At 41.6% G+C, this 144,179-nt stretch overlaps 2 protein-coding genes across 5 annotated transcripts; both read left to right on the top strand.

Moving 5' to 3' along the window:
- Positions 1 to 28,959: 28,959 nt before the first annotated feature.
- mvb12bb (multivesicular body subunit 12Bb) lies at positions 28,960 to 65,439 on the top strand. The gene is made up of 10 exons (XM_023153250.2): positions 28,960 to 29,073; positions 31,822 to 31,923; positions 39,890 to 39,985; positions 41,784 to 41,874; positions 42,927 to 43,056; positions 43,186 to 43,296; positions 49,430 to 49,479; positions 60,520 to 60,578; positions 61,004 to 61,063; positions 64,619 to 65,439. Exons 2-10 carry the CDS (start codon positions 31,831 to 31,833, stop codon positions 64,658 to 64,660), a joined length of 732 nt encoding a protein of 243 aa, XP_023009018.1. The 5' UTR covers positions 28,960 to 29,073; positions 31,822 to 31,830; the 3' UTR covers positions 64,661 to 65,439.
- A 6,986-nt stretch (positions 65,440 to 72,425) lies between these two features.
- On the top strand, positions 72,426 to 125,224 carry lmx1bb (LIM homeobox transcription factor 1, beta b). 4 transcript variants are annotated; one of them, XM_076890717.1, is made up of 11 exons: positions 72,426 to 72,562; positions 75,597 to 75,660; positions 76,397 to 77,201; positions 77,385 to 77,627; positions 78,114 to 78,300; positions 116,341 to 116,573; positions 119,121 to 119,296; positions 119,801 to 119,878; positions 120,257 to 120,323; positions 121,020 to 121,181; positions 122,342 to 125,224. In XM_076890717.1, exons 4-11 carry the CDS (start codon positions 77,489 to 77,491, stop codon positions 122,497 to 122,499), a joined length of 1,200 nt encoding a protein of 399 aa, XP_076746832.1. In that variant the 5' UTR covers positions 72,426 to 72,562; positions 75,597 to 75,660; positions 76,397 to 77,201; positions 77,385 to 77,488; the 3' UTR covers positions 122,500 to 125,224. The 4 variants fall into 4 exon arrangements, with proteins under 4 accessions (XP_076746832.1, XP_076746830.1, XP_004544219.1 ...); XM_076890715.1 differs by having other exon boundaries at positions 72,438 to 72,562; positions 75,517 to 75,660; XM_004544162.5 differs by having other exon boundaries at positions 72,439 to 72,562; positions 75,517 to 75,660; positions 77,505 to 77,627.
- The last annotated feature ends 18,955 nt before the right edge of the window (positions 125,225 to 144,179 follow it).

The following is a 144,179-nucleotide window of genomic DNA, read 5'->3' as shown; positions in this document are numbered from 1 at the left end:
GAGTCCGACTTATTGCCGGCAATGCGAACCAAGCTCTTGCAACGGTTGTATAGGGATTGAATGGCCCGTAGCAATGGGCCAGACACCCCATACTCGCGCAACACCTCCCACAGGACACCCCGAGGGACACGGTCGAATGCCTTCTCCAGGTCCACAAAACACATGTAGACTGGTTGGGCAAACTCCCATGCACCCTCAAGTATCCTCGAGAGGACAAAGAGCTGGTCCAGTGTTCCGCGACCAGGATGAAAACCGCATTGTTCCTCCTGTATCCGAGGTTCGACTAGCGGACGAACCCTCCTCTCCAGCACCCTGGCATAGACTTTCCCGGGGAGGCTGAGGAGTGTGATCCCCCTGTAGTTGGAACACACCCTCCGGTCCCCCTTCTTGAAGATGGGGACCACCACCCCGGTATATTGTGCATATATATATTTTGTATATTATATGCACAATAAATCAGACTGTATAAAAGCCATTCATGTTATGTTGTCACGTTTTTTGGGTTAAAGTTCTTTATCTTGTGCTCTAATCCAACAGCTGATACATTTCTCTGTCAAAATGTCCTGGCAATTTTCTTGGCATTTCGCTGCTGCCAAATCATGTGAGTGCTAAAGACATGTAAGCAGTGTTGGGAAGGTTACTTTTAAAATGTATTCCATTACAGATTGCAGAATACATGCCCCAAAATGTATTCTGTAACGTATTCCGTTACGTTACTCGATGAGAGTAACATATTCTCAATACTTGGATTACTTAATATATTATCATGCTGTTTACAACTACGTGAACTACATATATACATATATATATATATATATATAATGTTTTTCCTCTACACCCCCCCCCAATTTTTTTGCACATGTCGAGGAGCGTGTCAGGCTACATTTCACTGTGTGTTATACTTGTATAACTATGCATGTGACAAATAAAGAACCTTGACCTTGACCTTGAATGTACTATTGCTGTGATTTATTACTGTTACTGACGGTCCACGGCTCCGAACCGTAGTAAAGGGACCTCTGGCTAATACGGTGGGTTCCGTGTCGGCTCGTAGCCGAAAACTAGCTTTACTTTGTTGTCTGGGTCAACTTTGTTTGCCAGAGACAGAGAGAGGCGTTGAAAGACTGTTCCAACGGACCTTATTGTTTCGGAGGAAAACACGAACAGAGCGTACAGTCGAGCCTTAATAGCTTACTTACAACTGGGCTCGTCAGGCACTCTTCTTGGCTACAGTGGTTATTATCATATTTACATGCTTCCAGCTCCCGTTTTTGCTCGATGACAACTTGTACTTTTCCTTTTTCTCCCTCCCTCGCTCACAGACACATAACGGGTATGGCAGTCCATTCTTCCTGCAGCATGGACTACACTGCCTATGAGGCTACATTCTTTAGAGCAGCGGTCCCCAACCCCCGGGCCTCGGACCGGTACCGCTCCGTGAGTCGTTTGGTACCGGGTCGCGAGAGTTGAGGCTCAGGTGTGAAATGTATGGTTTTCAGGGTTTTTATCGGTTTTCAGCGTTATTTTGTTATCATTTTGATCGTTAACTCGGTTTTCCTGGGTCTTTTCACGTGTGTTATGAATAAATCTTCTTTTTTTCAGTACCGGTACTAGTTTTATTTTGTTGTATTTATCCGCGACACCTTAAAGGCTGGTCCGTGAAAATATTGTCGGACATAAACCGGTCCGTGGCGCAAAAAAGGTTGGGGACCACTGCTTTAGAGCTATACCTGTAGCATTCTGCCTATTAGCTTAGCACAACAACAAAAAGGCGCTCTCTCACCCAGGAAACACGCAGAGAGAGAGAGAGCGTCACCGTGTAACCATTGCAACCGTAACGCTGCCGCCTGGAACAACAGAACATAGCTGTCAAACAAAACCTAAACAGTCCTGACCCGCCACAATATGAAACAGGAAAATACCGCTGTGTAATCTATTTATTTCAACAAAGTAACTGTATTCTAAATACCACCTTTTTAAACGGTAACTGTAACAGAATACAGTTACTCATATTTTGTATTTTAAATACGTAACGGCGATACATGTATTCTGTTACTCCCCAACACTGCATGTAAGTAACACATTGCAGAGAAGTAACAACTACCGTGGACAATGCATTCACGACTAGATGTGCGTCTAGAGCTTGAAAAGATAATGTCTTAAGAACATAACGCATACCCCACTCATGATAGGTGGTTTTTGTATTTGTTTGCAGTTTGCATTCAGTAACTAATGTGTTTCCACTTAGTTTTCACAACTGCTTAAAAAGGAAAATATCTGAGCATACACCAAATATTCCAACTTATAGTTTGAAAATTTTAATATACAGTTTTATTAAATTAATGAATGCAAAAATGTTGTTCTTTTGGAAATTCTCCTTTTTGTTGTTTTTACTTCCACCACACTGAAGTCGTTAAAACCACAGCCGCAAGTTAAACAAAAGGGACTTGTGCAAATCAAGGAGTTTTGGGTTGACTCCATTACCCATTCTTTATACTGAGTTAAGCTAGAATTAACTGTATGACAAGGATTTTTCTAAAAACAACCTACCCTGCTGTATTGGTATGTTATGGAAGCCCGTTTCCGCCACTGAAAAAAAAAATCCATAACTAAAAATTTCCAGTTATTTTCTCAAAATTTAGACTTATTAACTAAAAATTTTGAGAAAAGTAACTGCAATCAGTAATCTAGGTGAATGACGTCATTTCCTTGTTACCCGGAAGCTGAAGCCCTCAGCTACAAATACTACAGCTAAGCTACGAGTATTCCAGCCCGTCATGAATGCACAAATTGCTGAGTATTTTCAGCGTGGCTTCACAAATGATGAAATCCTTGTGTTATTAGCTGAATCACATGACGTTACTATCAGCAAACATACTCTCGAAAGCCCCAATTTGTTGCGATCCTGTTTTGAGTCACAATCCTCTGCGCCATATCCTGTCATTCACATAGATTACTGATTGGCAGAGCTAACTCGAAATTTCAACTTATTAACTCAAAATTTCGAGTTAATAAGTTGAAATTTCGAGAAAGATAACTCGAATTTTCGAGTTATGGATACTTTTTTTTTAGTGGTGGAAATGGGCTTCCATAGTATGTAGCTCCATAACAGCCATCATACCCTCCAAATGCAGCTATGTAAACTCTTTCATAGTAGGAATTTTTTCAGTATGATTTGTTAGCTTAGCAGAGTCAGACTTGTATATGAACACATAAATGGAAATCTGACAGTGGTGGAGAAGAAATCATTTGGAAACTACATGGATTCATGTGAACACAAAAGTGTACAAACCACATAAATGCTAAAAAAATACTCTAATGTTTACATTTTCACAATTATGGTCCTAGTATTTAAATCTCGTGTTCAAAGTGGCTGCTGGCTGTGTCTGTGGCCAGTGAAGTAGGAGCAACATTAAGTACAGACAATATTATTTCCTACCAAGTATCTTTAGGTCACACAGGACCCATTTCACATTTCACTGTCTTTGATTTAATAATGCACCCATACTCTGGAAAATGAGGAACACGAGTGATCGCTTTCTTACTTTTCTCTGAAGTTAGCTTGTCATCGCTCTCTCCTCTCTTTAACAGCCATACCCAAACTTAAGTCCACCCTATTCCCACAGTCACTCTAAAATCCATCACCACACATCTCTGTCAACTCCGGAGAGACACGGAGTCGGGTGCACTGAGTTGTCCGTGCTCACCCAAGCACCAGTGGACCTCCGATGGGGAAATGCTTGGCTGCAGAGGAACCTGCACGAAATTAAATTCTTCACTTGGCTGACTGGGGTGACTCGTCCTGGTCTGCCGGCCTGTTCCTTCATTATTCCTGGGCTGATAACTGACTGAACGGGATGTCTTGTCTGTTTAATGCCAGCTCAGCTGCTTCATGGGAGGAACGGGCTTGTCACTCTCCGCTATAACACACTGTATTACCATCTCCACTTCATTTATTTGGCTCAGATTTTGTACGGCCGTCAAGCCACCCAAGCACCCACCCCCGCCCCCCTCTACCCCAAAAGACACTTGCAATTCTCCACTGCTCAACCTTCTGCATCTTTTAGGAAACTATTCAAAATAACCTGTCTAAAATTTTCATTAAAGTGTCATTTAGATGTCAGCCCGATGACTTGGATTTGAAACAATAAAGGTGACTTTAATTGTAGTTCGTCATACCCCCATCTACTTCTCAATGAGCAGCGCTGGTCGGCAGATTCTTCTTACTACGTGCCTTTTATTAGTGGTTAAAAACACTATCTTTTAAGGATTAAAGCACAAAAACAAAGTAATAAGATTTACCCACTGACCGCAGCAAATACTCTATAAGCACACAGTTTGCTGACGCAGGGCCAGACAGGAAGCTTTGCTCTCCTGCATTTATGAGCATTGAGTTAAAGGTTTCTGCATGAGGGTACCGCATGATTGAATGTTGCGATATGGAAACACGGGCAGGCAGCCGCTGTCAAAGACACGGCTCGCACTTGACCCACCAACACTCAGCGCCTGGCCCCCACCACTTTAGAGTCTCTAGAAATGGCTTTTCTCGGCTAGCTTTGTGGCATTTGCAGAATTAAAATGAATATATCCTTTCCTAATGCACTGGTATGCAGTATACTAATCATAATTCATCGCCTTAATGTAGGCTTTTAAGTGCACATGCTAGTGTTGAGCCTTTAGTGCTCATAAAGGCAAATCAATGGCAAATACTATTGTCTTATTGGCACACAGTTGCTCAACATAGAGAATCAAACATAAGCTTGCTTCTGAGCAAAAGCATCTCAGAGAGGAGAGTAATGAGAGTTGGAAAAAAAGGAGAAACCACTATTTGGAAGTCATTAAACATCCACCGCCCACTCTTTTTGTGTAACCTCAAAGCCAATAGCATTGTGGGACAAAATGCTTTCAAATGTGACAATTGATTGCTTTTTGGGTTAGTTGTTGGTTGATTTCATAATTGGTATAATTTTTCACAAGTACATGAGTGTCATGTCATGATAGGCTTTACAATCCTGGTAATGCAATGGCCTGTAGTTCAACCTTAAGATCAATAATGTATTAAAAACCAAGAGCTTATTGAAATAATAGAAGGGTTTTCGCCAGGGAAGAAAGGCAAGGAAAGAAAAATGCACCAAAGAGAAGTGTTTGATTGTGAGCCAGGCCTTCATTGTGAAGTGCATTGTTTTTATGCCAATGATTTTACTCCAAGAAATAAAGGGACAGAGAAAGTCTTAGTGATGTGAAAACTCTGGGCTCGGTGGTATTGATGCAGAGGACAATGTGCATAAAGAAGCACTTGATATTTCAGAGCCCAGAAGAACTGTAAAAGCAAAACTGTGAACACAAACTGTTCATTTTTTCTTATTTGGATAGCAGTCGGTGTGTTGATGAAGTAAACGATCCCAGACCGTTTTGGCTACACAGGTCATTATTTGCAGTACCTCATCAGTGTATAACATTTGGCAATCTGTGGTTCCCTGCTGCTATCTCTCTCTGTTGGATCTCCCTGTTTTGACAGTGTTTGAGAGAAGAACACTCTGTGAGGTGTCAGGTGAAGACTATATGTGACAGATTTGGAGGGGAAATCAAGAGAAGACAAACAGGCAGCTAAATGCCTGGGAAATATCTCAGCGCTCAGACAGAAGGCGATAAGTGCTGCTGACGTGGACATGACAAGCTAGCAACAGTAAACCTCAGGACACGCAGTCCCACCGGAGGCCTGGGAGTGGACACAGATCTCCATGACTGAATGCTGAATGCGCTTAACGGAAGAAAATTAACAAGAAGTGGGAAGCCCCCATAACCACACACACATATACACACACATCCAACGTCAAGCGCCTCTACCTTTCTACTGTAAGCTCTTTGATATTTCCCTGTTTCTCACTGACAGTCAGCTTTGGTTTTGATCAAAGTTTGATTTCTTGGGACATATCTGATACATACTATGAAAGCAACACAAGCACACATAGAGGTACAATGTATCTAAACTTAACTGTTGCACAGCGGTATGCTGAACAGGGCAATGACAGGAATACATCGCTTTCCCACACTAGCAACAAATAAAAAGGTAAAACCATGCATTAGAAATCATACAGTGTGTAAAGTTTCTTCATACTGGTGTTGATTTCTTTTCAAACTGGTTGTGGCGGGTCAGTGTCAGTGTGTGAGACTGACAGAGGAAAGGGAATACTGCGCTTTCATTTCGACTGCATCAGAAAACCTTGCTTTTCTGTCCTAAACACTGAGCAGCTCAGTACAGAATCTGTATCATGTAAAGGAAATTAAAATAAATCTATTTAGCAGACCAAATAAATATAAAAGAGACAAAAAAAATTCTAATTTTGCAGTTTGTTGTTATTTGTTGTGGTGAAAAGCAACCAATTTACTTAAATTGTGTACAGGTGTTATTAGTATTTATACATATTTTGTCTTCTCATTGGATTTTATTTTGTACTTCTACTTATTATACAAATTTTTGCTACATGGAGCTGAAATACAAAATTCGAATGCTCTGCACATTTAAAAATGTAAGTGTGTTTCCTGTGAACATCGCTAAATTAGAATAGAATAGAATAGAATAGAATAGAATAGAATAGAATAGAATAGAATAGCTCTTTACTGTCATTGTTACAAAAACAATGAAGGGCAGTTTGGCATCTCTCCATGTGTGTGAAGTACACAATAGCATAAGTATTTACACAATAACACAGACAAATTTACATTTACATTACATGCAATTAATTGCATGTCTTTTTGTGTGTTTTGTTTTGTTTTTCAAATTACTTTAATCCTAAATTGAAGAAACCTCTGCATTGAGGTTTTACACCCCTGAAAGCAAAAATGGTTCAGCAGTACTCTGTGTCATCTTAAAGGACTGGTGTTGTTATAAAAGCTCTGAAAATAGTCTGAGAATTCAAAGTGAAGCAGCCATAATGCTTACATCATTTTATCCACAACCCAGAGCACTTATCTGGGCTTACTTATTATCAAAGTAAAAGAGCAGATTCCTTTCTGTGAGTTTAACCTATCACAAAGTATTGAAAAAATACTCCATGCATGTACTTATTGTATGGCAGGTGATATCTTCTGCAATTGTTGAACTTCAAGGATGGATATTCTAAATTATTTTAGGATATATATTTGTGTAGCATTGAATTGCTTCATATTTAATACTTGTTTATGGCAATAACTGTGTATTATTTTTACACCAAATCAATAGAAATCTGTGAAGCTGAAAGTATGTTCACAAAGTTCATCACTAAAGTACAGGAAACATATGCAACAGTTTCAAAGTAGATGAAATGAAAAGCAAAAACAGTCTTTTCTCGATGACACTTTATGAACAGTTGGAGCAGAGGCCTGGTATCCAAATGAATTAAAAAATACCCACAAAAACCAACACTGATGTGACTACTTTAATTAGTGCTGTTATTTAAGTTGCAGTCAATTATTATAGTTTATTTTTAGCACAGCTTGATAGCAAGCGAGCTAGCTAGCCAGCGAGATAGATGGAATCAAAACACTTAGCTAAACATGCTAAGCCTCTGTGCTAAGAGAAGGCTGCTCCTTTAACAATAGTAAAAAGGAAACATTCCTTATAATGATTAAAGTCAGGGGTACCTGGGATACTTTTCTCCTTTTGCTCCAACTTCAGTCATCCCGCTGTCTAAGATAAAGGAACTGCTGTATGGGTAAGGTTAGACCTAGCCTGCTTATTTTGTCAGCATTCTAGTGCCTTTTCAATAACACCGACATCACACAGCATCCACCTGAGATGACACTAGTCCAACCAAATGTATAATGCCTAAAAACTGATGCATGTCCTGGTTTGAAACGTCTGGCCAGAATTGCATCGTGAATCAAAATTGGGGTAAAACACTTGAATTACAGAGCACAACTGTGATGTTTTCCCTCCTGGACTGCCAGATCATGAATATATATTGCATTATGAAGATGTGATGACATTTAGAGCAATCACATTTAACCCTCTTCTCTTGTGCCTCTGTTTCTCCTCTCTCCACTAATGCATTTTGCAGCAAGGAATGCATCTTAAAAGATTCAGGGAGAAATGTCAGCCAAAGCAGACACTGCTTGAGAGCTAGGGTCATTTCAGACTGGTTTTCTGAATTCTGGAGAGCACACACACACACGCGCACACACAGATACACACACAAGGGTGCTCTATCCTTCACTATCTCGCCATCCTCACCCACCCTTTCGGGGTTTTTTTCCTGTTTCACTCTGCCTCAGCCCCCTTCTCCTCTAAATATTTCTGTTGGTTTACCCTTGCCCGTGTGGCTGTGTTGGAGGTAGCAGAAACGCACTACCACGAGAGAGAGGCTTGACCAGTTGGGCGCTGTCTCCCACCTCATTACCAGATGCAAATGAAACGGGTACACATGTTTAATATTTAGTGGCAGCAGAAATGTCAGGCTGGCACAAGATGGAATTAAACAGCACTGTCAGCGCAAGTGAACTCAAGGCTTTCTCAGCTATTTCACTTCATATTGAGTTACTGTCACAATTTATTTCACAGCGGTGGGACGACTAGTGTGAAAATGTTCTGTGATGCCTTTAAGGATGGAAGGGGAATCAAGGAAGAAGTGTGAAGGGTATTGTTCTGATGAGGCTTTGTATTTATTTCTAAGCTCTGTGACAAAGCTTTTTTGTCTTAACAAAGCACTACTATTCTTCAAGATTTTATTTCTCCCCCTTCCTTTCTTTTAGATTATCATGGTTGCATTTCCGTTTCATTGGATAATATTTAGATTCAACGCAAAAGTAAGAGCCGGCAAACTCACAGTGTTGTTAAGAAAAGTATGCACACTGGACTGCTGAGCTGCAGACCTCCCAAGAGGGGAGAGTGCGGTTTAACAAATCCTGATGATCTATAATCATATCAAATATGTCATCCGGGCTACGCCATTAATTTGTGGAGGATTTAAAGCAATCTGGCTTTGACTTTTAACACGGAAGTCGCATATAGAGAAAAATATCATATGTTCAAGAACAGTGGTCGAATGTGCTGTCTACGACATGACGTCCGACTGGATTTTGCGCTCCTGTCACCACACGCAGTTGCATATTATCAGACTCGGGGCTAAAGCAAGTTAATGTTCATTCTAATCAGCATGGCAGATAACACAGGGACCCATAGGGACCTAATTAAAGATACTGTACATGAGACGTTTATCTTTGCAGCACTGGCAAAAGTGCACGCATCAATTTATTCTGCAAAAAAGAGGCACAAGCCAGATTGCAGTATATGTTTAGTTGTTACTGAATGTATAGCAAGAAATTTGGACTCTGAATTTTGTCTCATTAACAGGCCTTTGCGGGAGATGAGCAGGATGATGGCAAGTTTAGATTAAAGAGAAAGAGGGACCTTGGAAAAAGAGCAAAAAGTTGTATTTTTAATTAATTAAAGCATTACCGAGCTATATTGTATGACTGAATGGGAAATGAGAAAGTTTTGCTGTGGACAGGCAGTCAATGAACTCCCACTGCCTTCTAAAAAAAAGAAAAAAAGAAAAAATAGAAGCGTTTCATTATTCCAAGGTGAAGGCTTTAAAACAGCATTTTAAATGTTACCCCGCTGTTCAAGATCATGAAAACCTTTAATTTCATGCAAATGAACAGCAAGGAGCATGGAGCTTAATGTAAACGAATGCTTCTTTTGTACTGTTGTAGAAGTGAGCTGGAGAGAGAGAGAGGCCAGGAAGAAAATTCCCAAGGATTCTTTAATTGCTATCTGAAATTATGTAAATCCCTCTGCTAGGCTGAGTGCAATTATCCAGCGCCTCTCGCTGCCAGCTTTACTAATGTCTAACAAAATATCGGTGGCTGACATTTAGACGTGGTAATGCAAATGAGATTTAATTTTTCTTCCAAGACAAAGGGCAGTGGAAAGATCACACCATTTTATACAATAAAGGCTGGGAAAAAAAGTAGGGTTTGCAAGATGACAAAAAATGTTGATCAAGAAATGAGCCAAGCATTGAAGACCATTTTATATTTCGTAGCGCCAAATAAGATTATTCTTTATATTCTGGACTATTAATCTATTTCTGTTGCCACGGCGAGGTATGCTGCGAGCAGCAGACATTTATTTAGGCGCGGAATTAATTGCAGCGTGTGCCTCATTTTTAGTAATGATATGGGAAACCCTCCCAACTCCCAATTGTTAGAACACGTTCCTGCCATGGCTGTGATGTTGGACTGTTTGGGTCACGTTTTTCCATTTATCTCCCCAGGTACAAAGATGGATGTAGGCCAGGCACTGCAGCCTGGTGAGACTCCCCTGTGTGCAGCTCAGAACACCTGTCCCGCTGTGTCTTGGCACCTCCAGTCTTTACCAGGCCAAGGAGAAGCACCATGTCTTCCCCCAAGCCACCGTCTCCCGGGACCCAAAAGGAGCAAGTCGAGGTGGAACTTAGGGACCAGTGTTTACTGGGAGATCTGCCACCCAAAACTGCATTTCTTAACCAGAAATCAAATTACAAGCTGCTGACATGGAAGAAAACTGGCTATTAATATTTTAGTATGGATACTGTGTGCAAGATACCCCCAGCTGTGAGCACTCTCAGATGAAGGGGGGGAAAATACAACATTGTGATACACCAACAAGTACCTGTCTAGTGTGCTTCTACTGCACCAGCATATGACAACAAAGCTACTACTGAATGTTGTGGCAAAAAAATAAGCAGATTAATGATGCACACTTGTAGTTTGTGCAGGTAGTGTCTTGTGATGCTGCTATGGGAGAAGCCTCAGTTGTAATAAAACATGATAATATGAAGGTTTGTTCCTTTATGGGTTAAAAAACACTCATTCCTCAAGCCAAATAAGGAAGATAGAGTAAAGATTAGCTGCTTTTCTTAGCTTGCGAAAAGTTTTAGAGATACATGGATCTCACAGGATAGCAATTTAAGCTCCTAACTAACATGGTAAGAGCATTTTTTTCTCAAAATCATTTCAATTCAATATAAAATTTTTGTTTTTGCATCTTTTAATGCCAAGAATCCGCTTCATAGAGTACTGAAAAATGTGTCAAACTTTGACATACAGATATTCTGATTTGCTAAATTGCTTTTAAATCGGCTGTTATCATCGGTCTGCGCCATATAGGGAACAAATCATCGCAGGTCACAAGAAATAGGCTTTGAAAATTCACCACACGGGACCTTTATTTTGTTTTGGAGATGGCCTGTCCCACAGAAAGCTTCATCGCGCATGCTAATGTCCTCTCTGGATCTGCAACTACTGCTAATGTGCTGCATTTGTAGGTATTTACTATTGTATCTAACCCCCACTGCACCTCTATCACCCTCCTTCTCCTGCTCATCTCTAGGTTTCTAACCTCCATCTTCCCTGCCCCTCCACCACCCGTACATTCATCAGAGCGCTGTCATGGTAGAGGGGCTTCGATGCTCCTTCCTGATGCGGCCATCAAGGCCCTCCATCTAACACAAGCCGACACATCATAATAACAGTAAGAGGCCTTTCCTGTCCAGTGTCATGCTTGGAGAGATTAGTTCCCCTCCACAAAACCCAGGTAATTTGCTTTTGCTGAAACACATTTGTAGATCGTATTCTTTCAGGTTAACTAGTTCATGAGAAGAGATGAGACACTTGCTGCACAGTATTTGCTCCTTTATGCCATTACTCCTCTCTCACAGTCGCTTTAAGTACAAACCAAACAGCTTTTTGCTTTATAGTTTGAGTAGTTGAGTGCATGGATTCAGTCCTTCAGCAGTTAAAGGATTTTTTCTCTTTATTTTGGATACACACATATTATACTCGTGTGTTTAACTACATAGAAATGCAATCAATTTTATTAGACAAGATTTCAATTTTACTGCAGAGAAGGAGACCACACAGGCACAAATTTACAAAGTTTTTTTGTGTTCTTTTTTACAAATGTCTTTATTTTCTTCTGACACAGACAAGTTAGAATATGTCACTGGCTTCATATAAATCCTTCTGAGGCTCTGATGTAAAGGCTGTGAAATAACAATTTTAGTCTGAGCTTTTAAAGATATATATATATATATATATATATATATATATATATATATATATATATATATATATATATATATATACACTTTCAACAGAAGTTTACTTTGAATATATTCTGTGACTAGGTCTTTTGAGCAAGACTTAATTTCCTCGGTTCTAATGTCTCTTTCATTCTTTATTAATCACTTGCACTAAATCCTCGCTGTGTATGAATGGGCTGTGCTCTGTGTCTTCTCACATTTGCTGCATGATCATATTTCATAAACACTGCATTTGAATTTTTATGTACAGAGTATGCAATATCCATGATAAACTGAATATGTAAATAGGTAACCTTTATTTATGAGTCCCTGCCAGAGTCTTACTCTTAAGTATTACTTTGGATGATAAGATGGATAGGCAAAAATGTTAGTTAGGGGAATTCTTGTGTGGCCGTGGAATGATTGATAATTAACAGGTTAATCTATACAGGCTGGAGGTTATATTTCAACCTGCTTTCATATATATATATTTTTTTAATGTAGAATAAAATAGATGATGTGGGGTTTTAAAAAAAATTCAAATCACTGGCAAAAATACAACTTTTAATAATTCCTTTAAAAAGAGACAAAAAAGATGTGTTTTTATGCTGCTTACTTACTTCTATTAGGATGTATAACACTGCTGTACTGAGCCGAGAATATCTACTAATTTACTTGAATGAATTACCCGGGGAAGTACCTAAAACTAGTCTGGTCTGTATCTTTTAGTCACACATTTAATCCCAATGCTACATTCCATTACATTTCCAGGCTGTAAGTGCCTTGGAATTACCCATCACATCCTGAAGGATTCCTTTTTGTTATTGTTTAGAGAGTGGTTAGCATGCCGAGGATGCTCCAAATGCGATTTTACATCCACTTATGGAAATCCATTGTTCCTTGAACATTTCCACATACAAACCAATATATGCTTTTCTGAGAGGTCTAAGACCTCAATTACATCAAAGGCAGTTTGTCCTGCTGCTGGGCTGCCTGTTAAAGGGCTTAAACAACTGTGTCAATGCTACCCCCTTGTGACCGCACTGCAGCAGAAGAATTTCTTCGCAGCAGCCTTTCAGTGCAAGAAATATGGTTGAATTCAACAAAACAGGAATGCAATGAAAAAGCAATAGTTTTACTCTGTATCAAATATCTTGAAGGACTTTGGCTCTAAAATGCAAATAGTTTCTGCAACACTGCAACATTTTTGCCCATTGTCGTGCACAGATAATTCTATCTAACACACCTATGTTAAAATAGAGCCTGTGTGTATGCCTTGTTTTGAAGGGCAATTGTCTGACATCTTCATCGCTGTTTGAACTGTGAAGCAGTGAATAATAAAGATTAAAAGAAAGTGTGAGAGGTGTTATTTGCACAATAGGAATTGAAATGTGTCATCGCGTCACCCGTTGCATTTGTAGCTCCTAGATCTCTTTCATTAAAACCAAAGACGTCTAGAAAGTTGCTATGATGACGTGCAGACAGATGTGCATGTCAGAGCCATGAGAGGGAATATTTTGGAGGGCACTCCTCCCGCTATCCGAGCCCCGAGAAGAGAAAAGCATGCAGTCTTTTATTGTATGGACTTGAAAAGAAATAATTAGACACAGAGATATATAATTCTGCAAAGCTGCATGGCTCACTTGTCACATGTGGCAGAGAGAAAAAGGGGCTGAATTCTCTGAAGTGCAGTTTGCCATAGGCCGCCACTTTTATTTTCTCAAGTTTGCTCTACCTTCAAAGACACTGCGTGGGATGAGGAAGTTAGAGCGCCTGGGCTTTTTTATTCTTTGTTATCGTAAGAGAGTATTGAGAAATAGGAAAGAGGAAGGATTTTTACAAATATTAGTATTTCATCTAAAAAATGAAGCACATTACAAAGCAACATTTAATTAAAACATATTGTTCAACAAATATATTACAGAACTTTGTGCTATAACAGATGTATAGTGTTTAATAGTTTGAATAATTACTAAGCAATGCCACGCCAGCATGTTTTAAATTTATATTATTCTCTCTCTGTATAATTATGGCGGATGGTTTAAATTACAAAACAAGATTCTGATTGAAACACTGTAAAGGAAACAGAGATGACATTTTTCATCAACTTCACAGAAAAGTCAGAGGAAGTCGATCATCAGTCAGAGTGGATGTGCCAATACTAATAAGCATAGCGTACTGAGAGAGCGGTGATTTCAACACAGGCCAGGGAACAAGACAAATAAGACATACAATTGGATTTTTTTTGTTATATTTTCACACTTTCACATTATTATGTAAAGAACAATTCACATTTTATTTTTTAATCTACTCAATTTAAATGAAAGCTTATAATGTTGCTACAAAACTACAAAGCAAAAGAGATGCTTTGCCTATAATTCACTGTGAAACATGAGGCCATATTAGAGGGGGCTGCACTATGCTGACATCTCACACAGCCCTGAGGTTAGGCCGTGTCAATCACAGGACATGTGATTGCAGGAGTCCCCGCCTGCCCTCTCATCGACACCTCCCATCGACTTTCCTTCATGCAGATCAGTGAGCCTAAACCATTTCATTCAGGGTGACCCACCGTCTCCCTCCACACTGGACAGGTTGATTTGTGCCTTGCTGGCAGGCTTCAGCAGAGCTATGACTTTTATCCACTTAAGTATGTATATTTTACCTGACTGTATGGTTCCATCTCTCATTAATAGTCAGTGCACACCAGGAAGCATGGCTCCCAGCAACGTGTACAGTATGCATGCAACCAAACAATGTTCACTTTCAAAGAAGAGAAATAGTGTTTGATTTTTTTTCTCTCCCCCTGACCTTAGGTCTGTGTGTGTAAACATGTGACCTAATATCATGCTACCGCGCTGTTATTTATGTCATATAATCATTTCAACTCCCTCAGGATGCAGTCGGCACACAAACATGACCAAAATACATATTTAGATTTATTTGTCTGCAACTGTCCAATAAAACATATCCTTTGCATTTCCATCTCTGGGCTTTAGTCCCAGTGGGAGTTGCTGGCTGAGAAATGTTGTGCTTTCAAGCTTCAGGGAACAGCAATGTGAGCAATGTTCAGGGCGGGGGAATAAAAAAAAAGTGGTACGCTGCCTAAGTGTTGTACGAGAGAAGAAGTAGGTTTTCACATTCCAAAAGCCTCCAAGGGTTTTAGCTCTGCAGTGGAATGTGGGTGCAATCATCATACTCATCTCAGGAGAGACCAGACTATAGCAGGCTCCCAACCACTCACTCAGTCTCTTTGTCTCATTTTCCTTTTATTTCCAAGTCTCCGTCCTTTTACTTTGACCGTCTCTTAATGCTCACTAAAACCGTCCATGTTTTCTGTCAAGGCGAAGTATTTTGAAATACCCAAACGAGCCTCGGTTATGTCGCTGTCGTTCACGGAAATAAAATGTACAACTGCGTAATGAAACAAGTCGATTATAAAAGCGGAATGAAATATTTTATGATGTGCTTATGAAGAAGAAAGGAATGTCTTGATGAAAGCTGTGCCCTTCGGTGCGCTGCGGATTTCATCCTCATGCCATCCACACATGTTTTAGGGTGTTTGTGGGAGGAGAGGCATCCCCTCTGTGACCAGAGTCATAAATGAATTACTATAAAAAGGGTTACTCAAGGGCTAGATGGCTTTTACGTAATTGTGCTGTGGTGAAACGGGGTAAGGGTCTTTCCATAAAATTTCAATAAATTGTACATTTTCTCAATGACTTGTTGCCCCAGCGAGCGGCACATTGAGAACACTAGACTTGAAGAAGTGGACTGCAAATGCCAGCATAGGCAGTGTTATATTGAAATGTGAACTGTTAAAAGGGTAGCAATATGCTTCCCCCCCCCTGTAACGAACGTATTTAGGCTTATTTAAATTGTCATTGGAGGTCATGTGTGACATCTGTGTAAAAATTGACTGCTAAGTGCACCTCATATTCACAGAACATTATAGGGCTAAATGAAATTCATGATCAAGGCTGCCATTCTCCCTTGAGTAAATCTAAACCCCTTCTCATTGGATATGCCTTTAAATGCAACGCCAAGTTAACTATGTTACAATATAATACACTTGTAGCTTACATGTTCTCATTTACCTCAGGAAACTAAACCAAAGCAGTTGGCTTTAATCATTCTGGTGCTAACACGTGTAACACACTGTTCTTGTATATAACAGTACATGTTTTGGGACTAAAGCAACAACCAAAGATAAAATAGAAAAACAGTAAATTAACAGGCTGGACTTTGTGGGTGTGGCTTAATCAGATGTGCCTGACATCATCCTTATCAGTTCATGGGACCCCAGAAATATTAAGGATGCTGGGTAAGGAAATAGGTCTGCAGGCACTTTGAAGTTGTACGTGTGTCACGTTAAATAACAATTGCGGTCATTTTCAAACTAACTGTTATTAAAACGTTCAGTCCTACCTCTTGGCTGACAGCCGCTCTCTGAGTATCTGGAATATTGGTTTCTCACACTTTCCGTAATTAGCAATGATCAAGAGGAATTATAAACAGCAGTTAACATCATTGTACTCCTCAATGACCTTGATAGATGGTCAATTATAGTGATCAGGTCACGGCGTTTATTGGATTTAAAGTGGCAGTGATGGGCCCTTTTGGCCTAGCGTGGGTAATTATCACATTTACGCATGATTTAAGACGACAGTGTATAACAAGAAAGGCTTGACTTAAATTTAATCATTTTCGTATTTATGCATTTATGCAAAAGTTGACAATGGGCAGCCATGAGTGCGAAAATTAGTGGGAGACCCACACAAAATATAGACACCATATATATATATATATATATATATATATATATATATATATATATATATATATATACACATACATACATACATATGAATGTGATGTAATTCACTTTAATACATCAAAACTTTATTTTCAAATTGCACCTAAACTTGCTTGCTTTGCATTTTATTGGTACTTCCACAGGCAGCTGTATTTCTGAAAAAACAAACCCAAAATAAAACAAACTGCTCAGAGTAAAACATCTCATGGTCAATAGTCTTTAGCTGTGCTGGCAGTGGGAATCTGCCAATAGAGGGAGGATGCTATATACCGATCACAGCTGTCAATAAATTTTTTCTTCTTCCCCATCATCCATTATTCTGTTCCTGTTGCACTCAAAAAAAGGCATCTCGCCACTCTTGCTTAGGCAGCGGCAGACAGCTTTTTGTATCTAGACACCTGAATATGATCAACGGAAAATCTGCTGCTCAGCTCCTCTGGTAACGCAGGGAATACATCAGTGCCTTGTTTATTTACTTTTCCACATGCCAGAAAAGGTCAGAGTCAGAGTATTATACTGCACGGCCAAAGCAGAACTCAACAAAAGCCCAGCAATGAAAACAATATCATCCATATTTTAAACAGCTGGCACCAAACAGAGGGAGTCTTACACTAGGGTGCCAATTATTCTAGTTCTCAGGGTTTTGCAGCAAAGCACAGTAGCCCAGGTGTACTTCTCAAATAAAACCATCATTCTTTTATACTTTTTGAAAAATTGCCGATATGTAACTGAACGTGAGCGCTCGGTATCATTTACATTTTAATCATATGGTGCTAACTAATACTTTACACTAAGGAGAGAATTTTCTGGAGTTTAAATGCAGATGCTTTTCAGACAGCAAGCGCGGTTGTTTTTTGTAGTCTGGGTTTGTTTTCTCTCTGTGGACTTATTAAAGTCAGTGCAGCACAGTCTGTGTTCTATAATCCTGATGTATTATTAATCATTTCTTCCTGTGCAACTCCAAAAACTTCCCTTTTTGATTTTTCCACGTGAAAGTGCACTGAATTTGAAACGGAGCCAAGTCCAGGGTGACAGAATGCTTTATTTTCTTTCTGTTACAGAATGTATAAGTAAGTAAATACAATGGCAGCATTGTTCTGGAAATAGTGTTTTGGCACAGGATGGCTTGTCCATGTCCATGCGCATGGAGCACGATGCTTTGAGCAGCTGCTTTTCAAAGTTCACCACTATTGTCATGCAAAAGAGCAGTGTGTGACGGCGGAGAAAGAATTTCAGAGCTTATCCCACTCATATCGGGATTTTCCAGCACTATATTAGACTGCCATGTAAACAGCAATTTGCATCCTGTTTTTACTTATCGTTGATTTAGTGCATGAATGAAATTCCTACAGTTCAAGAAAAAAATTTGGAAAGTGAGTTTATTCAGTTTCCTCAAAACAAATTAAAAACTGAAATTTTACTTGATATTAATGATGTTCTTGATCTTCTTCTACCATATGTGGTGATCAGTAGTCCCAACATACGTAAGTCTGCAACAACAAGTCACATATACCCCCTCGCCATCATCGCAGGTGCTTGTGGCATTTTTTTCTACCTTTTTTGCCTCGCTTGGGTAAGATGATAATCCAAGCCTAGTCCACTGACAGACTGCAACATGATTCACTTGGACAGTGACTGACTGCACATCCAATTTGTTTCAACTCCAGAGCAGCCGCTTATTATCTGAAATGCATGAGATGTCTGTGCATGAGAGGCGTGATCAGCTGGGGCATGCGCCGGGGCTGCTGGGAAAGTAATCAATAAGGGATTGTCTCTTGTAGTTTAGGCCGACACATTATGACAGAGCTGAAAATTAAACAGGCAGATATTAATAATAATGGAAATCAGAAGCTCATGGGTGAGAATGGGGGGAGGGGTGAAACTCAAAATACTGTATGGATCGTGTTTGGTAGAGGGTGCTTGGGCTTAGAGCTCCGAGTTGCTTTTTTTTTCTGAAAATATGTGAAATGTAAGAGAGAAGGCAACAGTGATGGCATGGTGCATGCATCTCAAAAGTCATCTTACATAAGCAGTGCTACTGACACTTTTAATCTTAACGCTTCTTTTAACCTATTAGAAACATTTCAATTACCACAGTTATCTTAACAGTTAATATCTGTGCTTATTTTATGGTGTTTCAAGTGAACCTGACGTAATTGTTTAAAGCTTATGTAAGTTTGGCATATACAGTGCTGTGCAAAAGTCTTGAGCCACTTTTTATTTTACTCAGAAAATTGGAAACCGGTGCAACATGGACAAACATACATTTAAATACAGAATACAAGGCAAAAAATTCTTTTGTTGTTTTTTTTTTCAGCAATTCTAATGTGTTTAAGATCATTGTCATGCTAAAAACAGAAGCCATTGCCAGTCAGATGACCTGGTATAAGCTAGTACTAGAGGCTGAGAGTACTAGCTACATTCATAATTCCATGAATTTTGATAAGATCCCCAACACCATTGCTTAAAGTGAGCCGCCCTACTGTTTAACAGGTGGCAATGTTTAACACTCTTTCACATCTTTCCTGAACTCCATACTTATGATGATTTAGCAAAAGCTTACAATTTGATCTGTTGCCACTGATTTTGAGTCCAGTTCATGTGTAATTTGGGATACCACCCTCCCCTGTCACTCTTTCTTCAGAATGGCTTCTTGACAGCTACACATCAATCAACAGCATTTTTAATAAACAGTAGATGACTCAGCTAAAAGGCCTTTGCTGGATTTTTCTCAGGGACATGATCTTCTCATATTGTTCATCTGCAGTAGATATATTTTGTCCCGCCACTTCTTCTTTTGTCATCCACTTGTCCAGATTCCTCAAACTTTTTAAGGACGCACTGCACACCATTCTGAGACATGCCAAGTTTTCAACTAATGTATCTTTGGGAATCACCTTGTTGGTGCAAAAACACTATTTTACGCCTGTCAAACTGTGTTATCTTTGGCATTTTTCATAGATCCACTTAACGAAATGGGAGCAAATTATGTGTTTTGTGACAGGCTGCTACTAACAAAGTGCCTAAAGAGACAATTTAAACATTTCTTCTTTGTTAAGTTGTATATTATCTGTAGACACAACACCGGCTCGTCTTGAGTTGAATTTTTTAAAGTGTTTTATGGCTGAACAAACAAAACAAAAACATTTCTCTGAAAATTGCACAGTACTATAATTGATCCATAGAACTAAGTTGAGATTGATGCTCACAGCAAGCAACAGCTAACATAACTCAAGAGAATACACTGAATGACAGAGTCTGAATCCCCTTCATGCACAAGGTCTTATTTCATATAAATCTTGCCTACTCCATGAACAGTTCTACTGAAGGAAAAATGGATATGACACAGATAATGACCATGCAGATGTGATTAAAAACTTTGATTATTGAAACGACAAAACAAAGAAGTACCTCACTGCATGATGTAAAAGGGGTCATGGGCAATAAACACAGAAATAAACTGAGGCGTATAAAGAGAGATTCCCCTGCCTTGTCAATTAGGCATAGCAATCTATTTCTATTGTTTAAGCAACAAACGTGCCATCCTGAATGGGGGAGGGGTTTGGGGGGGGGGGTAACAAACAGCATTACTGGCCATTACAGATGCAGTGTCATTGATTATTTATACCCTTATAAAATGCCTGGCTCCCTAGTGGACCAGACTTGCTTGGCTAGCTTTGATAAAATGTTCCCTCTAAATCACCACACCAGGGCAAACAACACATTCAAATACATAAGAGAGTTGAGCGACAAAGTCCTGCGTGTGTAATAGATATGAAGATCACTGTATAGAGAACAGGAAATATTGTGAGAGCTAAAGCCTACTACATCTTATTAAACTAATAACTCTTTGTGGGTTTTGTTCTCCAGCTCTTGTCTGTTATATGTGTGATTTGTTTAATTTTAGGTCGCATAACCTCTCTCTTGTTGGAAAAAAAAAATCACACAAAGGACAGTAGATCACATTCCTTCTGGAGATTTGGTGACACTGGATGTTTTGCATTAGTTAGCAGTGGAACAGATGGCTGCTGCTAGCTGAGCTCACGAGGAAGTCAGCACTTTTTTGAACTTTCATATTGTAGGTGTCTGCATTGGAGCAGGACCTTCTTCAACCAGTCACCTCGCCATGGGAATAGTCCCTCTAAGATATTAATGGTCGCCCTTGCAGAGACGACCACCTCAGCACAAAGCCCACCGGGATGCAGCATCGCAAATGGCACACCTTGCAAAGCCACGCTCCTTAATGACACCAGTCTGACATTGTGGAGCCTTCAGAAACTAACTGGATAACATATATCAACCTCTTACTCGACTAAATCACCTGTGTAGCAATTTGACACAATGTCCTCTAAGTAGTTGCTGTTAGTGGCCGTATTCAGACACTCATGAATATCCTTTATTCGTAAAGGTTAAAGGTCAAAATGCCAGATGTCCTACAGCACGGCGCATAGGAAAACATGCAAGAAATACACAACAGTCTCATAGTGACAAACATGTGCCAAATGAATTGCAAACAGGTAAAGTAAGTCCATATTGGACACACTTCCCAGAGCATGGAAAGTATGAAAGAGAGGACAACATCTTGTATCATCTATCTTCCTTAAATGCTGAAGCCGTGACAAAGTGGATAGAGAAATTATGATAAATGATAAGACACATTTAGTCAATATCTGTAATTCTCTTTCTTCACTCTGCTTTGTTTTTATCCTCACATAGTGTCGTTAGAAAGACACCTCTTCATTCAAATTGCACTTTGAAGGCCAGATTGTGATCAAATTGAAATGGACACACGTGTTAATATCAATATTGCCATCTAGGAGATAGATTGTTGAGGGCTCTGTTTTGTAAATTTATATCTTATTTACACTGCGAGGGAGATGCAAACTGTAATGTAGGGGTCTGTCGTCAAGAGCAAAGCAGAAAATCTCTGCTGTTCAATTCAAGTACAGGAAACTACGCCGCACCCATTAGCCATTTCTAACACAATCACTGGAGCTCTAATCAACCATGGAAAATCTTGGTCAAATAAAATCATACCTACTCTTTAACCAGTCATTAACTAAATCTACCATATAATATGTGGTGCACTGTACATGAGTGCAGCATATTCATGCAAACCTAAATGGACATAGACATTTAGACATATGACAAAAGGTTTGATGCATATTGCATGATTTTATGTGGTTATGTGATAAGGAAATGGTAACGACACAGCTGACCTGCATCAACCTGTTTATATTTGTATGATTTCTAAAAGTAGAACTACTTTATATCACATATAACACAAGGACTGATATAATGGCCTGTGAACCTCTGAGCATCCAACCTGGTCTCAGTGTAGCTGCTACTAGTTATGCAGTATGTATGGATTCTCCTCTTGCGTTGAGAGATGAGCATCAGCAGTTTCTGTGGCATGTGGTGGCTGTGCTGTGTTTGCACTGGGTCAGTGCCTTGTCATGTGTGATGCTAGGCTCCACTTTGGCTTGCATGATGCAGATTGCACATAACTTACATATACGGTCATAACTTGACACAGGTTGTAAGGCACTGGCCTTTTGGCTTGCACATTTCTGCTGCACATCCTCAACCCTCCTCTTTTCAAATATCTAGTTTCTTTTGCGACAACAAAGGTTTTTGTCACCAACTAGGTCAGTTTTGAGTCGGTGTGTGTCAGGCGGTGGTTTCTATCTTGCATTATTTTATCAGGGGTGGGCATCCAGAACACTTTGTAACACAGCTGAGTTGGCCTAAGATCAACGTGTTTGGTATCTGGGTGTCATCCGTTCTAACCACATGTCCATCTCAGCAAAAGTGGGCTTTCATAGTCATCCCCTCAGCGCCAGTGATCCCACATCTTGCAAGCACGTCAATGTTTGGAATCTTATCCTGCCATTTGATCTTACACAATCATCTCAGGGAGCACAGATGAAAGGCTTCTGGCTGTTTTATGTGTCTTTGATAAAGGGTCCAAGTCTCACAGACATAAAGGAGAGATGGCAGAACTATTGCTTCATATATATTGCAATATGCCAATTCTGATGTATTGACAATCAAAGCCTCAAGTGTTGAATCCAAAAACGGTTGTAGCCCCCAGTGCATATAGGAAAAATCAGTCATTGTGCAGTTATTTACAGAGGCTTACATATTCTTAAACAGTCATGTTGCTAAGATCAACATTTTTTTATGGTTATAAACAAAAAGGTTAGATGTGCTGATAAGTCCCTAGAAGAGTTTTCAGCTCTCTCATGGAGGGGACTGGTAGCCAGAGAAGTTTATGAAGGATGGGAGTATTATCGTGATGGTGCCACACTGTCATTATCCAAATGACAGTGTGGCACTGCTCTGAATATAACGGAATTTCTAAACTCTTGGCAGGAGGCGCAAAACCAAGTATTGCAGCAGTAAAGCCATGGCCATTTACCTCAGAAAAAACGTCAACCTGTGGTGGACCACTAGAGGGCTCCACTCACACCCAGTGTAGAGGAAGTGTGTTCCTGTGTTTTGTGGCGCGATATGCGCAGTTGATGTTGGAGACGAATAAAGAAGGAGTGAGAACTGAGAGCTGTGTCGTTGATGCTTACCTCCACAAACCGTTATATTTGCATTTTTTAAACAGTATTTGGATCAGAAGACTAAATACAGTATGTGGTTTTAAAGTTTGTACTGGAGATACAGATACAGCGAAAGCTTTAACATGTCATACTAGAAAAAAACACAGATCTATCAATAACAACACTAGTAATGTTTTAATGAAATGTTACATTGCACTTATTAGCTTGCCAGTAAAAATGGTTTTGAGTACCTGTAATTTCACAGCTTAGTGACCACTCTGCTGGTTGTCCTGTGTAGCCTATGGCCAAGAGAGCTTAATGCTGGCAATAAACTGAGTGAGATATGCATCAGTGTGAACAGCTAAGAGCATGACAGGAAGATGAGTGAAAAGTACAACACAACGTGACATTCCCTCTGAGGTGAAAGACGTGACAGTAGCTCATAATGTATGATGTCTTGTTAAGCTACACACAAGCTACACACACATACACCTAACGCAACTAGTCAAAAATTCATAAATAATTTCAATTTCTACACAAGATACCTGAGGAACATCTAATTATGTAACTGAGAAATGAATGAAGGGTGTCGTAATGGGGTGGACTGCGATGCACTGAAACACCTTGTTGCAAACTTGATGGTTTCCTGCATTATATCCGTCAAACTGCTGCAGGGATGCACAAAAGCACCAGGTACCAGACTGTCTAAGGTGCCTAGCCTCGCTGCGTGCTTTCACAAAGTGAGAGAATCAGAAGGAAAAGGACAACGGCGGGGCTGAGAGCAAAGGACGACGGGATCGTACTGCCCAAAAAATATTTGCAGACTGGATACTGAACACCGTTGTTGAGGTTACTATTTATCTCATGCCAGCCAAGTTGGCACGCACATCTGGCGCTGGGTACTTAGTGCAATTATTTATGATTTCCTCCAAGATTTAAAAGCTCTTCGCCCGGCCTTGTAATGCAGTAACTGATTGCACTGCTAATGTAATTAAGGGGAGATTATGATGTCCACGTGGCACACCAGATGGTGGCATTCACAGCGATGGGGGAAGGCACAACTGGCACACCACTGCACAAGGGCAGTGAGGCGCAGTCAGTCGGAGCAGTCCAGACTCCCCACCAGACGGAGGAAAGTGTATGTGTGTGCGCGCGCGTGTGTGTGTGCGTTTGTGTGTACGTATGTGTGCATGCATTAGTGGTCTGCATGCACAGATGCATGTGCGTGTATGGGTGCATTTAATGATAAGTTGAGCAATAAAGTGTAAGCTGATAGAGATAAGCAAATGTAATATACTACAGAAGCAATTACTTACAGTAGGACGGTCACATAAGATCCATGCACAAGTATAAATACACAAATGAAACTTAGAGGCCATATATAAAAACCACCGGTTGATTTTGGAAGTTGTGTACAACGCCATCTCCAAAAAAGTTGGAAACTGTTTAAGATGTAAATTACAGAATCTAACGATGTGTGAATTATTTAAACTCTGAAGCACGTGTTATTGAAAAAAAAAAGTGTTTCCGTCTTGAAATATATATACTGCATGCTCATTTAAAACCTGATCCCAGTAGCACGATTTGAAAAAGGAAACGTGGTATGTTAAGCTATTCTACCTTTCTATGATCAGAGTTTGCCAAATGCTGCAGATTGGCCTGTTTGACTCTTTTATAGATGTATTTGGTTGTAACACCTGCAGAATGTAGGTGTTACAAGAAGACCTTATCTAAATCATAAAATATGTATATATTGTTCAGCATTAATGATGCCTACACATTTGTGTGCACTAATGCACAGCTATGCTGTCATAAATGCTGGATTTTAACGGTATAACAATCATTTCCTGAAATAATTTCTAGTTTTATTCAGCCAGACAAGACAGCGTGCTACTGTATTTTGCTTAATTCCAACTTAAATGAGCTCCTGATGCAGATTTAACTTGCATTTATAGCTTAAGCGACAAACTCTGCTCACTCTGGTCTGTCGAGCTGGTGCATTGATTTCCACAACAGAACTGTATCAGGTGGAGCTGGAGGTGGCAGAGTTGAAGATGTTGAAATTTTCATTGGATGTAACCAGGAAGGACAGGGTTAGAAATTATTACAGTGAGAGAGTTCAGCTTGGGCGGTTTGGAGACAAAGTTAGAGGGGCAAAGCTGGGATGGTTTGGACATTTAAGACAAGCAGTCCAACTCTTAGACAAAGGACATTAGAGATGGAGCTTTCAGGCAGGAGGAAAAGAGAAGGTCTATGGCTTTAGTGAGAGAAGACATGCAGAAGGTGTGTCTGACATGAGGAGGATACAAGGAGATAGGGTGAGATGAAGACAGCAGATCCCTAAAGAGGAAGATGAAGGAGACTGAATAAGAGCCTGAGGATCATTGCAATTTAACATTTGTTTTTAGCTTTGCCCCTGAAGTACAAGGATATCTCTGGATTCTCGGATTCTTATAATGATATTAGATTCTTAATATCATTAACATTACAATAATGTTAGCTGTAATCTTTTTCAATTTTCCTTGGACTAATGCTATTCCTAAATTGTTGGAATACTTGAAACAGTTGTTAAAAGAGTGGCGAACCCCTCCCTGTCTTTACTTGTGGAAGACTCAGCCTCTCTGTTTATACCCAGTCACGTTACAGACCTGCAGTTAACCTAATTTGCAGTGAAATGTTCACCAGATGTTTGTTTTAGGATTAGATCACTTTTATGTGCTGTTAAAAAACAAAACATGTGGCAGATATTGATTTCAAACTCAAACAGTTTTGATATTAAACTTATTAAATATGCTTTCTTTGTATTTTTCGAGTTAAGATTTGAAAGGATTTCCAAATGAATGCGTTCTGTTTTTACTGAGATACAGCAAGCTTTGTCGGAAATAGCGCCGCGTTATCTAGAAGCATTTTAAGAAGTCTCCTCTTTTTATGGATGATTTGTTTTAAACTGCAAACATGAAGAATTAGTGAGTGAATCTGACAGTTCATACATCTTCAACTTGTGCAATTCAGTGCTTTGGCCAAGAAAACAGATGGCATAAATGGAAAATTAAATCACATTTGGAGAAGCCATCATGTTTCGGGAGTTTTTTTCCAGCCAGGGCAGCAATGAGACTCGACCAAACTGACCTTTAATTAGAGAGAAGCATGATATCATGGAGCCATGCGAGGCTGTATTCTATGGGGACGCTCAGGGTAGGCTTCCTAAAGCTTGTTATTATAAGCTATTCAGGAGACACGTTTTTTTTTTTTTTTTAATGTGTAGAAAAGCAAGGAGGAGGGGGTTGAGGGTTATATATAAAATGAGACCTGCAGATTTCTACATAGCCCATAATGGGCTCATGCGGGTGACGGGGACGTTGGGGCGCAGTAGATTTCCCAAGTTGAGATAGGATATTATTACTCTCGGGGTGGCAACACAGAAATCTCCATCTCTGTTCCCTAGTCTAGTGTCAGCAAATTACTGAACACAGTGAATGACCTTTACACGTGGAAAAGAAAACCTTTGCTGGTTTTTTTTTTTCCTTTAATCATTCAGGTGCAAAGTTATTCACCAAGGTATAATTTTAGTCCAGGGGCTCTTCTTTCATCCACTGATTACCACTCACGACTACAAGATTGTTACTAGAATGTGTGTGTGTGTGCATGATATTTTGCTCATGATAAGATGATCCAGTATTTATGGGGTCAACTTTAAAGCGAGATGTGTCATAAAGTATACATGAAACAAAGCGTGAACAGAGAAATCACAGTTTTAATGAACCTTTTCAAAATGCCAGCTGTAATGCTATGCGTCCTACACTGGCTGCTCCCCCACAGAAATCTGCCACAGCCATCATTCATCTTACCCCACAACCCTCAGCATGCAATGTGCCACACATTAAAACACTGTAAAAGCTGATGGTTTTCACAGTTAGCATGTGTTGCTGCTATCTCCAGACTCTCAATGAGTGTTTCATCACCTATTCCATAATTAGAGCATTACTTTAGCAGGTGCACCTCTTCGCAGCTGGAGCATGTGTTGTTGTTTTGGGGGTTTTTCCCCCTCCGTCTACTCTTTTCTCCCTACCAACACCTGAGATTTTATTTTATCAACTTCAGCACCACTGCAAATCTCTGCCCAAAACGAGCGCGTTTCAGTAGGTTGTCAACACCTTGATGTGATAGCATGTGCTGGTGCGTGTGAGGTTGGTGGTGGTGATGATACGGGGTGTTACAGGGGCTTACTAAGTAGGAAAATCTTCTTCCACTGTGTAAACTTCCTCACCGGAATTAATTGCAGCTCCAACTGACATACAGTTAGCCACAGTTATCAGTGCTGTGTTGTATGACGTGAAGAACACTGTTTGCAACATGCCAGGATCTTTACACTTGTTTTATTCTGTCAGCCACAGGCTATGCAAGACAAACTATTCTCCCCATTACAAACTCAAATGATGACTTAAAGGAGTAAAATCTGATAATCAGATATATTTGGAGGATCATGAAAGATGTTATGCGAATTATTCGAATTGTCATCGCACTGCATCGACAGTAAGATTTGAAACAAAATGTAAAAGGCAAACATTTTATTTTCTCTTTTATGTTCATTAAATGTTAATATACTGGATAGTGAGACAATCAACATCAGAAAAGATTTTTTAAAGGAAGGGTTATAAAGGCAAGCGGTAATATTTTTGTCTGCATCCTTGGTAAAATCAACCACATGAATGGAAGTGTTAAAATGTTTTTTTGTTACATGGGGTGTCACTTTCCTCTGAAAGTCACCCCCTCTTCATAAATTTCAGAAGGAAAACCGATCGCCAATAAATACATCTCACTGCGTGTGACATTCGGCCAGCATATGGCACCATGTCATAGAGCAGAGCAACAAGTCTTTGATTTGAATACAGTACATTAGGATAATAGTCGCAGAATGAAATAATTTATTTGATTGGTATGGTGGGGGCAGAAATAATAAACTCGATGATGGGAAAGCATCTGCCGCCTGCTGGTGTTTTGGACAGTCTACAAAGAGGCTTTCAAGTTTTGCACTCAGAGAGACATGAACATCCTAATGTTACAGCTAAGTCAATACACTGGGCTTGGTCTTACTTTCATCTGATTACAGAAACGACATGTGACTATTAGAGAGACAACCAACTGCCAGGAGGCGTGACCTGTAGATATAGCCATGTAATGATAGCCATTTAGTGAAGCACAACCTAATTTAGTTACAACAGCTAAATTGGATCACGTAGGTTATTGCTAAAAAATACACCCTGGCATTGCAGGCCTTGAAATTCTTTGCATGCTTTGTTCTTAATTTAAGTTTTTTTTTTTGTTTTGTTTGTTTTAAGCAACTGATATCTAAGCCGTTTGCTGAATAAAATGTCCCATTTTGTTTTTTTTTATCGTTTAATTTATTTATTTATTAATAAAACAATAAATCACAGGAAAAAAAATATTCTTGGAAGACCAAATATTGGACTGTAGTTAATAATTTCTTCCCTTGAACACCAGGAAGTATTTCCTTGCTACATGTTGGCATGTAAAGGCCAAAGTTCACAAAGTGGTAGTGATAACGGGGGGAGACGTTTTAGCAGGTAAAAACACAAAGGACTCTGGGTTTAGCTTCTGTGTCAGCTCACCGTTGAGTTTGTGGTGGGTTTCAAGTCTCCAGGTAATTTGTAAGACTGCTATATGACGGGCGTTAGCGTTTTATAACACAAGATGCATGTTGGACGTTAACTAGAGCTGTGTTTGCGTCACACCCCTCTCGGTAAAGCAGTTGTAACTGGGCACTTGTAAATAAGCACTTTCCAGATGGATACAGGATAAAGCTAAAACTATTTAAACCCTAAAACCAGTAAGTATGCTAGCTAAACATAAAGTTGGTTTTTTTTAGCCAAAGAACTGCTCTTAGCTTGTAAATATGACTGTCAGATACAGCATAAACCGCATTAGCGTCTTAATTTTATGAGCATAGTTTCTAAATATGGTTCTTAACATAAGAATTATTGAAGTTTGTCACCTGTGACCTGACAGGTTAGCAATATGCAAAATGTTCGCAGGTACATGTTTAAATAATTTGTAAGATTATTATTATAATATTATAATTCTCCATATAACTTACAACCACAAACTGGCTCTTCAGTACTATTTAAGACTGTATACTATCTTGGATTTCATGGTGATTTTTGTCTTTGGAAATGCAATATGCTTGCAATGGTTTCTCTTTTTTTAGTTAATCTGCCTGGATAAGTTCTCCAGGCCTTGTTTTTGTGCTGGAAAAACAAAGCTCATTTTAAACAAATGAATGTTGCAAAGAGATTCTTCAATCTATTAGCTAATTTGCTATCCTGTTTCATTTGAATAAGTACAGCTATCTAGCATTTGTTAAAGAGACAGCTGTTTTCTGGAGTAAAACCCCTAATTTGATCAGCTTAATTGCAATAGATTTTCTAAATATCAAGATTGAATGCAGCAACTTTGTCAGTTAGTACAAGAATGTTTTAAACCTAATCTAATAAAATTGCGCAAGGGAACCTTTTGTAAAGCCACTTACCCTGTAAGAGGCTTGCATACCCATTAGAAAAAAATTCCCTTAGACAGGAAGAGATAGCAATTGATTGGGACTTCCTTGAAAATATGTGATCACTCCCCCTAATTTGTGATTTGGTGAAGTCATTGGGTAGTCTCCAAATGCTGTTTTGTCACTGGTCTCACTTGTCATTTGATCCTGGATTAGGCGGACACTTTTTCTTCTAGATCCTAATAAGCCTCATCAAGAAGTCAATATTGTGGCCATTCTAGCCAAGAAAGTCTGTGTGCATCCTCTGTGTAATGACTGCCAGAGGTGAAACATACACGCGCGCGTGCACACACACACACACACACACACACACACACACACACACACACACACACACACACACACACATATACACTGAACAAAAATATAAACGCAACACTATTGTTTTTGCTCCCATTCTCCATGGGATGGATGTAGAGACCTAAAATTCATTCCAGATACACAATATAACCATCCCTCCCAAACAGTGGTCACAAATCAGTCCAAATGTGTGGTAGTGGGCACATCTGCCATATTGAGATAATCCATCCCACCTCACAGGTGTGCCACATCAGGATGCTGATCTGACATCATGAGTAGTGCACAGGTGTACCTCAGACTGCCCACAACAAAAGGCCACCCTGGAATGTGCAGTTTTTTGCGCTATTGGGGGTCTGGGGACCCAGAACCGGTCAGTATCTGGTGTGACCACCATTTGCCTCATGCAGTGCAACACATCGTCGCATGGAGTCTATCAGATTGTCAATTGTGGCCTGTGGAATGTTGGTCCACTCCACTTCAATGGCTGTGCGAGGTTGTTGGATATTCGTGGGAACTGGTACACGCTGTCGTATACGCCGGTCAAGCACATCCCGAACATGCTCAATGGGTGACATGTCCGGTGAGTATGCTGGCCATGCAAGAACTGGGACATTCTCAGCTGCCATCTGCCCTGAACAATGTGAACCATGATTCATCCGTGAAGCGCACACCTCCCCAACGTGCCAGACGCCATCGAATGTGAGCATTTGCCCACACAAGTCTGTTACGGCGACGAGCTGGAGTCAGGTCAAGACCCCAATGAGGACGACGGGCATGCAGTTGAGCGTCCCTGAGACGGTTTCTGACAGTTTGTGCAGAAATTGTTTGGTTGTGCAAACCAATTGTTCCAGCAGCTGTCTGGGTGGCTGGTCTCAGACGATCTTGGAGGTGAACCTGCTGGATGTGGAGGTCCTGGGCTGGTGTGGTTACACGAGGTCTGCGGTTGTGAGGCCGGTTGGATGTGCTGCCATATTCTCTGAAACGCCTGTGGAGACGGCTTATGGTTGAGAAATGAACATTCAATGCACGGGCGACAGATCTGGTTGACATTCCTGCTGTCAGCATGCCAATTGCACGCTCCCTCATTGCTTGTGGCATCTGTGGCATTTTGCTGTGAGACAAAACTGCACATTCCAGGGTGGCCTTTTGTTGTGGGCAGTCTGAGGTACACCTGTGCACTACTCATGATGTCAGATCAGCATCCTGATGTGGCACACCTGTGAGGTGGGATGGATTATCTCAATATAGCAGATGTGCCCACTACCACACATTTGGACTGATTTGTGACCACTGTTTGGGAGGGATGGTTATATTGTGTATCTGGAATGAATTTTAGGTCTCTACGTCCATCCCATGGGGAATGGGAGCAAAAACAAAAGTGTTGCGTTTATATTTTTGTTCAGTGTATATGTGTGTGTGTGTGTGTGTGTGTGTGTGTGTGTGTGTGTGTGTGTATGTGTGTGTTTCACCTCTGCAGAAAGAACCGTTGATACCAATTGTACCAATTGTAATGGTACTCTTCTGCTTTTCTAACAGAGCTTCGACATGTCTGAAGTCAGCAGCAAGTTTCCCATAGACCCCATCACTGCAGTTGGAGTAGTGTCTTCACCCAGCAAGGCCCCTGATGGCTACTATGTTGTGAGTACAAACATCCCGAGTATAGGTTTTATATATAAAAGACTGACGTACACCATGAAATCACCAATTGCATTCTGAAGGTTCAGTAAATGGCCTGCATTTGTATAGCGCTTTTCTAGTCCATAGGACCCCAAAGCGCTTTACACTACATTCAGTCATTCACCCATTCACACACACATTCACACACTGGCGATGGCAAGCTACATTGTAGCCACAGCTGCCCTGGGGCGCACAGTGTTAGCATTTTGCCTGCCACCATGATGTAAACCATACATGGATGAAAGGGTGGATTGTTATCACCTTATGCTGGCAAGCCTGGTTATTAAGCTGTATCCATAGTTTTCAGATGTCCAGATATTCACTAATTAGTTCCAAGTAAAGAAGTCATTCACCAAAAATTGACTATTTTTATGGCTGTTCATATAATTAACATACACAAAACCAGTTAATTAAAATTATCCAAAAGACGCCAACGATGAAAATACAGTAGATAGATCCAGTTCTGAGTCAAATTAGCAGAGGTGACACCTAGCCACTTTTGTCAGTGGTAACCCCATATAGTTATTATGATGGGTATAATTACTTACAGTAACTGTAACTGTTTTTTGTACCACACCTGTTAAGGTTCTGATGATTTTTACCCCATGAAAGGCTGATGGGGTATCGTCATTATCATGCTGGGTAGGTGGGTGGGTGGCCAGGTGAAGTGGACACCTAAATTTGTGAACATAATAACTCGAGAGCAAGGTGACTCATATTTCATATTTCATTACATCGACTCCAAGGTCAAAATATCCCATTTGTAATTTTTTTGAACTATAGGCACATGCATGTGTGTTTGCTAAAACAGGCTGAGAGCAAGTCTGCACTTTATTTCATTTCTTTTAAAAATCACAGGTTCAGTAAAAAAGCACTTTTTTGTCCTGATGATGCATTTAACATTTTAAAGTGTTTTTGTGATAGGACCAGAATCCAAATTGTTAATCAGTGATTGTTGTCATAATTGGAGATCTAATAAGATTTATTTTGCTTTCTGTACTGAGTTGCACATGTAACAGTTGAAAATGATTGTGTAGCATAATGCACACCCAGGCTGTTGGCACCCTTTCAAGGTGTTTTTGTAAGATCTGCTAGATGACTTATTCATAAAGTTTACTTTGATGATTAGACGGATTGCCATCGTTGGTTGCCACCAGTGTTGTAGACACACCAGAGGCAAAGGTTTAATGATGTTAGGTTTATCCCCATATAATTTAACTTTGTCCTCATGTTTTCTTTATGTTCAAGTCTCACAGCATCTTCACCATTAACAGAAATGTGAAGTAGTGCAGGGTAGGCTGCTTAATTAGATTTTTTTTTTGTAACTTAGTTTAAAGGGTAAAAAAAGAGAAGACAGTGCGCAAGTTTATCAAAGCACGAAACAAGCTCAAGGGCAGATCTCTCTTCCTCTTCCCTTCTTCCTATTCAAGCTTCTTTTGTTTTCATTAGGCCCCCAAAGCCTCCCTCTTCCCCCTGTTTTTATCTCTTCCTGCTCCACCCAACACACTCAGCTTGTTCCTATCGAGCAGATGACGGTGGGTTGGCATCAGAAAGGAGCCATCGGCACGGAAACTGCGTACACGCAACACAGTAACAAACACAGGGAAATCAGATTTCATTCTCTACCAGTCCACTGCACCTTACGCTGTGTGTGCAAACACTGTGTATGTTCCAGAGGGTGGTAGACGAGAAGTGCAAAATTAAAAACGAATTTTTAAAATAAATATAAATCTGATTTCACTCTGTTTTTGCAGGAAATACTGTTACTGCATGAAAACATGCTAGTAGAACTAATTGACCAAACTTAGTAGGTTACTACTTTAGTTTCAAATGGTAATGTTAGCATCTGAGCTACTTTGGGCTGCTCCCTTGTCACAAAGGGTCACCATAGTGTGTAATTCTGCATGTTGGATTTGGCAGGCTTTTATACCAGATGCCTTTCGCTTACCAAGCAAATGTGTGAGTCGCTACACTTGGAGCCATAGCTTAATGCTATTGATCTGTTGCAAGGGTATCATAATAAATAAATCTTAATCACAATGTGTATGCTCCAATCAGCCTCAGCTGCACTTTGCGTTGAAATGGTCAGCTGCCAGAATGAACTAAGATGGTGTTTAGCAACATGGCAGTTGCTAAATATGAGAAATTTGATATTGTTAATCTTAAATGCACTGTTGTAAGCTTGTTAGCATGCTGTAATTAGGATGTAGTTTATGTAAAGTATTGTGCCTATGTACAGCCTTCCCAATGTGCCAGAGGTTGGCTGTCGACTCCTAGTTGTGTCAAGTTATCAGTGCTTAGCTGCAGGGATGTTGCTAGTAGATTATTTTAAACTACCTCATAGCTGCGCTTTGTGACCTGCGTTGGTCACTAAACTGGCTGTGGTTGGTTTTAAGCGTTAGTGTGTTGTTAGTGGATCACCCACAAACTTTGGCTGCCTAATAAATCTGATGACTTTCTCTATTTGAGATGGTAGCTTCTGATAGAGTAAGATACTCGTTTGTAGAAAAGAAGGACTGCAGTACAACCTTTAAGAGGGTTTTATTGTCAAATTTTTAAGTCAATTTTAAAAAGTTATGATTCAAGATTAGAGCATAAAGAATAAAAAGTTAAGTGCAAGTCATCCTCCAAGATAAGATTCAAGGTCTTTCAGGCTCATAGGATCTATTTCAAATGCGTTTGTCCCATCTTCAAGAATATCTTTTCGAACATCACTATGTGGTCTTTCATCTGCAGACTTGAAATACAAACAAAAATATCTGCAGTTGGTATCAGTGTACTAATGCACCACTGAGGAGGGAAAGTCTCAGGATATTAGCTGTATTGATTTTTTTTCTCCTTTCATATAAGAAATCTTTTCAAATACCTCCTTAATACGGACTGTTCACCATGCTTTCCATATACTTTATAAAGCAGATCAAAGAGCTGATTAACTCTTTTGCTCTCTGATACCGTACGCTCACATCTCTGAACTTGAGCAGGTTGTTCCAACACGAGAGAGCGCAGGCCCAGATCAAACACTGTTCCACTGGGATCAGGAGCTTTGCTAAAGCACCAGCAGCCACCTAACATCAAACGCACTGAGTAGACTCTTGCTCACTCATGCTCTGTTCATGGGTTGCAAAGGAGCTATGGCAGCTAGCTTCTTCCGCTCTGCTTTCAGCTAAACTAATTGCTCGCACGCTTTAGCACCCACTTTAACACACACGCTGAATCTCAACAAGAAAGTCAAGTAGATTTCAAAGTGACTTTAGTTCTTTAAAGTACACATATTATGCTTTTTGGGTTTACCTCTTTTTCTGTCATAAACTATTTTTGTGCTTGTCAAACACCTGAAAAGTTCAAAGGTCATCCAGAAAAGTTATTCTCTGTCCAAAATGTCTTGTTAGGAAAACAGGGTTTCTTGCATGGCTTGTCTACATCCCTGCACATTTGCATAATGGCCACCTAGTGGCTAGTTGAACACAGCCTCAAGCAAACAATATGCAGCTGCCCCACATCATTATTATGTACTTGTTAATGCTCCTCCTCTCTCTGTAAATTATTTCAACCATGAACAAAACATTTAGGCATTGTAAGAAAGAGTGAATACGTCTTATCCATCCTCTTATCCTTATCAAGGTGATGGGGGGCTGGAGCCTATCCCAGCTGTCACAGGGCGACTCTATTGCAGGGCTAACACTTAGAGACAGACAACCATTCACACTCACATTCACACCTATGGGCAATTTTAGAATAATCAATTAACCTAACCCCACTAACTGCATGTCTTTGGATTGTGGGAGGAAGCTGGAGTACCCAGAGAGTACTCCACACTGAAAGGCCCCAGCCAGATAGTGGAGTCACACTCAAGACCTTGTTGCTGTGAGGCGCCAGTGTTAACTGTTTTCCTATTATTCCTTGAATAATAGGAAAATCCTTTGCATTAGCAAATTATTGGGTGTATGACATAGATAGTAATGATGGACATTGCTTCCAACTAGGGCTGCCACGATTAGTCGACTAATCACGATTACGTCGACTATTAAAATCGTCGACGACTAATTTAATAGTCGACGCGTCGTTTGAAGCTTTGTAAGATCCCAAAAGATCTTACAAAGGAATAAGAAGTTGGATTTAAGAGTGTAATAACGGACTGAAACAGAAGATGGCAGCACTGCATGTACAAGGATGCCAGCTGCCGTTAAACCCCGAAGAGGAAGAAGAAGCAGTGTCCGGTATCGTAGCTGTGTCCAAATTCAGGAACCGCACGGCCCTGCTCAGTTTCCAGCAATGGCGGCAGCTAGTTAGTTTTAATATTACGCTTATTATTCTTTCTGGGTCACAAAATAAACATTTAACATATTTTCAGGCAAGAATGTAGCCGTGTAAACTTCAAATATCTGCTTGGTTTATCAAGACAACCACATATTTTCAAAAGCGCTCCGACGTTTTCGGAGACGTCTGTTACCCACCAGCTCGATCGTTAGCCGGGGTTCAAGGCTCATTAGAGCCGGTGAGAACACCGGACTCTCGGCAAATCGTTTTCAAACCCAACGCCGTCTTTCACTACTCAGGTTAAACATGATATATAAGTCACTTAGATAACTTAAAAATGTTATTGTTTGGCTTTTTTTTAGTATTTTATTTGTTCCTGAGTAAATCGGTTTGGCTGAGATTAAAGTTATAGTTTTTACACAGCTGAATAAACATCAAGCAGACAACTGATTATCAGAAGTATGAGATACTCGAGAATATACTCCAGTGTCCTGTTATATTTTAGATAGCAAGGAGCAACGGCTGAGTTTATTAAACTCCACCGAAACAATCTGCAAATTTCATTAAAAATTTTATAAACTATCATCTTGTCTTTCTTTTTAGTTAGCACATACCTTAAACACTTAAAGCTGTAAGCTAATGATAGTTATATAAGAGCAGATGCTGCTGGTGCAATAAGCTGTACGTTTTATGTCCAATGGATGCATGATCTGAAAATAATCGGTGACTTGTCGACTATCAAAATAATCGTTTGTGGCAGCCCTACTTCCAACTGAAATATTGGACTGTGTATTGGAGTATGTCTATACAAAATATGTCTGTTTTTTAAATCTTGGTCATACTGTTTCAGAGAGGATTATCTGGGGTTCACGCATTGAACCATCATTGGCTAACAACTTGTTACTGACAAGCCATTAGCCAATGGGTGGCTTCATAGTCGGACCCGCCCCCTTCACAACTTCCAGTTTGTTGCATTGCACCTGAAAGTTGTATCTCAAAGCTTCAAAATGGGACTTAAGAAACAAATGGATCATGTAACTGTAGTTTTACTTTGCTTTATGCTTTAGTGTCCCCAAAGAGGAAATTTGTTGTTGTGTCCAAGCTCAAGCTGCCAGCAGGACAGCCACTATAACTACCATGTAGATACAACTAAATCTATCTGTCTGTGGCGTATGCTCACAGGGGCAATGTCAGAACTGGAATACTGAAGGACAATAAGGATAAGTGTTAAATTGTAAATGCAAACCAATAAACAAGGACTGGGTGTGGGTCATTATGTTTTCATGTCACTCAGCTGGATTTTCATTAGCCTACCCTGATATATATTATTATATTATACACACACACACACACAAGGGGATTTAAGGGGCAAAAACTCTACCAAGGCAAATGCTGTATTCAGCCGTTTTGAAGAAAGTGATTTTTCTTTAAAATGGCCCAAATGTAAAGGGCACCCATGTGTACCCATGTGCTCCACTTCTCAGGTTTTCTTGGTAGTTTTTTCCATGGTCCTAATGACAGGCAGACAAACAGAACAGCAAACATAGCTTATAAAGGCTTTATCAGAGGAATAAATTGTAATGATGGAAGTCATTTCAGTGTTGTATGAGAGTACTGTGCATACTCACACACATATTTTAAGTACTTGATCTACTCCTCATTTAGTCTGTCCAGCTGTCACGGGTCTGTTAATAAGGTGGGCCTCAAAGCAACAGGAACTTAATGGTTATTTTTAATCATTAAAATGTGTGCGCTTTTACGCTATTTTACAGACCCCCCAAATAGAGTTAAAAACCTGTAAATAGCCACAGTGTGTGTGTTTTTTTAATATATTGTCAGAAGCTGATTTATTTTAAAATAAGATCTGAAATACTTCTCAGCTTCTGTGTTTTTCTTTGTTTCCCTGTGCCTCGTATATTTTCTCTTCACCTGGTTTTACTCTCCAGAGAGTTTTGATTTTATGCCTTTATATCTGTATTCACAGCTGTGTCTCTCAGTGCTTCATGGCATCTTGCTGCTTATGTCTGTCTCCAGAGATGCTTCATAGGAATATTCAATACCCCCTAAAGACTTGTTTCATCGGTGGGCTTTCAGATCACTGCGAGCATAAGCTTTTAAGAAGCAGTAGTTGAATCTGACATTGCATTTTAAATCAAATGACACGACCATATTTCAATATCAGAGGTGTGATATCTCTTATCAGACAGGTGACATTCTTCTCATTGAAGTCTGTGTAATGACGGCGCCATACAGTGGCACTCGTGTATGTATTAGACAAGATCCACTACAAGTTTACACATGCTTTTGCTGCCGTGGCTCAGCGGTTGGCGTTTCAAATTCAAGCTGCGTCGCGTTCTTGCTGCCGGCGGCTGTGGCAGGATGATGCCTGAGGTGCCTCCTCAGAGGACCGTGCCCTCGTTACTCCTCAACTTGACTTTGGGTTTCACAAAGCGAGCCCTTTGTTTACGCTGACAGGATGCGCTGGCTACTGACCTGGAAAAAGGTGGCCAAGACGGGTTGTCTTGTAAGGAAGTAAGAGAGGCTGGTGATGTATTGGCTCCTTCTGGGACCTTTCATGGAACTGCTGTGGAGAGGCCCTGCAATCCCTCTCTCTGCTCATCTTCTCCTCTTTCTCTCTTCTCATCCTACTATCTGTCTCTGTTCCCCACTCTAGCCTCTGCTCTCATCCCATCTAGTCAGTGGTGGTTTTGCATGAATCTCCCCATACCATGTCCCCCCCCCCCCTCAACCAGTCACCGGGGTCATTCATCATTATTGTCAAGGGGGTAATGTGTGTGGGTGGGTGCAGAGATCTATGACTTCTTCATTTGAATGAACCTCATTAGATTGACTCTTCTTTGTAAAGGATCCCTTTAGAAAGTAACTCTGGCAGTTATTTAGGTTATTCTCACATGATAGCCAATGGAACATGACGCTTCAGCCAAGCATGTTTGCTCGAACAATGGAAGAGTCTCTGCGATGCAGTCTGCAGGTTATATTTTGCTTTATCACTCTGCCCTGCATACCTAAATTTACATAGCAATGCAGTATAGGACCTTGAGGTTGACTTGTGGTACCCACATGCTGTCAATTTGATGCAATCTCTCTTTTTTTTTACTGACTCTACTGCTTGTTTACAACTATGAATGAGCCTGTTGTACAAGGGCAAGCGGCTCGGGTCTTTGAAATCAGACTTTAAATTCTTTGTAATTTATTCTTAGAAAAAGCTGTCTCCTTAAATAAAGTAAAACTACTCGTGCTGTGTGCGCAGTGTCTCAGTCTCAGTTTACCCACGTCTTCACTCTGGATACATTACAGAAGGTTTATTTTTTTTTAAAAGATACATTCCACATTTACCATAAATATATTCCCTGCTTTCCCACGTTGAAGTTTGCCTCCCTTATTAGAGCAGATCCTTGTCAGGGCATCTTTAATCAGCCAAGTCCCAAGAGATGATATTTTTAGCCACCTTTTTGGAGGCTAAGACTTCTTTACCCACGCAGAGCACTAATGAGATGGAGCAGTAGTGTAGGCAAGCGTTAATTAAGGCTAGTATGCAAAGGAAGAGGCAAAAGCAGCACGCTCATGGCATACATACATTAACTTTATCCCACCTCCTGCATGTTTTCTCTCTCCTTGTTTTTTTTTTTCCCCTATTTTTTCCACGTAGGTTGCACAAACAACAGATGGCTCTGACGCCGACCTGAGGAAGGACAGCTTATTCAAATCCAAGGTCACACGCTACCTCTGTTTCACCAGGAAAACTGTAAGCGTGAATGTAAACTTCTCCCTTTTCCTATGTGCTCTGCACTAGCTCCTCATCTGCTGCACCTTCTTTTTTGATTGTTGTATGCCAATGGTCATTAGCTCACTTTTTGCTGCCAGAATATCTTAATAGGCCTTGTGTTTGTCCTGCTTTAAAAAAGCCAGGACTGGTAGTGCAGTTTTAAAGTTTTCGATAAAATGGATATGCATGCATATTCTGGATGGATAATACCTGGAAGAGGTATTTTTCATGTTGGTGGCCCTCGAAGATATTATTTATGTTTATTCATGAAATAGCAATGAGCTGCATTTTAACTATTCCAATTTATCTGATCAGCAGCAGCCATGGTTACCAAAGCTTATGTACATATAATATTTGAATCAGAAAATGCCTCCTATTTATGCAAGAGAAAATGCTGTAGGATATATATATATTTACAGAGAGAGAGCTCCTGATTTGAGTAGCCACGACTCCTCTGTGGCTGAAATGATCTTTGCATTGTATTTCTCATAATGCTGTTGGGGCATTTTTTTGACTCCTCTCCTGCCTGCAGCCTACAGCTGATGTGTTTCTGCTTGGCTGTCAGCTGCTCTGTGGCCATAAATACACCTGCTTACATTGCCAGGATAATCAACCTGTCTAACCTCAGCGCATACAGCTTACTATTGGTCGTCTATTAATTAAGTTTCCGTGGGTTGCAGGTGGACGGTGCAGGCAGTAAACAAAACCTGCATTTTTGTTATTACTTTGCATCAGCTCAATTTTAGGACTTAATCGAGTCCGATTCTTTTTCAGCATCCCCCTTAAAGTCAGGCAACCTGGCAGCGGCTGCCTCGTGCCGGAGCTCAATCTGGCCCTCGGTTTAGTATATAGCATACAAATGGCCTTCCCCTAGTTCCTGTATATTATCTTAAAATGCGTGTCCACATTGTTTTGAAGACTTTGACGCAAATAAAACATGACAGAGCCATCAACAAAGGCTATTTTGTCTGCCAGTCATTGGAGCTCCCACTGTAATTGTCTATGACAAAAACAGATTCTGTAGAATTAGCCCCTGTATTATGTGGGGAGAAGTAAATAGTTTGTGATTTATCATACTCTAGGTTGAAGGTAGATAGCCCCCTTTGTCAGTTTGCAAAGGAAAAATTCTCCCCGGAAAAAGAAAGGGGGGGAAACACTAAAAAAAAGGTTTCATGCATAGTAATAACATTCATCCATATTCCTCCTTACGTCAGTGTAAAAACTATGAATAAAAAATGTCTCTAATGGTAATGACTGTCGGGCAACAGTGGCAGTGGAATCCAGGCTTTTCGGACGCATCAAGTCACGCCTGGCTCGCCCCACTCTCTACTGCCGCTGTGTATTATTGCAATTTATTATGGCAAAAAATGAAAATGTAATGGGAGACAGGGAAGAGTCATGCTTGAAAATGTCAGCTACACAGTCCGTGATTATTTTTAACTAGTCCCATTCTGTTGATCAGACTGCCTGCTCTGTCTCCCATCACCCCATAGCTTCTCGCCAAAAGGTTGAGAATGATTACAAGTTCACACATGCATTCTCTCACTCCAGAAAAAGCTATTAGAGAGTAATTACGTGAGCTATTTTGTCAACCATTCTCTTTAGAGACTTCTTGAGCTTTTAGTAAATCATTGAGTCTATTATCTCTACATTTTCCTCCCTGAGTACCCAAAAAAATGACTAACCTTTTTCTCATTCTTGCTCTCTGTCCTTTCCAAAGTTGCATTTGCATATATTATTTTTAAAAGTTGCTGCCTCCGCGCTGTCGTTCGTGCAGGGGCCCGATGTTGTCGTGGACATGAAGCTGACTGATATTAAAGACGCCCTGCCAGAGTCGTTCACACCACTGCAAGAAACAATGGACACAAGTAGGTAAACAGTCAATACCGACCACAGGCTCGCTCCCTTCCTCTTGCTTGTTTTTTTCCCCCACCACTCTCCGACCAGCTTATGCCGAGGTCCTCAGGGGCAGCTTTGCTTGAGATAGTGAATGTTTTATGGGTGCAGGTTAGCTTAATTTATGGCAGGCTGTGGGAATAAAATAAACATTTTGCCCTGGAGGTACAAGAGAAGAGAATCATGAGTCATTGTTTATCTCAGCTGGAGCTGTGCTTTTCTTTATGAGGGCCTTATTTATGTATTTATTTGGGGAGAGGACGAGTGGATGGGGGTTATCTAATATTAATGAAATGCATTCCCCAATGCTTTAGTGCTTTTTGAGTGCTACGTATTTCCCCCTCACTATCCACGCCGTGGAAATGTAATAATATTTTGGTGTGGGGAGTGAGGACAGCTTGTTTATTATTTTTATTATCATTGCATTTACACTGCACTTTCTAGTGTTGCTGGGGAAATAAATGAGCAAGGCACAGATGCAATATAGGGAAAGCATGGCAATGTGTTTTTTTTTTTTCTTTTTTCTTTTTGCCAGAATGAAGAAAAGAGATTATGTTTTGTTTGGCTATGTTGTAATTTAATGTTTTATTACTTTATGTGAATCCATGTTTAATGTATACATGTGACATTATGTATGAGTTTCTATCTAGAATATTGAGTTTAAATCCCCGTTGTGCTCTAAAGCTGATGGAGGATTCACTTAGTTCTGTCATTTTACCTACTAAAGCGATAAAAATGATAATAACACATGTGAATTTTGTGGCTTTCCAGTGTCCACTCATTTCCACTTTGAGCACAGCAAGTCACCCACAAACTGATATTAGCTCATCTTTTATTCGGAGGATGGTAATGACTAAATAGCAAAGCATAAATGGGATTTGTGAATATATATTTTTTCCTAGAGGCTCAAACTGTCGACAGGTTTTTTTTCCCTTTTCTTTAGCACCAAACTGTGGAGAAAACAGAACTGAATAATCAACTAACAATTTCTCTCTGACATCCTCATATGTACTTGACTCATCAGAGGAAGCTGCCATGAGGAAGAGGAGGCTCTGTGTGAAAATGAGCCCTCGTGAGGATGCGAAGACAGCTGTATGTGACATCCAGATCACGGCAAAGTCCAAGACCCATCTTGTTAACTACACCTGTGTAGGGTGAGCTATTTGACAGCGGGAATGAATGAAATCGTGAAGTTTTGTAACTTTTCTTTTCGTCGCAATCATTTTGCCATTTGCAGGTAAAACTGCTAACCAAGCTGTTGTGTGGCTTTTTTTCGTACACAGCGAACTAAACAACATGGGAATATGGTATCGGTTGGGAGATGTTCACCAGCGTCAGCCGTCTAGAGTCACGTCCGGCAGGGTCGAAAGCGACGCCCGACCCAGCACAGCGAGGTAACGCCCCGCCACAATATTCAGCTGTGCGTCTCGGGTTTTAACTTTTCCTCCTTGCCTTACTTTTCATTTCCTGCGCTTGTGAGCTTTTGTTACGCTCCTGTGCCTCTTGTACGCCAACAAAGACACGAGCAATTGATCACTCCTGGGCAATCTGCTGTAAAGGTTGCTGCTGGACAACAAGGTAGCGAGGGTGAACTGGATAGACGGGGCTAACTAGACAGGAACCCCTGAACAAGAACAGAAGTTCAATGAGGGCTAAACTCCTGCTATTTGTGTAGTGTCCCAGGAGGCAGAGGGAGGTCGCTCCTCCGACTGCGGTGACAAGAGGGTTGTAGTTTGCAGACAAAAAAAAGAGGAGATGTAGCCCGGAGAGGGAGCGACAGCTGCAGAGGAAGGGAGAGCACCAAGATCTCCTCCACGCTGGTATTCGTGTGTCCCCGCCTCTGCTCATGCTGCTCCGGCTTCCTCTGCCTCGGGCCTCCGAGTGAACGGAGCAAACCTTTGTACTGTGTCCAGAGCAAACAGCTCAATTATTTATCGCAGTGAAGAGCTGGGGATTTCCACAGCAAATTGTAAATAAACAATCGAGACTCCTTTGGTGTGGCGGTGCTGTGGAGGGTGAAGCTTGGCACAGCGATCTGACGTCTTTGCCAGCTTGAAGTGCTACGTTCTGCCATCCTGTGCCGGGCTGAGTAAAAGCTGCAGCAGGCCAGAGCGGTGGAAGCCACCAGCAGGAGTATTCAAAACAGAGCTTCTGTTCGCCGTGGCTGTGCAGTGGGGTGAGAACCATTAAAACAGGAAGGCTGTGGATTCAAAACCCCAGGTTCAGACCACGTGGAGTTTTGTGAATGGTCCATATTTTGGAAGCCGATGGTCAATAATCTTTGATGTGATGAAGTTAGATCGAGTGCTCGGGCCCACGTGCGCCTTCACAGCTCTCTTGCCGGTAATCCTCAGTTCTTTTGAAGCCCACTTTCAAGTTGGTGAGGCACAGAGGTTGGAATAAATTGTACCTCGAAGCGACTCACACACCCACTGCCCCCCCTTACTCTTGATGCCTGCTGAGATCACAGGCCGCTGTTTTTGTGTTAACATTAAAATTCATTCCATAGTCAGACTCTTCTTTTGAGAGTATTTCCCTCCGTAATGCACCGACGCATAAGGACCAAACTGTGGGCAATTTACACAGTAGCAGTTCTTACATGTACTTCAGACAGCCATACATAGAGCCATAAATAGTTCTGTAATTTTTTTTAAGTCACAGATAAGATAGTTTGACACAGTGATTTATAAACAGCTCCTCAACAAGCACCGATTCCCTGAAGAAGTACAGTAACACAGTGTAACTGTCTGTGCAGTGTTACCCCACTATACTTTATTCATATTCAGCAAGAGAAAATTCTCTCCTTCACGCCTCCTTCGGGCTATCTATTACAAGTTTATGGCCGTTGGAGAATAGCACCTCTTAAATTTAAGTGCTCTTTACAGTCAGTGGAAAAGATGTTTTAAATACAGTCAATAATGTATAAATTTTTAATGACCCTTATAATTTTGAAAGCTGCAGTGATCCCTCTCAAATGTTACGTTGCCTCGGGCGGCGAGAGCTCGTTAGGGTTGTATACAAACGTAAACCGCAAATCAGGTTTTTTCGGCGGCAACAGAGCTGCAGTAACTGCAGAGCGTTGCATCATTACGGGACACGCGCAGTTACTGCATCGAGGCCAAGGTGTTATATTTAAATTGCTTTTGTATCGTTTTTGTCAGCTGTAAAACGCAGGGGCTGAGAAGTTTCGGTTTCGCTTTAAGAGTCCGAAATTGAATTTGCAAAAATCTTAAAGCACTTTAGCTTTTCTTTCGTGGGCACTAATACTCGTTATAAGTGGTTTCTGTGTGAAATAATGAGCCTGGTGAGGGCTTTTCTTTGGCGTGACTCAGAGGTTCAGTCAGCGCCATCAGACCTATTTTAACCACTCTTACTACTGCTAAGCACAGTATAGGGAAATTTATACTAGAATTATGGCTTCAAGTAATTATTTACCTTCATGATTATTGTAACGAGTCTCTTTTATAATTAGTTTATAAAATTATCAGTATAAAGGAAACAGCCATGGAAACTTGCCTCACCCTGTGTGACTGGGGTTGCAAAACCTAAAAAAAGGACTGAGACTGAAATTATTCATTGGACTTCTGGCTTGTTTGCTGTGTCCAGGTGGCATTAAATTCATACATGTAATAAAAATTGTTATTGACTACTGTGAAGTGCTACAGATAATAAACAAAGAAATGGTTTTTCATCATATTTCAGGTTTTATGTTAATCAGACAGGTGTTAAAATGTGATCTACTTTCTATTCAGCGTGAAGGAAAGTCCTAAACAAGTCCGATTTTTTAAATTCAACTTTCATTTAAGCATTAGGAACCTTGAGATTAAAATCTCTGTTTCTAGTGAGATCTGTCATAGAGAGGACACCATATAAATGACAACATAAGCAAACAAAGGAACTCAACAAGTAACGTAACACAAAACATAAAGTGAACAGCAGTTGCACAGTTTTTATATGGGCTCTGAATTCTCCCAGGGAGACAAAAAGTATTCTGATTTAGTGAGTTTGAACTTTATTTCGTGACCCAGGTGCAAAATCAGAGGACGCTGCTCTAACAAGTTCAGAAAAAGTCCTTGGTGCCTTAAAGAAGCTCTGCTTCTAGAGGAATGCAAGACTAGCAGGTGCTTGTAAAACTGCAAAAAGGAATGTTGGGGATTTGTAATGCAATAATTTATTTTCCTCATGCAGTTTAGTAGTTAAAATTATGGATAAACAGTAAAGCTGAAATGGTTGTTTCTCACTGGCTCAGGCTGTTGTGCCATATTGAGCAACTAAAAGTTATAGGGAGGAGGCCCGCTGAGCCGTCTGCTGCGCAAATACGTTTAAACACTGTGTGCTTAACGTCTCTTTATCAGGTTTGTCTGAAGCGTCTCAACCCGAGACGGTGTTCTGATTCCATTCATGGCAGCAGGTTGATGTCAACCACTTCAGCTTGTTCTCTGTCAAGACTGACCGTATCAGCAAGTCCCTGACTTTATAATGTTAGGGGGGAAAAAACAGCACCATCCGGCCAGCCTTTTAATGTGGCCAGTAAAGTATCTCCCTGCTTCCTCCTCCTGACCAACGCTGCCATTTGTTCTCCTGATAAAACTGTCATTGTTGAAGCTGGTATCTGACCTCTGCAGTGACTGCTAGCATAAATTAGCCTTATTCTAACATTGCAATTTCTTTTGCCTCACTCAGAATCAAGGTTTTTGACATTTCTCTTAAAATAATGGGCCACTGTACACACGGACACTTTTTAAATCAATCTGTGCAGTGATAAAAATGTCAAGGCAAAGTCTCTTTTTCTTCCATTTCAGAGGTTTTTTTGCCTTTAACACCTGAAGGCTCGATAGTCATCAGTGTCAGAAATGGCACGCGTATCAATACATTTAGGATTGCACAGTCTTCTACCTGTGACACTCCACGCGTTGCTGCTGCTCCGCACGATTATTGTATCAGCTTTCATTGCACGCTGGTTAACCAAGACTTCCCACTGCACACAACTCTTGAGAGAAAGAGACACGGTGACTGTCAGCGTGTCGCATGACAGATCCCCTGTCTGAAGTGTTGAAGAACAATCCTTCCCGGCTCAATCTCACTCATTACTTTGCTACGTTTTGGAAAAAGTTGCAAAAACTAGCCGAGATCAAGCGAATGGATGCAGAGTGGTGCCAGAAATGATCGAATGATCAGCTAAGATCTGATGGGCAGAGACTACTCGGTGATTTGCCACCAAAGTCTAAGAGATTCTCTTTTCAACACCTGACACTGAACTTAAAGAAGGATAATGATGGGTGAGAAAGCAGCTCCCACAAAGCAGCACTGTTGGCACATAGAGGAAGGTGTGGAGATGTTGTCACGGCAAAGGCTGGATGTGTGTCAAAACAAGAGCTTCCAGCTCTCTGTATCGCAGCTCTGGCTCTTCAGTCAGTGATATTACTCTCATTCTCATCTTACCTACCTGCCTGTCTGTCGCCACTGTCTCTTCCACTTTCTCTTCTCCTCCTTTTTTTTTTTTAAGTAGACAACTCTTTTCCGCATTTGCTATTTGTAACAACAAAAAACGAACACCACTGAATCGTAATTCATGTTGTCGAATAATCCTTTGTGCTTTGGTTTGCTTTCTTATTTTAACTGATTTTAACTCGGGCAGATTTCACGGGGAACTCTTGATCCACGTTGTAATTGTGTAAATCTATCAGGCCGCGTTCCCAGTTTTACTCTAATTTCATGAGGAACTACACCATAATTGAATATTCAAATTAGGAATATGTGTCAATATGGCTCTCCTTGCCTGAAATGAGGATTAATTGTTGTCAAAACTCCTGTGGCCAACATAACACTGCTGTTGATTAGCAAATGCACTTGCCATGTTTTTTTTTTCCTGTTTTGTTTTAAGAATTAGTTGTCTAATTGATTTGCCATATGTTACCCTCTCCAATCCACCTAAAATTGTATTTAGAAATCACCAATTTGGACTGAGACAGTTTTGAGCTTTTCAAACAGATGGGAAAAGAAACCCTGGAGGTTGCCTGTGGAACAGTATTCCACGAGCCTAGTAGGGATTTCCACGAGTACCACATTCACTTTTTAGGTTCACAGATAAATAGCCAGACTTAATGCGGAGCTCCCTGCTCTCTGCGTCTCCTCCGAGCGCTAATATAACACCACAAACTGCGATCCCTTAAAAGACATTTAAACCGTTTGCCTCCACTTTATCACTCCGAGGGACGTCTCTGTGCTTTGAGAGACGCGCACCTTTCTTCCTCAGCTCCTCAGCTGTGGAATCAACCTTTGCAGGGTAAAAGAAGTCTGCCTTGAATATGGCAATCGTTCCCACAAGATTGATGCCAACCTTTTAAAAATTCACCATTGGCCTGGATTTAACATGGCCAAATGCTGATGTAAATGAGGAGGAGAAAAAGTCGACCCTTTCATTGCAAATAAATCTGAGTTGCAGGCTTCAGCTCATAAATACCACAGCCTGTCACGAGTCTTGTTTTATTGCTCTTGATGGAAATTATTGCATTTATTTATGTCGTCCGTAGATACGAGTCTTTGCAAGTCACAACTTGCACACGTACTAATAGAATGTGCAGATCCGGCTTTAGTCTTAATTTTTTTAAAGTTTTACACTCTCCGTCAGTGAAAAATTGATTATGTTTTTTCCCATAAACACACCAAAAACAGTACATAATACGCAGAACGCACTTTGTTATTTGCAGCTTCACACCTGCTCACTCCCAGAATCTGTCCTGTCTGCGTTATAATTCAGATTCCTTTTATAACCGACTTGTCTTGTTCGTGGTCTCTAACAACAAACTCGCGTGTGCTCTAATGAAAGCAATTCCCCCTTTTTTTATTGATATCACCAACTGCTTTGCATTATCGTTATAAGAGCATTTGTTTTATAATGCCATCGTTGCTCCCTTTACCTACAAAGCATGTCATGTTATGCAGCTCTCTTGAAGCTGTGAATTCCCCCCACCAGCACCACCACTGCTTGCTGTGGATTTATCGATCCATAGGGGTGAGTCACAGGGTGTAATTCATGATAGCTTGATTGATGAGGATTTCAATCTTATATGGTTTGTTAACTTCAACTCCCCGCAAAGTGCATTCTGTGCTGTTTTCTGTAATACAAGGCCTTGAAAGAGGGAGAGAAGAGGGAAAAAAACAGACTTGCCTTGAATAATGGAATCTCTCAGTTCCTCCAGAATTAACAAGATCCTGCTCCAAACCCCTGCTAAAGGTCTGCTCGAGCCCCTGGGCAGCTGAGGCACAGTTTAACTTCGATCATTTCTCCTCTTCAAGTTCACCCTGTTATTTCAGTGCTCTGTTTTGCCTTTGGACATTTTAGAAAGCCCTTTGTATTTTGGAGGAGTTCTAATGCTTTTAATCCGTAAATAAATTTCCTGCTTTATTATATTTGAATTCCCGAGGGATGTCTTTGGGAGCACAGGTGTTCCAAAACACAAAGTTAACAAGCATTTTTCTTGTGTGTAACGTGACTGAATATTGTTGCTTTTTTTCTCTCTCCAGCTCGAGGATTTACTCTGAGCGTCACGGCACTGGACTCTACACCATGACAGGTAAAAGGTGTCTCACTCACACACACACACACACACACACACACACACACACACACACACACACACACACACACACACACACACACACACACACACACACACAAATATGCTTGTCAGTGCTATTTATGATGCTGTCACTATAGACAATTACATGAAGTGAATATTTGAATATTTCCCAGAATGCACTATGCTGTTAAACTGCTGTCAAAGTTGATATAATGCTTAATGCTTTCTGTGTCGTTTTTGCCGTTTGTAAAAACAACACAAATTTCTGTCTGTACTTGGAAAAGCAGCTCCGATGGCACTTGATCTACAAATGCTCTGTCTCAGATGTTCTCACTGCTGGATGCTGGACAGAGCTTTGCTCGTCTCAGAGAACGTGGCTTCCCGGAGGAGCTCGGCATTATGCTCAAGAGAACATTTAACAGCTGTCAAAGACGGTCCGTCACATGCCATACTTACATATGCACCTTTGCATGCACTGGAGGTATTCCTTTGGCTTTGTCAAGGAGAAACTCAACAACAGTTGCAATGCTCCGTGACTAAAACACGCGCACACACACACATACACACGCACACACACAAAAAAGGCTAATTCATTAGGAAACAGAGCTTAGACTATGACAGCCTAAGCACCACCGAGTCAGAGCCGGCTGAGACGTTCAAGTCTAAAAGAGTGTGTGAGCCACACGAGGTGAATGAGGCAGGTTTTTATCCAGCTGGAGAGAGACACCATGTGGTGAGGAATCCTCCTGCTGCTCCAGCAGAGTCCCAGGCTATAGCCGTGCTACACCCATCTTATTAAATATATAAAAACATGATGTGACATGTGGATATGTGCAGTTCAGGATGCTGATTTTATTTCAGTTTTTTAAAAAAAATGTATTTATCTTTTAAGGACCCTGAATTTAAATCCAGTGATGTTCAAACAAACAAAAAAAAAAGGAAAAGAAATACAGAAGAGACAAAGAGCGTATCATTGACAAAATTACTGATTAATACATCATTGTGCGTGTATGACAGTCATTTTCTTAGATGGTCAGGACAAGTAAGGCCCTGAAGGAGCAGACGTTACCACACAGCTGAACAGTTTGTGGCATTTGGTGTGGGATTCCTCCGCTGGGACGGGGTTTTGAGTGACAGCGAAGGAACCTGCACATACTGTACACGGCGCTGGCAGCAGTCACCATTTATCTCCAGAAAACTGTCCTTTGCAGGTGCACGCTCCCCTTCCTTCTCCTCTTTATGAGCTGGCGAGATTTTTAAGAAAAATTGATAATGGAGTTAGCCTGACACGCTTCTCGCTTTATTACTTGAGACTGCGTACCCGTCAGCCTCGCAGCATCACACTGCGAGTGTGAGAGGACGCGCCTTCCCTTCATTAACAGTATGATGGCCCGCGGACCAAGTGTGAGGTCGTAGCCGACAGCCTATTTGTGTTAATTGTTAGCATGTCGGTAGCCCCGGTGTGTGTTTGTGCGCTGGTGCATGCGCGCCTGCGTGTGTGTGGGCTGACAGCTGGCCAGGTTCGAGTTGGTCTAAAACCATGTGCGCTCTGTCAGGGTTGTACAGGCGCCTTCTTTAGGATTGATGAATTGCCTGCTTTCTTGATTAAACCCTCCGTCACTTCCCAACAAAACAAAAACCCCAACACACACACGCGCGCGCACACACACAAAAAAAGGCGAGTTGAGGGGAGGAGAGGTAACATGTCTGGGAAATCTGTCATCTGCAGTCACATCATGTACAGATGTGATGTGCAGAAGCTTTGACATTTATTACCAGAATATTAAAAACTAATTCACATTTATTTTGCAGCCCTCTTTCGCTTGACAGTTGGAGCTCATTTGAAAAGTTATCAAGTTTTCATTGCAGCTCGAACCGTTTGCTTTTCTTCCACCGCCGTTGCTTTGATCCATGCCAAGTCCCTTTGCCAATTAGGTCTTTTATTCATACCTTGGCAGAAAATCAGGATATTTTTAAAAGTAATTATACATGCATTTGAGCTATCTGTCTAAAAAGCATATGTCTGATAAAATAAATAAATAAATGTAAATGTTTTGAAAAAAACACAAAAAAGCAGCCCCAAACTCTAAAATAAAACCACGTTGCATCGCAGTCTGTCTTTATTACCTGCTGGACAATATATAGCATTCAGCAGGCATCCATCTGATAAAACGGTAAATGTAATAAAAAGTAATACATTTACATATCTATAGCATTAATCAAAAATAAATACTGACATTGGCCCTGATCTAACATAATATGGAGAGCAATTATTTCCCTATCCATTAGGGGAACTTCAATTAACATACACGAGAAGGTTCATCCTTCAGAGGAGGATGAGGGAGAGAAAAAAATAGGGAGCTGAAAATTAACTTGGGTTTGCAAAATATCTTGGCAGGATGACAGTGATTTTTGATTTTCAGGAAACAATATTAGAATTCTTATTAAACTATGTGCATCTGCTTTTAATTTGCTGCAAATAATTGGAAAATGCAATGGAGCTTTCCAATTAAAGCTCCACTTTATGCTGTTTAATAATACCCTCATAATATTATAGCTTATGAAATGACAGGTGAGTTGGTGTATGAATAAAACATAAAGCCCTGTAATAAGAGACAGAAAAAAAAGAAGAGGAAAAAAAAAACGAGACAGTTGTTGGGGGGCTTTTAAATGCTCGACATAATTTGCATATATTAATCTCCTCTTTTCAGCCTTATCAAGTATTCCACTGTATTTGAAGTTAAAATAGTCGTGACAGGCAGGGGTACGCTTCGTTTTTCCATGGATTTATTACTTGTATAATTCTGGATCTTTAATAAGCCAATATGACTGATCCTCTGAGTTCTGTGGAATTTGGTTAATTGTTCCAGATGGTGCTCACTGATTATGCAAAATTACTTTCTTTCTCCTTTTTACCCCCCTACCAACTACACTATTTCTTGATTGACTAACATGGAGAAAAAAGATTATTTTTGGCGCAGCACTTTCATTAAGAGGGTTCTCATCAGGTTTCAAACAAAAGTTCCATCTTATCTCCCTGTGTAGTTCTGGGCGAGGCTGTGCAGAGGGAGGAGATCAGCCGGCTCTTATCTCAAACCATGATGGATCTCAACTGCTTCTGCACCGCTGGGGTTATATTTTAGAATAACACAATTCTTTAGGCTGAGGGATTAAAAAACACGACCTCTGGATAGTGACACAAAAGTTATTATTAGTGTACAGCGTTCGCTTCTTTCTCCTTTCTCTCTCCAAAGATTGATGAAATTGCTAAGCAGCTGGGTTTGTCCTCCACTTGCAGCTCGGGCTCCATCCACAATTCACTAACATTCTGTTTTGCATCAGCTAAACTGAGCTGAATGAATCATTTATGGAAGTGTTATGGGGGAGGTATGGGCAGATTTACTGCCGAGCTTTTACTTTAGATGGAATGGGATTTCTATGAAACCGATCTTGATGTCTGAAGTAATGCCAAAGCTTGCATCAAGACATGAAAGGAACGCTCTTAAAACCCACGTTTTGCTTCTTAATTCCCCTGGTCAGCAAAAGGCGAAACATACAGAGAGAGAGAGGGAAAGTTCACAGGGAGAACTGTAGTATTTACATCTAATGCCTGTACAGACATTCTCAAACTACTGCTAGCAAGTCTTGATACAAAGAAGCACCTGATTACCTCATAATAAATGAATGGCATATAGTTTAGTGCTTCTGTGCTCATATTAACCTATATGTACGTTTTCCATATTGACATGGCAGCATGTCTTGGGTGGATACTGCACGAGTGAAGCGAAGCACTGGCACAAAATACTACGGTGCAAATCCTGTGCTAAAATATAAAAGCAAGAAATAATGTGTTTTGTGTTAAAAAAGAAAATTTAATCCAAGTCTCTTGAAATGCGAAAAAGGTTGCTTTCTCTTCACATCTCAAGCGTTGCTTCCTATTTAGAATAAAGTTTGGATGGTTTGTTATGTAGATCTTGTTGTTTTCACATTTTTTGCATTATTCCAGAAAGTGTCAGTTTCTATTTTTAAACAAATGACAGGCACAACAAGTATTTCCAGTTGTAGATATAGTCAGACGTTGTGGAGTACGACTCAGTGTCAAAAAGCACATCTGGATTAAAGGCTTTCACGCCATTCAGTCACTTTTATTCAATTAGACGATCCAGGTTTAGTAGCAAAACATGATTGATCCTGGTGCGACGGTGCCATTAAGTATTTGAGGATCAATCCTGTATAAATCCTAATGGAATTTTTGACTCCAGCCTTGAGGCCCTCGGGCATTTTTTGGACCTTTATTACAGTCAAATAAGAGACTTTAAATGGCTTTGCATTTGCAGGCCAGACTGGACTCTGGAGTCTCATCCCTCATTGCTTTCTATCCATCCCTGAGATAGAAGCAGTGCTCCATTAGTTTCAGTGTCCAGACGTGGACAGGCTCAATGGATGGGCCTGTCACGGCTCCCTCATTTGCCCCATGTACAGCAGGGTTTGTTATCACACATCTAATTAGAACTTGATAAAAAATATTTCACAAAAATCCAGTCATTAAATATAGTTTAAGGAGATTTATGGTCAAATATGCCTTAAAGATCTTTTAATGGCTCTGCTGACTTGTTAAGTTTGTAATTAATGATCTTCTAATACATACTGTGGTGTGATTTAGAAAGCACAATGAGATTCTGGGAATGAAGTCGTTTTGGAAAAGGGCATCTGGGGTTCCCAGAAGCTATATTAAATGACTCTGCTCACACTGGTTTGCTTAAAACCATGAAAGTCTGCTGTGAAAAGGTTCAAACACATCCGTGTGCTTGCATAGATGGGGCCATTTTTTTGTTGAGGCGCAGGGAATATTGCATTATTATGAAATGGCTGGCTTATCGTTTTGCAATAGTCCATTAGCGTGTACAGAGAAGTTCCAGGCTCAAACGTAACAGCACTTTTATTTAGGTGCTGCAAAATATCTCTTTTCAAAGTCCACTCATCCTCACACTGTAAAAGTAATAAGCAAGTGAATATGTATCAGACTGTAAATGCATTATACTAATAACAGTCTCCTGTTTCATCAGGAGAGTAATGGTGTCCTTATTAGCATAATTAATGACAAATGGCAGTGCAGCATTGGTGGATTGGTTCTAGGGGATGATAAATTGGTGGATGCCCAGGTTAGTGGCTGCCAAGGAGGCCTCTTTGGCTGTCATCCCTCCTGCTTCCGCTCTGGCACAGTTCATTACTCACTGTGTGAGATGCCACTTTACATTGCTTGGTACTGTGAGCATGGAGAACTTAATAATACCACCCACAACCACATAGGGCCTGCTGCTTTACCCACAGTCCAGAGGGCAAGTAGCTCAGCAAGGGCTAGGGGTTGTGGAGGAGCAGGGCTACATGGGAATCATCTCCTGCAGCTGCACTGATCAAAACAGATCACGCGTCAGTCGATACTTCAGGGGAGCTGGGGCCATATGACCAAGTCTCCAGTGCTGGTGAGTGTTTCTTGTTAGGATTTCTGGGGCTCACCACATCCCTCGCATCATTACGGGTTAGTTTGCCCACAGAACCGCTAATTAAGAGGGGATTTGTGTAATTGTGCCTTCTGCTGTGTCCCATCCGGCACATGCAATTTACTGTCAGCCCTCTGCCAGCTTTTACACTTGTCCAGAGAGGCGTACCCCATTTATACACACATTCTGCTGCACATTTACCAGCAGCCACAGCTAGGGATCAATGCCAATGCCATGGCAGTGTCTTAAAACACACTGTGCTGCTGATTAAAATCTGATTGTCCATTTAATTTCATGAGAGTTCAGCCCAGCCAGCAAGGAGGGTTCTCTCTGTACTTCTCTAGCATTAAGTGCTTTAGAAGAATGACTAAAACAGGTTTTAAACCAAGTGACCGAACAGCCTCGGTGCTTCACGCTAAATAGCCTGTGCTACATATACAGGCTCGGTCTTGAGAAGTTATCACACATGTACGCACCCCCTCAGAGCGCTCTGCGTTATGCAGCGGTGTTCGTGGCCAAGGCACCGTAAGTGTTGCTGGCTCTGCCCACTTTCTGGAAGACTGATGGACCAGCGCCCGACTGAGGCTGTCGGCTGGCTCCCTACCCACAACCAGATTTCAAGGACTGCTTGTCACAGATGGAAAAATAAGTGGGTCATTCTACATAAGCATGTTGTTTTGCACCCCTCTGGTAACAAAGAGCAAAATTTTAACACTGGTGAATTCAACAATAAAGCAGTTTATTCAGACTCCATTTGAGTCTGTTGCTAGTTTTGCCAGTCTGTCTCATTACTTTTTGGTACTTGTCACGAAAATCTCAGCTGCAGCTCTGCTTACAGTTTGACTATAAAGCCAATTTCATATCTCATTCTATTTATACACTGCATTTATACATTTATTCTTCTCATACACTTATTATTATTATTCTTTTTTATACTAAGTTAATATACTGTGTTGTGTTGTTTGTTGCGTTGTGATGTGTCATATCGTGTCGTGTTGTGTTATATGTAGTGCCGACGTAGGACAGTTTTCCAATTTCATTGTACTACTGTACTATGTATGACTGTGCAATGACAATAAAGAGTTATCTTATCTTATATGTTAGGAAAGTAACTGTTTTACTTAATTTAATGGATTAAAGATCAAAATAAGCAGTCAAGTGGGCAAAGAGTGAGTTTTAAAAAATGGTGCAGTTTCTCTCCACTCACTCGACGCTTTCCTTCCACGATTCCTGAACTCTGTAGCAGCCCCAGCCTGTAGCATGCAACTATAAATGCATTCATCCACTGGATCTTATGCGGCGAACTCTTAGTGCTTCAGAAACCTTTTAAGCTTGTTTACGTTTTTTAAGCGTTAGGACGAAATGAAATTAATATTTCAGTATAAACTAACTGACTGACTGTCGGGAGAATTGCGAGAGAAGCTCGCACACACTGCTGCCGTGAGACCGCTGCGGAAACAAACTGCACACAGCCGGCAGAAAGAAAATAAAAATAGATTATCAGAAACCCTCAACATCACTTCAGCGCGGGATCTATTTTAATATCAGCGTTTTACTCTCTTTTTTAGAATGTTAATCGACTCCCCGGTAAACATTTTAATAATTTAAAAAGTTACATTTCCGCTATTGCAAAGTTTTTTTTCACTCATCTGTCTAGAGGGGTTGAAAAAGTAGGAGGAGAAAAAAAGATAAAAGAAAAAGAATGGGTTTCATAGAGCCATAGTCATTAAAAGAATCTGAAAATAGCAACTCGCTATCATCTGTTCTCATAGCACGGGTCAGGAGCTCTGACACCTCCAAAATTCCTCCTGTCAGGGTAGGGGGCCATTTGTATTCTCTCTCATTAGGCAATTTGACTAATGACCTGCCGTGGCTGCAGAGCTACTGAGGGACCCAGAGCCTCGCGCCCTCTCTCTTGCAGCAGCCTGAACACACACCCTCTATTGGAATGGCACAGATGGCATGCCCGGGCGACAAAATAAACTACAATATGTCTCCGAGATGCTGTCAGGTCTGGGCACTATTTCTCATGTCAGACTCAGGCTAAGGGCTGTGAGTGGGCATAGGGGGTCCTCCTCCAGCTCTCTGTTCATCTACTCACCATTATCTGCAGAGGTGACAGAGAGCAGGGTCTGCAGCAGCTAGAATAGCATTTCCATGGTCTGCATAAAGAATCCAACTCAAATTGAGAGTCGCACCGACAGGGGAGGCAGTGCCATGTCTAGCTCTGGCTACACACAGAGAAAAAAGCAGCATCCAATTGTTTGGCATATGAAATGCAGCAGCCACCAGATAAAGCTTTAACTTTTTTTTAAAATTATTATTTCTATGTTCAGATTATTTTGTGACACAAAACAATAGATGGCAGCTCGATCACGAGTAAAAACTTGTAAAAGACGTTCATTTGCACTTTTCGCATAATCGCCCTGATTCCGCCTCCCCGCCCCCACCCCCACCCCCTCTCCAATTCAGCTGCGAGACAGATTCACCCAAGTAATCATACTAGACAGAGATCAATGCAATTCTGCTGAATTAGTGAAGTGTAAAATAAAAGTTCATCAACATTCCTAAAGTGCGACTCTCCAGTTGTGGTTCAGGTAATATGGGGTATGCTCGATCACCCACGCATATTTTTCCATCAGTCAGTGTCGGAGCACAACTCGGTGTGGTTTATGTGTTCGTGTGTGTGTGTCTGTGGGTATGCCGCCACTTGCGTTACACGCGGCCATGTTTGTTAGAGCCCTGGAAATGCAATGTATGGCACTGCTGAAATCCTGGGTGACAGTGCATCCAACAATGGAAGAGTGAGGGATTAGTGCTCAGCCCAGCGTACGAGGGAGCCCTTCCCGCCCTGAAACAGCCATTCATCTGTGCCCAGGGGCTGGAGATGACAATGCAGCCATTGCTCATCGCACCTGACGGAGCCATTAATAAGGCGATGATCCACACGGGGCCTGTGCTGACTTCGTTCTTTACACTACAATCACTCAATCCGCAGGGTCCTCCTTACTTAACACCACCTCTGTGTTCACTGCCACCATCATCATCATCATCATCATCACCATCATCATCTTAGACGCTATGCCAAAATTCCTTCCAGATGTTTTTGTGCTGAATAAACTGACAGGCTCCAAATGCCAAATAACTGCCCAGTTCCCCGCACTGCAATGCACTCATGAGTTAATGGAGTGTAGCGGGGCCATTTAAGCAGCTAGAACATGCTTCATACTGGGATTCCTGCTCAGAAGATTGGATTTACATTATTTTTGCCCTTTGCACCTTCAGATTTCTCCTCAGTACAGCATCCATTCCTTACCACCAAGTCACCACCCGTGCTTTTCCATTTGTCTGGATGTAAGATAGCCTCTCTGGTATAGATGGGGGAGGAATACAAAGTGGGATCTGGTTTTAAATGTAATCCTTGAGCAATAAAGAAACTCTCTGGCCTTCAGCACTGTCCATTCATCTGTCTGTGCCACGCAGATCCATCAGCAGCTACAATCTCTGCTTCCCATTGCTGGCTATTGATTCAGATGTATTCTCCCTGCCTACTTGTGCCTGGCGTTGGTACTCCCAGCAACAGAGTGCATGTTTATTCACTTGTAGTCCCGAGCTTGAACAAGCCATCATGCCTACCTAGTTGCCCTCTGCTTCAAATAGCAACGCATTCAAAACCGCTGCAGGGAGATGAGATCGGGCTCAATGTGTTTTTACTCCTAGCACCTATAAAACCTACTTGTGACATCGCTTGCTTGATAGTAATGTCTCTTGATTTTGAACCAGTCTGAACTATTCTAAATATTGGATTTGTTACCAGAAAATTGAATGGTGGTGCACAGAGGAGTAATAACTTTGGTGATCCACCGACTTTCCTGAAATGCAATCATTTTGATAATGCATGAACTCTTCATCTAGTGTCAATCAGCTCAAATTTATATCATATATTGACTCACATGACTTTTTTCAACAAAGGCTTGTGACGCCTTAAGACTGTGTTTGTGTCTCCTTCGGGAATCCTGTGTTAACTGTACACAGAAGTGCTAGCTTTGTTAATTTGTTAATTAAGTGCTAATTAGTGTAACAATTCCAAATTAGTCTGTTATTTTTGCAATTATGTACACAGAACTTTTTTACCTTTATTTACCTGAGAGAGAGAGTTTGAATCAGCAGGAGCGCTCTGGGCTGGGATAGGCAGGGGAAACAGGGGCTCATGGAGAACAGCAGCACAGGGGAAAACGCCGCTGTGTTTAAGTACAAAACGGCTATCACGGTCGCAGAGTCTTGCTACTGCTGCACTTTTTACTACGGGAGATGATTGGAATCCGAGGAAGTGAGCGAGCTTTCCTGCGGTCACGCAGGGCGCGGGTCACGCTTTGATTACAAAGATCACATTGTGCTGCACTTGTGCGGAAAGTGCCAAACCGTGGATCTGTGTAATAACCTAGAAAAAAAAAGAAAGGGAAAGCAACTCGCATAAGTGTCAAAGTGAGGGATATTTTAGAATTTCATAATTTTCAGATATTGCTGTGTGAACAGGAAAAGGCCAAAAGGAGTTTCAGCCCCCCCATCCTTTCCACCCCCAAAACGATGACTCATGAACAGCTCTGGCTTACGTTTATGAGTTCCGTTTCCTGTGCCAGCGCCTGATGGACTGCGGGTGAAAGAACACCAGTTGGAAGCTCGGCCTCTTGATATTTGGGGCTCGCGTTGAAGTCGACTGCAGCAAGTTTTGTGCCTCCAGATTTGGGAGTTTTCTAATGAAGCCGAGCAGCTGCAGTTTTCCCTTCAGTCTGGAAACGAGAGGCTTTGTGTCTCTTGTCACCCTGTGTTAATTTGGGCCCTAATGTATTTTATAAACAAAGGGCTGCTCTCTAGCCTGACAGTCGTGACACCTTGATTCCAGTGCAGGATGCATGCAGGACGGGGTTACACCATTAATAATCAACTGGCAGCCATCACACCATTTTAACCACGATCATTATGATAAAGGGCATACACTTAATTACAGGCCTGCTTAATTATAGCTCTGTTGAAGCTCGTTTGTTTGGTCAAATGCTAATTATACCACCACGCTCTTGGCAAGTCCTCATTTCAATCCACTTTTTTTGCCAGCTGAACAGTGCGGCTTATTTTCATGCAAATTTGATATCTGGTGAATGTTTTGTCTCTCTTCTTTCCGCTTTTCTGTGCCTAGTGTGAGTGTGTCTTTGTTTCGGAGGTGAACATCTCTCAGACAAGACGGAATCGGGAATAATCAAGAGTAATTAAACTGGAAGAGGGCTAGGAAAGGGCTGGGTTGGAGGAGAGAGAGTGGAGGTGCTCAAATACAGCGGAGAATTAAAAAAAAAAAGCCTTTCATCTTCTCTCCGTAGACGGAAGGAAGGGAGGTGTCAGGGTGGCTGGGGATGTTGATAGCTTTGCTGTTTTTATAATCCCACGTTTAGTCTCGTGGAGATTCTTGGGATCAAGAGTGGGGAGTATTATGTTTATGTATAAAAGTCAGACTTCAACTTTGTTTTTTGTTTTTTTGCAGCTTTGGATGATGTGCCCTTTGTGATCTCGGAGAAGTTTTCGCAAAAAATCCCCAAAGAGGTAAAAAAATAAATAAATAAATAAATAAATCAAAAGGTTTCGTGGCTCTAGTGACAAACTGCAAAATGATTTCTTATGAAGGTGCCGATGATTTTTCCTACAAACTCTCTTCAGGTGAACACTAGTTCTGTCCTTTTCTTCCTTTCTTCGCCTTTTTTTCTCCCTATTCTTTCCTTTTCCTTTCCTCCAGACTGAGTGATGAATGCGTGCAGTCAGGCAGAGCTGGCTCAATGCAGTCCATTTGGCTGGCTGGCGGTGGTTGTCACTATAGCCCCGTTTGTATTGACACAGAGAGGGAGAGGATTAAAGATTTTAAGCATGCTTACTTAGCCATGAGCCTAACCGCCATGTTTCTTGTGTGTGTGTGTTTTTTTTTCTTCCCCCTTCTCCTTCTCCCTCCTCCTCTCCCCTGCTTTTGATTTCAGATGCAGCAAGTCAATTTAATGGGCATTACGATCAAATCCCTGGCAGACATCGAGGAGGAAGTGAGTAGAGGCTGCAATGCTCGGCTGCCGCTGACGCCGCTGGCCCAGAATGCAAAGCAAACGGTCTTGGGGTTGTAATTAAGTGTCTGAGACAGCGAGGCCCTGTTGGCTCCACTAAGCCCCAATTGAATAAAAGCACGGCCAAGCTAGGCAGCCATTCTTTCTTAAAAGCTTCGTATCCTGTTCCAAAACACTTGACTTATATTCCCCCAATTCTACTCTCCCCCCCACCTCTCACACAGCTCAATCGAGAATCTTGCAAGCAGCGCCGTACATCTTAAGGAGCCTTTTTCCGGTCACATAAACTTTTTAAGTTTCCAATCAGCTTTGCAGTTAAAAATAAATAAATAAAAAGTTAAGAGATCACGCCGAGTGAGTAGAAAGCGCCACAAAGCCCTCCACATTTCTGATGAAACACTGTAGCCTACAGGCATTCGTATGAAGCAGATCAGCTGTGTGCAGCAGCTCCTTCTTTGGAGCTCATGTGTTTGTGATGGCAAAGAGAAAGAGAGCCGCTATGTCTTTGTGTGAGCGAGCGTGCGCGTGCGAATGTGTGTAGGTGTGTGTGCGTGTGCTTTAAAGAGAGTGACAACCCCCCTTCTCTCTCATTAGCACGGTATCTCGGTATCAGAACTGCCAGGAAGTGACAGACCACTGTAAAAGAACAGGTGCTGTTGGGTTTGAGATGTGTTACAGAGCAAACACTCCCTCATCAAACCGGGTGTCTGTTCTGCACTCTGCCTCTGTCTTCTGTCATATACTATCCAAATCACAGAGTCGCCATCTTGTCATATGGTCATCTGAATGAAGCTCATTGTCAGCACAGGTATTAATGGCATGTACATATATGTGTATGTGAGTGAGTGTGTGTGTGTCCCGGTTGGAGACAGCCTGACTGCTCATCCTATATGTTCTTTTTTCCCCCCCCTTCTTCCTCTCCCCTCTTCTCATCCTTCCTCCTCTCCTCCTCCTCCTTCCTTTCTTCTCCGAGAGTGTGATTAGCAGGAGGACACATGGTGAGCTGAGCTGGGGAAGAGAAGGGAAGGGCATGAGAAATCATTAATTACAGCCGCGCTGGAGCTGATGAAGTAAATGTGAGATAGTGTAACACACAAGATTTAGTGAAGTGGACGACAGCACAAGATTAATGGTGGGGCCAGGCTGATGAGGATGAAGTCACAGCTTAGCTTGATAATTAGTTTCCAAGTGGAAACATCCCTCACCATTGTGTTATTTTTACTTCTCTCCTCTTATTATTACCCCACAATGATATCTGCAGGACAAAGGAGGGGGTGGGGGGTGGAAACGTAGTCTGTGATATTCTCGCAAACACGCTGGAAAACATCCTGTCTGTAAATTTTCTCCTTTTTTTTTCCGGGTCTGTGCTACATTATTAATTTAATATCCACCGTGTTTTCTTTTCTTTTCTTGTCTTTCTTTTCTCCAGGCTGCTAAAGAAGCAGAACTTTATTCGTGGTTGTATAAAACAAAACAAGACAAAAAAAGGCAGCTGTTTTGGATCTAATTGTCCCTCAGCTGGAAGTAGATTTCTTCTTCTCTTGTCCAGAAGAGGTCACTGTCCGTGCCTCACTGTAGGGCTCCTTCTCTTTTTTTCCTCCCTTATTCAGAAACTGGAGGCGCTTTCTGCACAGAACCTAATTGCCTCCTTTTAAAATCCCTTTAAAATTATAGATTCATGGAAGAGATGCGCTTTCCAGAATTCTACATATGCACATGTAATTGAGGAAAACTGTTGTAATCACAGCCACAGTTGTAGATAAGACCATTTCCTAACAGGCATCACTTAAGCCATGTCTCAGATGATGTTGGTTCCAGCAATTAGGCATTCTTTTCATTTCCCAAATGACTCACAAAACTTGCGGATATTATAATTGCTTTTAGCCACGCATATCTAATTTGTGTCTTTTTAAGTGTTAATTAGTAAGCGATTTAAAGTGACGTCTTTATGTAGTTTGCTCTGCTGAAAAATGTTGTTGGCGGCTGGCTAATGATTTTCAGAGGGAGTACGTTAGGGTGGAAAAGAAGTGTGTATCCACACATGACAAGATTTTCATTAGCACCTATGTATGATTAGTTTTCAGTGCTTGTGGGGAGTTGGGTGTGTGTGTGTGTGCGTGTGTGTGCTTCTCTTCCTGCTTATGTTTGCGTGACTGTGCGTTTCCATGTGAATGTATGGCAGGACAGTAGTGTACAGGGGGTATGTGAGAGGGAGAGCTCCAAATAGAGGTGGAATTAATGAAGACAACATGTCACATATTTTTGGCAGTGGAGCAGGGACAGGAAATGAAGCCCGGCTCGTCTGGGTGACTGCCGCCCATGTTCTAGTGTGTCACTGTCCTGTCAGCCTGTGTGTAAAACTGGCAGACATTGATACATGCTCTCCCTGATAACACCCCATTCCCCCATCCATCATCCACACTCACACACGTACACGCAGGAATATTTATTTACTGTGCCAGATGTTAGAGACTGAATTTTTGTGTGGTGTTGGTGGCGGTGAAGTGGGGGGAGGTAGAATTTCTTTTCGCAAATAACGGGCTTGTGATATGTGACAGCTTTTGGGTAAGTTGCAGATTCCCCCCTCAAGTAGATGAAAATGAGGAAAGGTGGTGCTTTGAATCCGGAGAAGCCGATTTCAGCCATTGTGGCTCTGTGGAGTCAGTTGGAGAAACTTATTTGAGTGATCATACAGCATCACCTAGTGCTGCGTTGCAGTAATAACAGCTGTCTAACTTGGTGGAGTGGGCACAGCTTTTGGTGCAAAAGTTTCCAGAAAGCGCTCACAAACAAAATCATGAAAACTTCAGTATTTCAGAGATGTCGTTTAATAATTTAGGGCCAACAGTGTTATTGTTTTTGGCTTTTTTTTTTTTCAGATCACACACCACAGCCACCACAAATTTAACATATGCACATCACCCCCAGGAGCTCTGCAGTCATTTTTTTATGATGGTTAATCGAAGCCAGAGATTGAGTGGCTCCGAAAACTGACTGAATGAAAACGTTTAAATTTATAAACCACGCTTTCGCAGAGGTATTCATTAATGTCAGTCTGTAGTGTTTCCATATCAAGGCCAAAAACAGTCTTTGACGTTCAGTGTTGTTTTTTTAAACATGACATCTCAGGTTTGTGGCACTAAAATTTTAATTCTACTCAGTTGGATTTTGATCTTTTTGGAAAAACGAATTTAAATAATAAACATGCATAAAATCTTTGAAACAAAACAAAAAAATGAAGCATTTCCTGTCGTTAACGCCACAGAAGTCAACAGTGTTTCAGGCTCTCACTTTATTTCTAGCCTTGTCCATGCCAAGCCACAAGGGGGCAGTGGTTCTGTTTAGTTTCTCAGTCTTTGGGGAAAGTAGCAAATTATTCTTTAATGTTTAATCAGTTTGTTTTTTAGTTTATAGTTATGAAAATGTTTGACTGTAACATTTGATTTTTGGTGGATTTGCTGCTTGATGTAATTGTTGGTGATGTTTTTATTCTGTTAACAGTGTGTGTACCTCTTTGTCTTCTTCTTCTCTTTGCAGTTTCAGTACAACTTCAGCACAGAGCGAAGCATTGTTCTGTAACTTGTCACCGAGCCTCGTCTCAGCTGACAGAGTCGCAGCGACTGAGAGAGTACAGACGGACAAAGGGGATTATTCAGAACAATCATGAACTATCAAATTACACCACAATTTTGAATTGTGTAATTTAAAAAAGGGGGAAAAAATAGTCCTTATGGAGATACTGGGATGATGGATTGTATTTAAATAATTCAATACTTTAAATATTTTAAATAGTTGCTACAAATGTGCACAATTAAATTTGACAAAATAATTTATTTTTCATGACGGTTACTTTTCTAAATTTGCATTTTGTCTTATTTCACCCATCACGTTCAAAGTTCATCTTTTCTAGTTAGTATTCCTGAATAGATTCATTCATGAAAGTATGTTAGCTGTGACTCACATATTGCTCATCAGGGTAACGGGTACATGCTGACAGTAAGTAGCAGTCGGAGTGGAACAGAGAGGCAGCTTCATCACACACGAAAAGGCCGGTCTAACGTTCATTTCCCAGCAGAAGCATCTTTCCGTCAAGAGGTTTATCATGAGCAGCACGCTGCAAGAATGAGCAGAGCCTTGGGACACGGGAGCGCTTACCCCAGGCGCCCACCCACGTCAGCAGTGACTCCTCCACTGAGTCACCGAGAACAGTTTCAGATGCCATATATATTCACCCAGCTGCAGTTTGCTACAGGAAACTGGTTAGGAAAATCAATTCGAGGGTTTTATAAAGCTGATTTTCAAATATTGTAATATTTATTTGCACATTTTTTTCTTAATATTCAAAACATTAAAAACAAACCTACATGAAATTATTTGTTTATCTTTTTTTAAAATAAACTAAACAACACCCTGCTGCCACATAGAGGTCAAATTTAGAAGCAGAATTTACACTTGAGTACTGAGACATAACTTGCCTCCTTTTTCTTCATGTGTAATTTGCAACTAATTAAATTGCAAAAGAATCCATTCTCACATTTGTGCAGGGGTAATTAGTATCAGAAAGTCGTGAATAGATAAATGTCGCTGTTGGTAATTAGAGTCTTATAGTGCTAATCATACTGCATTGTGAACTTTTGCATTCAGAATTACTGAAGACTTCTGATATTTGCAGGTGTCCAGCATAGCACACAACAGGTGATGTCTCCGTGTGAGCGTTTGCTTTGACTGCTCTTTTCAGAGGATTCCTCTGCACAGAGGACCGCTTTCTTCGTGAAGAGGTGACACTTATGTAAGCACGGTGACAGCCCCGTCCCCCGCTGCGTGTAAAGTGCACATATACAGTTCACCGTATGTTTTCAGATTCACACTTACACTGTACAAGCAAAGGTGATCATTAATGTATGTAAACAATGAAGTATTTGATTAATTTGATATTAATAGTGCTTATAATAATTAATCCCCTGCCATGTTTTTTTTTTTATATTTTTTTGTTTTAACTAAATTTGGTGATAATATTATTTTTTAATTAGTAATTTAAAAAATGACAGATAGCAAATATCTTATTTCTGTGCCATGGAGCATTATTATAGAAGACTTGTAAGCAAACTTATTGATTAGAATGACCGTGGGTACTGTAGTTTAAGAGTCAGTCTCATTCATACCCTTCTGCTATTCGACCAGGACATCTGTAGAGCTATTTTAACGGGTTTATAACAACCGGTCATTAAAACTGGAACCAGTTTCAAATATGTGCAAGTCTAAAAGCTTTAATCTAGAAAACATCATGCTGAGGAAAAAAATACTATGGCTAATTTAGAAATGCTGTCATCACATAGTTTGTCCAGCAGAGCGCCTCAGACTCCATTGTGGCCCAGAGCTGAATACATACATATATATATTCACCAAAGCGCCAAGTTTGACTGGAAAAAGTCCCCAGCACATCTCCTTTTCATCATAGGATTTTCATTAGAAGTGCTGGGAATTACAGAACTTTTGAATACTGCCAGCTTTGAAACATGCAGCTCCTAATTTGCAGAAACTGCACTTTCTCTGTTTTTCTCAGTGTTACAAGGTTTTGTTTCTGGAGATGGACAGCAGGCAGAGTGAGATGTTACTCGTGGAGGCCAGATGTGCACGTTTAGATGAAGCCTATCACTAGTTCTGCTTTCATGGTAAAAGAAGTCTTGTAGCTGAAAGCTCCAGATGGGCAAAGGCAGTGCAAAGACCAGCCTCGAGAGTGCTGTCCATCAAAAAACAGCCTCACATGTTTTCACTCCTCCTTTTGCTCGGCTTCGTGATATGAGAAATGATGAAACAACCTGCCTTTGGACCGCACTGGTTTTTAGATGAAGGTGCAGTAGTTAGGAGCTGCTGTCTCTAAGCTTTTCACACGTGACAAATCTGTTTCAAGGCACCTGAACTCCTTAGTTATCTCTGACCTACCAGACCTACTTAAGGCTTCTCAGTCAATAGCTTTGCGCTGCCTGGAGGATTTGGCTCAGCTAAAGTTGAACTGAGCTGCAGAGCAGCACATCAAAGCCCCACCCTCTGTGAGTCGACCAGATGTCCCATGGTCATTTTTAAACTCACACCCCGGTGCATGACATGGAGCAGTGAGCAAGCATGTAGACAGAGCTGGATGGGCCGCTTGGAAATTGGAAAAGGAAGCCTGTATTTATGAGGTGGTTTGAGGTGCTGTGTTAAGACAGGCTTAGACTGCCACTCTGCCTCTGACAGCTCTGTTTCCCCCTGAGCTGTGGTGACCAGAGACTGAGTGAGGTGAAGCAGTAAAGGCAGGAGGCCTGTCAAAGCACACTCAGAACCAAGATGGACCCAAAGTGGACTATCTTAAGCAGGTGATGCATCGAATCACATTACCAGAAGATGCAGAGCTCCAGCATTATCTTTGCTGACCTCATACTTCCATGATTAAAAACAAACAGGGAGCGCAGAGTTTATTCAAAAGCCAAAACCTCTGCTTTTCCTTCATGGGCAGCAAAAGCATGTAGGAAAATTAATGAATAAGTGTAATCTAAGAAATAAAGATGCTCGGGTTGTACTTTTTTACTGCTTACCTCTGTCAGCCTCTTGTTTCTTTGTTCCATGGTGACATCATCAGGTTTTAGAGTGCCCCACTGAGACTGAAAGCAAGAGGTTAGACGTGTGGTCTTCTCTGTGCCGCCATCTTAACAAGCCCCCGAGCTGCACTCAGAGGGAAGCCGCACATCAAATCTGTCTTTCCGTACCTCAGCTAGAGGCAAGGTGAGTGATCTCCCAGAGCAGCTCTCCTCGCCGCTCCCTCTGCCGTGGTCGGCCAGCCCATGTGAGTCAAATTATTGTAATTGAGCAGGGGTGTAGTCGGGTGTGAGGTGATCTCTCTCTTCACCCCCTCCCAGCCTATTTTCTCTCTCTTTTTTTTTCTCTCAGTTATTTCGGCACATGTTGTGAAATGACCAGAAAGCATCTTTTTTTCTCTCCCCCCTCCCTTTCCTCTAACGCTGCCTGTAACACAGAAATCAATTAGCTCTTTTCAAGTCAGATCAAAGGCTCAATACACCGTCCAGAGCTTTCCAAAACCTCCCCGGGACAATTAAGTCTCCCTTTGGACAAGGACCAGACTGGACAGATGAAGGGAGGCTGCTGCCACTGTTCGTGTCAAGTAGACATAAACGGGCGGTTCTCTGGCCCTATTTCAATGAGCTTTCCTCTAATTGACCAGTTCGTTGTGCATTATTGTGGCAGTATGATGGTTTTAATTCTTCGTGGCAGAAGAAACACTTCATTTTAACATACTTGTGCTGTTTTTTGCCACGTGGCCAACACGGTACAGCCTCTTCATCCTGCATGGAGGCGAGGCACCCTGACTGGCTTTGACTGGGTCTCATTTGTAGTCATTTTGAGACTGAAGACATTGCAAGGGATTATGATCATTATCTATCTTTTTGCATCTGCTTTGCACTTGGTTTTGTATCTGTTTGCTGCATTTTTTGGTCACTCTTTGCAGCACTTTTGAGTCGTCTTGCAGTTGCTTGCATCTCTTTGTGGTCGTCTGTTTGCCTTTCCGACAAGGAATGTTAAACCTCTGGGCCTGCGTCCCCCCCACCCCTCTACCCTGCGGGCCCAGTACTCTCACTCAGTAAACCACCGGTGCTGTGATGGCACAACATGCGACATCTAACTGATTGGACAAGGCAAAGTGGATGGAGTTTTCATCCACAGACAGGTGCACTGACCCTGTCCACCCTCGAAGGTGCCACTTGCATTTTATTGGACATTTATGGCCAGCCAGCATTTTTTAACAGCCACCTGGATGCAATAAAAGGCCAGCTCCTGAGCTCTGTGGCTGCCCAGAGGATTTCCCAGCAGCTCCCGCGGGACCTCTGGCTAGTTAAGATGTTTATTAAGCTGAAAGTGGTCCAGTGGGAAAACACAGCACTTCTGAGAGATTCGGGCCAGCAGTTTTCTTGTTAGTCGGAGCGCTCCCTGGAGGATTGGGTTTCTTTTCCTTTCAAACCTCGCAGGGAGGACAGGGTCAGTTCACAGGGCACGAGGTTGACCAACTGGTAACTAGGCACATGAACCCAGGAATGGAAATATCTAGAGAGCATCAAGGTCAGCTTGGAGTGATTCCCACAGTTCCAAACACCAAGTATGTCAGCTAAAAGCATCCGTGTTGTGTTTCTAGAAAGTTCAGCGAAAATACAAAGGGCTGCATCTATCTGTAACAGGTCTTAGCCTTATTGGCTGGATGAAGTTAAACTGCAAATGGCAAAGTGCACTGTACTTAAATATTAAAAAGAAAAAGCTTATATATGGCTTTTACAATGCACAACTGGGGTTATTGGACCAAATCCTCTTTCCAGAAGAGCACGGTGAAATTAGTTGTGCTTGCTGTTTGACAGATCTTGACCTCACTAAGCTCTGCTGGATCTCTAGTTCAAAGCCCCGGTCTTTAGCCTCAGGCACTCTGCCCTAATAACTTCATTTTGCCTCTGTTTTGCTTTTTGAAAATTTTTCAGCCAAATACACACACACACACACACACACACACACACACACACACACACACACAGGAGTTTATAATAACCCATACAGGAAAAGTAGTAGTTAAAATTTCTCCTTTACCACTCGCCTTGATAAATATATGTTTGGCTCTCATCTAATTTCAACTTTCTCTTCAGAGTCTCGGGTGAACACGTTGTGAACTGAGCCGCACAAGCAGGCAGTGATGGGTTTTTAGTGCTCTCTGCCTAATGTTCAAGACAGATTAGAAATGTTCGCCCGTGACAGATGCTGTCTAGATCTTCACTACCAGATCCACCCAGCTGCAAAACATCTGGCGGATTTCTACCTTTTTCTCTGAAGTGCAGCCTATTAATGACACACCCGCAATCATACATGTGCACGTGCACACACGCGCGCACAGCGAACACATCCACCATGTTTGATTGTGACAGGGAAATAATCACACATATACAGATGTGTGATTGTAGGGAGTTTTTTATGGCTGCTGGCCTCGCCTGGAAGATTTCCTGCATATTTTGTTGCCATTGCTGTTTTTCACATTTTAGGTATCATTTCTTTGTATCTATTGTTGCTCATGCAGCAAAACATGGATGGAGTTCTCAAACTGTTGCCATTTAAAAAGGAGCCATTCATATGTAGGTCTATATCATGAGACAGTATCTTAGCCTAGTTTAGCCACAAAGTCTGCAGTTTATTTAACAGACACAGACTTTTTTAATATTCCACATGAAGTGCTATGGTTGCTGTTAATGGCACACATTCTAAAGTCATGCCCAAACATTTTTACGAAGACAATTCCACTGAATAACACGATGAAAGGAGCTGCAGTTCTTGCTTGGGCTGAGACGCTTCTGCAATAAAGATGAAAACAACCACGTGACAACAAATACCATGCATCCTGCTCCACCACGACAATATAACATCTGTTGCTTATGTTTTAAAGCCAAACTTTTAAAGTGTTTTTTAAAGTGTTCTCATTGTTTTGTTCTGGTACTGCACACACTCTGCACCTCTGCATGGGAAATTTAATGGCCCTCGTTGGACGAAGGCTTAAGATTCTTTAGGAACTCATCAACAGAGAAAGTCACAAATACATGTGTGTGTGTGTGTGCGTCAGATGGAGACATTTGGAGACCATGGTTTAATTTAGTTTGAAATTGCCATGCAGTAAGTTGTTCCTCATGTGTCTCAACAGCTTAGGCTCACATGAAGACTTTTTGGCCATCGCCTGTGTGTGAAGTTAAACAGAAAGGGAAGAGGGAGATCCCCACATCACAGAATAGAAAGATGTTGTTATTGCTGGGCTTCATAATGTTCATCTGTTGCCATCTGTGGTCCAACTTTGACCAGCCTTTTAAAATGTTTTGGAGGTAATCCGTTCGAAAATGAAAAGTAATCATTAGGCTTTCATGAAACATTTTGATATTTGTTTTTTATTATTTTGCATAACCCAGTGCAGAAGAGGCCTTATTCAATTTGCATTTTTGTAAAAGAAAAGAAGAAAAACTATGAATCTATGATGTGCAAGTGATAGTAATTATATTGATGTTGAAAGGAAACGTTTATTTTCTTCTTTACTTTGGCATCAATGCAGCCAAATTACAATAAGTTTTAAAAAAAATATATTAATTATATTTAGAAAAGAAAAAGATGATCACAGAAATTTTAATGGAAATAATTCAATAACTTTATGTAAATTCATGAATTAATTACATATAGTTATATGCTCCTATTATACTCTTAATCTTTAGAGAAGATTGCCATTTTTGCTTTGGTAATTAAATGCTCGGTGCAACATTAACTCGCAAGTGAGAGGTCCTTGACTTCTGCAAAAGTACACAGAAGGTGTGCATGCTTTTTGTTGTGTCTCGTGAACTGTGATTGAATAATACAAACAAAAACTATCAAAACAATATGTAGGATGAGGCAAAATTTGAAAAGTAATGCATAAAACACAAATAATACAATAATATGGTAATAATACAATAAGAAACATGCTTTCAGTATTTATTTATAATATATAAGTAGTAAAATAGTTTAAAAAATTATATTTATTGTTAAAACAAACAAAAAAACAGCTGGCTTTCTTTGCTGTTATAGTTATATAGTTATAGTTATAAGTTACATGTTTTTTATTCAGACTGAACTGAATAATATATTTTAGATTTGTTTTTAAAATGATGATGTTATATATATATATATATATATATATATATATATATATATATATATATATATATATATATATATATATATATATATATATATATAAATATATATATAAATTGATAGAAACAAAAGAAATGCAGAAATAATAATATAAGACATTGTAATTTTATTATTAGAAGTACGGACATTGAACTATACATTTAAATTTCTTTGTAAGAATTAAAGCAAGGACTTTTTAAACATTTTGGACGCCCATAATAAGTAAATAAATACATAAATAGAATAGAGTATACGGGTGAGAGTTCTTGTAGGACAAACATAAAGTTAAATAAATAAATAAATAAAAACTATATGTATATACTTCACTGAAAGCCAGACACAGTAATAACAAAATTAGTTAAAGCAAAATTAAAACGCTGTGCTCACTTGGTTTTACAGAAAACATTACATCACATTATCTTTTATTACTGTAGTGTATTTACAGTACATAAATAAATAATGTGTATTAACCTGTTCTTTTGCGTTCTCGTGTTAATGTACCTTTAAGAGACGATAAAACGTTGCCGTGGATGAGCAGCCACTGTTGTACTTGTTAGTTTTGTCCAGCAGGGGGTGCTGTTGTCATTGGGATAGTGTGTATTGTGGCTCTCTCTCCAGCGTCGCCTTATAGCTGTGAATTAATATGTGTCCGGACTGAGTCAGGAGACCAGGTGCATAAATCTGACTCGATCGTGGATCACTGTCATCAGATGAGCCGGTCCGTCACGAAAACCGACAGCGCTGCGTGTAAGTGCGCCTTAAAAATGACGGTGACTTATTAAAACGTTCTTAAACGATGCTTTTTGGCTAGCAGCGTACTTTTCACAAGATTTGCTTCCTATTTTAGGAAATGTAGACAAATACAGATAGTAATAATCTCAACTTTTAATTACTGTTCATAAAAATTACATCCAGTATATCATTAGAAGTGCTACAGGTATACGCGTGTGGCTAGAAAGTGGGACTATATTTTTTACATATTAGCTTAATTCGATTACAGCTTTAATTTGCTTACTGCGTCATAGCAAATGTAGCCTAAACGCAGGTAAACAGATTTCTACCGTAGTTTTTTGTTTTTTTGGGAGGGTTTTTTTAAGAAAGAAAGAAAAAAAAGTTGTATGTCAGCTTGCTGCCACACGGGCCTGTCAGGCCATTTGTCAGGAACTCAATAAATTTGTCAGTGGAGGAGGAAGAGAAAAAAAGCAGAATTCAATAAATCATAACATAAACAAATCTAGCCATGAGTTGACAGTGCTGTATTATACTTTGGCTTAATCCTCGGGGAGCTGGGATTATCCTGCACTGGGCTATCATTTTTTGGGGGTGGTGGTGATGGCGGGGCTGCCTCAATAAAATAAGAAAGGCCGTGTGGTTCAATGTGGAGTAAAAAGCGGGAAAATGTGACAGAGTGGGTAGAAAGACAGTTCAAATGACTCCTTTGTTATCCTGCATGGTAACATTTATGTAACTACACCAACGATTTGAAGAATAGTATTTAAAATAATGGCATGTAAAATACAAATAAATAACTAAATAAATATTTAAAAGCGAGGTAAATTTAGTAGTCCTATATCCCGGCTCTCACAGGCCGATGGGGCCCTGGGCTGTCTCACTGTTGTTGCAGTGGTTCACTGACTGTTCACTGTCTGAAATCACATTATAGCTGCATGAATTTTTTTAGCCCGTGAAACCAACGAAGAAGTGCAGAAAACATTCAGTATCCCAAATTAATTTACCGCTGATTGATCGGAAATTGACGCTCAAACCTTTATAATAATCCTCCCTGTTGATCCACGAGGCTCAGCCTGTCCGTTGACTTGATGGGGAGAAAAAACAACAATTTTTTTTAAGTGATCTCCCTCTGAAACTCTGTCACAGCCACAGTAATGGCCAAAAAGACAAAAGAAGAATATGACACATTTCTTCCCCAAGTTCGCTGAATCTCTCTAGGCTCAGAAACTGCCCGCTGCTGCTCAATGTGAAGGTTTTGTAGGTGTTGAAGTGCAGATCGGCAGCAACAACAAAAAAAATAAAGGAAGTGTGTGTGTGAGCGTTTTTTTTTCATTCGAGTTTAAAAAAAAGGGGGCATCGTGGAGAGCTTAGACTCATTAAAAGATCAAAGTGAGTTAACTATCAAAGTCTTCAAGCCCTGCAATTTAGGGAGCCATTATGGCTTTGGTTTGCTACCTCTGAGGATGTGAAATGCTCGTCCCAATTTCGCTGAGGTGTTTTATTTATTTTTCTAAAGAAAAAAAATCTTATCGGCGAGCTTTGTTTTAGGAATAATTAATAATATGAGCGTTTTAGTATAAATGAGCCTATAATGGTAAAGAAAAGGGGGGATTAGATGAGGTGCAGCGCAGTATTACCGGCCCACACATGCGGGGTGATATGGATTATAGTTTTACGTTTTAAAGGTGAGACTTTGCGTCGCTGCATTGATTGTAGCCTCCGGGTTTAAGCAGAGCAGGCCGGGCACTGCTGGAGTTATCCTCTGAGCTGGAAACTGAATGAATTGTGAGCGCCTCCCAAAAACACACCGCAGTGTAAATGTAATTAAAGCAGAACGATTGTCCGTATTTTTTGTGCCCATATTTCAGTTTTATTAAATTTAAAACGGTGTTTTAATTTAATGAAATTATCGTAATTATTTCGTTCCCTTTCCTGCAGTAGGCTTTCTCTTCTCTTTTTTTAATCGGCCTACACTGATTAATTATGATACATTAATTTTACTCCTGCGAGTGGGCTGTATTTATTTCCTTTCTTCCTTATGCACTTTCCTTATATATATATTTTAAATTCTGCCTTAATGAAATTGAAAAGTTTGACTTTAAAGAAGGCAAAAGTTTGCGCAAAAACCGCAGTTTTATTTTGCTTCAAAGAAGAAAAAAAACTTTCCTTCCGCGATAATTCCAGTGTGGAATCACGTTTTTGCTACTTCCCCAATTGAAATGAAAATTATTATTAAAATTATTATTTATTTATTTTAATGTTTTTACTTTCAGAATTATTAAGTGAAGCCTGAAACCAGAATTACAGCGAACTCCTGCAGGAACGTTAGCCTCTCTGAGGGCGCATTATAATGATCTCTTACCTTTCCGATGGACGTAACAGTTCTGCTTAGCTTAAAGTAAATTGCCTAACTTTAGGGACCATTGCTTTCTGTTCTGCACACCTGCTGCAACGTTTTTTTCCGCCCTGGAAGGCGAGGGAGGGCTTGTCATGTAGTGCCTCATTAAAACACCGCAGGCTGAAAGTCGGCGGATTGATTTATTGAATGAATGTTTGATGTCCTCATTCACGCGAGTGACCTGGCCGATAACTGCTAAATGAATGGAGGGAGGAGAGGTATCACATGCTTTTCTTCCTTTCCTTTTCTTTAAATGTATTGATTATATTGTATTGGTAGTCCTCCGCTCCTAATGCTGCTTAGTGGTAAGATAATCCAATATAGTGGGCGGAGGTAATTGACCCCATGTTGATAGAAGCGCTGGAAGGAAACCAAGCAAACCGGGGGTGGATGACTTCATGAGTGGCAGGTATGTCCTCATTTTAGCAAGAACACGAGTCCTCCGATGAGAAATGCAACGAATTTAAATATTTATATTAGATTTCGGTGTGCTGTAAACATTTCTGCGATGGTTAAATCCATCTAAAACTGCCACTGTTGGTGAAATCTCCTCTCTGCGCCTGTGTTTTAGTGATCGGCAGCTGTTCTCTTGTTGAACAGCAGAGGGCAACGCCAACAATCTCTTCTCTGTTTCACCAAACTGGGCTACAGGTCATCGCCTTGATGCTTCACAAAGGATGTAAGAAACAACACACAGCAGGCCTTTGGACTGAAGGTAAACACTGGCTGTGGAGATGTGATATACTGACATATGATTTTTTTTTCCTGAGAGGAAATATTGCATTAAATTATGTAAAAACAAATACCTGTTTATTTGCACAGTTTACTTAAAAATATATTGTTATTATTATTATTACGTGGAACCGTTATGACACTTTAAATAAAGTCCACAAAAAGCTATAGCTCACCCCAGTATAATATAAATATAATATTTACTATAATATAATATTTACTGTTCCCCGGCCTTCTCCATGTGTCCACTCTTTTTTTTGCCTACCCGGGGTGTGTAGCTATAGAAGTATATTACATTGTGCCACGCAGCGTGTCACGGGACACAGTGGACGATCTCATTAGCAGCCCTGTAATTTCAGGCAGGCCTCAGTGCATTAGGGTACCCCTCCGCAGATTTTTAAACATCTTGATCGCACCTTGGATTTTTTTTCTGATAATGTCTGATTTTTTTTCTATTTGTGAAATCTGAATTCATGGGTTTTTATTAATGTACCTTAAAAAGCACGTGGATTTTTTTTTTAACTGATAATTTCAAGTATTTGTAATATGGGGGTTTGTTTTGTTTTGCTGTGGGATCCTCACATTAAATAATAATATTAATAATAATAAAAGTAAAATAAAGATCAGTTCTTAAATAAGAAGGTTGTATTTATTGTCAGGAAGATCGTGTCAGTTATTATTTATTTATTTATTATTTTTCCTCTCTGACCTTCCTTAAGATGAATAGCTGTGGTTGGCAGAGGCGACCTCCGTGCCGGACAGCCCGCTGTTATCGCCACTGATCGCCAGGTGCATCAGCTGAAAGGCAACAGCAGCTTCCACTGGAGACAATACACAAAAGAGCGTGGAAACACAAGCACACACATACACACACTGCCTAAATTCATATGCATTTTTTTTCACAGTATATAACAAATGTCCACTGAGTCCACGGAGGGCATTTTATGGCATCAAAAAGGCGCATTATTTAATCCACCACACAATGTAATAATACTTCAATTGTGTTATTATCTGTATTATTATTGTTGTTGTTGTTGTTATTATTGCTATGATGGCAGGTCAGGCCTCAGTAAAATATCACTTTGGGCTGTCTGCTTTAGGTTGCCTGTCTGTGTGTTGTTATTGGACTGTGTGGAGCTCACTGTACTCTGCTCCAATAGCATCCCAATAGCAGTGAATGGAGGACTGAAAAAAAAAGTGTAGCCATGCATGCAGGAGTGGGAGGATCTACTCGCTTCAATCTCGATCTCAGACTTTTGCAGCGACAGGGGCACAACCAACCAACCGTCTCTGTTACTTCCAAAGAGTTACTGCCGGGACATCCTACACACACACACTCATACACACACGCACACACACACACACACACACACACACTATACTATCTTTGGATTTGTTCTCAACTTTTACTTCTGCGCTTTTTTCCTTGGCGAGACTGTAATCCCGTGAAGACATTTTTCCAGACTTCTCCCGTCGGCTTAGGGGCGAGAAGATAAAGCTTCCTCGGTCCTCTTATCATAACAGGTGACTGTTCAGAGTTTCCACAGTTTCTTATTAGCTTTGTCTTCCTGCACGCTTCTCTGACACATCAGGGATTTACATAGCCAGCTTTTAACTGCCTTTACCTTTTAGCCATTGCGAGCACAAAGTCGAGTTTTTCCTCCTCACAGTTTAGTTTATTTTCCCCTTTCCTCCTCCGAGCTGCAGGCTGTATCCCACACGGATCTCAGACGGCTTCCTACACAGCATTTTTCCCCCTCCGATCAGCACTGTGTGCCCGGGATTTTCGTGTCACGTCTGACCGTATTCTTATGGATATTGCAACAGGTCTGGTGTCACTGGAGCGCCTCTCCGCGGGTGAACAGTCCGAGACGTGCATCATGCTAGACGGCATTAAAATAGAAGATCACCCCCTGCGATCGGGACAAGCCACACTCGGAGTTATGCTCGGTGAGTCTTCTTTTTCTGTTGTGTAAATTACTGTGATCTGCGCGATCAAACGCTCGCTTGTGTTTGGATGTCATTATAATATTTCATTTTCTTTTCTCTGCATGCGCCCACACTGCTGTTTATTTCCTGATATCAGTTCAAAAGTATGCAAAATCGACGAAAGGTCGCACTCATGTGTGCAAATGGATATAATAACAGATCCAGATAAAGAGAAATAGCCCCTTTAAAAAATGTCTCTCTCTATATATTACTATTATTGTTGCAGTCTGGATGATGGCGTAATTCGGGCCTTATATGAAGAGTAAATAAAACCAATTACAACCCTGTTTCCTTTATAATAATATCTTAAACCTCAGCGGATTTCTTCAAACAGACTGGCAAAATCTGAAGTGATTTGGGGGCGTTTATCAGTTATCACTTATTGCAGTCCTTGATTCAGGCCTATTTCCTTTCTTTCTGACGGGAAACTCTTGTGCCTTTTCCCAGGGACTGAATGTCATCACAGATCCGTGTGTGAAGGATGCCAGCGTCCCATCTCCGACCGCTTCTTGATGAGAGTCAACGATTCCTCGTGGCATGAAGAGTGTTTGCAGTGCACCGTGTGTCAACAGCCCCTCACCAACAGCTGTTACTTCAGAGAAAGGAAACTTTACTGCAAACACGACTACCAACAGTAAGCACAGTTTCCGGGAAGGACTTTTCGCTTTCCCTCCCTCTCTGTCTCACTTTCTCTCTCTCCCTCTCTCTCTTTGTGTGCATTTATTCGCATTGTTTTGGTGATTCAGTGATTTTTTTAAAATCATTTTTTTCAAAAATGGGTACATTGGGTGGTTTCTGTTGACCTGACCCAGAGGCCTCCTGTGCGCAAAAGTGCACCTGAAACGTCATTCAGCTGTAGTATGAAATGCTATTTGAATTTTTAAAAAGATGTAACCGTGGAAATAAGGAGACTTAAACTAACCTGTTGCCATCGCTTCTTCCTCCGTTGGTTTATATTTACTTCATGTAAAATGCATATTTAAAAAAGAGAAAACGGAATTAAACCAAATGTCTTTTCGTTGTTAAGAAAAAATATATATATATATTTAATATTATAAGAGTGCTCAGACTCGCACTCGGGCTGCTCGCATTAGCGGTCATATATTATTGTCTTGTACTTGGCTTTATTATTGTCACACTGGCCCACGATATTTCCACGTTTGTCTCTTCGCAGCGGATGCATTTATAGCAAAAAGATGCGATCCCACTCAGGCCCGAGAATATGCAGGCGTGGTGCAGTCTTGATTTTTATTTTTTCCGCTTATTGTCATACATTTTCACTTTACCAGCAGCCGCATCAGAGTTTTTCAAATATGGAAAACGTAGTCTGAGACTACGGCGCTCTTACGATTTATTTTCCGATCAGCTCCTTCATTCTTTAAATCACTTTTTTTTCATTGATGTAATCAGATTTTACTAGTTAAAATAATAATATAATAATAATATCATTATTACCGTTTTAAGTTATTCCAACTCTTCTTATTCGTATTTGGTTTATTAGAAATGCGTGGCAGGCATTTAACAGTTTATTGAAAAGCAATATGCGCAAAATATTGCACAGAATTACACCAACCTGCAAAGCTGAGGTTATAATTAAAAGTTCGGCCATGTGCAAAAGCGCGATTCGAAGTGCATAGATAAAATTATATATAAATGCATGTATAAATCTGGTGTAGTCATTAAATTTTCAACTTTTCCAAATATCTAAACAATAATGATAATAATAATAATAATGATTACAATAAAAAAAATGGCTGTAAGTTAAATTGCTATACTGCGGCATTACATCAGCAGACTGAGTGCAGATTGTTCATCTGGACATTTGCTTGAGAAAATAAAACACCATAATTATTATTACAGCTAATGCTCATATATATATTTTTTAAAACAAAGGAGAATTGTATTTATTTTTTGTGCAATTAGACTAGTACAGTCTTAAAACTACAAGGAATTGTCCCATTGTTTTTTTTAATTAAAAGCTACAATAGCTTTATGTTTTAATTCAGGCATAAGACAGAAATCATTTTAAAAAATGTAAGTTAAATTGCAGGTGTTAAATTTTTCCCATGCAAACACTTAAAGCAGGACGAGCATTCACTGTGAAGCAGAATAAATTAGTGAATGGAATCAGTAAATTATAACAAACCAGCAGAGATGGCAGATATAGGGAAGCAAATAGTGAGCTTAAATAACACAAGTATTACAATAGTGAGGGTTGCTGTTTGGCCTATGAGGACCCTGGGGTGGCCTGTGTTTCTCATTGCATGAGCGCTTTTCATGCTTGTCACTAAATTTTCAGCTTTTTGTGTCCGGCCTTTTTAACAATTCTACTTCGATTACCGGGACATTATGGCTCTCTGTTAGATACCGTGCAAGCAACAAAGAGTTACATCTATTGCCATGCGTGCCATTCATCCAGCTCTGTGACAGGAGTGTAGTCGGCTGATAACAATGGAAAATTCATAGCAGTAACTAGGGGATACCAGAGTCACGGCGTCACGGCTCAGAGGTGCCTGGAAGTTGAGACAGTCCGGCAGGGAGCGAGAGGGAGAGAGAGAGGGAGAAGGGATCTCTTTCTCATGCCTGCTTCAGCGTTGTCCATTTGGAGAATTTCTGAAATGAATTCGGTGTGTGTAAAAAGAAGAGATAAAGACAGACGTGCCAAGACTGGCAGGCTCTGTCTGCCTGCCTGATAGTGTCGTTTAGTTTCTGATATGCTCTTGAGGAACCATATTTGGAATATAGCTGACCATTTCCCTCTTTTTCCCTCTCTGCCTGGTGAGCTTGTGTGGCAAAGCTGATCACTGCAGCCAAACGCAACAACCTGCTGGGTGCCGTCCTGCTCTCACACGCTATTATTCATCACGTCTTTTATTCTTCTCCCACCTCCTTTTTTGTTTGTTTGTTTGTTTGTTTTAACTCCTCCCAGGTTTGGTTTTGGTCTTTGACACCGACACCGACACAAGTATAGTCCCTGCCTTTTTTTTCTTTTTCTTTTTTTAACGTTGTTTATTCCATTTGCATTGATGGGATACTTAAAGATGTAATTGGCACCTTTTTGACTTTTATGACATCCATTTAAGATGCATTTCTCAGCCCACAAACTGCTTTGGGCTGCGAAGAGAGCTCCTAGCCATACAGAGGTCTACGTGCCTAATAACATTCCTACAGCAACTGATTCATGCCCCGTAATCAGCTCTCACTAGCTATAATAAATCAAGGAATTGGCAAGCAGTCTTTTTTCACACCTTTGGAACAGGTTTAAGTGCAGACAGGGGAAAACAATTGTGTACTGTATTATTAAAACTCCCACCAACCCAGTTCAACACAACCTGCTCCATATAGTGCAATTATATAGTAACAAGATTGGATTTTATTAGTCTTTTTCCCATATGTTGGCTTTGAGAGTGTATGCACGAGTGTGTGTAACTGACCTGTGCTCGCCATTATCTGTTTTGTTATTTCTTTTGAATGAGGAATATTTTTGATGGTATTAAGAGTCCTAAAGAGGCTGTCGCCATGTGAGGTAAAATGAAAAATCAAATGTAATGTATTTACGGTAAGAATATTTTGAGGGCAAAGAGCTGTCAGTTGGACGAGAGGTGTAGTCGTGGAGGAGCAACAAGCTCAAACGAGACACGCGGTATGTGAAAGGTAGTGTGGAATCGGGCCAATCCGACCGAGTTTGTTGTGCCCTGGTGTTCGGAGGTCAATTATACATCATTAGAAAGAGAGAGATCTTTTCCCCAAGGGGGGGGGGGCTTTTCTTCTAGCCGAGCAGATGCTTTGAAAGCAGCCGTGTAATAAGGCTTATCATTTGAACCCAAGTGTTGGACAACACCCCTGTAATGGACTGTCTTGTTAGAAACTGCCATAGGCTCCATCTACAAAACATAACATTAACTAACTATATTATACACCACGCCGCCTACTTTTGGGTGCCGCTGATGCATAAAAAACCTCTCATTTCATAGTGGATTTTTTTTTCCTCATGCTCTATAAACTTTTATTGTCTAGCAACATGTTATTTTAAAATGTTCCATTTGTAAGCCATCCAAATACATCAGCCTGCAGATTTCTTTTTTTTAAATCTTTTACCTCACGTGCTGGAGGCTAAATTTAATTCAGGTCACGGTAGTATGAGCAGTAGAAAAACACAGCGGTGATGAAGCCATAAAAGAAGAGCTCCCAAAACTGGTCTTACCTCCCATGTATTCCAGGACGATCCCCCGGTGTGCTGAGAGGTGCTTTTTAGAACAGTTTGGAGCGCCCTCCTGTGAAATTGTTGTTTTTTAATTAGCCGTGCTTGGGACGCAGCAGCGGCAGCAGTGTGTGTGTGTGCCGGATAGATGCTGACGGCTGGGTTTCTGTGTTAGCTCACCCATTTTGTGTGCGTGTGTGTGTTTTACACTCACAAGGACACTCCCGTGTGGCCTGGCACTTGTGAACACTCACTATATGGATAGCAAACATTTAAAAAATAAAGAAATAAAAATAATTTTTTGTGCTGCCAGCGCAGCTGGGTAGTTTTGCAGTTAAAGACTGTCCTTGTGTATTTTAAAGTGCTTCACAGGCAGCTCTGCAGGCAGATGCGAGTGTGTATTACTGTTTTTTGTGTGTGGAAGGCTTCCTTAACTTTCTATTCCTTAATTCTGCCTAAAAAGGATAAAAATGTGTCTTTAGCTGCTGCTCTTGGGTAAATAAGAGAGGACCTCTACGGAGAGACAATTCTAATGTTAGAAACACAAAACTGGATAATATTGCTTCAGCTTGCTGGGATTTTTTAGTGCTCGGCAAGGAGCTAGCTGAAGCTGGCCCGTTCCTCTGCAAGGAAGTATTGGGTTTTATGTCAACATGGCTCGGCCTGTCCCAGCAGCATACTAGGATGCATCATCTGTCATCTCATGGTTTACTAACTGTGCACCCCACCCCGCCCCCGAAACACATTTAGACCATTAAAAAGACCTGTTAAAGTGTGTTTATTTGCATCACTACCAGCATCTGTGGGTTTTTTCTTCTTCTTTTGTTGTCCTTTCTAGTTCCCATAAAGTGTGATATTTAATTTTTCCGTGAGCTCTACATGTTAAAAAACAAAGGTGTTGTACGTTTTTAAGTTACATCCATAAAGAGTTCACTGGCTTTGTCTGCCAGTGGCTTTCTGACATTATCAGTAAATATCAAGTTCAAGTATTTTGTTATCAAATCGAGTGATGTCATTGATCTTCCTGTTTCTAAAGGCATTTCCCCCCAGTGTTTTAGTCCTCCCTGGGTGCAGGGGATGAGTAGTGTGTGTGTATGAGTGTGTGTGTGTGTAGCAACAGTTGGAGCACAAAGCACTTTGCAGGACGCTATGGGAAGCCACAGAGGCTCAGCCACGGTAATGCCCATCACCACTTTAGAGGCCAGACTGGTGGCAAGGGATGTGGAAAGAGGTCTCTGTGGCTTTGTGTGGGGGGGCTGTTGTGCAGGGGAGGAGAAGGATCTGCAGAGGGATCTGCCTGGTGTGCTCACATTACACTGGATGATAGCAGAGGGGTGCAGAGGAACTCAGGCGTGCAATTTGTTGGTAGCCACAATTTAACCTCATCTCCTAAAGCCAGCAGTTAGGCAGCCAGTGGGACATGTCAGTCAGTCGGGAATGCTAATCAGCGACGGTCGAGAGAAAGCCCTCGACTCGGCGATGCAGGGATTTTCATTACCGGTTCCAAGTCCTCGGGCCTTCAGGTTTATTTTCACAACGTGACAACTCTTCATAACAAAAAGTACGACAACCACAAACCATTAAATGCAATTTACAAATTAGATTTTGGCTAAATCAGTGAAATACTGTAATGGCCTCCTTAAAGTAGCCAGCCGAAAAAATACACACGCTCAGCAAATGTTTTCAATTTTGATTTCCCAGATTACATGTTTAAATCAGGACAGCAAGCATTTTCAGTAGCCGGATTTTTGCAGCTACTATAATGACTTATTTTTAAAGGACGCATCGTTTTCCACGTGCCACTGAGAGGGTGACAGTTCCTAATTATTAGCAACACTTCTGATTACATTTCAGATCTTTTCATCTTTTGTCTGGTTTTATAGCCTGGAAATAGGCCACACTTGTTCCTTCAGGCTGGCAGGTCGAACGGGCATGAGAAATTGAGACATGGCCTCTGCTGCTGGCTCGTGATATTGCCGCTGGCCCCAACTGTGTATATGTGATCCCACTCTGGAATGTTTTTCCAACACGTAGGCTTTTCACAGATACACTAGAGAGGACTGGCATCATAGTGGCAAGTGCTGCATTCAGACTGTTGTGTGCCCAAGGCTTACTCTCACACTCACGTCACACATTCTAGCTCTACATGGGAATGGGCAGAGCAGTGTGTTTGTCTACATACACCCCACGTTTTTTTGTTTTTTTTTGTGAGGGTGTGGGCGCATGTGCATGGGCACTTGCTTCCTCTCTCTCAGCCCCTTTCTGTCTTTTGTCTTTAATCTAAGCAAGATCCACTGCCTCTCATTCACACTGCGTTGTAAAAGACACATTTCAGCACCTCGTCATGTTATGTTGGTCCTTTGAATTACAGCAGTGTAGATTTATTTATTTATTTTTATTTATTTATTTGCACAGATGCATCATAACACATTTCATTGTCTTCTTTTTAACCCTTTTAATCTTCATCAAATGAGATTAGCCCCCAAATACCGGTATTCCTGCCCAAAGTGACTGACAGAGATTTGCACTTTTATCATTAAGTGTGACACTAAGCTGGTCGGAGCTTTGTTTTGAATGGAGGGCCTGACGGAAACGGGGGCTCCTAATCCTTTTATTTGTGTCAGGCCTAGAAAAAGGGAAGAATGGGGCCGGGGTGGGATTGGGCTACAGAATGCCGTGGCCCTTAGTCCCCTCAAGACCCGAGCTACACAGCCAAGTGAGCATGAGAGTCATCTTATGTGGTCTGTGCACTCGAGTAGACACACACTCACACACAGGGGCACGCATTTTTGCATCTGCAGGACAGCATGTTTCAAAGTTTGCACCAGCATCTGCGCACAGTACAAACCACACGCGGGATTTTCTCCTACCTATGCACACAATCAGAGATAGATACACACAGACACGTACCTGCGTGTGTACCTATCTCTGTGAATCTGAGCAGATACACACACGGAGCGTGTACCTGCTCAGATTCACAGCAAGCATGAGTCCTGCCTACAAGTGCATAAATTCCAGTAGCAGGAGGTTCAGTCTAGGATGAGATTAATAAAGTTTGCCAGTTCCCTGGTCGAGGTCCAGTGCAAGGCTTTTGTCTGCAGCTCACATCGGGTTGTGGGGCTTCGGCTCCTTTTGTGTGTGCACCCTTGTGGTAATCCATCTCCAGCAGGAGTCCCCTGGGGCACTTTATTTACTCATTCAACTGTTTGGAAGTCTGTTAGACTGCAGATCAGATGCAGTGAGACCAATGTGATTACTTTAACCAGCACTTGCAGATTCCTGCCCAGCATCTTCTCTCACCCTGAACTGGTTTTGCTCTGCAGGTGGGAGGGAAGGTCCACACTGGCTCATCCTCCCCTGTCTGTCCTGTTTACCGGCATGGTTTTAGGGCCTGTCCAATATCGTCTGTTATGAAAATCCTGCATTAGATATTGAACCTCCTGTGCCCACACACCGTACAGCTGATAAATCCTTTATTATCTTTGTGTATCTGACTTTGCTTTTCCTTTTTTTCTCTCCCTTGCATCTCAAAAATACAACCTTTAAAAACTGATGGCTTCCTGAATTTTTTTTTGCTCTCTCAGTACGTCGTAATTCAGCACCCATAGCAAGTGTGGTGTCACAGTGTAAAAACTAACATCTATGTTTTATTGCAAACAGTGAAATGGATTTGGTTATCCATCCATCAACATAAACCCAGAGCTATGTATTTGGGGCTAACCCCCATGTTAAACCACTGCAGGCTGTCAGGGCTCTCTGAATTTACTCCTCGTGTCTTCCCCTTGGCGTGGCTGGGGAATATGGTTGCGATCAGCTGCCAGCACCGGGATCTAGAGCGAGAGCTCCCTAAACTTGCTGTTTAGAACCGGCCGCTGATTGGTGATGGCTGTCTTGGCAAGAAAAATAACTCCGTATGAAAACAGTGCAGATTGGATTTCTATGCGTCTGACTCACTCCCGTCCTCTCTGACTGGCCCCCCCACGGCAAGCCAGCATGATTTGTGCATGAGGTCCCGTGACCTATAGAAGCTTCAAAAAGCAGCGAGGGGAAATATTTGGATGATCCTGATGGGGGAGTGGAGACACGGGAGGGAGGCAGAGATGATGGGGGGGCTTGGTAAGAGCAGGGTTAAGCGATGTAAGGCAAGGCAGATGTGGAGAATCTGCAGTGCAGCCGTTATGAAAAGGGAGTGTGTGTGTGTGTGTGTGTGTGTGTGTGTGTGTGTGTGTGTGGGGGGGGGGGGGGGGGATGATTCTGGGCTCTTAGCACCCATTAAGATCTCCACTGTCCTTTAGGAGAGAGCCAGTGTGTTCTGCTTAAAAAACGTGTCAAACAGGGAGGTAAAAGTGCACAGTGGGTTGGAAAGGGCTGAATAGACGAGGCGTTTTATGATCAGGTACCGTGCCGTGATACTGATCGTTTGTAACCCCCCACCCCCCCGCTGTACACCCCCGATCCCTTCTCTTCTCCCTTTACCTTTCCTCTGCTGGTTGGATATTAATATTTCCCAGAAAGTTGCTACAATACATCTTCCTGGGAATTTCCATGTCTCCAAAGCGCTGAAAAATGATCCGGTGTCTATGAAAGAGATGGATAAGGGGATACAACATTTTTTTTTAAAAAATAAGATAGTTGTCTTTGTCTTTTTTTTTTGCACGTGTGATTTTCTAGTTGTGTCTGAATGGAAATTTCTATATTGCCACCTCGATAAGAAAAATGCGTTGCTGCAGGTGAAGGCCGAGTTGTTTGCTCGATTCATCTAAATTTTCCTCCTCTGGCGCGCGGTATTGTTTGATTCCACCTCTTGGCCTCATAGCACATTATTTATGCGCAGAATTTGCCTCTGGGGGCAGCTCGCTGGAAACCCCGTTGAACAGAAATAGCTGTAGTAGGCTGAGGCTCAAACCCAAACTCAGCAGTTAAAAAAGCAAATCTGTGCTCCAAGGCCGCCCCAATCAGTCTTTGGCCTCTGTGCTTGTCGCTGCCTCCTCCTGAGAGTAGGTGGGTTGACTGACCACCCCCCCCCAGGGTTTCTGTCTGCCTTAACGCTGGCCCTGCAGGCCCAGCATCACAGGGGGAGCGCTGTCCCAGCCCCCAGGCCAGATTTGTGATCTGAAACCAGAGCTCCATCGTTGTGTTGTGATCCCAGCTGGAGAGACAGCGCCGGGTCTGAGTTGGAGCCCTCTCGCAGTGTGCAGCCGGGGTCACTGGTGGCCTCTCGGCCTTCAGCACTCATCAATCCACCGTGCTTCTGCAAAGCACCAAGCGAGACTGAAATATTTATTGACCCCTCGTCTTTCAGTTATTCTAAGTTTCTGTCTCACAACAAATACTGCAGAAAAGAATTATTGATGAGGTCATGTAACTAATTGCATCTAGCTTAAGACAGACTGTGAATAGTAGATGAATGCTGCAAATGACTTGTAGCATCAGTAGCATCACACTGTTAAAATTCCTTCCTTTATGTCCATGTAACCGTAGCTGCTTTCACTCAAAGTCTTTATTATGGGAAGAAACCAGAAAAATTACGACTTAAGAAAAATGCCACTTTGAGTGTTTGTGGTGTGAAATGTTTATCTCATTGTATCTGATGGGTTCCAGCTCTATAGTGCATTTAGTGATGTTTCTTTGTATTCCTGTTTGAAAGTGCTTGCATGTGTGTAGCTGTACGTGCGCATCCCATGCCTGAGTCTGTCTGTCAGCCAATCACCAGACATGCTGTTGGCAGGCGATCCACTCTTTGGATTCTCCTTTTTGGTCGTGCAGCTCTGGAGGTGCAAAAAGTGGTGCATGCCACCCAAACCACCAGCTACTTACGCCCCCCCCCCAATTCTCTATCATCAGCCGAGCAGCCCTCTCTCTGCTCTCCAAGCTCTCCTTTTCCTGGGCCCCAGAATCTGGGCTGTGGCCTGTGGATGAGTGCTACATCCTGGCTGTCAGCACAGGGGTTAGCTGGGGATTGGCCTGTGGTGGAAGTGCAGTATCAGGCCCTGTCTGTCAGCTCCTCGTTCGACTTCCTCCCGCCCCTCGGCACAGGCCGCCGTCAGTGGCACAAACATACGTTGAGCTGTGACTGACTCGGATCTCAGGCTTGAAAATGAAAGCATCACCCTCAGAATAGGCATATTCATAGCCCTGCCAATGAAAAAGGGGCTGTTTAAGTGCTCGGGTGTTGTGTTTTTAAACAGACCACGAAAAGCTTTGACAGATGGTTTACCATTTCACCCAGGATTTGATTTCAGGTACTTTCAACCGTTTCTCTCCGACTTCCGAAGAATGACCGCTCACCCACGGCATGCATGCGAATACAGATGCAACTTCAATGCAACCATTTTCTTCCCTTTTGTCAGACTGATTTAAGAAAAAAATAAGTTCGCGCTGGATTTTTGTGTAAGTCCTGCGAGTTTTGTGCGTGGACTCTTAACTTCACTCTGTCTTTGCATCCCATTATCTCATACGCACACAGGTACGTGCATGCTTCCACACACATGGACACACATCTGTAGCACACATGGTCGCAGATGGGCCTACACATGTCAGAGGATTTGCGACTATAATCAGATTAATTGGTCCATCTCTCCTTGGAAACATCACATATACACTTTGAGGCCTCTGGTAGCTTTCAGCTGGATGCTGCTTACACTAACCAGAAGCCAGGCAGCATGCACAAGGTTAGAGAGGTCACAGCACACTCTCTGGCATCAACATCGCTTTATGGCTTACATGTTAGAAAAATTATTATGGCACTTACAGCCTTGTTCTGTCTGACAGAGAAGGAATTTCTATCTAATACTCTTGAGGGTTCCAGACTTTCTTTACTCTCTTTTAGTTAAATTTGACTCGGAGAAACCTTTTTTTTTTTTAACAACATAAACATCAAGGTTTGTGTTGCTTGGCAGAACCTTCAACCTCCACAAAGACAGTGGCAAAACATGTTTGGCCATTGGAACGAATACTATAAGTGCATTAACCATAATCCTTATTAACATTCGCCAAGCTGCATGCAGTTTCACCTCCTCAGTACACTGTGTATGTTTTTCTTGTTTCCCACAAGTATGTCTATGTGAGGGTCTATCTACACACAGCCATTCATGATTTTATTATAGGTTTTAGCTTCACCACAATTTATACATTGGAATAAGTAGTTCTCACTGTGTCTCTTTCTCCATTTCAAATTTCGCCATCTCCTCGGAACTACATAGACTTGTGCTCACGTGTATTTTAGTCGTCATTATTGTGTCTGTGGGCAACTTGGGTCATCTTTCCTGGCAAAAAAATACTGTCATGTCATTGTGCTGTAGGGTGGTGATGTCCATCCAGTGATTAAAAAGATCCACATACTGAATCATCAATACTTAATAGAGGTTTGATGTTAACACAAACACAAAAAAACATATCTTAAGTACGGTGGCCTCAATGTGCAAAACTGACCACAGGATACCATTTTAGAATAAGAATTTGTTTTCCTAACAAAAGATATTTGCAAAACTACACAATGTTTGCATTGCAAGGCTGTTTCACTAAACAAAAACAAAAAAAACAATAAAATTTCGGCATGCCAAAAGGCTTCATCTTTTTTATTTTCTACTTCCTTGCGTTTTCCAAAATGCCAACATTTCTAGATTAACATGTGAGAAAGCTGATTTCATTTCTGTTGTTTTTTAGCTTAAAAATATCAAAATATGTCATTTGTTTGAATCATTGCAGTCTGATGATAATGCAAATGGATACAAATTCACTTGTAGCACTTTTGTAACTGATTAACTTTCACCTGTATCATTGGAAGAGGGCGGGGCAAATTTCCCTGCCTGGATTGGTCGAGTTGAACCACCTCCAGGCATGCATCCTTGTTAGACAGAGATGTGGGGCACAGTATATGCATCAGAAACAGTTTGTTAAACTACATATTATCAGGTATATAATTTTGTCAGATATTCCAGACAGCAAAGTTAAGACAACAAACACTGGGAATACTGGAAATTCCAGCTGTTCTAGATTGCGTCATTGGTGTTTTTGTGCTCAGCTGGGATTCTCAGTCTGTCTTTGGCAGATTTTTCCTGTGCCGAGTCACATATTTTTAAATAAAACAATGATTTTTAGTTTGATGATATTTATTTTTCTTTTTATTTATTTATTTTTATCTGTGTTTTTGTTGTGTTTTGCATCTAAGGGCTGCTGTAGGACAAATGACTAGAATCAGTGATGATGACTGGCACAAATTTCTCAAAGGTATGAATAAATCATTTTAAAGTTAGCTAAAGGTAACCATAAAATTGGTTGGAAAGCTAATGCTAATGGATGCAAAGTCGTAATAGGGAGCTAAAATGGAAAAACGGTTAAAATACTTGGTAAAAGCAGTAATTAAATTGCTGAAATGACCACATATCCAGTTTAAAGGTAATTCAAACGAACATATTTAGAATGGGGCAGGTTCATCTTGAAGTTCATCTAACAGGCTGTGTGAGTAGAACAGAAAACCAGTCATAACTGCTGCTTTTGTAGTAGAAACAGTGTTTATGCACATGCACGCTGACTTCCAGCCAAAAGTCAGAATCGTGCATGAATTTTCTTTCGTGTTATTTATATTATCCAGCCTTAAATATCAGCGGGATGAGGTTAACCAAATCACAAACACAAAGACGGTGTTAGGTAAGCCGTCAGTCACGAACAGAGTAAATTAACCTTCACATACTTCCCCGCAATTGTCCAAATTCTGCCCGTCTGCTCTGCTTTATGTGGTAAACCTAGCTCTGCTGGCACTTAAAATGAGCGAAGCAACCCATAAAAAAAGTATTTTGCAAATTCTGTTTCGCCCGGCTCTGTTTTTTTCACACATTCTGGCATTAATAAGTTCTGACACACCCTAAACAATCACCCTCTCAAAGAGTACATCTAGCGGGGAGCGGTGGTTTGGTGTCCAGGGGAAGCCTGTGGTTCTGGAGCCAGAGAAGGAGTCGTGCCCTGCCGTCCCACAGAGATGACAGGAAGATAAGAAAGAGAGGTGGCCTCTCCACACAAAAACATCCCACCAGGAACTAACCTAACCTGGGGCAGAGATGGAGGGCTTCAGGACTCATGTCAAAATCTATCCATACTGCAAGAAAAGTTGCAGGAAAAAAAAACAAAACATTCACTTCTTTGGCAAAATCAGGATTCCTTGAAGAATGTTGACTCAGACTGTTAGTCATCCAGAAGAATCTGAATTTCCTCTAAGAGCTTCTTGCGGTATCAAAATATCTATTCTACAACAGCATGCCTCTGTATGTCACAACTTTGGCTTTGCGGTATGACTTCCCTTAACCAACAGCCACAGAACTAAAGAGGGGAGAAAAAACTAAGCACAAGCGACAGACTCTTGGCAGACACGGGCCCTGCAGTTATAACTTAGAAAACTGCTTATAGTTTGCAATATTTGAGAAGGTGAAGTGAAGAGGTAGCCGTTTCTCCTAGACGATGCGTAATGAGGGAACCGTAGGGAAGGAGAAGCAGTGAGCGGTTTCTGGAAGCGGCACTAACACAGGGATCAGGAGCATTAAAAGAGATTTACACTCTCAGCTCTTAAACAGTTTTCTTTTGCTCAATGGTTTCTCTTTCACAGATATTTCAAGGAAGTAATAAACTGCACTGACAAGCATTCGAGTGTCTTTGAAACATCCCTCATGGGCAACAGAGCTCTATCACTTCCATCACAGTGACTTGGCTCTGCGTTGTTGTTTCTGTAGCAGTCAGCTTGTTTCTGTCTGTTAACAGCATTTGGCCTCTCTCGGATATTATGATCAGCTTGTTGTTGTTTATATCGAAGAAATGTTGCGACAACCAAGTATGATACCTCAAGCGCCGTGCTTTCCCCCCCCGAGGGTAACCCGGTTCAACATTTATCTCATTGTGAGTGGTGCTTTTTTGCCGTGTGGTTTCAGCCTACAGACTGTTTGTCTTGACAGTTAAATTCTTTTGAAGCTGACTGCATGGTCCAGAATGAGGCCCTGCACAGTGTAAGATGTCATACTCCCACTGTGCTGACCAACATGCTCTGTGGGCCTTGATGTGCCCATAACATTTAATGGTACTTTGGCAAATGCTAATGGAAACTCTTACGTTGCAGAGTAATCACATTTCCCTTCACTCTGGTTGTGCTTTTTTTTTTTTTACCATAATTATTTGTTTGCATCTTCGATATAGTTTGAACTCATGGTGGAGAGAGAAAAGTGGGGAAAAATATGAATTATCTGCTAATTATTAAGAATAAAGGTGGGGATGAATAAACTTGCAGCAGGTACGTAGAGCCGCTGTCTTAATGTCGCTCTGGCTTTGATGCTGGGAGCCAGCGAGGCACTGTGAGGGAGGAAGAGCGGGGAAGGTCATGCCGTGGCACGTACATGTCTCAGTGTGGGATGAGGAAACATCTCGACCTCGCACAGGTTCAAGAAGAAAGAGCCTGCTTTTGATTAGTTACTCTGATCTACAGCGATAAACAATTCCTGTGGTCTCCTGCGCACAGAGACATCACTGGCAACAATTGCGTATTCACGGGTGGTTTGTGTTTTTGCATGTATGCTCAGACATGCAGGGTTCAAATGTGTGTGCTTTTGTGTTTAAAATGACCCCCCACGCCCACCCTTGCTTCAACAACGAAAAAATCTGTATCTTACCAAAAATGGCATATAATTTGGTTTTCCTAGTCAGATATGGAAATGGAGTAATGGGATGTTCTGATGGTCTAGAACAGGGATGTCAAAGTCATTGTACAACCCACTGTGATCTTAAGTGGGCAGGGCGAGTGAAATTCCCTTCACTATCAGTGTAAAGTTTGATTACACATTTAATCCCTGGGCTAACACAAAAAGAAGAAGTGCAATTTCAACAACTGTCTTTCATTTATTTTAATGCATGATAAGAAATGCTGCTTTGGGTTTAAAATGTAACAAAAAAGTAAGAAATGTGTAAAATTACAGAAAAGTTTTGTCTGTCCCGTAATTATAAAATGGAATTTTTTTGACAGTATTTTTTTTTTACTGTGAACCCACAGTAAAAGTCATAAAGTTCTATAGTATATAGTAAAAAAACCTAGAAGCCTTCTGTTATTTAATTATATATTACTCACTGATATTGCTGTAGTATGAATGGGAGCTTTTTAACAATAGGAAAAGCTGTAAAATGTATAAAAACACAGTTAAAATTGAAAAGTCTTCAGATATTTCAAAGCCGTCCAGTGGGCCAGATTGGAGTATTTGATGGGCAAATTTTGGCCCCCAGGCCGTATGTTTGACACCCCTGATCTAGAAGGGCATGGGAGCTGTGATTTGCAATCCAGAGGTTTTGTGGTTATTTTGCTAAGTGTATAGATAGTCACATGTTTACATAGTGGGGTAGATTTAAAAAAACAAAACAGAACAAAAACATGCAAGATGTCGTTTAACGCCAGATCTACAGTCCACAAGAATCCAAAGCTATCAGCAGAAACCAGAAGGTTTCAAACATTTCACTAAGAGAGTCTGTTGTCCTCTTTGCCCTTGCTGGTAACTGTCAAGTTTATCTGTTGCTGTACTTCCGCGAAGAGGCCTGGCATCGAGCCTCAGCGTGATAAAAACGTCTTCAGGAGGTAAGTGTTTATGGTGAGGATCCATAAGGTTAGCAGGATCAAAGCTTCGCTGTAAGAACATTAAGCGAAGAAACAAGAATAATAAACAAAACAGTCGGTTAGTCATCCAATCAGATTTATGATATGCAGAAACCATGTCAGTGAGAGGCAGATTTCTATTAGTCTCTTCTTTATTGCTGAGAAAAAAAAACACACAACAAAAACAGGCCGCTCGAGTAAATTGTAGAACAATTGCACCGTGGAGGAGAGGAAAGCATTTGAGATTTCACACCACAAATATACATAAGATCCTTTTTTGGCCATTTATATTGCTCTTGGGTTATTTTCTTTCTCTTTGCCAGGGATTGAAATGAGACACTGATTGGATGAAAACTGTGTTTGACTTTTTCAATCTCTATGAATTTCTGAGTATGCTGGGAGGGAAATGCTCACCAGCCCTCTGCCTGTCTTACGAGGAAGAGTATTTTAGCGTCAGACAAGAACCTTGTGTGTGACTCAGCGCAGGCTCCGGCTCTTTCTTTCATCGACGGGGAATGGCTGATTGGGTTGACTGTTGTAGCTGGATTTCTTCCCCTTGAATCCCCCACCTCGGTGCACGCTTTAGTGCCAGATTATACTTAGGGTAAAGTAAAAGTAAATAAATATCACTTTTTTTTTAGACCTATAGGGAGTTAAATGACAGGGTGTTTTTCTTTTTATGCTTTTTTTTTTTTTTTTTTTACTTGCTCACATTCAAACTGGGTTTTGGAGTTTAGCTGTGTTGCGAGGACTTGCTGCAGTGGCCACGGACACGTCTTTATTTGTGTTCCCTTTGGTAGCTTCTGCCTCACTGAAACCTGTCAGACTCTCGAAGGAATGGGAGTGGTGTACCACTCGGGCCTGCCATTCTGGTCCTGCCGAGTCATTTGCTTGCGGCTAAAGCTTTAAGTGGGAATTATTACAGGGAAGATAAGTATGGAGATAAGCCGGTCCTTGCCTGCAAGATGTATGAGGTGTCTGGACATGGCGAGAGGTGCACCTGACCTGGAAATGAATGGTGCGAAGGTGCAAGTGCAGCACATGAACCTCTTTTTTCACTCAGTCCCTGTTTTGTATGTACATACCCCCAGATCATGACACAGGCACTAGGAGGTGCAGGCAGTTATATTTTGAGGGGATTATGAGACTTTATGTGGTGTTTAGGTTAAAATAATAAAGCTATAGGGAATGTATAATTATTATTAATGTGGAAAAGAAGGAGAAGGGGGTTTAAGCTTCAGAGTCATCATTTTTTTTATTGTTAATATTTTATTAGGATCCTCCCTTTGACTGAGAATAAAACTGCAGTCCTCTCCCTGCAATATCTCCTGTTAATATCAGTACAGCTTGATTCATAAGAGCAGGTTATGAATCAAGCTGAATCAAGAATCAAGAATATTAACTTCAGGAAACAAAGCATAGTAAGTTTGATATGATAGCATTTACCTGACTATAAATAGACTAATGTTTTGGTCAGTACTGAGTTTAATTTAGGGGACACTGGAATAAGATGTGCAGCAAGTAAAAAAAAAAACATTTACATTTCCAGTCCTGGGTGGAACTCACGTCTAAAAATGTATTTTCGCTAAACTCTGAACAAATCACACTCTCACAATTGTAGGTTTCACTCCTCTGCTCGCTCTCTTTTTTCAGAAAAAAAGTGATTAGGTTGCAGCTTTGCAGAGGTGTGTGTGTGTGGGAGAAACATTCCTCCTGCTTGGTATGATAATTCACAGCTCCGGGGTCTCTACCAGCCTTTGTGTTTTCTTTTTTTTTTCTCCCCCCAAGTTTCTATCTAGCGTTGCCTTCCCTCCGTCAGGTGAACCCGCGGCCTCTCACGATTTTTATTTATTAGACGACCCCTCACATGTAAAAAATGACAACGCTGACATGTTACAGTCGGCCGGCGCTTTCACGCATCGAGGAGAGGGCTTTGTTAAACACCCCAGCAAATTTGAGCTTTAAATTTGATGACACTTTACATGCCAGAGGAGCTCGCTCATTGGACAGCTGCCAAGACACTAAAGAGAATCCAGGCCAGATGATTATGATCAAAGCAAAGTACTCAGAGGATGATTTTATATTTACCTATCTCTATCACTTTTTTTTCTTTACAAATCCCTTCAATCCGTGGTGAAACTTGTTGTGTGCAGCACTTCACTACTTGGATCATTTTCTCTTACTCATCTGCCAATATTGCCTTTTTTCTTCTTCTCCGTCTTCATCTTCTCTAAATCTCTTTGCTAAGAATCATTGTCAGGTAGCCAGCTGATGTCCAGAAGTGATCACCTGCTGTTATGATTGAAGCGAGTAGTAATGGTTGGACTCGCCACACAAAGAGTTATAGGTGGTCGGTCAGCTTGTCAGTCAGGCTGGGTGGTTTTTTAATCATTTCATCTTTGCCGAGGGGCTCTCCCGAGACCCCTGCAACGTTTAGCACACTGCGGCTCAGGACCCGAGGGCTTGTCTAAGCCCTGCCTGTATCCGAGCTGCCATTATTAGCTCTGCTCTCCAGAGCACAGCGCTCATCTCTCCCCTGAGAGGGCGGCTGAGAAATGAAGCGCGCTGGCTAGGCGCGGCAGCGGAGGGCCAATAGCCCGACATGGAACAGTAATTACTCCATTGATATTCCGCACACAATAACACTGTCATCTCTCATTTGCATAACCCCGCTCAGCTCGCCACAGCAGATGAATGCATATGATCTTGTCAGGAGGCTGCAAGAGTTTAGACGCTGTGCGATTGGAGGGGTTTCTTCACATCCTTTTAGGTGCCCGTTTTGTTTCAAACACACAGGATAAACTGTTTGATTATGATTAAGTTTGCAGATTGAAAGAGGAAACCACCTTTCTATCGCTCTGTGTAAACAGAGCTTTGTGGCTCAGCTGTCTTTGTGTTACCAGAACATAAACAACAAAACGGGGAGAAGAGGCAGCGGCGTATCACGTTTGCAACAGTGTGTTCGCGGATGCCAGTCTGCCGGGGGAGAATGAGAGCGTGTCGAGGGGGTGGGGTGTCAGTGGATGTCATAGGGCCCTGTCTCAGTTCTTGGTTAATGGCCATTGGTCATAGGCTGTCTCCCCTTTATTTCTTTTGCTCTCCTGCTCTATCCTCCCAGGTCTCCCACTGGAGCAGCGCCCTCAGGCACCGCATCATTTATTGCTGTCAGGAGTCACAGTGGAGAGGAGGTAGGGGAGAGAAGCGGGGCGAGTGGAAGGGGGGTGGCGGTGGGTTGCAGGAGGAAAGGGAGACAGGGAGAAGATGTGCTGCAGAGAGAATCCAGTGGAGGCAACGGGTAGAGGCAGGCACGCTAGACTGTCAAATCTCAGCCTTTGAATATTTAATGGAGCCTGGAGTGTTTATTTAGTTAGCCTGTCGATTTTTACCGCTCTGTCAATAGCGGCTCCCGTGTAGCCTGCTGATGATCTTTAGTGTCTCTTCCCCCAGGAGAGGCCAGGCACTAAATGCAATTATGGATTTTCCTGCACCGCAATGTGTTTGATATTTTTACTGATCTAATTTGCAATCTGGTAGTTTATTGTTTGGCATTTTAGTGGCGCTCAAGTGGCGAGGCAAATTTGATTTCCCCTCATAATTCTTTATAACTTCATTAATGCTGTTAGCACATTGGCACAGATCTTAAATAAAGCTAGAGAATCATCCCATGGATGAATGCATTCCTCATTTTATTGTCTCCGTGCCCCATTCTTTTTACAGATTCGGGTCCTAATTAAAAATCATCCTAGTGGTGTACTGTCTGTGTGAAATATGAAATCATAATCGGATTTGAATGGCTCCCTTCACAGAGCCCTGCGCGTTCAACCGTGTGCCTAGATCTGTTGTGGGCAGAAGGAAACAGAATCAAAACAACTTACTTTTGGTGGCGTTCAGCATCTTCTGAGACAAATGAGGGTATTAGCTACAGAGCAACAAAACTAACCGAGGCAAAATAATGTGGGTGATTGTCTCCGAGAGACAGTGCGGCTCCGCGGCTTTTCTGTAGAGCCGTAGGATTTCTAGGCCTATGACGGATGTGTTAGTTAGAGGGGGCAGCATTAGCTGTAATGCTGTTAGCATGTAGCCGTGTGAGTGATGTGCTAGTTAGATGCCCAGCAGTAGCGCTAATGGTGTTACCGTGTTGAGCCTTCAGAGGGATGCAATCGGTTAGGCTGTGATGGATGAGTGTCGTGCTGCAGAGGCCTGCAAGCCTCCTCATTCGCCAGCCTGTCAGCTTCTTAAGTGGACGTGCACAATTAGCGCTGAAATCAGAGACTACTTAATCTGATAGCAGGCTTAACGTTCAGTAGGAGAAATTGCTCATCTAGCTCGTGAGTGAATGGTGAGTGAATGATGGGCTCTAAAGGAAAAAAAAAAAGAAGAAGACTCAAAGCAGTGTAAGCGAGAAGGGGGCTGATATGCATCTCTCTCATTCAGAATTCCTGCAAATGTACAGTAAGCTGTGCATTGCACTGAAACCCGGTCTCACCCAGGAAAACATTGATACCGGAGAGCTTAGAAGCGCTTCACTTTAGAATTTAGCAATCTGTTATCACTGTTCTTCGTCCCTGTTGATTGACTGACAAACAGACGCCGTTTGGTGTCGTCGGAAGCACAAGACACATTCCACTTCACAGGTAATGAACAGGGCACATATTGTAGTCAAATACACTTAAGCGTGGGACACGGTCATACATCAGTGAGTTTCCAAAACAAACATGGGGAATTATCAAAGGTAGCTCTCCCCCTATCAGTCATTTTATATCAACAGAACTTGTTCTCACTTGGCCCCGTGCTGTGCACAGAAACATATAGCTGTCATTACCGGCCAGATTATTAGCTAGACTCAGCTGTTCCTGTGATTAAAGCAACCGCATATTAGATTATTATATATTTGTTATACAGTATTCGATCTCATTTCAGACAATGACGTCTCAAAAAGAAATGTGTTTGAAAATTTCTTTATTGGATTAGAAAACTGTTGTTTTTGGCCAAGCGCGGCTCTTGCCCTCTCGTCAATCTGCCCGATTTTTTTTTCTCACTTATTTACAAATGTCACATTTATATATATTTACGTGATTTTTTTTCCAGATAACATGAATGTGCTCTACCTGCTAGCTATAAATTGCTGCCAGCGTTTCCTATGATTGACAAAATCATTTGGGTGAAACTCTTAACATGTGTAACCTTTATACACCAACTTAGACACAGTTCTTGTGGAATCACTCCAATTGCACAGACTTTTATTTTGAAAAAGAATTTACCAACCCCCCCCCCCCCCAAGTCTCTAACTGAGAATTGTCATCAAATCTATTGTGACTTTTGCACTTCCCCGCTTGCATCACTTGTAGTTTCAGAGGAACACAGACCCCCTCGGCCAGATCTTAATGACACAAGCACACATGAGAGATGTTTGTACTCCAGCCGTGTATAGAATTCATTGTCCTTATCAGCTCAGATGAGACAGGGAGCGAGACTAAGGAGGATTTCTCTCGGAGCAGAAAATGTCATTTCTCTGTAATAGTTTATGATTCATCCTCCACCTTTGACTAAATAATGAGGGATGACAATTAGAGCAGGCCATGGGAGTAGAAATCAAAGGGCTTAGATTCCCCTTGGCAGAGTCAGGCCTGTCTGAGTGTGCTCCGAGCAAACAGGATCCAGATGTCGGCGTCTGTGCTGCCATAGGCTACCCACACAACGGGGTCTTTCTGCCAGCTAGCTAGTCGGCCAATCTCTCAACCTCCATGCTTGCAAACATGACAGGAGACTCTCCCAGTGAGAGCCTGGGACAGAGGCCCCCACTCCAAATAAAAGAATTCCAGCTCACAGAGCCAAGGGCTGCAAAGTATCATTTCTTCACGCTGTGATTTATCTAACCTTCAGTTTGTGTCTCTATCCCCTCTTTGTCTTTCCTTGTTCTTTAGTTTGTGTCTCTCCCTGCCTACTGTGCATCAGGGTGGAGGCAAAATTTAAAAAAAAGGTCATGGACATAAACAGGCGCATTTTAGTAGGTGCACTTTAGCTGTTGTGAATCTGCTGAAAGAGTGCCAATTTTGTGCTTTAATCCTCAGACTTTTATTTTCCCCCATTCCCTTAAAAAATAATCAAATAAAAGCAAAACAAACAGCCAAGAGATAGTAAGGTGATTTAATGTGTCTGTTTGTGGACAGGAGGGAGTGAAATCAAGGGGCAGCGTGTTGTCACTCAGCGCGGACGCTGAATCAATGGTTCGATGCGGCAGAGAAAAGGCCGGCCGAGCACTATTGATATGTTTAACAAATTAGTCCTGATGACGGCAGGTGTGATTGTGAGCGCGGTCCTGGGGTCAGCTCGTCATATGGTGGCTAACAGACACGATATTGCCGCGTGTCCTGATCTCTCCATTCCCTCACAATGGCATTAGGGGCACCCCAGGGAAATAAAGAGTCCCACTCCCCTATCCCCAGTGCTCTTCAAATTAACTCCCCAGAAGGTTAAGCTCCCTGATTCATAATTATTCAAGCCCACCACCGCCACCAACAGCCCTCTCCACAGCCACTTCACAACCCTTCTCTTTATTTCTCTCTCTCTTTCTCTCCCTGACACTTCTCCTGAGTGGCACTTGGGTCTTTTTTCTTTCTTTTTTTTTGTGGGAAAGCCCAGGAATTAGATTAACTAAGCCTGACCTGTGAAACGCACAGCCAGATGACGGGAGCAGGATTGGACTTGATCTCTGCCTGTCTAGCTGTCTCTCTATTCAATCTAGCTGTCTGTCTCTCATATAGTGTGTTATTGCTTGTGAGCGTCCCTATGGATGAGACATTTTCAGCCGCAGCTTTTCTGCAATTGCATATATGGCTCTCGGAGGAGCGGCCAGTGTCAAGAGTACATCTCACTTGCATGGGCTTGATTTGAATGATGTGAAGTGCGATTGGCTTTCAGCTCTCCCTTTGTGGGCTTGTGACAGTCTCGGCGCTGGTCTGCTCATTAAATAAGTGCCAGCGTAGAGAACAAAACACAGCACAGAAAGGAGGGTGTTTCCACCAACTGGAAATAGAACGGCGAAACCGCCCACTCTATTATTGCAGTTGAAGGTTCTCTGCTCTGAGAGTACTATTTTATTAATATCGGCGATCATGAGAGGAATGTTGGCAGTCAAAAGTGATACACTTCCCCACACACATGCTGATATATATCAATATACACGCAATGAAATTGCTCCATGGTTTTTGATGTATTTGCTTGTTCTGAGTTCACTTAGGCCCCAAAACCCTCAATGTTGTATAGCTAACAAATTTTGTTCCAATGATTCGCCTCACCTCTGCAATTTGATTGGCTCGACACAGCTTCTGAGGCCATGCAGATATCAACTGTTGATAGTTGCCACAGTTCTCAATCAGTGTAGATCCTCTGTGGAGGAGCTGCCTGCCTCTAAAGTCAATTGGGTTCCTGTGGAGGACGAGGTAACGTAATGAGGGACCTCTCTGACTGAGAGCTTTGCTTCTTTTTTCTACAATCACGTAATTAATCTCCTGATTCTACTACTCATCATGTCACGACAGATAGGTTTGTGGCTGGTGTATAATGGTGAAGTGCTTCCTGCGTGCCTTTTGTTTTGGACAGCGGTTAGAAAAACCCATTCTTTTACAGCCTGCAGAGGGTTATGTGCAAAACAACACTCCCTTTGGGCTCTATTAGGAGACAAAAAGGAAACACACACACTTCTCAAGCAGGTACCCTAATAATATGTTGGCAATTTAGATAATGACTGGGAGTGAGATAAACTGAAGTGTGTGTTACAGGTAATTGGATCTGTGGTGGTGGCTACCTAAATATCTATGGTGTTCTATACTGTGAGCTGGTTCTTCAGCCTACAAGTGAGCACTAGGTGATAGATTGCCAGTGATAAGTACTATAAGGTTTTCCAGCATACTGTAGGCGCTAATAATGGCTGATTTAGGATATTTTAGTTGCCCACACCTATCGTCATCATGAGAGCCTCAAGAAAATCAGAGCTGACTCTGGAAATCCGGCTCTGAGTGAGGCAGGCTCTACATCATTTCTCCTCAGATCCCCGGCTCTTGTGAGCACTTCCAGTTAGTCGGAGGATGACAAATACAACAACCGGGACTGTCAGAATGATCAAGTTGAGAGAGTTTGTTTCTCCGAGGTGAAGCCTAGAAAAGTTGGAGCCATAATGAGAGTTGTCAAGCTTGTGAGGTGAAGCGTGAGAGTATAGAAGGCGGTGGGAGCGTCACAAGGGTGCCTTTGGGGGAATGGTGGGCTGGATCTCCTTGGCCTTTAAAGAGATTACCTTGGCAGTGTAAGGAGCAAGTCTACCCAAAGGGTTTAGGGAGCGATAGGCCAACCAGCCCATTACCAATACTGCAGAGGACCCTCACAAGCTTCATTAATAATCTGATGATGAATCACTACTTTAATTGGGCATTTATAGCTGTTGCCTGATCCCCAGTCCTATCTTCTCATCTCAGTTCTTAATGGGCTGGTAGTTTGTTTTTATTTCATGCGATATTTTTTTTTTTTCAATTCATTCATTAAGTTTTCTTATTTCATGCAAAGCGGGATGGATAAATAGGAGTCATGACTAATGTGATGCCTCTTTATAGAAGCATTCTTTTAGCTCAAAATTGTTCAATTACAACCTTTGTTTGGATACGTCCATATGGTTCAAAGTAGTGTCTGTTTTTAAGACTACACGCAGGGTCAGATTTCTCCCACTCTTAATTAGATGAGGGGATGGTGTAATTAAATCAAATTCATTATCCTCAGCTCTAGAAATCAAGAGGCTCTATTGGAAATAAGGTTAGGCTCCCCCTCATCCATCATGCCCTAACTAACCAATTTACAGGCCAGCCTTTTGCATGAGGCATTATTACCTTGTCATAAACACTTACCTTTAAAATCCTCGAATCAAGCCGTGATATGCTAAGCTTTTATCGCATTAGTTTGTGCTACTGTGTCAGCCTCTTTCTGCCTAAGATAAAGTAGGCTCCCAATAATTGTATTAGCCACATAAGGCGAAGACAGTGCAAACGACTGCTATTTAAAGCTGGCTGATAATTCCGTATAATTAAGACATAGTACAGTTCCTCACTCAGAAGAGGGACTGAGGGCTTTTCTGTGGTGAAACAATGAAAAACAGAACAGGGCTCTTTGTGAGGTGTTTTTTTTTTTTTTTAGGTTTAAAGCAAAAGAGGCTCCACCACCAGAAAAAAAAAATCAGTCCAGCCTCACATTTATCTGTGAAGAATTTTACCTTTAGTCGAGTCTGCTGCTTCAGTTGCATGCAGAGTCTAATATTGTTAACTTGGCCACAGCGCCTCACTCCTGCAGCTGCGAGTCGCTCCGCATCCATTGTCTAGAAAACACAAAAAGCCACCATCACGATTATTCCGATGAGCCATACATCATACGGGCCGTCTTTCATAACGCCGATGTGGAAAAATGATTAAAACGCTCTCTTTTAATAAACTGTCGCGGCGCTGTTTCCCGGCTGATGTCTTTGCATATTCACACCAGATTAGCTCAGGTTTAGCATGTGAATGGTATCTTAAGGATGTGAGAATGCTGTTACTTAAAATTTATAACAGTCCACCATAGGGCCACAAGTCCTTTTAAATGCCACTCAGTGGTGGAGCCATATTCTGAAACACATGAGGCCTGTCCTCTGATCTGTGTTGGAAAGTGAATTAGTAAGCTCCATTCTAAAGCTGGTGATAGCAACGGGCTGAGAGCAGTGATTTGTTGGCAGCGTATATTACAGCCCACGGTCAGGGAGGGAGGGATCAGAAAAAGTGTGTGTGTGTGTGTGAAGGATAGGACAGGGGGCCTTATCACTCAGTGTTTACTCACAGTAAATTGAGTTGAAATAATAGTCTTTCTCTGAGGCCAAACAATGGTGCAGGCTGCAGGCCGAGGACCCAGGCTGGTGCAGAGCTGGCCCGCGCCACTTCAAAATGAAAGGCTGAGCCTGGGGCCATGGGGAGAAGAAGGGGTAGGGTGGGTGGCGGGGGGGAAGCAGGGGTGGATCTCCTTTATGTGGACAGCTACACCAGTCGCAGAGCAGGCACCCTCTGACAGGCACCTGGGTAGGACAACAGGGAGAACTGAGAGAAGCGTGGAGCTGGGAGGAGATGTGGAGGGAGGGATGCAGGAGGAAGGGGAGGGTGAAGGTGGAGTGATGAGGCCTCGGGGCTCTGTCATTAGGTCGGTGGCGGAAAGGAAGATGACTGCCCCGAGGACAGAGGAGCGACAGGTCCCGGTGGGACAGCGACCGCGACCTCCCACTCCCCTGGGTCTGTACGGAGACTGGTGGGACGTGTCAGTTCTGTTAGCCCACCCCCCAGCCTCCCCCCTTGCTTCAACACGCTCTCATAACCTCTGGCTATGGCTGAGCTCGAGAGTCTAACCTACAGAGAGAGAGAGTGAATGCGTGTGTGTGGGTAAGCAAGAGTGAAGTTGAGACTGAAAGAGAAAGGCGCACAGAGCATATCCATGTAGCGCACGGGTCTTCCTCCGCCATTGTTTCTGCATGCTTCAGCTGCACCTCAGCTCTGCCTCGTCCCCTTCATTTATCATTCTGCAACATAAAGTGCTGCCACAGCGTTATAGAAACAGCTGCTTTTTTCAGGCAGCCACGGAGAATGGGCTGCTCCCCAGCACACAAAGACACTCCTGGACCCAAAGAGAGTGTAAAATTGGTTGGTGAATGCAAACCTTTTTCCATGCTGAGAGGGCTGACCACGGGTGTCACTGTCGCGGGAGACATTGTCATCACTTCTGAAGACAAATAAGGATCCATATCAGCCGAATTGGGTGTACAATGAGTGGCTGGGGCACCGGTGAGATTGGCCTTGTTCGCAGTCAAATATGCATAACTACAGCTGCTGCGCATCATACTCTCTTGAGAATTCATATCAAGCTGTTTAAGCGGGCCTTATATGTATGAATCATCCGAGTCGAGGCATCTGTAGCTCTGTGCTCTACGGCACAATGCATTGTCAATTTGCCGAGTCCAGAGCCAAAGCAAAGGGAAAATAAACCATGTCAGTGCTCTATTAGGGGTCATAATGCAGTCACTAAGAGGCTGTGGTAAGGCCACTGAGTTGACTCGAGGTAAGCGCCGCGGGGCCATGCAGATACACTGCCGGTCGGTTCAGGGAGAGGACCAGATGTGCCGTGCCATGCTTTGCCATTCCGTTCCATGCCTTAGAGGCTCCACGTGAAGAAAAGGAAATTTTGTAGAACCGGTTCTCTTCCAGCTGGAGAGATGAGATTTTACACTCCACCAACCACATGACAGAGAAATGTTTGTTGTGCGTGTGTGGGTGGGTGGGTGTGTGGGAAAAAAACAGTGGAAAGTAGACAGAAAGAAGCAGTGAGGGCATCAGACAACTCCTCTGCCAGACCTCCCAGGGCAAAATGCATGCTTGAGTACTTTAAGTCATGAACAAAATAGTTTCGCAGTAACATTAGCTGCTACAATGGAGAGAGAATTTCCCTTTCAAGATTAAATACACAAACACCCACGTACACATCGCATGTTGCAGCCTGTACAGACAATTCCTATATTGTTCTTCTAGAGTTATTTGTATCTTGTGTGGAAGAGCTAAAAAAGAAAGAAAAGAAAATAGCCTAGGGACTAATACTGCAGGATTGCACGCAGGTATACATACTGATTCTCAAAGTAGCTGCTTCAATATGTTTGCTGTAAACTGGCTAATTATATGGCTGGTAGAGGAACTTAGACCCTTAGAATGACTAAAATTAACAAAATCTCTCATATCGGCATGGACAGTTACTTATGATAGTACACTGAAAAAGTTCTGTGACTGCGGTTACATATGCAGCTCGTTTGTTATTTTACTGTAGTCGGTAAAATAAAGGCTTTGTGATGTATTATACAGTGTCCTGATATGTTTTTGTATTCATAAAACATGTCTTTAAAGGTTTGTTTTTAACTGTAGCTCAAATGAATTTAGTTACATTTTGTCCTTTGACACTTTTCTGGATACATTATTTTAATTTTAAGTGCACATTTCGCATGTAATGTCATAAAACATCACACATTTGCATCTTGCATACAGTGAGGAATTTGGTTTCATTTATCTATTTTTTTTTTTTACATATTTTAACACACATCTCACCTACTTGACTGATGAACATGAGGTGAAATATGTCACGTGTGTTATGTGGATATGTGTAGCCTTATGCAGAGCAAATAAAGTCTTTTCGCGGGAGTCGTGCAGTGGGCATTTCAATCTACTTTCAGCCTATACAAATGTAAAGTCCACAGAGATTTAGAAAATATTATTAACTGCATTGCTGCTGATAGTGTAGCTCTTGAAATATAACATAAACTGTGGTAACATTACACTGCTTTATATACTGTGATATAAAGGGACACGTGTTAGGGAAAAAGGATAGCAGATTTTGTTTCAGTTCATCTTTCTGTGGAAACCAGACAAGCATGAATTCATCATTTTTCACATCTGACTCCCTTGGCTGGACCAAGGCATCCTTAAATCAAACCAATTGGAAAAGAATATATTTTAAAAATATATCTAAATATATTTATATGATGATGCAAAATGACCTTTCTTTCGCTCTCGACCTGAATCTCCTGGGAATTTGTAGGTGGTCTCAATAATGTAGCCGATGGTCTTTAGTGAAACAGCAGGTTTTTGGTTTGCTCTGCGGTGTGTGTGCGCCCCTCTGTCTGTTTGACACATTCCAACACTGCAGCTTTCTCCAGGGCTCCTAACTACCAGTCAGTCGCCATGGTTACAACCATATCCATGCCAGCTCTTCACACTCAAAGACATATTTGTTTGGCTAGTGTAGCTACGTTCCCGACACAAAAAAAAAAGGAAAAAAAAAAACACAGCTTTTTAGCATAACACCTGCTAATCTTGGGATTTAGCTCTTTGAAGAGGATTGCTGATCAGAAATTCAAATATATTATTTGAATGCTAATCTGAATGCTAATCCGCAGCCCCCGGGTCTTAGAGCATCCTGTCTTTCAATAACAATGTTTATTTTTCATTTGCTTTTTTTTCCTTTCTTTTCTTTTTTATCTCCTCTCACCCCTGCGCCACCTCAATCCCACTGCACGTTTAGCTCTGCAGTCCATTCCCTCAAGGAATACCGCGCTCATCTTTTAAAGTATGTGACAATTTGAGAGTATCAATGATTCGGAGTCCCCTGGAGAGGAGGATTATTATCATTCGTTCTGATGAGAATTTGAGTTGACCGGTAAAGTGCTTGCTATTGATCCTGCTCTGCTGATCTATCCTGCTGCGATCGTTCAGCCGCCACTGTCTTCTGATATCAGTGAACAATGTTATACAGTAATTAAAATCCCCAACTAGCTCTTTAAAAAACACTCTTATGAAATTATGTGAGCCATATTTTCATCCATCTTCCTTTCATTGTGTGTTTTTTGTCTGTGTCTCTCTCCCCCCCCCCCTTGCATTTCTTGGCTTTTTTCCTAGATCTTATCTGCATGTCTGTGTATCTGTGAGGCCACATGATAGCACGTAAAGCAGATGAGTGGGCGTTCTTTAAATTATCTTTAAGTTCAGATAAATAAATGCAAAGGAGGAGGAAAAAAACAGAAAAGATAATGAAAGATAGACAAGCCTAAAATGTATACATCCTTATAAAAACTCTCACTGCTTATTGACCCTTCTAAGTAGTTAACATCTTTGCTATCACTGTATACGCTTGTGCAGTCAGCAGACTCATTCATGTTTGGTGTTCTTTAGACATCTGTTTCTATGGTGCTGACTTTTGTCTCGGTTGAGACGCAGACACAGAGAATCAAGGGCAGAGGGATCACAAACACATGGATCCGGATCTTGTGAACGACGTCTAATTCCCGGTTGCCTCACATTCACTCGCTCCAAAGTAATTTTGGGCTTAGGCCGAATCTCTGATAAGTAAACAGAGACCCCCTTATGCAACCATCCTCAGTCACAATGATCTCCAGATCATCTCTGTCCATTAAAACCTGGGCAAACACTTTACTCCACACCAATATACTAAAGACTGGAGGAAGAAAAGGATGGGAAGCACATAAGGGCTTTTTTTTCTAGACTTTCCCAGATTGTCTCTCTTTCTCCTTTTTCTACCTTTTAATCTAGTATCTTTGAGCCCTAGTAAACTCCTCAAGATGGACATTGCTTGGTTTAGGGTGGAAAGGGGTCAAGCTCCACTGGCCTCCGCACAGAGCTGTGGAATTTTTCATTAGTGCACAGCTGGGTCACAAGTGGCTCCAAAGCCGTCTTAATATTGTGTAGGCCCACAGATTAGGAGCCGGAGAAAAGAAGCCGAAGCGCGATGCTCTCCACCAGACCCTGTCTTTGCATATTTGCAGACTTGTGCTTTTGAACACCTCATATTACTGTTTGTTTTATTTCTTAGACCCAGAACCTCTGGGTCAATAGTAATTATAAAGCCCTCCAATCCAAATGTTGTTTTTTAACCATTCCAGCGCTGAATCTGAAAGCCGAGTCCATTTATTTTCTTATAATGAAGAAAGTAAAGTGTCTTAGACCGTGTTTCAAACCTCTTGTAATTATGCACATCATGATTTAATCTAATCTGTGTTATTTTACTGGACGTGAGATGCAAATTGTTTTCGCTGCTGCAACTTTTTCAAATTGACTGTTGCTTACGAAGAAAAAAAAAGCTAAACTGTAGTCATATAACATCTGATAGCCATTACACTCACTAGCCATCGCTCTCGCCGTTCTGCTCGCTCCCTCAGAAGCAGCAGTCGATCGCAGTCCTGCATAAGCACTATAGTCCCCTTCACCTCACGCAGATCAGCCTGGAAGGAGGACGGACAAACAGCGCTATTAAAACATATACAAAAAGGGTGCGAGTGATTTTTACGGGTGTCTCAGCAGGAGCAGTCCAGACTTGCTTCTCGTGTCTGTGTCGTAAAGCTGTCAAATCTATCAGTGATGGCTTCTTACAGGAGGCGGAATAAACCGCCTTTTAAATTACTGTCTTTTAAAAAAAAAATGTTTTTAAAGAATAAGTAAAAGAATAAATCTCCAAATCTCCAGTGTCATAATTTCTTCACTGACACTGTCACTCGGGGGCGTGTGACCATATTGTTTGCTCTGAGCTCTAAAAACCGTACTTAAATGCGATGTTGCACTCATTTTACATACTCAGGAAGACCAGCTGTCCAAACAGCATCGTGTGTGCTCGCCTGCTTACTCTTGTATTTAGATGTGTACTTAGCCTCCTCTGCTGCCCAATACACTGTCCTTTTCACTCCATGAGCTTTGTTCTACCTGTGTGGCAGCGGAGGATTATTTCCACGCTGTTTTCCTAGTGACTCATTAGCAGATCGGTGTAAAGGAGAGAGGCACTGGGTAAACTGATGCTGCAAGACAGAGCTTGAACACGGCATGGCACTGACTCTGTCGTATGCCATATAGCTTGATACCACACAGCAGAAACGCTCGTTTTCAACGAGAGCATAGTCGAGGAAAACTGAGATGTGGTCTGCATGTTTAGAGGCAGTCTGTTCGAACAACACGTTCTCTCTTAACTGTATTTCGGGATTTGCGTAATCTGTGAAGAGCACGGCGCATGGAATGAGATCATTTGAATAATGACTTAAGGGTTAGGATTTCTTTTTGCAGCTGTGCAGTATAGCCTCACACACAGATATGCCTGGGATGTCCGTCTAGTCATGGGGGGGTGCGGGGAGACTCGTCTGAGGAGCCGTACATTCCAGCACATAGGAGCTCATGCTGCCATAGAAATAAAGTGGCCGTATTTATTTTCACAATAGTGGACATGTGGGATAGATGATCCTGGAAACATTTGACTCCACATTCACTGTAAGATCCGCCTTTTTTTTTTTACAGATTTAGTGTAGCTCTGTTCAGCAGCTATTATCGCGCACGCTCCCTCTGAGATGCAGGGCAGGTGCATATATGCATACTCGAACACATCGAACACCTCTTCCTGCTATTATCTTTGCTATGCCAAGTGCAATCAGCTTGTCTCATTCCTCCCCTGTGAGCTCGCAGGCTGACGGTGCTGCGCTTCGGTGCAGGAAACAAGCAGAACCCTGTGGCCAGAGCTACGTGATGAAGAAGGCACCTTTGGGCCATTAGTGGTGTACACATTTCCCGTTAATGTGTTTTACTTTTACCTGCTGGGAGTTTAATTAAAAAACAAAGAGCCTCAATTTAAAGGCCATTATTATGCTAATGTAGTAAGCACGGGATGGTGATTAAGCAGCTTTTAGAGCTGACTGGAGCTGGCCTTTGGGAGCAGAAGCATGGCACTTTTTATTTGGCTTCATTACTCTCCATGAATCTATGCTCCAAAGAGAAATGCTGATACTATGAAACAAGGTCAGCCACAGAGGTTGTTTATGCAGACGGCATCATCGCTACTACTTTTTAACACTTTACTGCTCACGCAGGCCGAAAGTTTGTTTCAGGCTCCTTTCATGGTGAAAGAATCAATGACACTTTATCTGCTTTACACACAAAAATATGGTGCGTTAATGTACAGGCTCCCCCTTATTCGAATCTGCTTTTATCATTAGGCCCCTCTGCAAGCAATCAAACACTCGTATCAGCCAAATTCAGATTATTTTTAGGCTTGTGTGTCTGCCACGTGCAGAGGTCAGCGTAAATGTACATAGCAAAGTAATTTTCACAATGCTGAGACGAAGTTGAAAAGGTTTGCCGTCCTCCCTTTCACATGTAGCTAAACATCTGGGGATCAAATGTTTTCTTCTATGGCCAAAGCTCTTGATACAGTTGCTACAAAACCAATTATCCCTTATTAAGGCGTGTCTTGTGAAAAAAAAAACTAAAATAGTGGCTGTTCAACAGTTTGGAAAGTCTCTGCTGTGACGGATTAGTTTGGTGCTTTTCAGACAGCAAACAGGACAGAATATAATCTGAAAACGTGAAGGAGAAACAAGCTTTTCGTTTGATACACTAGCTGTTTGTCAAGATAATTCTTTGAGATCCGCGAGAAAATAAATATTAGATAAAACAGGGCTACAGCATGTTACTGTAGCATTAGCGCATCAAAAACAGATAAGCTCTGTCCTTTTGACTCATGTTTGGTGGATTTTAAATTTGGTTGAACCAAGCTAACCATTTCCACAGGTAACTGACTTCTCCTGCATTTAAACAGAAATCAGAGTCTGACCTACAAACCTTGGTCAGTGTAAAATGTTATTGCTAGTAACTTTTTCCATATCCATTTCATTCACTGTGATGGAAAAGCCAGTGGAGCGGCAACTTGCAACAAACTTGCATTCTTTCTTATTGCCAGCAGGGGGCAACTCCACTGTTTTTAAATAGAAGTCTGATTCTGTGGAAGTGAGTGAGAAAAGGACTCTACTTATCACTTGATTTATGACCTAAGGAAAGACTTCCTCAATGATTTTATCACCTCAATCGCTAGTTGCAGCTGTGTTTGAATACATCACGACGTTTGTTTTTTATATTATGAGCCCCATTAGATCAAAAGACAACGAATATCATGTTTCGCTGGGAGAGGTCACAAAGGCTACTGCTATCTTTTATATATTCTCTGGTTTTATCCTGGTTTGTGCTGTAGTATTTCTGCTAATGTAGTCTGCCTGGACACTGGTTCTACTCACATACTTCGCTTTAAAGTAAAAAAAAAAAGAAGAAAAAAAAAGACTTATTAGCAAGAATGTGAATGAGCATAACCACCAAAAAATCTAAGTGAACTAGTCTGCCTTGAAAGTAAAAAGTCCTGGAAACATGCTCATCAGCTGTGTCAGGCAGTCTGTGAAATGACTGACTTGAGCTTTAGCCAGTAAGTCATTTTCTCCATCCCGTCCGGAGGGCCCTTTCCTGACCTGGCTCACAGGCCTCATCTCTCACCTCTGCATGATTGGCATGGCCACAGGTTTCCTGCCCAAACACGAGAGCCCATCTTCAAAGTAATAGCTTACAGCTGCTGCCGGGATAATCCTCATCCCCTCTGTCTTTGAAGGGCTGTGGTGACATAATAGCTCTGGCTGTTCTTTCCTAAATTCTTCTGCTGTCTCTGAGAGTGTTGTTCAATAGCAAAAGGGGAGTTAGGTGAGACTATTGCACGTGTTGCTAAATGTAGCGTGATTATCAAGCAGCATAAGCAGCTCCATACTCATCCCCTCTGCCCCCCTCCAACCTTCTCTCTTATTCTTCTGGTTTCCTTTTATCCCATCCAGTCCTCCTGATGCTTATCACTGCAGCAGAAGCATTAAATGTAATGTCTGTAGAAGGGCAATCACTGGCAACATGTGGTGAGAGCTTAAGATGTTGTCACACTTTAAGTTGCCCATAATCTGCTCAAAGGGAGCGTGGATAGTTCTCCAAAGCGCTTGCAAAAACAGAAAGGATAGAAGATGAACGACACAGAGGCCGACGTTTCTCAGCTGCACTTTACTCACTTTAAGTGTTCACTTGTTTCTGGCCTTTGCCCACTTTATAATTGTTCTTTTTGTGTGTGTGTGGAGGGGTTGGGGGGTTGGGTCCTATCTGCTGTTGTTGATGCTGCATTTTGTGCATTTTCTTGCAAGCCTTACAAGCCTCAGCAGTGTGATAATCTGTCACGGAGAGAGAGCGACATCCTTAGAAAAAAAAAAAAGAACAGACAAGGGATTACAGGTATGTGGACACAGGATTAAAAAGAGGGATGTAATGATTCCTCCGGGAGTGAGGTATGTGCTGAGATGGCCTCTTCTTTTCATTTATGAGTCCCGTCCCGGGGAGGCCTGGGTAAATATTGACAGTTCTCTTGGCTTGAGATGCAGCCATTGATCCACACGGGAGGGTCTCATCACTTGATCTGTGCGCTCAGGTGTGGGAGGAGGAAAGGCGAGAGCCGGGACGCGACTGTCGCGCTGGTGGTCCCCTTTGTGGTGTCTTTTTATACTGATGCTGGTTCACCTCTGCAACACTGGGAGTCAAGTTACCGAAAGCAGCTCAACGTCCAGAAAGTGGATTTTAGGTGGATACAAGCTTTAATGTGATTGGTCACTGGGATCAGCTAGAGGGACAAAGTGGTAATTGATCACTTAAATCAGTTCAGGTCTGATTTTCAGTCGCAGCTACATCTTCTTTGATATCTTTAATATCCCTGTAGATCAGTGCAGGGAGCGGTGTCTCTTTCTTGGTGCAGTTTCCGCCTGTTGATATGTTTTTCTCTCTATATATAAAATAATCATTTACATCTCCCTCTCTGTCTCCTGTTGGCAGCGGCCTGTTCCTCAAACCACTAATCAGGTAATGTTAGGGAGGTTGAATGGCGTGCCTCCCTCTGGTCAACCTTCACTGCTCACACAGTGGTGTTGTTTTAAAGAGCATTCTTTAGCAGCTGAACTTGGAAAGGTATTAAAGTGGGATTAGGCTCCTCCACAATCCACTGCTTGTGTCATTCAGGGAGTTTGTGTTCTCCGCTGCCACCTCCCCACTCCTCCTCTGTTTGATTGTGGCTAGCCGCAGGAGTGGGACTGACTGTGCCTTTCAAAGGAGAGGGGTAGGGTTAAATCCCTAGTCCACTGCTCCCTGCTAATTCTCCTTGTTCCTTAGAGAAGGATTTACTTCTGCTGCCAGCTTCTCAAAGGCCTTCTCTGCCCATCCGAAAAGTCGGCGTTGCCTTCCTGTGGAGGTGTGGTTGCCATAGAAGGGGCGTCATGCATGGCTTTTCCATCTGAACCCCACTGAGAAAGGGGACCGGGGACTGAAAACAGGCAGAAAGTCCGGATTAGACCCGAGGACAAAGCAGGACAGGAAGATTCCAGAAGGGACGAATGGGAATTACAGCAGCAAAAATAATGCAAAGTGACAGAGAGGGGAAATAGAAAAATAATGGCTTACAAGATTAGACTCGGCAAAGGAGAAAGAAGAAAGGAAAGAGGGCTGAATGAGAATGTTTTCATCTAGATGAGAAGATTTTAGAGAGCGGTCGTAGGTGAATACGGAGTGCTGGACATATCAAAACCGCGCTAATAAGTCATTTCCTCAACTTTTTGCGCTCTCTCTGAGCCTAAGCTGGCAACCTTTAGCCAAACAGACTTAGAGCTGGGAACTTTGTCTTGACAAACCCATCGCCTCCTTAAGATGAGCCCAGCCTATAACGATCCTTCTAAAACCTAGAAACTGGCCTATTAATGCGCCGTTTGCGGGAATAAGTCAGTGTTTAAAATGTTTTCTAATGTTCTAAATGTTTTTTCTAATTAATTTTTTATAAGCCAAACTGGGTAGTTTGTTTAGAAAACCGATCCAGGTTGGCAGGTCAGTTAAACAAGATCCATGTTTGTTTGAGAAACATGCCGAAATTTCTTTTTCAGGGGATTATCCTAGAGGTTTTTCCATAGTTCAATAATAATCTTCTTAACTTATTGTAATAAATGAAAGATTAAAGGATTTTATGAACCCAGAGAGTGCCTGGGCTGACATCTCTGTTGTTTTATAAAGAAAAGAAGATGCTCTGTCTAACCATCCATCCAGGTTGTAATGCTCATTATGATGAATAGATGGATGGATATCTCGAAACTAGTAAAATAGGCTTTTAATTGTTGTGAAGTGATTACGATGTTATAAAATGTAGCTCTCCCGATTGCGATCTGATGAGCAGCAGTGAAGCAATTATTTTAGAAAGCTGCAGAGGCAACAACAAAAACCAAACTTGCTACCAGCGTGCACACAGCTGTTCATACAAATGCATTTACATGTGTGAACACACACACGCACGCACACACCATATCACTACTCAATCAGTACCTATAACACCATTACCATAACAAAACCACCCTTTGGTTTCCCCTCTTCTCATATTTACACATTATATTCATCACTATCGCTCAACCCCGTCCCGAACCAGCAGATGATGTCAATTGCTCCTCTCACTACCTCCCTGCCTTGCACAATGAAATAGATGTTCACCACAAATAGATAGGCGGTTGCCAGCTGTCTTCCAGACCAGGGCAAACAAAGAGGCCACTAATAAATCCAGCTTTACGGCTGGACAAGATCAACCACACTCCCTGCCTCCTTGCTCCATTTAATGTGGCTTCTTCTAAACAACGGAGGGCAAATTAAATGCCACTCAGTCACCAATAAAACAATGCAAACATCTTCCTGAAAGCACATAAAAGAAGATGGAAGTGTTGTCTAGGAAATGGTGATAGAGGCAGTGTTGCGCCACAGAGGCACGATATTAGACGGTAAGATGAGATACAGACAGACCAGGCCCACTAACCAGCAATGAATCATGATATGATATCTGATGCATATAGAGCATTGTGTGGATATGAAAGAAATGCATAAACTGCCAACAAAGGCTTGATTAAGATCATCAGGGTTTAGTAGTTGCTGCACTGGAGCATGATCTAGCCTGTTTTTTTTTTTTTTGGGGGGGGGGGGGGGGTTGGTCAGGCTTGTGAGGGGGTTGGGGTCAGTCCCCATGACTGAGCTCACTTGGAATGATGCAAGGCTGGGCTCAGCCTAAAATTTTAACAGATGACTAGCTGCCAAAGGAGGCACCTCTTTCGCTGCACGGCAAACACTGTAACCCTGGACAATTAGCAGATAGGCAGAGATGTAAGTTGGTAAGACCTGTTGAACATTCAGGTCCCCGAGGAAGAATAGCTTCAACTCTCATCGTGCACGTAATTACTGTCGGGTGAGAGAGGTCCCTGCAATATTTTCAGTTTCCGAATTTAAATTATGTTTGTTGAGATAACTTGAAGTGGCACATAAATACTTTCAAATAAATCTTAAGATATAAGGAACGGTGGAGGGAAACCAACGCTTAGAAATTACATTCAAATTAAAGATGATTACAATGCAGAAAAATCTAATTAACACCGAATGCAAAAGTTAAGAAGTAGAACTTTACAATTGGCAATTAAAGTAGGCAGATATATAAAGCAGTGTCTATTTCTTTTTTTATGTTGGTGTTGCCGAGGATGGATTACATTTTGTGTTTCATTGTCCTTTGCGCAGTGATTAGACAAACTATTCGTTTGATAAGATCCAATTGAAGAAGCCTGATTTGTTATGTTTGGTTTCGAGCCTTTGTTTTGGTGAGGTTTATAGAAGTTCCCTGGCAGTTGAAATAACTACATCCAAAACACCAAAACGGGCTAGATGGGACTATGCTTATGGAAGTGTGAATAATAATTTGTCGTAAAGCCTTCCAGGCTATTGTTAAATATTTTGTAAGGCCAAATGAGCTGGACACTACACAGGACCAAGATACTGAAACAGTCATAATCAAACCAGATATAAGTATACAGTGGTGTGAAATAGTGTTTGCCCCCTCACTGATTTCCTAGTGTTTTGCATATTTGTCACACTTTAGATGTTTCCGGTCATCCAACAAAATTTAATGATAGACAAAGGTAACCAAAACACACCAGCAAGTCCACCTCTGAATGGCTTAAAAAAAACTTTGGAGTGACCTAAGCCCTAACCTGAATCCGATTGAGGTGCTGTGGCACGACCTTAAAAAGCCGGTTAATGCTCAGAAACCCTTCAATGTGGCTGAATTACAACAATTCTGCAAAGAAGAGCGGGTCAAAATTCCTGCACAACGCTGTAAAAGATGCTTGACTGCATCCAGTTATTAGGCTTATGGGGCAATCACTTTTTAACACAGGGTCGCGTAGCTTTGGATTTTCTTTCCCCCTTAACAATAAATACCTCCATTTAGAAAATGCATGTTTTTTTACTTGTGTTATTTTTATCTTTTTCACAAGTGCTGCTTTGAACAGCAAAATTCGGTTTGGGTGTTCTGTTTAAATCACCACACTTCCTACCATATTCTCTTTTATTTCTTTATAGGTTGTTTGCAACCAAGTGCAGCGGCTGCATGGAGAAAATCGCCCCCACAGAGTTTGTGATGCGTGCTCTGGAGTGCGTCTACCACCTGAACTGCTTTTGCTGCTGCGTGTGCGACCGCCAGCTGAGGAAGGGCGATGAGTTTGTTCTGAAGGAGGGTCAGCTGCTTTGCAAGATTGACTACGAGAGGGAGAAAGACTTACTCAGCTCGGTCAGCCCGGATGACTCAGACTCAGGTGAGCCTTCTGCACCCTCTCACACAAGAGTGAGAACGACACTGTGGTGCGATCGTCAAATGGCACCAGGGTGTTGTATTCTGTATGCTCTGTCCCATCACAGCTGTGGCCACCTAAGACGTCCTCCACGAGGAACCTGGTTCTGAATCTTACTGGATTTAGTTTTAGTTTTGTTAATAGCAAAGGAATAAAGCAGTTCTAGATACTAGATGTATTGACATCTGAGGTCTTGCTTACAGCCCAGGCCGTAAAAGGTCTAGCGTAGCTCCATCTGCAGCTTTTCAGTGGCTGATTTTGTAGCATTCATTCGAGCAGGGAGCGTAAGTTTATGATACAGTAGGAAGTGGAAGCAGGACAAAGCCAAGCCACCCTGTATTAATGGTGCTCCATGCGTGGGCAGGATCTGGTGCTGGAAAGAATTAAATCACTGTATCACGGTGAGTGACAGAGGGATTTGAGGCCTTTCTGCAGAAAGCCTGCACCTCCACTCTTATCAGCTCTAGTGTTCCTCTCCTATAGCCTCCATACACATTGAGGCATCTTGCCAAGCCTCGCTGTTCACTACCATCTGGCTCGCATTTAAACATGCACAAAAGCAGGGAATTTGTCAAATACATCTGTGCCTGTGTCAACTTTTGTCAACTTGTGGGAATATTTGCTCCACGTCTTCCTCGTTTGCTTGTATCCCAGTGTATCGCACAGGCATGTCTTTTGTGCATGTCTCAGAATTTAAAGATGGAGAAAATGTTGACATGAATAGAGGTTAACCTCGGCATGTGGCAGATGAAATGTAGGTTTTCATTGGTTACATATCAGAACCAGATGACAGGAGACAATAAGCCATCAAGCATGCGCCTGCGCCCTGAAGTCATTGGGGTTTGTTAACAGCAATTGTAGTTTTGATTTGTAAACACTTTCTTTTAGCCTCATATGAAAAAAAAAATTAAATGTAATAACTGAATAATAAAAATTCTATCGTCATTTGTTTTTTGTTTTTTCAGCATCTACTAGCAATCAGCTAAAGGATGTGACCAGCCCAAACCAGTTTATGTATAAAGCATTATGTGGTGTTACATTATATAATATTGCATCATGTGCAGATATTTAGCCTATTACAACTTGCAATTCAGTAAATTAGCTTTCAAACTACTGTCTTATTTGAGTTGGTCTGATACTCTGTTCAAACCATGCTTGCTGGCTTCACAGTTTAGCTTAGCTTGATGGAAATGCTTCTTTACTCAGTGGGCCTGCCTCTTTTTAAATAGCATTTAGTATAATTAACTCATAGGTTGTGGAAGCAGATTAGCAGGTCAATTATTTTCAGTTATTAAACAAAATCAGGTCTCAGGAAACGGAAAACTCTATGAAACATTAATTATTTATCCATCCATCCATCCATTCGCTACCGCTTATCCTTTTCAGGGTCGCGGGGGGCGCTGGAGCCAATCCCAGCTGTCATAGGGCGAGAGGCGGGGTACACCCTGGACAGGTCGCCAGTCTGTCGCAGGGCTAACACATTAATTATTTATATTTTGCTCAATTTTAATTACTCTAAATCCAGATAGAGCTAATGGTGTAAATAAATTAGTGATGAAATTGTTGCTATTCTTTAAAGAATTAGACAGAAAAATACAAATTCAAGTTCTGTGAAATATAGTCCTTCTTTTTGTTCCATTATGTTTACAGTTGTTCATGTTGCATTTTATTTAAATAACTGTTATATTATTATATAGTCTGCGACACCATGAGTGCAGTGGGTTGCTGCATCAGAAAGATAGGTGACTTCACTGAAACAAGTAAAAACTGTGAAGCAAAATGGACATTATCTCGCCTAAGCAATATCAATATCAGTGGGTGCTTGTCATAATATTCCCTGATAACAGTGAAAAGTGAATATGGTGGGGCTTCCCAACAGACAGCTCTGTCCCAATTTAACGTCTGAACACACACATATATATATATATATATATATATATATATATATATATATATATATATATATATATATATATATATATAAATGATAGCAATTTTACTGACCCAGATTTTAATATCCTGCCCTTGACAGTTAAAGTTTAGCAAAGTGTATAAATTCCGTCATTATTTTAAGGTTAAGTTTGAATCGAGACTATCTTACATATTGTGTTGCAGGAGATGCATTTCCCATATGTACTCATTGCCTGTTTCATGTTGCACTTGATGTAGTACTCTTATCAGAGATTGATTCTGTGTAAATCAGAGAAAGCTGAGAGTAATAATTTACTAGTGACATTGTGTCCAGTTCAGTGACAAATGTGCATATTTCACTGTGCTTTCCATAGATGTCTGTAGGTCTAATCATACATGAGGCCTTTTCCTTTTGTAATAAATTGATAATGTATCAAAAACACATGTGTCTCCTTTGATTAGGCACTTGTGGTGTGTGAATCTCTTGAAATAGGGAAGAATGAAAATATATTTATCAGCAGACTGTCATAGACAAAAAAAATAAGGGTGTAGGCAGTTCAAGCTTGTGCTCATGATACAGAGAACTGATTCTCTTTACAGAGAAAAGTGACGATGAGGAGTTGGACATCAAGCCAGAGAAAGGCATAGGGAGCCAGGGGAAGGGGGATGACAGCAAGGATCCAAGGAGGCCCAAAAGACCACGAACCATTCTGACCACTCAACAGAGACGGGCCTTTAAGGCTTCTTTTGAGGTCTCTTCAAAGCCCTGCAGAAAGGTAAGACAAAGCTTTAATAACCAGCTGCAACTGAGTAAAGAAAATCTGAGATTTATGTTTTTTTAATTCCCTGGTAAGGGTTTAGATAGAAGTTGAGATGCGAACCACGAGCCCTACAGTAGTTTGACAAATAAAATTCTCAAATTAAAAAATCTCCCCCACCTCAAAGCTGAGCTTTGAAGTGGCAAGCAGCATTCTGTTCTGTGTTAACCGAGGCAGTCTGGTGTAACGCACTCCGTCTGCACCAAATGTCACACTGAGATAGGAGAACTCCCTCCATAGCCCGGGCCCTAAAACAGGCGCTGCACTTGGTCCGAACTTTGAAGCGGCAATAACCAGTAGGTCCAAAAAGACCACTGCATTCAGTCAGCATTGACTTAAAAGTAAATCAAAGAAGCAGTTAGGAACTGTGGCAGTTATGTTAAGGCGGAACGGGATTTCAGAGGGCTGTGAAGCGTTTCGGTTTTTTGTGTGATGCTCACAGTATTTTGTTTGGATTTTCAGGTGAGGGAGACTCTGGCTGCAGAGACAGGACTCAGTGTTCGGGTGGTCCAGGTGTGGTTTCAGAACCAGAGAGCTAAGGTGAGAGCAAATACCACAAAACAAATTGCATTTTGTGTCCTTACCCTACCCACTCCCAAAAAAAGCAGCTTCGGTCCATTTTAGAGTTCAGCTAGTAAATCACCACAACTATGTGTGTTAAACTTATCACTGCATTCCTTTTGCAAATGCAAAAGAGCAAGGAGCTGCAAATCTAGCTCACTCTTGCATTAAATGTCTACGCCCTCCTCTTTTCTGATGATTATCTTGTGAAAACCTTTGATATTTGACAATGAAGTGCGCTCAGATACAGATTTTACGCAGTTCATTCAAGGGTGAAGAGCGAGGAGCATCCTTTTTAAATTAAAGAGAGCATGTTAGTTTTGGGAGTTCCTCACAACTTTGACTCCTTCGTTTCAGATGAAGAAGTTGGCAAGAAGACAGCAGCAACAACAAGAACAACAGAATTCTCAAAGACTTGGCCAAGGTACGATGCTCCACATACCCTGCAAACACAATGGAGGCCCATTGTCTCCGGCAGCCCCAAGCTTAAAGTGATATTTGTACATATCTCCAAGTAGGTCAAGAGTGTTTGTATCGCGGCAATAGTTTGTTGTTGATGTTGACATCGGAATAGGGAGAAGGTGTACCAATTGCTTAATCTCAAAACAGGAACTTTTCTTCTCTCGCTTACGCTGCGCTCTAATCAAAGCTGTATTTGCTACTGATGCTGAATTACAAATTACAAATATGTCACTGTGTAAACAAGGGCACTTCACATGAAGGGTAAAATGGAAATTCAGTTTGGAAGCCAAATGAAATGAATCATCATCATTTCACCTAACCACTATAAAGGAAAGCGAATGGGGATGGGCTCCAGTGATGAAGCCACAAGAACTTTGCGTCCCACATTCAGTTAGCCAAGAGCATTGTTTGTAGAGGGAAATGGGAGAGAAGCCACAGCGAGGACTACCGTATGTTTCCATAAAAACAACAAGGGCGAGCAATCCACATATTTGGGGTACAAATAGGAATCTATCAGGAAGTACCTACTCTGTAGTTTTCTCTTGGTCAGCGTCACCGGCTCTCTGTTTGCGTAGTGGCATTTAATATTTTGCAGATTCATCTGAAGTCTTCTTGTTGGCTGTATTAACTTTGCCCCTTTGCTTTCATTGCCTTGCAGAGGTGATGTCTAATCGAATGGAAGGGATGATGAACTCCTTCACACCGCTGGCTCCGCCGCAGCAGCAGCTGGTCGCCATGGATCAGAATGGTTACAGCACAGACCCGTTCCAACAGGGGCTCACCCCCCCACAGATGCCCGGGGACCATATGAACCCATATGGTGAGCATCTACCCCACCCCCCACCCCTCCCTTACACACACACACACACACACACACACACACACTACTACACCCCCCAAAAACCCCACTGCTGCTTACAAAGCGCACACATGCCTGTCCCTTGATCAACCTCAAAGCTCCCCAGTGTGGGACATGTGCTCAGGCCACAGCCCCCTGATTTAAGTTGCTCACAGAGAAGAACGAGCAGCTTCTCCTCCCACATGAGATAACACAAGTGTTCTCATAAGCCGTTGGGTTTTGAAGTGTAATTTCAAATCTGTTTAATATGGTTTTAACTCCTTGCCCCCAGCCCCGTTACTGATGATGTTTCCGAATGTTGGTAAAAACATGTGGTCTATGTGGGCAGCTTAAGATAAAATGCACTGCAAATAATGATTGAAGACCGTGTGAGCTAATGAATCAGAATTGGAAAACAACAAGCCTCAGATTTCTGTTTGATAAAGGAAGGAATTAGAGCGCAAACAAAGGCGGGAGGGGGGAAAAGAAAAAAGAAAAAATCAGTCAATCAAGTGTTAGTCCACAGGATGTAACTGGAATAACACATTTTCGAGCGATGTCCTCAACATGTCCCAGAGGGACCATTTCCTGAAGTTCATAACTTCCTTATAATTTGCCTCCATTTAGTTCTCTTCGGTAGTAAGAACCAAATCCCCAGTCTCATCACTCTCCTTTGGTTTGGGGAAAAGAACAATATTGGCAAGGCATTAAAAGATATGTCTCAAAACACTGTCCCCATTTTGTGCAACACTATCATTAAGATCCAGAGTGTAATAAAGTTAACTATTCCCTCCAGAGAAATAACATGTTGAGGTTTTATGAAAGGCGTAAACAGTTGCTATTAACCAGATCTTTTAGGAGGATGCCCCTTGTTTACATGCTCCCTCACAGACCGCAATTGTCCCAGTGAGCGCAGCAAAAAGTGAGCTTTGATGATATCTAACAAAACAGTTCTCACATTTGTGATGACACATAACAGCAGTTTCTCAAAGGGACTATTAGTAATTATAATTTCCCAACGCTGCTATAAATCTCAAATACAAGATTACACCGATTTCACAGCCAGAGTAGGGTGTTGTGCTCTTTGAATGACGCCTTTGCCTCTGAATCCTGACGGCTTTTTCCGTATCCGCTCTCTGCAGGTAATGATTCTGCATTCCATGACATAGACAGTGACACGTCCTTAACCAGCCTCAGTGACTGCTTCATGGCATCGTCAGAAGTCAACTCCTTGCAGGCCCGCGTGGGGAACCCCATCGACCGCCTCTACTCCATGCAGAACTCTTATTTTGCGTCATGAAAACAGAAGAGGAAGCTAACATTAGCGCAGAATAAACTGCCCATCTCAACCTGAAGAGCGATGGATGGCCAGGACCTACGCTAACATGGACATGACAGAAGAAACACCTCCTTGCAGTAGCTCCTGGTTATGTGTGGAAGCTTACTGAAAAGATAGTAAAACCACTTATTGTAGGACAGTGACGATTCCTGGGGGAAAGACTTAAATATTGTTAGAGATTATTTGGTAGGATTGCTTATTTGTCACAGGAAATATTACTCTTTTCTTTGTTCACTTAAAGGAAATAAGTAGATATTGAAGCCACTGATTACACACTCTCAAGCCAAATAACACAAAGAATTTATACAGTGCATGATCAATTGTAAACAAAAAGTTTTTGTAAGCTCCCCCCTCCCTCCCTTCCTCCCCCAGTTAAGATGTGGTGTTTGGACTGTTTCTTCTTTCACACTACATGGGATTCCATGTTCACCGTTAGCATTTTGATCACTTTCCATAGGTTTAGATATTGTGTTAATAGTAAATAGGTGCAGCATGTCTGCAAGAGTGACTGTACATTTGTGTATGTATGAGAGAAAGAACTGTTTAGCTGAGACAAAAGTGGAGAATTTGGTGGACAAGTAGGATCAGTGAAGTGTAAATACTTTCCCCAGGCAAATTGGATGTGCATGTTAAAAATGGAAAGCATTCTATTTATTTAACTATAACAGGCTCTTGAAGGTACATATTAAAACTGAAAAGCTTTATTTAAAAAGGAGAGCATTTTTGTTGAGGAATTAGTGAGTTCATGAGTATCACAGCTCATCTGTATACCTTTTTAATATGAAGATTAACCCTCTTGTTTTTGTTTTATTCAGCCAAGCTGTAAATGGGCAAAGTTGCTATTTATTTCATACAGACCATAAACCTTTTGTTGTCATTGTCCTATGTGCATTATCAAAATGTTAAAGTTGCTAATTGACCAAAGTCGACTGGTTTGATGAATAAACAATGTCTTTCTCCTGATAATGTTAAATAAATACCATCAGTGACAAGTCATCAAGTATTACCAACTTTTGGGGCTCAAAAATTAAGCCAGTGTGGGAGTGCCAAAAACTGCAGTTGCTTAAATGACAACTTGAGGCTAATTCCAAAAGAAAGTCAGTCCTTTTGATGTTTTGCAGACATGTGATTAACCCTCTGATGTTAACTTGTCTATCATTTTGGACATGTGACAGTCATGGTATGAATAAGGCCCCAATCACACCGGCCTAGAGAACTGTCTGTGACCATCCAGTAATCTTTCGTTGTGAGGGGAAAATTAGTATTGCCTGACTGGTTATTGGTAGTTGCTGGAGGTTGATGGCAGTCGCTGGCAAAATGATTGTTAAAGCCCCAGTCACGCAGGCCAACAGACCTGCCAGTGACCCCCTTTCAAACAATGGTTGCTAGCAAAAAATGTGTATTCCCCAACTGGTTGGCAAGCATACTAGCATACTGCTGCAATCGTGGTTTGAATGGAAGTGGCAGAATTGTCTACACACACCGGCCAGCTAGTCCCTGAGCTGCAGTTAAACTGTGAAAAGTTTTTCATGTTTGTCTACAAACACTTGTAAACTACTAGCTGAGCTGTAGTAAAACCTGAAAAAGGGCAACACAAACCAGAAATGGAGACCATCTGTCTTCAAAGTAAAAATTGAAACATGTTGGCTGCAGCACTGAGGCTCAACTTTTACTTTGAAGATGAACCTTCTTTCATTTCTGGTTTGTGTTACAGTTTTTCAAGTTTTTATATTGCTCAGCTAGTAGTTAACAAGTGTTTGTAGACACAGGAAAAAACTATAGGCAACTGTGGAAATAACAACCGAAGCTATCCCCAGGACCCAGAACTAATCTCTCTCAGCAACAGCCACTGTTGCTGCTGCCATCTAGTCAGGGTAAAACACATTTCCCTAGCAACCATGGTTGTAACATGTGTAATACAACTGACAACTCTTGATCAATGTGTGTAGGATGTCACTCGAGAAACTTTAATAGACTTTGAATCATGGTATTAACTTGGTTAGGCATCAAACACCTAGATCTAGAGACCAGTAAGTGAACCTCTAGAAATCTCCAATCACTAGGGAAAAATTTGGTATATTGCCCAATTCGTTGGCTGCTGCTAGTTGAAATTGGTCCCAACAAAGGTGCTGCACCAAAGCCCTTTTTGTGATTGTTTTGGTCACTAGCATTTTGCTGGGGTCACCTGTAGTTTCCATGGAGGACGTCAGCTTGTCTACAAATATCCACCATTTATTCTCCAACCTGTTCAGAAAATTGAAGAAGTGCAATGCAAACTGGAAACAGAGACTGTTCACCTTCAGAGTAAAGGTTGGGCCTCACTGCTACAACTAACACATTTCAAAGGCCCAATTTTGACTTTGAAGATGAACAGTCTCCATTTATGGTTTCCATCATACTTTACCCAGTTATACTAGAATTTGGTGAATACTTTGCCAGTGTTTGCAGACAAGTTGCTGTCTTCCTTACAAAGTGCTAGTGACCAAAGCAAGAAGGTTTTCAGTGCAGCCCCGTATACCTCTCACAAATTGCACAGACTTTTCCCTAGCAACTAGTGGGGGTTACTGACTGGTCCATAGTCCTGCATGAATAAGGCCTTAGCAAGGTGAATCCATGACTGTATGGGTGCATCATGCAGACACAGATATCTCCAAGTTGGTGCAAACATAACATAGAACCCCCCCCCCCCCCCCCCCCCCCCCAAAAAAAAAAATAATAATAATAATAATAATACCACAGTGGAGCAAGTATGGAGAGTTAGTTCAGTATCTGTATATCATATGTTTGTTACTTTCACTAATGTGCAGGTATCTGTGTATCCCAAGGAAAACATCTAGCTGACCAAGCTAGCTAGCCTTAGCTTATAACTCTGTGCTACATATCCTTAGTTTTTCAGTTCTGTGAGAACAGTACTCTATATTCACACTATTCTCAGCACGTGTGAGCTACTTCAGTTAATGGCCTTTATGCACAATTCATTAAATTCATCTTTAATTTTTAGCAGCATTATCAATGGTTCTCGAAAAATAATAGACATTATTGGTCCCAAAAAGTTCAATCCTAATAAAACTGGTGGTCACTTGACTTTTCTTTTAGCACCAATACTTAATTTAAATGCTTCTGTATTTAGTAAACATTATAATGTACTAAAATTGTGAAAACAGTAAAGATAACTACTTTACATTAGCGTGTTAGAGTTTTTTTGTGAACATTTTATAACACTGGCATTAGTTAGAACTTATGTAAGTCCTTTACAACTCATTGACTACATTTACAACTCAACTGTAACCTAGCTAATTTGTCCAACATCAGTAGCAGACCTGAGTAAGCATGAAAACATTCCAGTTTATGACTTGTCTGTAAGAGAATGCGGACGTTAAGGCATAAACACCTATGTGGGCTGAGGGTGAGGTCGGAGAAAAGTTCAGGTGACATACCAGTACAGCTGCACGACTACAGCGCAAACCCCACCTATAACCTCAGGGCTGTCGGGCGGTTGCTTGGAAGTACCATCTGGGTGCTCCTTCATCTCACTGACAGTTCTCAGTGCTGCCAGGCAGTCTTCCACCCACAGTCTGTTTAGTCATGTGACCAAACAGATTAATCAACACACGCATGATCTTGTGTCTTATTGTGTCTCGGTATGCTTCGCAAAATGTAACTAGCTAGAACATAACAGAAGATGACTGCACTATCTTCTCTCCATCTACCTATATATAACATTTACTGTCGATGGCTATCTTGTCTTCAATCTGACAGCCAGGTGTTGGAATTGTTACACTGCCATTTATCTTCGCTTGTCATTCCACAAGGAGGAAACGCCCTACAGTGACATCATCTTAGTCTTAGACTGGGTACTCATTGGACGGGTGAGATTTTGGTTTTAAAACACCCCAAATATTCGTCAAACCCAGCTGTGAATAAAAGGCACGGTCAGCTTAAGTTGCCATGCAGCAGATAAACTAAAGCATAGCAAACATGATAAACTGTCAGGCTGAACAGTGTGTGCGTCTGTTTGCGACTGTCTGCTTGACTTAGTGTGTGTCTGTTTTCAGGTTTAATGAGAACAACGAACATGTTAGCGTCAGGTTTCTAATATATATGTGGATTCAAGTGTGAAAGATGTGAAAGACTGAGTAAACAGACATGACAAAGACTTCCACTTACAGTAAACATGAATGAGGCTGTTACGCACACACTGTGTTTGCACGGGGGCCACGGTACAGTTGGTTCAAGCGCTCTCCTTTCAGGCCAGGCCAGGTGAGCTTACAGAAAGGTGTTTAGGTGTGGAGGAGGACAGAAGGTCCTACTGCTGACATTGTAGTGGAAAAGATGAGAGTAAACCTCAAAAACCATAAATCCTACGACATATTTTGAACATTGGCTGCTTTTTCACTCATTTTCAGACCTGTGAAACATTCAAAAGAGACTTAACTTAAGGGATGAACCAGTGTTCTGTCTAATTCTCCTTTTTGGAAAAAAAACAACAAAATCAACCATTCAACATGTTTGTCCAGAATGTCCTGAATTTTGGTTTAGAACTAGATTGGTCTTGTTGAATAACTTCTGAAAATAATCATTTAGCTAAATTGTGGTGATGTGCTTTCATCACGGCACTCTCTCCTGTCAAGATTTAGAAGGCAATATGCCTGGATGGTAAACATGTAGCTGTCGCCACTACCCTGTTAGCTTATCTTGACTGAATTTAAATTCTAATCTAGCTCAAACAAAGGAAAGGGATAGCTTCCATTTTTTATTATTTCCTATGATAAAACTCTTTCCTGTCATAAACTGTCATAATCTTTATAATATAAATATCTACTCTATCCAATCTCCTCCAGGTGTGGAGTAGACTAGACTTAAAAACAAAAACACAAGCAAATACATGTGTTTCATCAACTATCTCCCTACAGTTTTACTTTTCGTTTGCCAAAAAAGTCACGGTAATGAGCAAACATAATCCATGTCACTGCTTGTTCACTGGCACTTGGTTGTGAATTGGCCAAAAGAGACCGTCAGAGGTTGAGGTAAGCGTGGCCCCGATATAAAAACAGTCACCCTGAAACCTGAGCTGGAGACACAAACTCACCAAGAGTTAAAGAGTCAACCCTCAGTATACTGTTAACACATTTTCTCTTCTACCTTTCTGGCACCACGTAGGAAATGAGTCTAGTGACAATATTTTCATTAGATAACCAAAATCCTGAAATTTTCTACCTGAGACGTAATTGGACGTTTGTGGTTCATTTAGTCTCCTTAACTGTTAGCTTTTCTTTCCCGGCCCATCAAAAACACATGGAGCTCGATTTGTTATTCGGGGTAATTTAAAGCAAGTTTCTGACCAGCTGCCCCATAAAAGCACAACGTGACCCGAGACAGTAGCTGAAGAGTGAACAACAGGGCCGCACATCCAACCCTTACTTCATCGCACTCACTCAGTCAGGGAGGGGCTCATTCAAACCATTTTTTTTTCAATTTTATTTTGAAATGCCCATTGTTTAAAATTTACTGTTCTTCTAATTGGCATTCCCAGTTGTCATTTCTGAGCGTCACAGTTACATTTTCTTTCCAACCAAATCCAATTAATTGTTGCTTTGCCAGGCCAAAGACACTCAGACGTTTGTGGGTTTTAGCACTGTCTAGATTTCTTCTCATGATTTCCCAGGGTTCGCAGGAGTTCACAGCGAGTCCCCAGTTGAGACGGTTGGGGGAGGTTTTGGGGGTGTTTTTGTTGGGCATTTTCCATGGCGTGTGGTTAATTGTTCAGGGAGACTTTTAAGCAGCGTCTGACACATATTCTTTGAGCCTTGAGGGCTTGTGCATAATCAAATAAAAGGCTATAGTGTGGTTTTTTTTACCAGAGTGAGAGGTCATAGCCAAACCTCCAAGCATGCCCTCACAGCAGTGTGTTGCCCTGTTGTGTCAGTCAGCGGCGCAAGACATTGGTGCCTCTGTATGACACATTATATGCAAGTTACATGTCCAACATACAGTACTTCTTGGTTTCACTGTAACCAACTAGTGTACTGTAGCACCATAAACTGCGTGCCATAGATATGTGAACAGTGTTCATAGAGGTCAGCATATTTGTAGTATGTAAGACTTTAAAATAAAATACAAAAGCCACAATTCGAAGGAGGGTTCAGTGAAAATCCAGTCCTATCCTCTCACATCTAAAAAGAAATTATTGGAACCTTGCCATAAACATTTCTGGCACACGTAAACATATTGCTGCAACTGTTTTATTCACCTCCTGCCTTTGTTTTATGCTGAGAAAAAAACAGCTCGGGATTCACATCTCAGCGCCCAGGGGTGTAGATAGAGCCCTGGATAGGGCTGAGTAATCCCCACCTCTATTGGAGCCCATCCGTTTTGGTTTTCATTTTTCTGCATTATTAGTGCTTATTGGTACATGGTCTAGGAGCGTAGCCAGGGTGTTTGAAGTCAAGGAGGAAGGTGATGCCAGGGGCATTAGCCGAAGGAATGGTGACCTTAAGGTCCGACACAAGGCAGCACTCTCACCCTCCGGGAGCCTCTCCCTTGATGTTGGAATCTAAGTCCTGCACTCTCTCCAACCCCAGGCTCCAGGGACATTACAAATTTGCCACATCATCTGACAATTGGGTAATATCTTAAGCATAACATTTTATTATTTGTGCCTTAGTCATAGTGTGCAGAGTCATGCATATTGCAGTTATAATTCTATTAAAAAGGGAAAAGTGGAGCTACATAACTCCCATATGATATGCACTACATAATTAAGGCACAACAAAGTTTTGAATTAGATGTGAATGCCAGTATAGCAGTAGACATGCACACTGATGAAGTTAAAATGTCAGTTTTAGTCTATGTGATAATCTTACAGGGGTACCATGTGGGTTGGCTCTAAAAGTCAACTCTTATGTTAAAAAGGATAGTTTAAAAAAAAAAAGGCTTTTGATAGTTCCCAACAGTTATGGGCGTGGCCACCTTGACAGCCAATCACTGTCTGTCCGTCTGCCTCGTTCCAGTAACTGCATTGGATCTCTTCACCATGTGTGTGCTTTAGAGCATTTCTATTGGATTACCTGGTTAGCATTATAGCTCGCCCTGTGGTACAGACCATCCAAGAAGTTTGTACTTCCGTTCTGGTGAGGAACGTTCTAGTATTTTATCAGCCTGTTATTGCAGCACTAATTAGCAAACATGTGTGCCTGTACATTTCACCCACACAGTTTATTGATGCAGCTGCTAACCAAGCTGGCTAGCTCTCCACCCTCTCATCCGGCTTGTGGTGACTTCTGGCTCTGAAAGTCAGTATAAAAATTTTCAAGGTTGAAGCTTCAAAATGTGGGTTGTAAAACCAAGGGGTGACATCACGGTGCTTACATTCGTCTTTTACCATGGACTGTCTATTGTCTTCACCTGCCCACACATAAATACATGAACCTCTCAGCTTTGTTTGCGGAGCAATTTTAATGCAATTATTTAACAAATAATATGGCGGGCTGTGCGGCAGATGTGCTAACTGTGGGGAGTAAAACTCCACTAGGTTATTTGTGCGTGTGGTTATTTAGTGTAGCCAAGCAAGTTAACTTTAATCGACTTAAACTTCAACCTTCATGTCCAAATATAGTCACTTTTGGCTCCAAAGATGGCAGCCGTCACAATGATTGACTCATATGAGGCCTCGTTTCTCCCTTCAGATGTTTTAAGAAGTAATACTAAGCACTAATAAGGCCTTCAAAGAAATTAAAGTTCAGGCAAATATTCTAATTGTCCACAAAGTGAATTTTGCTTTTATGATCAGTGTACCAGCTCCAGGCTGTGCGGCGGTGTAATAATGCAGATTACAATCCCCATGCTGTCTTTCAACTCTAGCTCTAGCAGAGGATAGTTTATGCTCCCACATTACACTTGTAATTTTGGCATTCTCTTGAGGACTAAATGACAAGCTAGGTCAATCAAATTTCACTCACATGAAGAGCGATTGGTAATTAGTACTGATATGTTTTCCAAATCATCACGTGCGCGGCCAGCTGATACCTGTGTTTATGATTACTCCTTGTGTTAAGTTACCTTCCGGAAAATAGACACCGGCACAGTTCAAGCAAACCTTTGTCCAACAGGGTGTGTCGTGGATGCGCTGTGCATTTGTCAAACTGGGAGCAGAGAATTAAGTTCGTCACTCTGGCAGATAAATGCAGCAATCATATTAAACACATTAGGAGGAAGAGTGTGTGTGCAGTGCAATACAGTTCAGGTTTCTCGGGCAATTTATTAAGAGAGCCTTAAAAAAAAGAAAGAAAGACTTTTACTTGAGTTACTCCTATTCCCAAAGTACGTGTGCATATAAAAGTAATCTGAAAGCTTGTTAAAGTCTGAATTCAGAGTAACTCCTTCACTCTTGTGTGGATGAAGTCAAACAGGAGAGGAGGAAGTCTCCCCTGGCTGTTCACAGCAGCTCACACAAACATTACCTCTGGGTGTAGGATACGATGCAGGAAAAGGTGAGCCCAGAGCTGTATATTTAAGCCCTGGATGTTTTGACAGAACTCACCTGTGAGGCTGATAAATCACTCGCAGTGTACACTCAGAGTTGAGCGTGGACAGTAAATCTGAAAGTCAACAGCCAGTGCGGGCTAAACCAAACTGTTAGGAATTCTGTATTTGGCACACCTCCTGTCATGTATACCCTATTTATTATATACCCTTAATGACTTTCTGGAGACCGTCAGTGAGTTAAAAGACATACGCTTGCTCTCAAAATAGAGCTTGACCCACGTCCTCCACCTAACTGGTTATAAAAGATGCTTTTCTGTTTGTTTAGATAAATTAAATCCGGCTAATTAGTAAGATGTTTTTAAAACTGTAAATCAGTATCTACTGAGTGCCATGCTAGCTATTGCACTGAGATCATCTAATGACCACTGGGCCACATTTGACTCCCACCGTTTGAACATTTGACCCACTGTAATTTAATAATTTGTGTTTTCAGAGGACAGAGGTCAGTGTGACTCTGCCCCAAACTGACCTTTTACATTGTAGCAAGAACCAGCACGATTATCACTACATCATGACAATTATAATCCATAGTGTTACATATGAATATCATTTGTCCGTCCTGTCTTTCTGTCCAATCCCCCTCCCGAGAGACAGCGCTCCTCTAATAGAGTTTTGATGTGGAGAGCATTGATTAGCCTCCTGCTCTCTTCCAGTTAACAGCATACAATCATCCTTTGTGCGCCACCCGACCTTTCGGTGTGTTTTTATTATATGGACTAAAACGGCCCCAAATAAACTGCAGATGAACTGCCTCCTCTTGCTAGCTTTTCAAAAGGTTAGTAAATTTCACCATATGGATTTTTTGGTGTCTCCCCCAAATGTCATGGCTTAATTATTAACTGTGGGGCCATTTTGGAGAGAGATTTGCACTTTTACAATATTGTTGTGCCTGGCGAGGTTAAGTGTTGGGAGTTCAAGGAAGGCCATTGTCCTCCCACTGTTTTAATGAAGATGGATTTAGAGATGAAATGTTGTGTGTAATAAAGACAGCGTGACCTTTAAGTCCTTGCCATAGGAAGCACGCCGATAGCTTGAACGGACAAATAATTAGCTTTAAGACTGTTATAACAGGTTTCCGCTGATGAATGAGTAAAGATATTTTATCACCAGCTCTTGTAATATGCATCATGACTGATAGCTGTAATGAAATTGTTCACTGAGCGTTCCAATAGATCAGGATCTACGAGCCCTAACTCAAGATTATAACCAGCCACCAACACCAAAGGTCGCGACCTCCCTGTGTGGCCGTTATGAGTAAATATTGATTACACTAGAGTCCGTCGGCTAACTAGAGCCACCCGAGCACAACACAGCCGTGTACTATGGTGTTTTTTTTTTCTCAAAGTAACATGTGATCTAATCCGAGCCTCAGCCCTGCTTTTGCCCCAGCCGGTTCTTTCTGCTGTGCGTATCAGCATGCGTGCCTTTGCTCCAGGCTCGAGTTTCTCAGAGCTCCTGCTTAGTGCAGTCAGACCTTCGCATGGCGCTGCATCGGAACGGGCTGCCCCGAATCTTGAAGTCAGGGCTTCCTCGGGGGTAGAGGCGTCCCTGCTGCTAAGGAGGCACGTCAGTTTCTGAGTTCACATGTTCCTCATCCCCACCTTTATGCATGTCATCAGACTCGCTGTGCCCGCCTCGGTGAAAGCGCTCTGCTGACTTCCTGTGCTGACAAGCGGGACGTGACGAACTCCTTGGCGCTGAGCGCTAAGAACCTTGCAGGGCATTGAAATAAAATTAGTAAAACTTTGTTATTTAATGCGTAATGTTGCCAGGTTCGTGATACAGAATATGCAGCAGCTTTCTGTGTTAAACAGGCTCTTTTTGAGAACAGGAAGTGATGTTTGACTAATATGTGGCAGAGATCCCTATGTATTTCAGTGAGCTAGTTTTACCACTGAAAAAGGCAACAACAGGGGTTTTCCTTAGCTACACAGCTCTCTACTTCTGTCTATCTACATATCTACATATATATATATCTCGTTTGTTTCAAAACGTTGAGAACAAAAAGTTATGATTTTTCTGGTGTTAACGTTTTGAATGATTTCAGCACCATGAGGGTGCCAGGCATCGTGGACGTTGTTACCTTCAGGCTTGGCTTGTCTAACCGTTTCTCCCATTTTCCTGTCTTTCTTCCAAGCTTAACTAACCAACTGCTGGCAGTAGCTTTACAGCATGTCAGCACAGGAGGCATTTTTCGTCGCTTTTCTAAGACCTCCATTCAATGCACATCGGAAGAAACAGATAAGTTTCTATTTTAACCAGTCCAACTGCCTAGAAAACATAGCTGCTCGTGTTTAGCACTGCCTTTAACACAGCTGCTCTGGGTCTATTTTCTATGTTTTGCATGTGTACCTGCATCTGTATTATAGGGCATTGTTAACTTTGTCAGAGTATTGATGCAATTTGTTCTTTTGAGTCTTTCTTGATACATAATTAAAAAGAGCTCACAAATCCAAACACAAAGGGAGGATTTTGAGCCACTCAGCAGCAGCAGCAGTGGTGTCAACTTTGCAGATTGACAGAATGGCCTCATTTTCTTCTTCGGGTGTTTGGGAACCGGAGGCTCGGGAGAAGGCAGCAAGCCCTGACAAAGAGCTGCCATTGCACAGAAACCTACCCACAAACCCTTGCCTGTGGCTTTCCCTTTGAAGGTGCATGTCTCTTCTTGACATTTCTTGTTGACTCGCCTTGGGAACATTGAATTCCATCTTCTCGGTCCAAAGTTTGTGTTTAAACTACGTGAAACGATGCAGAAGATAAAAACCACTTTGTTGCCATTCAACTGAGGGACAAAGTCATTAATCGTCTGAGTACCCAAAACAACACGCTGGCCGCAGTTTCTAACGTGCTGCCGTGACGCCTTGAAGTGAGGAACATCTTTGCACTTCGTAGTGGAAAACACAGATGAGGTCATGCAAAGCTGAGGCTGGTTTTGAAAGATACCCCTGCCTCCTGAATAGCACATCGCTCTGCTTCCTCTGCCGCATGCACACCAGAGCTGACGGGGAACATGGCATATTTGTGTCACTCCAGCAATTGGAACAGAGCAACATTAATAGACCGTGCGGGTTGCAATGCAATTAAAACATAAATATGCAAAGCAGATGAGTTTGCCAATGCTGTGCTGTATGTGAGGAGACAGGTGCCAGCCATCTTTAGTGTTTACAACAAAGATACTCCAGCAAATGGGATCACTGTGATCAGACTGGATTAATTTGCCATGTCTGGGAGCTTGAATTTCAGTATGACTTCAGCCTAGGACAATCTAAAACAGTAAATGATCTCAGCAGGAGGAACCCAGGTCTGAAACAATAAAGTAATGTGAGGCAGATATGAAGAAACTACCCATGTTAATATATCAAAAGATCTTGTAAACTGTCAATGCACCGTAATGAGCAGAGTTACTATTCTTTTACACTCAATGACAAACTAGGACATACATGACTTCAATATCTCTCTTCTCAGTCATCATGTAATTCAAATTAGCTAATGATCATTGCCTGTCTATTAAATCCCTTTGATGTAAGAGGAGGTGCCCAAAACATTCGGCGTGTCTGAACAGACGACTTTGTTCGCTCCGGGGCAGCTGCAGCAGAAAGCCGGCGTGTTTCAGATAGTGAAAGCTGACAGAGTCCTGGCTGTTGAGCTGATTCTGGTTTACTGACATGCCCTGTCCTCTCGCAGGGTGCTCACATTCTCTTTCTCACTCTCGGTGGTCTCGCGTTCATTTCGCCTGATTGAGCAGTCGGTTACAGTTGCGGCGCGGAAAATTCTACACATTTACACAAAATGTCCGTCAAGTAGTGACCGTTCAATAATATAGCCTTTACAGCCAATACCCAAGGACCCGTAGGCCATTAAAGGGGCCATTACCAGTGAAATCCTTGTCTGGTCAAGTGGAGGCAAACTAATGTGTTGCTGTGAGGAAAGGTCCTCATTGTGAGAGTTGCAGAAAGAGCTGCAGGGGGAGATGGGATCAATTGCAAATTAAACTAGTAGCCATACTGTAGCTAGTGTTATTAAACAACAAAGTGTTGGTTCACCATGGTAGCTCCTTCAAAATTACATCTGAAGCCATTACAAAAAAAAGAAGAAGTTCTAATTAACTTCACGAGTCACTGGTTTGTTTGGAACGCTTCCGACATTTTCATATGTATGATGAATATGCTCGAAAAGTAAGATTTACCCAGTAGCTCTTATGCACTCTAAAGTTTGGGGAACAAACACCGAGGCTTGGGTTGACAGCTGCTGACAGCCAAACTGAATTAGATCAATGTAATTGATTAAAAAAACAAACCTTGCTGAAAATTCTTGCAGATGTGTGAAAATGTGCGATCATCTAAACTGCTCCAATTCTACCCGTTTGATAAACTGGACAAGCTCCTGATTTGAATTGCTGTGTTACATGAATATGTAGCAAGTGATTCCTTGTACAATCAGCCATTCAGACAAGTCTGTAGCTGCCGATAGTTTGTGACGAGTTTAATTCTAGACTTCCACATCTGTTTTTGTTTTCCTTCGGGTTTAAACTGTCTATCACGGCGCAGTTTTCCAAAATTTGCTGGGTGTTTCTCGACGAACCCACACAAAATTTCTCCAGCTCCGGTAATAAATTTGCTTTCATATTTCATCTGTGGTTACCCATATATGCATTAGCTTTTCTTCTACTTATGTTTTCAATAAATATCTAAATGCCACTTTTGGTTTGTTTTTTTTGTTATTCGTCTACTGTATGAGCTTCTGCTCAGCTAATAATAGAGGCTTACCCTGTTTCCAAAGTGACATAATCAAAATGCACTAGAAAAAAACTCTACAAACTAAACAGCATGTAGGTGTGTTAACACTCATACTTTTGTAGAGCGAAGCAAAATTTTTTACTTGGAGGGGGAGGACCTTGTGTCTTGGATTAATTAAGATGAGGAACTCCCACTTTGCGGAGCTTAGCGTGTGCGGGGCGATGTTTTCTTCAGTCTTTTCCACAGGGATAGGTTTGCACTCATCTTTGATAGTTAACCCTATGTGACCCCTCCCTAGAGCCAGTCCCACTCCCACTTCACTGCTCCTGCTTCTCATTAGAGCCTGTCCACTAGTCTGACTCGGCCTAAGTAGGCCGACACCCAGGCCACTGACCCACTGGTTCCTCCCAAAGACATAAAAAGGTATGTATGTGTGTGTGTGTGAGTGAGTGTGTGAGTATGCTGAGCTATGACTGCGTGGGCTCTCAAGAAGGCTTATCAGTTATTAAGTTGTCAGTTTAATTCAGACATGAAATAAAACTCAATTTACTGTCAGATTAGTATGTATGCATGAATATTTTACTGTGAAATTCCACTAACTTAACAGTTTATTTTGGCAACATTGGAGGTAATATGTTACTGCTCTGTCTGAAAAATACAGATTTGTCAAAATCAGTGAACCAAACGGAGCGGCAATGAATTGATTTAAATTCCTCCAATGCCACATTTTTGTCTGTCGCGAACGCAGCAACGGATAAAAATGTTGTTTGTGTGTGCGTTCATTTCAGGTACTTTCCCCATGACGGAATCAGGCAAGATCCGAGTGTTTTGATGAACATATTTTACAGCAGAGGCGACAGAGCTGAAACTGCAGCTGAGTCATTATCCTGTATCGTTGGCTATCTCAGAGGATGATGAGACATGAATTTGTCTGACCTACACAGGGCAGCACAAAGGACTGAATTCAAAGCAGGGCACCCGGGGGCCAAGCTGGCGGCAGGCCCAGCTGAGGAGCACCAGCCAGTCACCACCTGCATACTGCTGCTCACCCAGTCCCCCCCCCCCTCCCCGAACATCACCACCACCCTCTGTCCATCCCCTCCTCCAGCGACCAACCCCTCCTCCTCCTCCAACCCGCTCTGACAAGCCTCATCTGCATCCTGGTCATATCCTTCTCCCACTCTTAATATCTCCCCGGTCCATCTCAGCTGTCCATCAAATTCTATGTGAAGGCAACAGTGTGGCCTCAGCTGTGAACACCCTTTTCATTCTGTCGCCGTGCTGCAGTCCAGCCGATTTTTTGAGATAAAGCAGCGATCGAACGAACTTAAATGCCAAACGTGTTTGATGTCTGAAGATGAGAATTTGGTTTTGAAGGCCAATGCTGCCCTTTTGTTTCATTCTACAGTACTGTATAATTGCTGTTTGGACAAAAGGGAAGGGGGAAAAAAGAATCGACCCTGGTGCTTTTACATGGTAAAACTTGGTATAGAAAGATCACAGTACTTAGAGGTGATATAATTACTGTGTCTTATCTCATCAGCGCTCCCAGAAACATACAATCTCGAACAATTATGTCACTCAAAAAGATGTAAGATGTTGTAGGACAGAAAGTCAGGTTTCCAATTTCACAGGTCAGCGAAATGATGATCATGTTCCAAATTGAGTTTTAGACTTCATTCAGCTGCTCAATCCATATAAATGTTTTTTTTTTATCCATGTCACAGAGTTATCAATAAGAGTTTGATTATTTGCCTTAAACCTTGTGTTCACCCTCAGAAGTAGTGTCTCTGCTGCCTCAACAGTCACCAGTGTGGTTCTCTCTTAGTTCAATACTGCCCCCTGGAAAATAGTCTGTGTACTGCATGCAGCAAAACTGGATGAGGACGTAAAAAGATGGCAGCCCCCTGGACTTATCATTTAGTCCTCTTATCAGCCTCCAGTGAAGTTGTGGGCTTCCAAAGCTTGGCATTGGACCACTGTGACACTGTAGGACACAGTGATGATGATAATGATGTCAGGATGTCTGTTGGACCACCTACACACACACACACACACCCACACACACACACAAACATATTAATTGCCAGGACTATTATTAATAACTGCAGTGGCGATATCATTATTATTAGCATATCTGCTAGTAACAACAGCTCTCTTCTTCTCCTCTGTTTTTTCTGTCACAGTCGATCCCAGTTTAAATTTTCACCTTTATCGTGATCACTGTTTGCAATTCATTTCCCGTCAAACTCGGATGTCACAGCCTGGCTGACCCTTGCCCTTGAGCAAAACTAATATCAAAACAGCGAGCTGTGAGAACAACTGAGCCAGACAGGGAACACTGGGATGCCACTGCCAGACAATAGGAGGGTGAGAAGGAGGATGGTAGAAATTCTCCTCCCAGCTGTAGACCTCGTCGAACCCCAAATCTGAATTCCTGAGCTGTTCTGGAGGAGCCCCGAGGGCTGGCAGAACGGCGTGGCGCGTTATGGGAGTCTGTCCTTTCTCTGTGAGCCCAGGCAGGGGATTCGGTGAGGAAGGTGGGGGTGTTTGATAACACTGCATTTTTGACCCCCTCTCGTTCTTGCTGTCTCTTCAGCAGCGTCGGATTCACGCAGAGACACCGGCAATCCTTTAGACCTGTCTCTTAGATTCATGCCAAGACTAATTCACTGGCTCATCGTGGGCGACAGTGTTTGAAACCACGCATCGGCTTCCAAGGTAGACTAATGGGAGAGTTCACAGAAGGTTAAAGGGTTAGTGTGCTTTACTACTGCTCTGACCTTGATCACCAAAGTAATTACGAGGGAGGGAGGGACCGAGAACATGCCTGAGGCTGTGGACGTGGCAGAGCAAGCCAGCACAATGTGTAAGTGTAAATGCTCAGGTGTGCGTGGCGTGGGTGTGTGCACATATTTGCCTATTTCTCCAAATACAAGCGATCCCCAAACAAACCAAATCAATTGAAGGAAATGTCACGTTTGATTGTGTAATTCACCTGACTGCAATATTTTTATTTTAAGCAAGGAAGGAAACCAAGTCATGTGAAGTCCTGCTTCAGTAAAAACACCAAACAACTGGAAGGAACTTGCCAAACCCAGCAACTGTTCTTTTTCCGAAATGCTCAAACATACTCTTGTAATAATCCCATGAAAAAATTGAGTAATTAGAACAGCTGGTGAAGTTTTCTGGTGTAGTCAGATTCTTGAAGGAATTCGTCGATGCCAAAGAAAAGCCTCACGTCGCTCCTAGCCTCTTTGATGCTGTCTTACTGCATGAAAGTTGACATGTCATATCGTGTGTGTTCATCAGCGTGCCGCAGCTCCCCTCAGAGCACGAACTGCAGCTCCACGCAGGACCGGTTCGGCCTCCGAGGGGGCGGTTCTGGAAGCAATTCTTTATCAGTAATGGGTCGGGGGGGTGGGGGGTGGGGGGGGGGGTCACACAATGGGGACACTTTGTCAGATCTGTTGGGGATGCACTGCGGTAGGCAAAGGGGTAGCTTTGATCTTGGCGCGTATGCTCACCGGAGTGTGCCATGTCTGAAAACTGATCTGCTCTTTGACTTTGTCCTCCCAAAACCATCGGAGGATCTATATCTTTTCTCTGGGAAAAAAAATCTGATAAATAAAAGCTAATACTTCATTTATGTCGTACATTTTGTGACGGAAAGGGCCAAAATTCCTGTCCGGTGGAACTAACAGCCGAGGCAGATAATATCTTTGTCTTTGTTATTGTCTCTCCATTGTATTGAAGATAAATGGGCTGTTAACAGTTGGTGTGTGTGTGCATGTATGCATGCAAGTGTGCATCTGTGTGTCTCAGTGAGCTTGGACAGCCGAGTGTTTGTAGTTTTTGTAGTCTTTAGGGCCCCTGGTGGGTGTGCTCACTTTAAAGGGCCCAGTGAACTGTGAGGACTTGAGACATGAGCCTGTGCTGCCCAACTGGCCCCAGGACACGGGTTCACCCAGAGAATGTGAGCTGAGCGGGGGAACTGGGCCGAGACGAGCTCCCACAAGCCTCCGCTCCATCCCACAGCCGCCCCAGCAGAGAGAGACTCTACCGTCGCCCGTCAGAGGGGAGAATCTACCTTACTGCGGTGACTCACTGGAATCTCTAACTCTACCATCTTAGTCAAAGCTTTATTCTCTTCTTTTTAAAAATTCTACATTTGTGGTACACACTTGAATTAGTTATGATCTTGTAGTTATGTTTCATCTGTGTGTAAATCACACTGAAATTAAGAAAAGAGATCACAGCAAATGTTTTTCTACACTGTTTCAGCGATCTTTTAGCAACTTGCAATAATCCATGTCATTGATTTTCCTGTTCTTACCCAGTCAAAGGTAAGACCCATCGCTAGTGACACATCCTGACACGCATGTTCACATCCTCAACAGACCAAAACTAGCAAGTAGTTGATCCTACTAAGTATTTTGTATATAGCGGCCTGACATGGCCATTGTATAATTTGAGCCAGTGACATTATCGCTATGGTATAAAACTAACCAGCTCAATAAATTCATGTTCTTTTTACATTAATAAACAACTACATGATTAAAAATGGTAATATTTAGTTTATAAGTTTAAATTTTCAGATGGTTAAACATGACAGTGTAATCCATCTATAAACATTTATGTGGATATTAAAAAAAAAACTTGTAACTTGTGTTTTAAAGAGCTTCTAATTGGCAGGTGGAGTTGCCATAAATAATCAGTGATGAATGAGTTTGTCACATGACTTTTGGTTTCACTTCTTATTTACATTCATTTTCGCCTGCTTGTTGGTTGGCTTCAGGCACCAAAACTACTTTCTTAGGTATGTGTATCACAGGACTGAACAAGGAAACTTTGTACATATCTGTAGGTTCCAACAGCTTTGGTATCCACTAATTATTAATAAGACCAAACACCAAAGCCATATTTGGTGCTCATTAACAACTTCGTGCAACAGTAGTTATCATGTTTACAGATGGTGTATTATGATACCATACATAATATAGGCTATAATTCATAAAACAAATATTTATTAAACAAACTAATATTTTAAAAAAATAACTTTTTGGTTTGTTTGTTTTTGTTTTGAGGTGATAGCTATGGACCAGCGATGGCTTTAACACAGAGATAATACAGAGTTCAGAGGAAAACAAGACAAACAAGGAAGTCCAAGTTGAAATTACGTGAAGTATGGGTGTGTAAAATTCTGATTAGCTGCTGGAGGTGGGTGGATGGAGGAATGGGGAAATGCATGGAAAAATAAATGATAACCAAAAATAAATAATAACCTTCATTGTGAGTGGAAATGGTTACACACAACTGTGCTATATAGGTCAAAGAAAAAAATTCCAACATAATTAACGATAAGTCCATGTAATTTCGTTCTTTGCTAACAGTAACTATTTACTAAAGAGTTACTTAACTATTAATTTTCTAATGACGAGCAATTATTATTACAATGTGTGACACAGTCTATATTTGGAACTGGCTTTTACAAACTGAAAACAAAAAGTACAAACTTGGAGCTGGGCGTGACATACGTGGTGGGAAACTTAAGGAAAGAAAGAACAGTTCAAAATTTGCCTTGAGATTTGATGACAATGACGAAAATGAGAACATTATTTGAATTCTAGTATACTTAGGATAAGATTAAAATTAGATGCACTCATATGATTGGAATTGACTAATTGTATCGATTCTGTAACTGGAAAAAACATAAATAAGACATCGTCTCCTTCTACTGACCAAAATGTATTATTTCAACAGAAGACAAAATAAAGTTGTTTTTTATTCTTGTCTTCAGTTATAGTCTCAAATGTATTGCACTGGTATAAAATGTATTTTCTAAGCTACATATCCATTGCAGCGGTTGATTCAGGGTCAGCTGACTGGCTTGCATGAAGCTGCATTCATTCAGCGAAGGCAATTGCAGTTTTGAAGATAATGTTTTTAAGTAAAACACCTATTATCCTCTTCTCAAAAACACCTTGTACATAAACCCACCCTATCGTCTGACGTCCTAATCTGAATATGTAATCTGATACAGAAAAATGTGCACATTTTCCCCAGAAAACTTGTTAAACTCCTGACACCAGCGTACCGTATATGAGGGTTTATTTTTAGCCATGAAGATAGTTTGAGGAAGCCCTTATAGACTGCACCCTCCTAAGAGAGAAAAACTGAGACTGCAGAAGCAAAGCGAACCCCAGCTGAGTGTTGATATCAGGTTATGATGTTTGCTGTTTTAACATGAGCCTCTCTCTCTCTCTTTTTTCTTCCTTTCCTCTTGTTGTTTCTTCTCCTCTTCAAGGGTAGGCAGGCAGACAGAGCCTGGAGCTGGATCTCCCCAGCTGGGATCTTAGGTTAAGCTCCAAAGAGAAAAATACCAGTGTTATTTTTTTGGTGCATTTCCTTCTGCGTTGTTCATTTTTACATTATCCAGTGGACAAATCCCTTCACATGGCTTTGTTGTTTGAAGAATGGACTCCAAGACCCTTTAATGTAACCGTTTTTCTGACTGCGGTTCATGCTAAGGTCAGAGGTTATAAAAATACTGTCAATATACACTGCTGAGCCGTGCCCCCTTAGTGTCATTTAAAGGCATAAATCTACACCACTGAACATAAAGGGGGGTAGCTTTCTGTTGTATTCTAACATTTAAAGACAAAAATGGGGAGAAGACAAAAAAGCAACACCAGGATTTTCTTGGAGTTTGATCCGAGGTTTGACAGATGCCAATTAAAGGGGCATTTAAATATTTAAGGAACAAAGTTTGCAAGTTGTCTCTTGGGTGCAGTTATAGGGTGGAGGGTGGGGGGAATTGTGTGTGTGGGGGGATCGGTTGATGCAGCCTCAGCTCTCCACGGAATAGCTAAATGCCAGGCAGGCAGTGTGGATAGTTGGGAGTCATCACGGCTAGGGTTACAGTGTGAATTAAAGCTGACACTAAGAAGCGCTCCTCACAATGACCTGCAGAAAAAGGCAGACAAAAGAGTCTTTTTTAAAGTGGGACAAAGGGGAGGTTAGTGGAGATACCTGAGCCCGAGCTGGCCTAGTCTGCGTGTCTGTGGAAGGACGAATGGCTGGTGCCGCGGGACCACCACAGCTAAAAGCTGGCAGGGAAGGAAAACACACTGGAAAGTGCATTCCTGCATAGCCGTAACACCAGCAGAAAGGAGTATGACACACACACACACACACACACAGCTGCATGCGAGAATATGCCAAATACAAGGTGTAATTTGTAAGGCATCATTTTCTGGGTATTAATATCAGTGTTGTCAGAGTCCTGGATGGTGTTGTGCTGGGTTCCTCCACTCTGACACACACTGCACATGTTTTATAACGGATCAAAACAGAGAGATTGTCATCAATTTGTTATGCTCCCAGGGGGTACTTTGAAAAGTATATATCAGAAATATCAGTTTCTTTGTGGTAGGATTCATTCAATCATTGCAAAAGACATTTTGAGATTTAATTTGTGGGATTTTTTTGTTTTTATCTGGCAAAAATACTTCAGAGAAAGATCCAGCGCTCTGGTGGCAACACCAAAAGTTTTGCTGTGAATTCCACAGGAGTTTTGGAGTTTTTCATTCGCTGTCACCGTGGTCCTCAGCATGCTTTCACCTCCACCCTAATCCCCCACTTCATCCTGAAAGGCAGGATGACAGCTCTGGCTCTGGTCCTCTCCGTGTGTGTCTGTGTTCACTCCTTTTGACTATAGCAATTTGCACCTGTTCTTTGTGCAGGCAGGTTTCCCCTAGACAGGTAGAACTAATTGTTGGCGTAATTGGGATCATCACAATCAGAACACTCCAGTTAATTATTTTCCTAATATCAAACTATCCATACCCATCTCCACTCACACTGGCTTATCTAAATAATTGATACGTTGGTTGACCTTTTTTTCAGACATTAGATCATTTGCTTCTGGCCAAGCTGACAGCAGCCTGGTTGAAGTTATTGCTTTCTGCAGACATCTCCCAGGGTGCAAAGTGTCCAGACGACAGCCACATTCTTACTCTGGCACTCCGAGGATCACAGCTCACTCTGCGGATGCAGCTCACTGGACTGTTCAGAAATCCATTTGAAATACAATCTTCATATTCACCCTTGCTTTCTCTCTGAGTGTATTCATAAAACATGTCCTGAAACACAAAGGAAAAGCTGCAGTTCTTAAGATGTTTTTTTAAAAACACTGAATAGCAAATGTTATCATCCTCAAAACTTGGGTTTAGTCAGAAAATCAGCTTTCAGTCTGTGAAAATAACAAAAATGCTGAGACTGAAACAGGTAATAGAAAGGGTCCAACCAAGTTGTGTTCAGGGTTGTGACACATGGCAAAAAATAAAAATAAAAAATACA

The sequence above is a fragment of the Maylandia zebra genome, linkage group LG12, assembly GCF_041146795.1.
Source record: "Maylandia zebra isolate NMK-2024a linkage group LG12, Mzebra_GT3a, whole genome shotgun sequence".
Lineage (NCBI taxonomy): Eukaryota > Metazoa > Chordata > Actinopteri > Cichliformes > Cichlidae > Maylandia > Maylandia zebra.
The sequence above is the reverse complement of the archived record's forward strand: the minus strand, read 5'-3'. Positions and strand labels throughout refer to the sequence as shown.

Bases quoted from the DNA above. Each gene is read 5' to 3' on its own strand.
- lmx1bb (XM_076890717.1), top strand. From the start codon at position 77,489: ATGGATATTGCAACAGGTCTGGTGTCACTGGAGCGCCTCTCCGCGGGT. The intron at 77,628-78,113 runs GTGAGTCTTCTT...GCCTTTTCCCAG, and splicing joins CACACTCGGAGTTATGCTCG to GGACTGAATGTCATCACAGA. The intron at 119,879-120,256 runs GTGAGAGCAAAT...CCTTCGTTTCAG, and splicing joins TTCAGAACCAGAGAGCTAAG to ATGAAGAAGTTGGCAAGAAG.
- mvb12bb (XM_023153250.2), top strand. From the start codon at position 31,831: ATGTCTGAAGTCAGCAGCAAGTTTCCCATAGACCCCATCACTGCAGTT. The intron at 43,057-43,185 runs GTGAGCTATTTG...TTTCGTACACAG, and splicing joins GTTAACTACACCTGTGTAGG to CGAACTAAACAACATGGGAA. The intron at 60,579-61,003 runs GTAAAAAAATAA...TTTTGATTTCAG, and splicing joins CGCAAAAAATCCCCAAAGAG to ATGCAGCAAGTCAATTTAAT.